Below are 111,012 nucleotides of genomic sequence, written 5' to 3'. Positions count from 1 at the left end.
TAACAGATTAAAAAGGCTTCCTTGATATGGTGAAAAAAAATAAACAAAAACAGATGGAGGATGAAGAGAGGAAGACCAAATATGCACCAGAAGAACCTGCCAAAGAAATGAGGCGTGTTGGCAGTTTAGAACAGACTAAAACACTTTATATTGCACGGCTGTTACAAACAATGACATTATGAACGCAGTAACAATCCACATAAGCAAGCACACGATTCCTCTATAGGTAGTCGAGAGAGAAGCTTTCAGAGCAATAATTAAAACACTGAATTCCAGGTATGCTAAACCAACGTTATAAGTGAACTGGAAGAGGATTTGTTTGTTTGTTTGTTTATTTTATTGTTTAACGCCATGTTAACACATTTGTTACATTCATGGCAGGAACATTGAAGTTTTTTATTTATTTATTAATATTTCCAAGTCATAGTCTTTCTTGTTTCATTTTTGTTTTATTTATCTTCGTATGCGAGTCGAACTGGAAGAGGAGATATATAAAGTCGTCCACTTTTCTACAACAGACCGATGGTCAAGTTGTACGGTGGAGTTTGCAAACGTTGTTTTATTTGTTAAAGGGAGAGCTAAGGGTAATTGTATAATACTTAAATATTAAATAAACAATAAAAATTGTATTTACTGCAACAGTTTTACGTGTACTGATTCCATCATATATTGTGTCAATTTTTGGGGCCAAGCAAAGCTTATAGTACTTAAAACCTTTATTACATACATGGTAATTTTAAAACCTTTTATATTCTATGTAGTTAAGACACAGACATAAAAAAAAAGTCCCAGTCATACAAAAAAAAACATACCGTGATATACCGTGAAACCATCAGAATCTTAAAAAATACCGTGATACAAATTTTTGGTCACACCGTCCAGACCTATATTAAATGTCACATATCTCTAGCAGGAGAACCTTGTCTCTACCGTTCACACTATGATATGGTCAAATAATACAGTTGTGCCCTAAACTGTAACAAAACAGTAATGATTTTCTCAAAGTGACAGGCAGGAACTGCATCATTAATGATTGTGTGAAAAGAATAAAAGAATGGCTGAGGAGAGCTAACCAGTGCCTAGGGTACTGGTTAGCTCTTAAGGTACTGGACTAGTAATCAAAAGGTCACTGGTACAAGCCCCACCACTACCAGGTTGTCACTGCTGGGCCCTTGAGCAAGGCCCTTAACCCTCAATTGCTTAAACAATATCCTGTCACAGTATTGTAAGTAGCTTTGGATAAAAGCATCTGCTAAATGCTGAAAATGTAAATGTAATGTAAGGAGAGATATTTCTCTTAGAAAAGGACTCCATCCGAACATTGGACACTGTACATAAAGTACATATTTACATGGCAAATATTTGATGTTTAAAAAAAACTCACTCCAACCAAAATATGCAATAAAAAGCATGATTTTAAAAGTCGTATAATGTGATTTGTATACAGTTACAATGACATTAAATTACAAACAGTGACGGAGAAGTTTGTAGATTACCAAAACCAAATATAATCATTACTAATAAATGACACTATTATTTTGGCGTTCATTGCTCTTGTAATTAAGATCAAGAAACTACTGAGACGCCTTTCAATTCGCTTTTAATTTATTTTTACATTATTTACTTGCTTTGTCCCAGTTAATCATGTTGACAGTCCTTCAGTAGTTTAATTCTTATATACAGTTTACATGATTGTAGCTCAAATAAATTAGCATTGAGAACAGCTTTGCACAGATACTAGTCTAACTTTAATTGTTTATTAACCTAATTTTTGTGTATCCACCAAAAACACAATTAGTTACATTTATCCGATACTGTAATAAAACACACTAAACAGATCTAGATTAGCAGAGCTGTGCTAAACTAAGCTAAGCTAAGCTAAGCTAAGATAGCAGGCTAAACAGGACGAACAACACTGCGGCCCTGAAAGACTTCACCTTAATAAAAACGTCTCATTCCATAATGTCAACGTCTAAAAATATATCTCATGTGTTATTTTATTTTTAAATATAACACTAACCATAGTATGTCTGCTAGAATACAAAACAAAATAAGAAAAACACTCGCCTGTTGTTGTAGCAGCACTTCCCTGGAAGTTGTTTTCCTACATGGCCGCGTTTGAAACGACTACATATTTGAAGTAAGTGCACTAGATAGGGTGAACATCATGCATAGAGAAGTACGCAACTAGAGAGGGAGCTATTTGCAATTTAGACTTCGGCCACTGGTAAGAGCGTTCTAATCGGGGAACTGTGTGTACAGCTGTCGTGTACTACCGGCCTCTGTTGACTGGAAGAATGAACGGTGACACTTTATATCAAGTAATAAATAAAACGGACAAAATAAAGCTAAAACCTTTTTATTGTCTGTTTTATTGTATTTCTACATCTATATTATTAATTAATTTATTTTAGTAACTGGAACACAGGGCAGCTGTAGCCTAGTGGTCAAGGTACTGGACTAGTAATTAGAAGGTTGCCAGTTCAAGCACCACCACTGCAAGGTTGCTTCTGTTGGGCCCTTAAACAAGGCCCTTAACCCTAAATGCTTAGATTATATACTGTCACAACTGTAAGTCACTTTGGATAAAAGTGTCTGCTAAATAATAATAATAATAAGTTCAACTTATATAGCACCTTCACCAAGCTCAAGGTCGCTGTACAGTAATAGAGAGTGGAAACAAAACAAAAACAAACAGGAGTGTGTGAGGATAGGTAAGAAATATAGGTTCAAGAAGTAGAATGAAAATGTTGTGAGAAGAGATGGGTCTTTAGAGACACCTTAAAAACAGAAAGAGAAGAGATAGAGCGAACAGTCGAGGGCAGAGAGTTCCAGAGTGTTGGGGCGGCAACGCTGAAGGATCTGCCGCCCATAGTGGACATCCTAAATCTAGGAACAGAAAGCTGATTTGTGTCTGACGACCTTAGTCTGCGAGTGTGCGACGTGTGAGAAGTTTAGTAAGATAGGCGGGGGCGAGACCATGAAGTGCTTTAAAAGTGAGGACCAGAATTTTATCTTTAATATGCATGGAAATTGGCAGCCAATGTAGTTTTTCCAGAACAGGGGTGATGTGGTCAAACTTTCGGATAAATGTCAGGACCCTAGCAGCCGCAAATGTCGTAAATGTAAATATTGTCCTGGTCAGGATCGTGGTGAAAAGAGCAAGAAGCCACAAACTAGACAGAAAAAAACTAACAATCCATCACAAAGCTTTGTTAGCATGACTGTATATAGTACAGCATTGCCAAATCATTAGGGGAAAACAAAAAAAATAGAAATGTAAAACAATAACAAATAATAAAAACAAAAATAAAAAGAAACTCACTAACTCCAGACTATTTAAGTATTTAAGGGCAGTGATAGCTCAGAGGTTAAGGTACTGGACTAGTGATCAGAAGGTTGCCGGTTCCACTGGTGGGACCCTGAGCAAGGCCCTTAACCCTCAATTGCTCAAAATCACGTTCAGTCATAATTGTAAGTCGCTTCGGATAAAAACGTCTGCTAAATGCCAAAAATGTAAATGTAAGTACAGTATTATGAAGCATAGAATGGCTTTATCTGCTTCCAAAGCAGTCATGAACAGACTGAGCTCTTCAGCCAAGCAAATTAAAAGTCTACCCACATTCGTTTACATATCTTTAGTACCGGTGCAAGGGTGGGTAGAAATTTGAGTGTCTTTTCCAAGCTGTCCTGTGTCCTTTTATTCAAAACGCCATCCCAGCCAGCGCCATAACCTTATGCCTGTTTAGACTATAGCATGCAGTCCTGTGTGAATGAGCAAGTGTGTATGTGATGTGCCCTGCGGTTAACTGGTGTCCCATCTGGATGTATTTCCCCCCTGTGCTCATTGTTACCTATCTGGGATTAAGTTCAGATCAGCCCAAACCTCAGCTTGATGAAGTAAGTGGTAACTGAAGTAAAGTGAATGAACAAACATTTGATCCTCACAGACACATTCACACAGGACAAAGCTGAATGATTATGCTGATTCAGCGTTAAATGAGATATTTGACTTTAAAAAGGAGTTAGAATCCAAGAAACACCTTTAATTACATCACAGAAAACAAAATAAGTGTTTGGTTTTACAAAGTTGGGTCGAAACCGGGAAGCAGTTACAAATAAATACAAATCCTACTGTAGATAATCGACAATCTACAAACACTGAAAGATTGTACCAGAAAAGTGAATTTTTAATTTTATGCTTTAAAAAAGTCTGAAATGAATCTGATGGAAGGTCGTGGTAATTCAGCATGATGCTTTGCATGGCAATATTTTATTCACCACAATGTCAACACTGTCCTGCAGAGAGATTCTTAAATATAAAAGCACATTTTTAACACTGGTAGGCAATATAAGCTGCATCACGGGTGATGTTTGAGAGAAATGAAAACAAAGCTTTTTTGAACAGCTGTACAAGTAAAAATAACACCAAGAGTTAAATGCTTGTATACTTGTGTATGTTTTTCCTTGTTTACATGAAACCCTTTTACCATTTTACATCAATGGCACATATTGATCCATTTATAAATAAGAGAAATCAGGAATCATAAATAGTTGGAGAATAAATGTATATTTTCAATCCTGAAGTTGTGGGATATTTTATTAGGCACCGGGACATTACAGAAAATAGTCTGGGGTTCGACGAGTGACGTGAGGCTCCCCTCTTCTCGGCGCTGGGTCAAACTGCAAGCTAAAAAAACAATTGTGTTAAAGGTGCACTGATCAATGTATTATTGTTTTACTGATATAAATAAATATTTGGAGAACATGGCGAATTACATTTATCAAAACAATATGCATCCTTTTAAGCAAAGACATTTACATGACTGACCAAAGCTGTCTCAAAAACACAGGTCTGGTCTGGCTTGATTACATCCCTGCCACTGACCTTATAAAAGGAACATATGCCCCTTAACCCTATACATTATTTACAGCTCTCAAATGCTAACATAACAACTCTAATGTCAAGGGATAATTCTAATAATAAATTATAACATAACAACTCCCACGTTGAGATAATTTTAATGAGACAAACCATCTATATAATGTAGCCAGAAGTGACTCAGTTTTACTGTAGTTAGCTCATTCGATCACTCAATCAATCGAAAGGGACCACCACAGGACCCCCACTGACCAGATGATGTTTGGTGGATTAAGATGAACCAGACTAGACCGCAACAAGTGCCGACAGGATAAAGAGGCCAGAGTGTAATCTATTAAAAAAACTCAGTTCTGACTTGAGTGCAGTGTTAAACAGTCCTAACAAGACTGCTGCATCTAAAACATTCAAACTAGTACAACAACCCTACTATGTCATTGCAGTGCTGAGAATGGTCCATTACTCAACATGTGGTCACTGGGGGGTCCTATGAGGGGCGCTTTATATTGATTGACAGCATCCAAGCTTGTAAAAAGTGCTTATATGAGTTACTGTAGCCTTTCTATTCTCCTCTGACCTCTGTTATCAACAAGGATGTTTCCGCCCACAGAACTGCAACTCACTGCAAATAATTTTCATACAACGCCTGGTTATTTTCATCTACAGGGCACCAATCCATCACAGGGCCTCAGCCACCATGACATAGACAATCATGTTTGGATGTAAATGCCCGACCAGTCAGCAGCACCGCTGGGGATTCAAACCCTGGATTCCGGTGGTAATGGGAAATATTACATTATTTACATTCTGTATATAAATTTACAGATTACAGATAAAAAAAGAAGGGTTAAATAAAAACTGTGCCAGATCAGGTAACTGGACAAGAATGATTCACTGTGGCAACCCCTGAACATGCGAGCAGACTCTATTCTAATAATTCCAAGATAAAGAACCGTGTCCTATTCCTTCATACTTACAATGAATACTTGAGGGTGTCGTCTAGTTCCATAATAGCCGCCTGATTACCACAGCGGTAACAGTAATTGGGAGCACTGAAGATTGTAACAACATTCCTCTCATGACACCAATTATACCCCTACAAAACAGTTAGAATACAAACACACAATCACAAATAAAATTTAATGAACAAAATCATTTGCTACTACTAGACTTGCTTTCATCAAACTCAGAAAGCATGTGTAAACCTTTATTACCTCCATGACTAACTGGTGAGCTCTGGACACAAGGGTCAGGCAGTTGGCGTGATTGAAGGTTTCGGAGATGTCCTGGCCGAACGTGTAGCCGGCTCCTCGGGGTGAAATCCCCCAGCCACCACGGTCATCAGGGTCTGACCACAGCAGGTCACACATAGGACCCTGACAATCACAGAACCATGGATAGAGGTTAGAACATGGTAATCATCATTTCAATAATTAAGACTTAGAGATTATGACTAGTTGTAGTTACAGTAAACACTGGCTTGATTCGTTTTGATGGCCTTTATTTATCAAAGTTGTCAAATCTTGATCTTAAACTTACACACAAGTACTCCCAGTTTTGTTATTTATCACTCTAGCTGTATAATAAAACTCTCATCTGGTTTGAGCCTATTAGTTTACCAACACAAGAGCTGGGTTGTTAAAGTTCACAAATTCATTTACATACTTTTTATATGCATAATATTAGTTATAAATGGTTATAAATGACGATGATAATAATAGCCTAGTGTTAAGGTACTGGACTAGTAATCATAAGCTCACTGGTTCAAGCCCACCACTGCCAGGTTTTTGCTTTTGGGCACTTGAGAAAGGCCCTTAACCCTCAATTGCCTCAATTATTCACTTTGGATAAAGGCATCTGCTAAATGGCAACAATGTAAATGTAAATAATAATAATAATCAGGATTATGTTAGAGCCAAGGTCTACCCTGAAATTGTCATATTTAGAATTTGTTACATGTGTACTCCTCTTTGCTTAAGTATATATATTTGATTTAACTGATTGAATTCCCTTCTTCTTTTATCTCTGGTTATCATAAGCTTGTTAATACTAAATCTGCATTAACTGGACTGGGTTTTATGTAAATGAGGGTGAAACGAATGAGATACCTTGCTGTATCAGTACAAAAGGCTATGACAAAAGGGCATTATTTATAAAGTCTGTTAAAATTGTTACGATTGATTGCTGAAAGTCTATAACAGTGGGCCATTCCCAGAACATATGATACTGCGGAGCAGGAGCCTCTGTCATAGGTGAGATCTACTGTAGATTTGGTTTCGTTTTTGTCCAATGTACACAATACACTAATTTTAGTTGAATTAAACGATGTTGTGCAGATACCAAAAAAGAATGAATAATTAGAAGGCACATTTGTAATGTGATGAAGAAAAATCCATCAAATAATACATGGGTTCATATAGTTAAGTCAGCAATTTTAGTAGCACTTTTACAGATAGAAAACGACATTTTTGACTACAGTAGTACAGTTTGACTACATTTCCTTATTATCAAAGTGGCATCATCAGTCCAAAAACCCCGGAGTAAACCCTGGTGAATTATAAGGTGATTTACTTTAGTACTGCTTAATAATGTAACTAAGTGACTCCTTGTTTTTTATTGTTCTTATCATTCTGAATGAACTGAATATATCTGGAGAACATGATAAAACAGAATAGCTGAAAGCATTTGATCAGCAACATTTTATAACTATGGCATGGCATGTTTTTTCTCACTTCTATTCACAGAAACTGGACAGGAAACAGACCTCATGTGGAACCTCCTGAATGCGGTCCAGTGCTCGGATATGATCCAGCGTATCGATAGATGGAGACAGTCCTCCATGGAGACAGAATATCTACAAAACCAGGAAGGGTGAGATAACAGAGTTTAAATATAGCTACAATACTCAGTTACACCTACGAAAGGTCTATTTTACGAAGCCTAGCAAGATTCATATATGTAAAAGAGAGGTTTGTTGAAAAATACAATATACAGTATAGGGTTGGGCGGTATGACGGTATTACGGTATACCGCGGTATTCAAAAATGGTGACGGTATTTTTTAAATGTGAAGCGCCAAATTTCTGCTTCAGGTTTACCTTGAAAACTGAGACTTTAGGACACGCGCGAGTGAAGAGCCACACTGGCTAGCGTTAGCTGTGAGCTAACAAACAGAAACTGAATAACGGCTCGTCTTTTAATTTTTCAAAATCAACATTTTTTATCAGTTCAACCGGAAATGAACACGAGCGCGTGCATGCGCGGACATGTACTTATTTACTAAATATATCTTCAGTGTAAATCGAGCACAAGTGTTGAGAAAAAGGAGCAAACAGTAATAATAACGTTACGCCCAATCCGCTGTTCTGACTCTTGTCTGCCGTAGATTTTCCTGCCTATGTAAGAACTATTTTTTCCTAAATAAAAGCTATATTAAGAAAAAAGAATGTCTCACCTGTCGTGTAATGTGAATTATAAAATATATTGTCTGGCCCTTTAAGAATGTTAAGTGCACAATAGGGCGTAGGGAGCAAGTGTGTAGGGAAGAGATCGGATTTGTACCGTTTCTGTGCTCGAGTTTTGCACTGAGCTTGTGTGACATTTAAAGTAGCGTTCTCGTTAAACCACTCAAATGTTTGGACTTTTAACTATTTTAACATTATTTTACACACACACACCCCCCCCCCCCACGGGTACCGTATACCGCGGTATTTCCTGAAGACGGTATGACGGTATGAAAATCGGCAATACCGCCCAACCCTAATACAGTATATATAATTCCCAGTATTGCAAGGTTTGCTTCTTTCAGCTAAGTGCAGCTAAATGGTAACACCAGTGACAATGCCTAGTGCACAATATGTGCATTTATTGAGGCACCAATATTTTTCAACATGTTTAGAATGGTGGTCATCAGTCATGTAGCGCAAGCTTCCTAATTACTACAGCGATATACTACATCAGATTAAAACCAGCTGAAAGAAACTGCTGCTACCTACAAAGCGCTATGAAACACCATCTTAACAAGTACTCATTTACAGTTGTTATTGTTCTGCATTTTCCCAGTTCCAATTCTTCTGCCCCTTGTACCAGCCCCACGCTGGCCCTGGGAGCTGCAGACAAAAACCAGCCCCACACCAACATAAAGAGTCACACTAAACCCTACGTGTATCTCTCAATACTTGTTTTGGTGCCTTAACCAGTCAATAAATGTCACATATGCAGCAGCAGTGAGAGAAAACCCCCCACCCCACCCCACCCTCCAACCCACCCTTCCTCAGACACAGGGCTGGATGGATGGATGGATGGATGGATGTCTAGATAGATTTAATTAAATAAGGTTTATTAAATAACAAATGTCTTAAATTTAAATAAGGCTAAAATCAAAAATATTATTTAATAGCACTAGCATGGTACACAATAGACACTAAATATTTTATTGTCTATTTCTATGCTAGCCCACTACTATCTACCTGTCGGGCATCTACACAGACAGGCTATGTCTGAGCAGGATGGAAAAACAGCCTAGCCATTGAGGGGGGTGCGCTTGTCAGTGCACTTTCAGTGCCAGTCCCAAGCCTGGATAAAATATGGATGACTGTGTCAGAAAGGGCATCCAGCATAAAAACTGTGCCAAGGCACCCAGGTGGCCCAGCAGGATATTCCGCTAGCACAGCCCGGTTCGAAAATCAGCTCTGCTACCGGTCAGTTAGGCGCCAGACAAAAATTGGCCACGGAGTCTGCTGGGTGGGAAAAGGACGGATTAAGTGGGTGGGGTCTTCAAACGCTGTGCAAGGACCCTGGTTTGCAGACCGAGGCGCCCGTGCAGAAAGTGGATGAGCCTCATAAAAGAGTAAGGCGTAAAAGAAAGGGTCCGCTAGGTCTGCGCACGTGTTGGAGGGCGCGTGAGCAGCAATATACCCTCCTCAAACGCGATCGGGGATCCACAGCAGCGGAAGACAAATTGACTACGCTAAATCGGGAGAAAAGGGAGAAAATGCATAAATAAATAGAAAAAAATTTAACAAATTAACAAACTGGGCCAAATCAGACGCTGTACTGACCCCTAAATACAGGAGCAGCCAAAAGAAAAAAAAAACATCATCATATTACCTGTGTGTCCACTAAAGCTGTGAGGGGTAGGTAGTCAAAAAGGTCTGTGAAATACTTCCAGACGTTTGCATTGCCGTACTTTCTCAGACACTCATCGTAGAAGCCGTACACCTGGGTGATCTGTCTGCTTTCATGGTTCCCTCTAAGAATAGTGATTCGTTCTCTGTATCGAACCTAAAAAAAGGAGAAAAAAACATAGAGGTAAATTTACTGCATGGGATAGCAGGATAATTTGTCTACTTAGTACATGATGCAAACGTGTGTAGTCTATATGTTGAGGCATGCTCTTAATTCATTCATTCATTTATTAATTTTCAAATTTTACCACCGTTCTATCCTGATCAGGGTCAAGGTGGTTCAATGGCTTACTGGGTGCAATGCATTAACAAACGCTGAGTGGGACACCAATCACAGGGCCACCCATCCATCACTAGCCAATCATGTGTGTAAGTAGAGGTCAGACTGGCCAACAGAACAGCTGAGGATTTCAACCCTGGATCCCAGTGGTAGTGGGCTAGCGTCATTTAGCACCCAGGCATTTTACAAGGACAACCTTGATCAGGGCAATCAAACATAAAACAGGCTGTGCGCATACATCTTCTTACAATAGTACATTTGATTTACCTTTAAACAGACCAGAAGTGTGACAGTCTCTACAGAGTAATAGCCTCGGTCCACATAGTCACCCATGAAGAGATAGTTGGTATCTGGTGATTTCCCACCAATCTTAAAGAGCTCCATGAGATCATGGAACTGGCCGTGAACATCTCCACACACAGTAACTGGACAACGCACCTCCTGAACATTCGACTCCTTTGACAAAATCTCTTTTGCCTGGAAAACAGACAAAACAGAATTCAGGATTCAGTAATAGAAGTATGATATTGTACACTGTGCCACCATATGACCATCAGAGATATTACTTTGTATGTAACAGTGGTGACGCAATGTATTGGAATATTGTTTTATAATCTGCCTGACAATGGGCACTAACAAAGAGGGCACACCCAGCCAGCTCAGGTTGCCATCTGCACTGCACTGGGAAACAGACTCGGATAAGGTTGAAACTTCATCTCTGGTTATCTCTTTTATTTTCTTCAGGATCAATAATCTATCTGTCTGTCTGTCTGTCTGTCTGTCTGTTATCTATCTATCTATCTATCTATCTATCTATCTATCTATCTATCTATCTATCTATCTATCTATCTATGTGTCTGTCTATCTATGTATCCATTTGTCTGTCTATCTATCTGTCTATCTGTCTGTCTGTCTGTCTGTCTGTCTGTCTGTCTGTGTCTATCTATCTATCTATCTATCTATCTATCTGTGTCTGTCTATCTATGTATCCATTTGTCTGTCTATCTATCTGTCTATCTATCTGTCTGTCTGTCTATCTATCTGTGTCTATCTATGTGTCTATCTATCTATCTGCCTGTCTGCCTGTCTGTCTGTCTGTCTGTCTATGTGTCTATCTATCTATCTGTCTGTCTGTCTATCTGTGTCTATCTATGTGTCTATCTATCTGTCTATCTATCTGTCTGTCTGTCTGTCTATCTATCTATCTATCTGTGTCTATCTATCTATCTGTCTGTCTGTCTGTCTGTCTGTCTGTGTCTATCTATCTATCTATCTGTCTGTCTGTCTGTCTGTCTGTCTGTGTCTATCTATCTATCTATCTGTCTGTCTGTCTGTCTGTCTATCTAGCTATGTGTCTGTCTGTCTATCTATGTATCAATTTGTCTGTCTGTCTGTCTGTCTGTCTATTTAGAGAACATGCCAAACTCTGCATACACTGACTGGAGGCAAGGTGAAACCATGCCCATTATTTAGTTGCACTGTATTACGTCATTTTTTAGTTTTCCTATATTTGACCGACAACAGACGATAATGAAGTGGACACGCCTTGCCGGCTCTGGTCCAACCAATCGGCTTCCTTTATAATGACAAAACACAGTAAAAACATACAGTGTTGGTGCTGCACAACTCCAGGGTTGGAACTTCATGTCTGGTTAGTGTTCTGGTTAAGTTAGTGTTTCCTTACAGCCTCCCAAACCATGTCAAAGGATGTATAGGCTTTTCTAGGTGTGAGTCCCAAAGGAAACCGATGTGGGAGGTTGGAGAACATACCAAACTACTAGTCATGTGACAGGAGTCAAAGATTAAACCTTGGCTAATCAGGGATAAAACCGCGTATAATAAAAAAAACATATTAAACAATGTATTGTTGTAGGCTAATTATTTAAATTAACAGTACTATTGTTACTATAAATATTTTAATTGTTTGAATATCTGCCTGACAACGGACAATTATAAAGCGGTCACACCCCGCCAGCTCGGGTTGCTATGTTCGCCGAACTGATAAACAGCCAATCAGATTCATCTCTAGCTGCCAGGCAGCCAATGAGCGTCTTCCTATGAAGAACAGAAAGCCAGTAAAAATAGAAATCACTGAAAGTATTAAGGCGTAACTGTGGTAACTGTAACTATAGTAACTCAGGTATTTATATACAGTAGCTATAGAGAAGCGGCTTTAATTGGCAGCATTAAACCTGTGTAATAAACAACTACTTACTTTCTCACAGAGAAATTTAACCTGGTTCTCCGACAGCTGTTTACACTCGTTCAGCTGCTCAATCCACTGGTCCAGCTCTTTAGTGAACACCTTCTCGTCCATTTTCTCCTAAAACAACGATTTAAAAGTCCGTGTTTAAACTGTGCAGCGGCTGCTTAGCCGAAGGTTTCGCTTCATCCGGGTCTTTTGCTGTCTGTTAAATCTGGTCAGGAATATGAAGCTATAAACCCGCTTAGTTTTACAGCCGCACCCTGAATTATTCTAATATCCTGAAGATCAGTTTTCCTTCTGTTAACGATGAATCAATATTAGTAAACAGGGCAGAAATGAAGCGGTAGCGTTAATTCCTGGTGAGAGGCTACAGCAGCGCAGAAGCCTAAGAGGAATCCGTGCAGCGTTCACTGACACCACACGTTATAAATCGTTGTGCAGTATTACTTCCCTCATGACGTGCGAGAAAGAAACTGGGTTAACTTCGTGCCACAATCGTTTTTTGTACTGAACAATGTATAAAACTACATTGTATTATATAATGTATTAAATATGCATCATAACTGTACAAGTTATGCTCTATTTGTAGAAATACGAATATACTATTCTTAGTAAGCCCAATATTACATAATTTACAGCATTTAGCAGACGCTTTCATCCAAAGAGACTTACAGTACTGTGTGGCAGTATATTGTCTAAGCAGTTGAGGGTTAAGGGCCTTGCTGAAGGGTCCAGCAGTGGCAACCTGGCAGCGGTGGTGCTTGAACCAGTTTTTTAAATTACTAGTTCAGTGCCTTAACCACTACGCTACAACTGCCATATTATTTATGACATATACAAGTTAAATTATGCAACCATGACCAGGATAAAGCGTTGGTAAAACATGAAAATGAAATGAAAATGACTGTTTTTACAGTGGGCAAATATATGATCTACTTTTGTACCTGGAGGAAACTCACAGACACTCACAGAACTGTGAGGTTCAAACCCAGGTTCTGGAACTCCTGCAATGTGCTTTAAAAAGTACATAAAAAATGTTTAAAATAGGTATTTGTTTTAGATAACACATAACAGTGTGTATTAAAACATTAACACTTAGTATTTTTAAGTATTTAACTTTATTGGTTTTAATTTGCTGTTTTCAAATACATCACAGAAATATTGTTGCAAGGTCTATGAGTGTGGTAAAGACTGTTCACAGAACGAACTAAATAAATTAAAGTGAGATAAAAGCTTTTGAAACAAGTCAAGGATCTATTTATTTATTATTTATTATGATTTTAACGTCATGTTTTACACACTTTCATTCATAACAGAAACGGTAGTTACTGGTTACACAAGATTCATCAATTCACAAGTTTAATGTCAAACACAGTCATGGACAATTTTGTATCTACAATTCACCTCACTTGCACGTCTTTGTACCATGGGAAGAAACCGGAGCTCCCGGAGGAAACCCACACAGACTCGGGAAGAACAGTCAGGGATCTAATCATACAGCAGATGAGAGTTTAGTCAATCAATCATAAAGAAAAACAAAATATTTGAAACATAGTCTATCATTTTACTAATCACGTTAGCTATCACTTTTAACTACTTTATCCTAAGTGTACTGGTGGGTCCTGCACCACCTGGTGAGGCAGGAAAATATCCTTGATAGGGCACCAATACATCACAACAAAAACTAAAATATTTAATCAGTGACTCAGTGGTGAGTTCACTCTTTGAGGGGTGGAATGCCACTCAGACACGGTTACTCCTCAAACCCAAAGGTGTCCAAAGGTGAAGATCTAACCCCAGTCCTTAGAATTCATGTTGGTGTTCTTGGTATTTTGTATGTTGATATTTATAATTGGGAAACTACAATGTACTCATTAGAAGTTCATTAATCGGATGCATACCTTTGCAGCCATTGTTTTTATGTAAGACATGGTTGTACTAAATACATACTAAATAAATGTGAACTATATGTGAATCTAAATTGAGAGATTTAAGTTTTCACTCAAATTATTATGCAGCTTTTTTGTAAGGAAAAACACTGTATTAAATTTTTGGCAATCTTCACTTGTGGGCCTCAGAAATTTGGACTCAGCAAAGATTTGTTAAGATTTTGTTGTATGAATACACAATCAGACTATGCTGGTAATGCAATTCCACAGATACAAATTCTTTGCTCTAAAATGTAAGCTCATCTAAAAAAAAAAATCGTAAATACTTACATATACTTTTACATAAAAATCCAAACAATTGCTCTAAGACCTTTTTTTTTTTTTTTTTTTACAAATTAGCTTCAATAAAAAGATTTTAAGTTAAGTTAAAAATAATAATTATGTCCATCTAATTATCCCCAAACACATTGTAGTTGCTAAAACATTACAGATGCATTAGATAATGATTAGGTTAAACTGGCTGGGGGGCGGCACGGTGGCTAAGTGAGTAGCACTGTCGCCTCACAGCAAGGTCCGGGTCCTTTCTGTGTGGAGTTTGCATGTTCTCCCCGTGTCTGCGTGGGTTTCCTCCAGATGTTCCAGTTTCCTCTTACAGTCCAAAGACATGCAAGTGAGGTTAACTGGAGATACAAAATTGTCCATGACTGTGTTCGATATAACCTTGTGAATTGATAAATCTTGTGTAATGAGTAACTACCGTTCCTGTCATGAATGTAACCAAAGTGTAAAACATGACGTTAAAATCCTAATAAACCAAACAAACTGGCTGGAGCATTTCTTTAATATGTTATACTGGTGATTAAGATATTCCAAGACCAAAACCAGTACACGGGTTACTATAAAACTATTCAAGCTTACTAAAGAAAACACCACACTATTGATTTCTGAGGCTATTTAGGGCAGTGTTTTCCAGTTCAGCTCAGTGATTCCGGTGTTATTGAATGCACCCTTGCTGTGAGACAGGAGTCTGGATGAAGGAGGAGCTGCTGACCGATAGTTTAGTTTCTGAATAAACCTATAAATATTTTACTACCCATCGATTATTATACTACCTCATAATGTCTTCACAATCATAAACAGGTTAATATATAAACAACAGCAGCACAATTAAAAAAATGAAAGCAATACATTGAATGACACTTATACCATTACAGTGATTGTACAGTACAATTACACACTATAGGGCTACTTCTGTGGTGCAAATAAACACCAGTAAAACCCAGTTAAAACTTCTAAATATACATTAGAATTGGGACAACAGACATTAAGCAACAGACAGTTAATTTAGTGGTTTAACAAGGTGCATAGGTAGTAAAGCAGTAGTTCTCAACCAGGGGGCCACGACCCATTAGGAGGCCTCAGTGAGCACATTACATTACAGAAATAATATAATTACAGAAATCATTCAAATACTACACATACAGAAAACTACTTGCATCACAAATGTTGTATTATTACTAACAATACTGAACATACAGATAACCAAAATATAATAATGTTATTAGAAATACCACAATATTATCTGACATTCTACAATGGTATAAAATTGTGACACTACCACTGAATAAAATTGAATAACATATCAAAAACAGTATACACAGAGAACTAAATTAAATACATTTTATAATGATATAAATGTTATATTGAGAATTATATTGAGAAATGAGAATATTCACAAGTATCAAGTATCGAGAAAATACATACAAAATATAATTCTGTAATATGTTAAAATAGGGGATTTGTAGCCTAGCGGTTAAGGTACTGAATTAGTAATCAAAATGTCGCTGGTTCAAGCCCCATCATTGCCAGGTTGCCACTGTTGGGCCCTTGAGCCAGGCCCTTAGCCCTCAATTGCTTAGGCAATGTACTGTCACAGTACTGTGAGTCCCTTTGGATAAAAGCATCTGCTAAATGCTGAAAATGTAAATGTTAAAAAAAATGTGTACTTAATAAACTACCAGGTAATTTTTTATATTACCTGCCTACAGTTACAGTAACTGTAATAACAGAGTTATCCAAATCCACAAAAACAGGGTTTGGTGAGCACAAAAACAGCACTGACCTAAACCCCATTAAAAAAGCTTTGAGGTAAGCTGGACAATTTCAGCATGTATTATGAAGAAAGACTCAGTGTTGGCTGTGCTTGCAACACACAAGCAACATCAGATCTGAAACATACAGATAATTATAGAAATTTATCAGAATTGTCAAATATATGAAACACAGAGAACCCTCCTCTCTTCAGGAAGGAATATCATTAATAATTTCAGAGGCTCAACCTTAAACTGCTGATGTAGGCAGTTATGTGGGGCAGTGAGGTTTATCACTTCAGGTCAAGTTCCAGTCATGAACCTACTGGGCTGTGTTCCAAAAGTGTACTTACTGCCCTGCTTACATAAGAGTTAGTGCTGAAACCCTCAGCTGTGCAATGTGGGATCAACATCCACAGTCTTTTTCTTTTATTGTGGTACTTTTTCTGCATTGAAAACATATTTATATTAGCAAATCCACCTACAAACGTGCAAAACTTAACTGGGCGCAAATATTAACTAGAAGTGGGGCTAAAATCTGGGTCACTGAGGCTGTGAAGCACCAACACTACATGTGTTGCCACCATGCCACTGATTTTGCTTTTTAAAATGTATGTATTCTTTCATAGGGTTTTTTGTCATTTATTTTGTGGCCAGGTATTAAAATGGTATTAAAATAGAGTTGCACAGTAACTCTCACCCCCAGCCCCTTTGCAGTCATAACTCTTCTGTGAAGCCTTTTTTAACATTTTGGAGTATATGGGAATTTGTACATGTTAAAAAACATCGCAAGAGAAGGCCTGGAGATTCCAATTCATCATAAAGGTTCAAGTTGAAGTGGCTTCATTGTAATTTTCCGCTATACACAAGTACCTATTGAAATAAAACAACATTTCTACGGGACCAGGGTGCAACACAGAACACAGGTGCAAACAGCACAATATAAACAGTGCAAATAAAAACAGTACAATAAATACAAGAACTACAATGCACATTTTCTAACCTAAGAAGTGGGCAGGACCAAAATACATGTGTGGTGTTGGCCAGTACACCATAAGGAGTAAATGTTAAGTGAGGGGATCAGCTGATATATTACATATATTATGTGGCTAAGTGGGTAGCACAGCAAGAAGGTCCTGGGTTTGATCCCCCGGTGGGGCGGTCCGGGTCCTTTCTGTGTGGAGTTTGCATGTTCTCCCCGTGTCCGCGTGGGTTTCCTCCGGGTGCTCCCACAGTCCAAAGACATGCAAGTGAATTGGTAACACTAAATTGTCCATGACTGTGTTCGATATAACATTGTGAACTGATGAATCTTGTGTAATGAGTAACTACTGTTCCTGTCATGAATGTAACCAAAGTGTAAAACATGACGTTAAAATGCTAATAAACAAACAAACATATATTATGTAAATTATGTATTAATTAATTACATTTTCATTTACATTTTCAGCATTTAGCAGACGCTTTTATCCAAAGCGACTTACACAATGAGCGGATTACATAATTAATTATGTACATTAAGATATTGTGATACTACTGTATAGTCACTGAGTAGTTGAGTGTATTTTGAGTATTTTTTGTGTTTGTTGTTTACCAGGGTTGAGGTCAGGGCCAGTGGCGGCTCCTGCCAAATCTCTCAGGGGGAGCAATTGTTGCGATGATGGCCAAGGTGACCGGTTCAATGGGTAAATTAAAGCTTAAATAATTAACATCTTAAGTCATCTGTCAGTTTGCCCTCACAAATAACTTTAAACATGGAGAGAGAGAGAGAGAGAGAGAGAGAGACCAGCTTTACCATTAATCCTAAAATGAAGTAAAGCCTTCACACTAACAATTTAATTCAGTCTTCATCAGATAGCATTTTATTTTAGGTGCAGCAGATCCAGAATAAAGATTGGCATCGGGGCTGATGTGCAATGAATAAAGAAGTACAATTAAACAATTGGGGAGATACAATAAGTGCAATCACAATTCACAATTTAAAAATGACATTACTTACTTGTAATTTACTTGTAACTTATATGATTTCCCTCCTTTGTAGATACTTGATGTTTAGATTTGGTCTGGGTGGCCCTAATTCTTTAGTTGTTAATTTATCCTGATTACTATGACGACTGAATGACATTTCCCTTAACGACACGATGGAGTTGCTCCGAACTGAGGTGATGGTAGTCATGGTGACGAGATCGCTACACCAGGTTACGTGTGACGCAAGCACGTAAGTGCGAGCCCTCCCGGAACCCATTCAGATTGTATTGCAGCGCCTGCAGTTCGAAAAAAAGAGCCTTAACATGAGAGTCTATCAGAGCAATCCGGGGCGATTTTCAGTCAGACTGAAGTCGCCCTGAAAGAGGCAGTACTGTACGGAACACAACTCAACGCTGATCGGACGATATTCAGAGGCGAGACAGACTGTCCAGAACAGTCACAGCTGTGATAGAAAAATTTATTTCCTTTCGTCCTTTGGTGGTGCGTCGCCCGATCGCCCTAAGGAACGAGCCGCCCCTGGTCAGGGCTCTGTGCAGGTCACTGGAGTTTCTAAGCCAGACTTGTCAAACCATGTCTATATACACCTTGCTTTGTGCAAAGAAGCAGAGTCACACTGAAACAGAAAAAGGTTTTTACACAGATTTATCTCGATGTAAGCATACAATTTAGTGTAACTTCTGTTAACAATGGGTGTGGCTAAAACATTTGAATGTTCTGTAGCCCTGTTTGATTTTTCATGACACTTTTATTGTCTCACTGCTATAGCAATTCTGTTTGACTAAACACGGTTTGCACAGTTTCTTGCTGCACCTATACAGCCTTAATCCACTTGGTCCCCGGCTTTGGTACACCTGGTCCTGGTCAAGAAGGGTAACCAAATCTAGCAAGAGTACTTACATCAGGTAAGGTAGGGTGACCATATTTTGGCAAAAAAGAGAACGTATCCGGGAAAAAGAAGACCCATGGTCACCCTAGGTAAGAACCAGTTGCCAAATCACCCTATAAGGCCCACTTGGCAAGGATCACGAAGGCACAGCCCAGTGGAATAGGGGCAACAGTGGAGATACTCTGTAGTGAGTTCTCAAACAAATTAGGAACAGTTTTGTCTTTTGGTTTGATTGTTACCTCGATGAAGAAATGTTAACTGGTTCCACTGTGTAGGGTTTAGGTCTGAATCCATGTGTTGTGTATAACTGCTTCAAAGAAGCGGCATCTATCGCGGCCTTTGCCGGGATGAAGAGATTAGTGATATTGATTAAATGAAGAAGAATACATACTTCATATGTCATATATACATATACAGGCGTACAGTAGAATGAAATTCTTTCTTCGCATATCCCAGCTTGTTTGGAAGCTGGGGTCAGAGCGCAGGGTCAGCCATCGTACGGCGCCCCTGGAGCAGACAGGGTTAAGGGCCTTGCTCAAGGGCCCAACAGCGGCTGCTTAGCAGAGCCTGGATTTCAACCGCCAATCTTCCGGTTGATAGCCCTAAGCTCTACCCACTAGGCTACCACTGTCCCAATACTGTGTAGTTGTTCAGTATGGGTGTGTAAGCGAAGGAGAACAACAGTGCAGGTATTCAGCACCTCACATATGAACCGTTCATTTTCCTTTCAGCACACTGCGCATGCGCAGCCGAGCTGTCTCCCAATATTGTGCATTTTTTTCTCAATGAAAATGGCTGCCATACAGAATTAATCCTCAGCGCTGCAAGATCGATTATTTATTCTATAAACCTTAAGAACTGCTAATCTGACCGTTGAAAAAGCATTGTAAGGTTGTTCGGGCGTTTACATCGTGCTTTAAATAGCGGTATGCTCTGGTTTCAGGGATGGAGGATATATCTGTTTCATATTTAACCCTTTACAGCCCGAAATTCACCAACAAATAAGGTAAAGTAACGCCTTTTTACACCCACGAACGAATCTTTAATGCTTTATTTGACACATTCTGCGGCAATTTTAATTTAGCTTGCGTTTCTCATAACGTTTCGCTTATTATAGAGAAGGAGAAAAGAAAGTGTTTGAAGATATTCGCCAGCCTTTGTATGTACAGTGCAGGCCTGCACACTCGCATACTAAGTAGTATGGGAGGGAAACAAGTACTGTACACCGTCAGGCGTGCTGTCTATACGTACTGTCTAGTACGCTAGTATGCTAGTATGGGTTGGACGTAGTCATGGCGACCTATTGTGGCGTTCTGTTTTGCTCTGCTGTTGAGTGTGGACGTTCCAGCTTCAAGCGTTCACTTCATTCATTTCCTAGTCATGTTTTATCCTGGTCAGAGTCGCGGTGGGCCCGGTTTCACAATGCCAGTCCATGCCCCCAGACACAGCCAATCACATCTGTATGTAGCACCGCTGGGGATTCGAACCCTGCATCCCAACAGTAGTGGGTTTACCTCTGCACCACCCAAGCGCCTGTTCAAGAGTCAAGAGAGGTTTATTGTCATTTCAGCTATATACGAGTACATATTGAAACGAAACAACGTTCCTCCAGGTCCAAGGTGCAAGACAGTACAGTACAGTACAGCGCAGGTAGACAACGTTGCAATAAATACCAGAATGCTTAAAATAAATACAGGAAGACAAGACTAGAGACAAGTGTTTTGTTTGTTTGTTTTATTAGGATTTTAACGTCATGTTTTACACTTACATTTACATTTTCAGCATTTAGCAGACGCTTTTATCCGACGCTGAACACGACGAGCAATTGAGGGTTAAGGGCCTTGCTCAGGGACCCAACAGGGGCTTGAACCGTCAACCTTCTGTTTACTAGTCCAGTACCTTAACCACTGAGCTATCACTGCCCTAAATAATTCATTATTTACATTTTACACATTTTTATCCAAAGTGACTTACAGTACTGTGACAGTATGTTGTCTTAGGAATCGAGAGTTAAGGGCCTTGCTCAAGGGCCCAACAGTGGCAACCTGGCACTTGTGGGGCTTGAACCGGCGACCTTCTGATTACTAGTCCAGTATCCTAACCACTAGGCTACAGGGGCCCTATTTTGGTTACATTCATGACAGACACGGTAGTTACTCACTACTCAAGATTCATCACTTCTCAAGGTTATATCGAACACAGTCGTGGACAATTTAGTGTCTCCAATTCACCTCACTTGCATGTCTTTGGACTGTGGGAGGAAACCGGAGCACCCGGAGGAAACCCACGCGGACACGGGGAGAACATGCAAACTCCACACAGAAAGGACCCGGACCGCCCCCACCGGGGGATCGAACCCAGGACCTTCTTGCTGTGAGGCGACAGCGCTACCCACCGTGCCGCCCGAGACAAGTGTTGCTTAGTACATGGTACTGAGCAAATAATGGTGAGGTAGATTATACACAAGTTATGTGTATCAGTCAAGTTAAGTCAGACTCATTTATATAACGCTTCTTACTATGAACATTGTCTCACATCAACTTTACCCCTGTTGAGCAAGCCGAGGGCGACAGTGGCAAGAACAACTCCCTTAAAAATTACAGGAAGAAACCTTGAGAGGAACCAGACTCAGCAGGGACCGCCATCCTTCTTGGGTGACCTGGAGGATTTCTTTATTTTTAATCCAGTCTATAAAGAAGACCTGGACATTATAAGTTCTGGACATTTTTGTTGCAAACATACTGCTCTCCATTATTCACCATCTCTGTACAATTGCAGCAGCAATGAAGAATCCCTTCAGCCTGCGCTGGCTTAGACATAGCCAGCTGATCCCTTAGATATAGCCAGCTGATATAAGATAATCCTTTATTAGTCCCACAGTGGGGAAATTCACAGTGTCGCAGCAGCAAAGGGATAGTACAGCACTCAGTACAAAAGATAGACAATAAAAAGTACAATGTATAACAATAATAATAATAATAAGTTGTAATTATAATAATATAATATAATAATAAGCAGTTGTAGCCTAGCGGTTAAGGTACTGGACTAGTAACCAAAAGGTTGCCAGTTCAAGCCCCGCCACTGCCAGGTTGCCACTGTTGGGTCCTTGAGCAAGACCCTTAACCCTAAATTGCTCAGACTGTATACTGTCACAGTACTGTGTCACTTTGGATAAAAGCGTCTGCTAAATGCCGAAAATGTAAATGTAATAATAATAAAGTCAGAAAAACTCTACAAATAATTGCACATGGGAAGAAATATTGCACATTGTAATAATTTCACATGAAGAAAAAGTTGCACATTGTTATGAATGATTTAAAGTGTGTGTGTAGTCGCTCAGGTGGCGCAGCGGTAAAAAGACGCGCTGCAACCAGGGCTGGATTCTGAGTACATCGTATCGAATCCAGCTTTGCTTCACCGGTTCGAAGCTGAGTGGCTGTATGGGCAACGATTGGCCGGTTGCTCAGTTGGGGGGTGGAACAAAGAACCGGATGTGGGTCTCTCTCTGTCAGAATGCGATTACGACCTCTGCCGGCAGATTAGAGGCGCCTGCACAAGAGATGAGGAAGAGTGCCCTTAGGGTGTGTCTCTCCGCATGCAACGCTAGGTGGCGCCAAACTCATAAATGTGTGGGTGGCAAAAATGCATCTGGCTGCTGCCCATGTTTCGGAGGGGATATGGGTTAGCTTCGATCTCCTCAGTCAGGGCAGAGTTCGGCATAGACAGAGAGGAAGCACGATGCTAATTGAACAACTGGATGCGCTAAAGGGGGAGAAAAAGGGAAAAAAAAAAAGTGTGTGTGTGATCTGCCGGGAGCAGTGCTGGTTATACAGTCTAACAGCCGCAGGAATGAAGGACCTGCGATACTGCTCCTTCACACATTTGGGGTGAAGCGGTCTGTCACTGAAGGAGCTGCCCAGTGCTGCCAGAGTCTCATGCATGGGGTGGGAGTCATTCTCCAGCATGGATGCCAGCTTGGCTAATATCCTCCTGTCTCCCACCACCTGCACTGGGTCTAAGGGGCTCCCCAGGACAGAGCCGGCCCTCTTAATAAGTTTGCTCAGTCTCTTCCTGTCCGCTGTAGAGATGCTGCTGCCCCAGCATACCACACCATAAAAGATGGCTAATGCCACCACTGTATCAAAAAAAAAAAAAACTAAAAAAATATATTACACATAGTAGAGCATAGATCCCTCCGACACGTGGGCAGCAGCCGTATGCATTTTGTCACCCACACTAGGCGAGTGCATATATGCAAATCAGCCTTGTGTACGGAGAGACACACCCTGATCCGCACTCTTTCCCACCTCTGTGCAGGTGCCATTAATCAGCCAGCAGAGTTTGCGATGTGTCCAACACTGCATACACTGTTTTTTATTTTAATTTCATTGTCATTAACCACTTTATCCTGGTCAGGGTTGCAGTGGGTCCGTTTCCACAGGGGAAACACTGTACAACAATCCATGAAAGGGCTTCTAACGAGAACACAGCTTAATGTGTCTAGCTATTTTTTTTTTACATATTAACATATTAAACCCAAACATGTATACTGTATATGTATGTGTGAATATGTACAGTATATATACACTGATCAGCCATAACATTAAAACCACCTCCTTCTTTCTCCACTTTTCTCCACTTACCATATAGGAGCACTTTGTAGTTCTACAATTACTGACTGTAGTCCATCTGTTTCTCTACATGCTTTGTTAGCCCCCTTTCATGCTGTTCTTCAATGGTCAGGACCCCCACAGGACCACCACAGAGCAGGTATTATTTAGGTGGTGGATCATTCTCAGTGTGTGTTGTGCTTTTATGAGTGGATCAGACACAGCAGCGCTGCTGGAGTTTTTAAATACCGTGACCACTCACTGTCCACTCTATTAGACACTCCTACCTAGTTGGTTCACCTTATAGATGTAAAGTCAGAAACGATCGCTCATCTATTGCTGCTGTTTGAGTTGGTCATCTTTGAGATCTTCATCAGTGATCACAGGACGCTGCCCACGGGGCGCTGTTGGCTGGTTATATTTTTGGTTGGTGGACTATTCTTAGTCCAGCAGTGACAATGAGGTGTTTAAAAACTCTGTGTCTGATCCACTCATACCAGCACAACACACACTAACACACCACCACCATGTCAGTGTCACTGCAGTGCTGAGAATGATCCACCACCTAAATAATACCTGCTCTGTGGTGGTCCTGTGGGGGTCCTGACCATTGAAGAACAGGGTGAAAGCAGGCTAAAAAAAAGCATGCAGAGAAACAGATGGACTACAGTCAGTAATTGTAGAACTACAAAGTGCTCCTATATGGTAAGTGGAGCTGATAAAGTAACAGTGAGTGTAGAAACAAGGAGGTGGTTTTAATGTTTAATGGTTGATCGGTGTGTGCGTGTATATATATATATATTTACATTCAACATGTTCAGCATTTAGCAGATTCCTATATATAAATATTAACTATGTAGAGCTCTATTGTTTATTTAAAGTAACAAAACATGACAAAATGTAACTAAATGTATGTTTTCGCTGTTACAGGGCATGTTTAAGGTTCCTGTGTCTCATATGTTCCTTAACAGGATCAAGTCATTGCAGTGTAAAAATAAAAGGTAACCAGTATTAATGTAAAACACTTTTAAAACACACCTGACGTACCGTACACACAGGAAATAAGAAGTTGAAGTCCTTATACTTAAGATCTCCAGACTTTCTCCCTGTAATGATTGTGGGTTGGTTTAATGAGCGCTGTCTAACTAGCCTTATTTATTTAATACTAATTCTATGTTTTATTTACTAATAAGTTATTTGGACCTTTTTAAGCCATTTGTTTAAAATATGTAGATAAAGATGTTTTTGTTTAGCAGAATTAGCTTTAAGTCATTAACATTTTCTCAGACAAAGCCCATAATCATAAACAGAAATGTTTTAGCAGACCTGTAATTTTAAAACTACCTCTCTGTGTAACATTTCCGCCAAGCTTTCTACCTGATCACTGTATCTAAATTTTATTCTTGCAGAAAAATGATGCATCAAGTAACCAGCACCAATAATGACTATGGCCTGGCTGGCCTGACCGAAGACGGTCAGCACTCAAGTGGCCATTTCGAGTTGTGTGGCACCCAGTCGGGTAAATTCTACCCATCGGGCCCGCCTCCTTCGCTACAATTGCCCATGCCCAACCTTCCCCCTTTGCCCCAGGGCATGCTCAAACCCATGTCATGTCAGCTGCAGGACTCCCAAAGTGATTTTCTTCCCCAGGCTGTCCGGATGAGGGCCACCGATGCACCCGAGGGCTCTAAGAAAAAGAAGGGACTTGGAAAGACAGGAAGACGTGGTAGGCCTGCGGGTACCACTAAGTCAGCTGGCTACAGGACGAGCACGGGAAGGCCGCCAGGCACCACCAGAGCAGCCGGGTTCAAAACAAGCCCCGGCAGGCCGCTAGGGACGACGAAAGCTGCTGGCTACAAGGTTAGTCCCGGAAGGCCTCCGGGCAGCATCAAGACGCTGGCCAAACTTAACAAACTGGACTATAACGTCTGCAATGGAGCACCGTTTCCGTACTCGCTAATGCAGAAACACCCACTTTGTGAAACCACAGTTAAAGAGGTTAAAAATACAACAGAATGAAGTCAATACAAAAGCTTTTGTATTTATCTGGAAGGATGAAAGCTTGTGTCCAGGAGTTCATTTTTGCACCGAGGCAAGACTCCGAGGGAGGAAAATATGACGTGTTTTTATACCCAGACTAAACGTGTATTATGTATGTGAAGGTGGTACATTGTCCTCATCATTTTTGTGTATCTATATCCAAAGAGCATTATCATTTCTCTCACTTTTAAAGGAGCAATAAGTAGATGTTACTTAGTTATCTACACTGTATGGCCAAAAGTTTTTGGACATCTGACCATGAGCTTGTTGGACATCCTATTTCAAAAACAATGGTTTTAAAATAGAGTGACCTTTACGTGATCTTTTAGGCTTTAACAACAGCCACTTCTCTGAGAAGATTTTTCGCAAGACTTGTGTCTTGAGTGTGTCTGTGGAAATTTGTGCCCATTCCGTCAAAAGAGCATTTGTATGTCTGGGTACTCTCAGTTGAGAGACGCTGGTCAAGAAAGCTTCAAATGATGTTCCAGTTCATTCCAAAGCTGATCAGCGGACCCTGATTGCGTCCTCTGTACTGATTCGACCCTTCACCGCTGACTGAGGACGCCTCTCAACTGACATGCGCCCCCTCCGGAACGTACAGTCAGTACAGAGTCGAGTTCATACACCGACAGGCACTGTGTTCGGAGGGCCACACCCCCATCAGCATTATTCCTCAGCCCTGTGCAGGCGCCATCAGTCAGCCAGCAGGGGCCGCAGTCGCACCAGTTGTGAGGACCTATGATCCGACTTTTTACCCCTCACCCTGAACAACAGCCAATCGTTGTTCATGCAACCGGCCAGCCCAGTCAGAAGGCAGAGCTGAGATTCGATACGATGTATTCGAAACCCCAACTCTGGTGCGCTAGCGTACTTTACCGCTGCGCCACCTGAGCTGCAGGTCAGGACTTTCTTTAACCAAAGCTTTATAAAACTTGCTTTGTGCACAGGGGCACGGTCTTGCTAGAACAGGAAAGGGCCTTCCCTAAACTGTTGTTGTAAAGTTAAAAGGATATAATTTCCTTTACATAATTGATTTAATACACCTGTTAGCAATTGTACCTGAGACACGTGAATTAAAAAAAATTGAAGGGGTGTCCCAATACTTTTGTCCATATAGTGTATGTGTATTGTATTATAACCTTAATTTAAAAATATGACATTAGGAATAAAGCATACAATCATTTGAAATACATGGTAGACATAAGACCTGTGTTACTTATATGATTCAGAAATACGTTCAGAACGTTGGACTACTGCAACATGTTGGTGGCCGGCTGCCCTGTGGTAAGAAGAAGCTTCTTCTTGCATCTCTACCAGAAAAACAAAGTCAGATCATACTGGCCTGGTCTTGTTAAGTTTGCATAGACTACAAAGTCATGCAAAGAGACTATATGGTTTAGAGCCATCTTGCTGCTCTCTTGAGGCAGCTCAGTGCACCTCAAGCAATTTGGCAGCTGATGTAGGACTTGGGTTCATTTCTAGGTTCACACACAGCTTAGCCTGGTGAAGCCCAGCTTCAACATGATGCTACTCATAGACTAAAAAGCTTTCAGTCTAAAGCACTTTGAACTTTTTGGACATGAAACTGCTCCAAAAAGTATTGTTATTGTTATTATTGATGGGTCTGTTACACTAGCCTACCACCGCAGAGATCCGGGTTGGAGATGCCAGAGATGATTGGCTATGTCTAAGGAGGTATGCCCAGAGCCCTGTCATGGATTGGCGACCTGTCTGTATGAATTCCTGCCTTGCGTCCAGTGTTTCTGGGGAAACCGGGTTCTGGGGAAACCACCCCAACCCTGACCAGGATAAAGCAGTGGTAAAAAATGACAATAAAATGATTATTATTGATATTAATATTTACATTACATTTATGCCATTTAGCAGACACCTTTATTCAAAGTGACTTACAGTACTGTGACAGTATACAGTCTAAGCATTTATGGGTTAAGGGCCTTGCTCAAGGGCCCAGAAGCAGCAACCTGGCAGTGGTGGGGCTTGAACCAGCGACCTTTTGATTACTAGTCCAGTACCTTAAACGCTAGGCTACAACTGCCTTCTATATATAATATGAACTGAATTAAATATTAAGACAAAAACAATTTTGTAATAGGAATTTCCAATCTAAAGCACTTTTAAAGAAATTTGGACTCATTATATTATTATTATTATTATTATTGTTGTTGTTATTTAAGGGCGCTGGGGTGCTTGATATCTGAACTCAGTATTTATTTTCTTACAACTGACATTTTAAATACTACGGTATTACAGTATGTGTGTATTGCCACTTAATTCACGCTACAGGTAGATGGTCATCAGTTTGCTTTTTGCACCAGAACCACCACAGCTCAAACTGAAACGAAGGCTTCTTTCATAGTGCCTTGTACTCCACCACAGTTTCCTGTTGCAACAGTGGAATTACCACAATTAAAGTATGCTTTAATGGCTAAACACGTCAATATACCAGCTTTGGGACTTGAAACACCATTACTGTTTAAAAAAAAAAAAAACTTTGAAAACTGAAGGCTGCTATTGCTAGCCTGTTTTATCATTCAAAAGTTTGTTGGGTTTTTTTTGTTGTTGTGTCAGGCTGGCTAAAATTGAAATTGACAAAGTACTGTTAGTTTTGTTTGTTTACTGAACTGTGTATTCAGCCTGAATTTGGCAATCTGCATTTTTATAAAGACTGTACGAGCAGACGAGCAGAATTCACGAATCGCAACTTAGCCAAAGCTAAGATGCTAAGCTAGTTGAATCTCAATACTGAACCATATTGGGCTAACATCTTTTAGTCTAAGCCTGACCATAGCAGCACGAATGACAAGTGAATAGTGTGACCATACCTTTCCTTACACTGACTCTGTCCACATCAGTTTGAAAGTTTAATTGCTGTTACAGCTACTTGCAGCAAGTAAATGTTAATAAATGCAGAACAGTTTTTCCTTCAGACATTTTTTTTTTTTTTTAAAGAAATTGATTTTGGACTGGTCATTGGACTCACATGCTCATGGCAGAGCTCACTGTGGATAAATGCATGTTTTTTTTACTGCCTGTTTTGTATTATTGTGTTATCAGCAAAAAGACAAGAATGCTTCTTATTGCTCCTTTACACATATATTAATCTAGTGTACAGATGTGCATGGTGCTAGTCTTGTGAAACAATAACACAGTATTTATTGCATTAGACATTTACTACAATGGTCTTCACTTAAGTGAATGTATTAAAAGAAACATGTTGTTTTTAATCTTTTTCTTATGTATATTTTGATAATGTACCTGCTCCTGTAGCAAAGTCTGAATTATCCTCTTGACTCAAAACGCTAATTAATTAAAAACATGCATATTTATTCTTCTTTTCTTATGTGTACGTGACAGTGCTTTAATTGTATCGTAATCTTTTATTTGTACCTATGAAAATGTGGTGCTCTTTTACAATAGTGTCGAGTGATCTTTTAAAAAAAATCGCATTTTTCTGATGAGATTTAAAAAAAAAAACAAAAAAAAAAAAAACATGTGTAATGCTTTCAAATCCTCTTTTGTAAATGTTACTGTGAGTTGATAGCTTAATATGACCTGTAAGTGTTTCTTCTCTTCACAAAATATTCATGTTTATTCACAACTGGAATGCCATGCTTCAGTTTTCTGTTTTTCGGCTAGTGTTGTGTAAGCTAATAGCATCCAGTCTAATTAAATAAAAAATCATTCCAAAGCAAAGTAGAACGGTGCTTGTGTTCAGAGTATTTTATGTACTTTTTCATAGCCAAAGCAGTTCCTAAGCAGCGAAAGAGTACAACAACAGAAACGTGGGGGAGAGAGGAACACCGACGCTAACCCATCACTGCCAAGCCGTTTCTGTGAGAGTCTGCTTCTGGTGGGTGAAAAGAAGTGGCCGGTGTATCATGGCAGTCTTAGGATTTCAGTGATTTCTGCAAATGTTCTTTTTCTTTGGCTAAATGATGGAAAGACACTTCTTTGTTTGAATAATTTCATAATTTTGAGGGTTTCCTAAAAACATGCTCATTCAATAATATACATAAAACATACTTAAATTATTAATTTGTTGCATAACATCTTGATTTCAAAGCTGGTGATTTTTTGTCCACATAAATAGGAATGCTTAATGGTGTGCATTAAAATGTACAAGAAGCAATAGTCTTCTAGCCAAAGTTGACTATCACCCAAGAAAACCTTTTCCAGAGCCCATGCAACTCAGACTGGGACAGCAGTTTACCTTTTAGCATAACAATGACCTAAAACATACAGCAAAAAAAAACTAAAGTGGCTCCCGGGGTTTTTAAATGTTCCTGAATGGCCCAGCCAAAGCCCAGACTTAAACCTTATCAAATATCTGTGAAGAGTCCTGAATATAGTACCTCACAGATGATTCCATTCTGCCATGAAGAATGGGATAAACTGCCCAAATGCAGGTTTGCAATTGTAATTGCTGCCAAAGTAAGGGGTCTAAATACTTTAGTGAATATTAGATATTTCAGCTTTTGATTACTAAATTTTTAAATGACAAACACCATTCAAATACAATGAAGAGTGCAAAAGGTCAGTGGGTCTGAATACTTTCTAGCCACTGTATATGTCTAGTCAGGTCAAATTTGTATATGTAGCACTTTTGCAATGAACATGTAATTGTACAACCATAGGTACATGTATCGGAATTGCAATGTAAAAACATTATCATACAGATAGGTCAAATGCTCTATAGTTAATGCTGACATAAAACATCAGAATAGGGACAAAATTATTTTTCATTGACTTTTACTTGGTTTTTGAGGGCGGCACAATGGCTCAGTGGGTAGCACTGTCGCCTCACAGCAAGAAAGTCCTGGGTTCAATCCCCAGGTGGGGCGGTCCGGGTCCTTTCTGTGTGAAGTTTGCATGTTCTCCTTGTGTCTGTGTGGGTTTCCTCCGGGATCTCCGGTTTCCTCCCACAGTCCAAAGACGTGCAAGTGAGGTGAATTGGAGATACTGAATTGTCCATGACTGTGTTTGATATAAACTTGTGAACTGAAGAATCTTGTGTAATGAGTAACTACCGTTCCTGTCATGAATGTAACCAGTGTGTAAAACATGACATTAAAATCCCAATAAACAGACCAACTAGTTTTTTGATTCCGAGCAGATGACTGCATTGGCTTCCACTTCTTTCAGCCAAGAACAGGAAGTTATAATAATGCCAGAAAAATCTTTATCCAAGCTACTTCCAGCATGATGTTTCATGTCACAAAAGCACACGTCACCTTAGACTAGTTTGATGAACAACAACACAACATGACAATAAGTTAAGTGTAGTTTTACTTTAAAGGCCTTCCCAGTCACCAGACCTGAATCCAACCCAGCAGAACTCGATGTTCTGCTGACAAAGAATTCTTGATTATTTACATTTTCAGCATTTAGCAGACGCCTTTATCCAAAGCAACTTACAGTAGTGTGACAGTGTACAATCTAAGCAATTGAGGGTTAAGGGCCTTGCTCAAGGGCCCAACAGTGGCAACCTGGCAGTGGTGGGGGGGGGGCAATTGTTGCAATGATGGCCAAGGTGACCGGTTCAATGGGTAAATTAAAGCTTAAATAATTAACATCTTAAGTCATCTGTCAGTTTGCCCTCACAAATAACTTTAAACATGGAGAGAGACCAGCTTTACCATTAATCATAAAATTAAGTAAAGCCTTCACACTAACAATTTCATTCAGTCTTCATCAGATAGCATTTTATTTTAGGTGCAGCAGATCCAGAATAAAGATTGGCATCGGGGCTGATGTGCAATGAATAAAGAAGTACAATTAAACAATTGGGGAGATACAATAAGTGCAATCACAATTCACAATTTAAAAATGACATTACTTACTTGTAATTTACTTGTAACTTATATGATTTCCCCCCTTTGTAGATACTTGATGTTTAGATTTGGTCTGGGTGGCCCTAATTCTTAAGTTGCTAATTTATCCTGATTATTACGATGACTGAATGTTATTTCCCTTAATGACACAATGGAGTTGCTCCAAACTGAGGTAATGGTAGTCATGGTGACGAGATCGCGACACCAGGTTACGTGTGACGCAAGCATGTAAGTGCGAGCCCTCCCGGAACCCATTCAGATTGTATTGCAGCGCCTGCAGTTCGAAAAAAAGATTAACATGAGAGTCTATGAGAGCAATTCGGGGCGATTTTCAATCAGACTGAAATCGCCCCTAAAGGGGCAGTACTGTACGGAACACAACTCGACGCTGATTGGACTACGATATTCAGAGGCAAGACAGACTGTCCAGAACAGTCACAGCAGTGATAGAAACATTTCTTCCCTTTCGCCCTTTGGTGGTACGTGGCCCAATCGCCCTAAGGAACGAGCCGCCCCTGTCCCGGACCAGTATCTTAACCACTAGGCTACAACTGACTTATAGTACTGTGACAATGTTTATTAGGATTTTAACGTCATGTTTTACACTTTGGTTACATTCATGACAGGAACGGTAGTTACTCATTACACAAGGTTTATCATTTCACACAAGGTTATATCGAACACAGTCATGGACAATTTTGTATCTTCAATTCACCTCACTTGCACGTCTTTGGACCGTGGGAGGAAACCGGAGCACCCGGAGTAAACCCACGCGGACACGGGGAGAACATGCAAACTCCACACAGAGAGGACCCGGACCGCCCCACCTGGGGATCGAACCCGGGACCTTCTTGCTGTGAGGCGACAGCGCTACCCACCGAGCCACCGTGCAGCCCAGTACTGTGACAATATACTGTCTAAGCAATCGAGGGTTAAGGGCCTTGCTCAAGGGCCCAACAGTGGCAACCTGGCAGGGGTGGGGCTTGAACCAGCGACCTTTCGATTACTACCTTGCCAAAAATTAGACCGTTTTGAAGGGGTCCTAAAAGGCATCAGTATAACGTTTTAAACAAAGTGACTAGTGAGTTTATATTAGCGTTTTTATAGTCTCCATGTCGACTGCTTACACTGACACAATCTTTATACGCGAGACCTCGCACGCCCAGTGGCTGTATCCCAAAAAGCATACTACCGTACTACACAGTATGCTGAAAAATACTAGCCAGCCAATACACACCTTCTAACGTCACATACTATTTAGTGCTTAAGTATGCGTCTTTGCGCTTGTGTATGAGTTGTTTTGGTTTAAATTCAAACAGCGTTGCTAGTAGCAACACGTTCATCTCGCCTACTTTTTAGAAAGAAACCGTTAAACGGTCGAATTAAATATTAATTGATTATTCACGACGTTTTTTTGTATAAAATAATTGTAATTAACGTTAGGACAGTTCTCAGAAAAATGTGTATTCGTTTTATATCTTATATTTTAACCGTGTTGTCACAATTTCATCGAGTTAAAATGTTAATTTGTTGTTTGTTTTCCTTATCTTAAGCCATGGTAACGATACAAACGGTTGATTTTTAGCCTCTACAACATGGCCTGTTGTACTGCAGCCCAAAACGAAAACGACGACGTCTAGCCTGAATACGGACTCCAGACAAGGCTTTCTTCTGCTCCTCCATTGGTAAGACGTCGTAAATAATGAACCCTGTGCATTTACGTGTTCGTGCTTATAGGATTGACGAGCCACGGCTGGTCTAAAATGGAGGAAGCAGTTTAAACGTCTTTGTTTCGTCGGGACTAAGGAAACACGGGTTTAAAAGGGCTCGTTAGCTTTATTTAGTGATCTGTGTGTGTTACAGCTTCAATTGTGAATTGTAGAGCCATCACGGTGCGCTAATTGAGTGTTAATTAATCCGAGTTAGGTTACCTGTGTGGATTTAGTGTATTGTGGAAGGAGTGTGTAGACTGGGGGTTGGGTGCCAGTGCCGATCGGTCTCTCTTTCTCTCCCTTTCTCACCACACACACACACACACACACACACACACACACACACACACACACACACACACACACACATACGCGCACGCACGCACGCATGCATACACACCGAGGCAGGCAGTCAGGGCTTTGCTTTAACATGACCAGGGCCACGATCAAAACAAGCCATGCATTTCCATGCAAAACGTGCTTCCGATTCGCCTGCAGCCTCTGGAAGATTCAGTGAAGGCGAACCAGGCTCTGGTGTCTGATTCTTTTCGCCACTGATTGAATCCTTACATTTTTTTTTTATTTTATACCAGTGGATTGCGATACTAGAGTAGAAATGAAAGCCGAGTCCGGGCCTAGCCTTAGTAGTGCCGCTTTCTGCAGATCCGGCTTTCACAAATCGCTAAAAAGTAACTCTTCACGTTCCGGTCTGGACGGATATCACATGGTTTTGTCGTGACCGAGCTGTAAATGGTAAGAATCCGGTTACTTTTCGCGATCATTGTTACATAAAACGTGTATTTTGACGAACCCAGCTCGGCTGTAAGGCTTTAAGGTGTGCATGGTGAAACTAGTGTTGCTTTTAGCTTCCTGTAGACTTGCACATGATGGCATCGCACTTGCCTTATTTATAATGCATGTCTCTTTAGTTTGTTCGCAAAAATGTCAGGTGGTATTTTTGCTAGTGATAGGAAATCTCCATCTCGTAATGGCATGTTGGTTTTGCGATTGAATCTAGTTTAAGGTGTCTTTGTCTGCCCTGATGGACATGATGGCCTAAGAGGGCGCTTTGAGCATGCAACATGGACATGAAACCAATCCGGAGATCATGGGTGTTCTACTACTGCTTAAAGCTGCAGTATGTATCTTTTAAGGATTTAGAGACCCCACTGGTGGAAATATGTTCATGCAAGCAACTTTTAAGGATGCAAGTGGCATGCCGGTACACATTTATGTAATAGTCATGCTTTTGAGATTGGTACACCATCCATAATGTGAATGGTTTGTGAGTTGACTGGCGGCTCTTGCCTATGAATTCGTACCTTAGGCAGTCAAGGAAGATACACATGATTGTTCCATTTCATTCATTTTCACTGAACGCTTCATCCCGATAAAGATCACAGTGGGTCCAGAACTTGAACGCGCAGCTAATCCATCTCGTAACATCTCACACACCCATTTACTCATTCAATCCTCTAACAGGCATGATTTTGGGAAGTATACCCAGAGAAAATCCATGCGTACTCTTAAGGCACGTATCAAATATCTCACAGACATTGACCACTGGTGATGTTTGAACCCAGGTTCATAGGACCCTAAAGCGGTGCAGCACCTATACCGCCACATGAGTCATTGTGCCACCCAGGCAGCATGGTCTGGCCTTACATAAAAAAAATCAAAAAAAAAAATCCTGTTTTTGAGCTTCGGCTCAAGGTTTGTCCTTAGGCAAGTCATAGCACTTAAATAAGGTCACTGCTTACAGACGTCTGGGATTTGCTAGCCTCACATGATTGATCGGGGGATGCAGGCATGACATTCCTCCCGCCAGAGAGGAGGGCCAATAAGTTCTTGAAGAGCTTTTAGTCTGGTCAGGGCTCTAACTGATTGTTGTACAACTTGAGAACCACATCTTAAAGTAAGATATTGTTTCCAATACTCTGTATTTCACTGTTTTGTTTTTTAATCCTGATCAGCTCTGGTTTGTCATTATTAGGTCTTTAGTTTCACCGCTAAAGTTTGGCCGATCTGACTTTGGGGTTGACTTTAAATACGTTTTAAATATGTTCATGTCTTTGCAGGACGGAGCCATGCCAACATGAATCAGCCGTACAAAGTGGGCGCCAGGGATGGCTCAGAGCGCCACCGGGGCCTGCAGGATTGCGACAGCCGTGGTGTCACTTCCTGCGGGCTTCAGCATGGGACAAAGCAACCACCGTCATTTCCCTACACCCAAAGGGAATCGTCGTCCAGCTACAGTCCACTCCGTAGGCTCCAGGACCTGACAGCTATGGTGAGTAGGCCGGACATGAGCCTGCAGGACAAGGACTTTCACAGCCGAAGTAAAGCACATACGCACCACAAGCACAGCTCAGAGTTCAGCCCCGGCCTTGTCCACTCACCCCATTCCTACAGCGATGGAGCATACAAAAATGCTCAGAATGCAGACAAGAACGGCTTCTCCCCCATCAGCTCGGACAGCCTAGAGCACTTCTCTCCCATCCCCAACGGATTTCTGCATTTTGAATCAAGCCTCTTTGACAGTGGAGACAGTAAGGATGATCACCATGAGGACCACGATGATGTGGAAAGTGTGGAGTCGTTTAAACCTTCAACCAAACCCTTGACCAGAAAACGCCGGAAAAAGGATTCAAAAAACCCACAGAGCTCCTGCCGTCCAGGGTCGGATCTGAGCTTGAATAGACATAGACGCTTTAACCCACTTTCTAAAAGTTCACCACAGCCAGATCACTCAGTCAGCCCGGCACAGCTACCTGTCGAGGTCACGCCGCAAGATTTTGACAGTATAGACGACTATTCGGATAGCGATTGTGATCTGCCGAGCACTGAAAACTGTGCCTCATTGTTTAACGCCAGCCTGTCTCAAAGACCAAGCTCACCTAGCAGCACCTACTCAAATCCTGTAAGCACTATGTGTCTGCTTTATTGCTTTACTACACGTCAATTTAGTTCAGGGTTGTTCTTTTACCATAATAGGTTTAGTGCAGCTGTAGGAGGGGCTTCACATGTGTGTTAATCACACACTGACCACCACAAGAAGGCAGTGTAGATTGTTCAATGCTTTCAGGAGAGGCCAATACGTATTAACAGCAGTTAGAGTAGCTAAATAAAGTGTTATCAACATGTTTCAGTATTAGATTTTCCCTTATTATTAGTATTACCTGATTCATTACTGTTTATTGCCTGGGAGAGGCATAAAGCCAGTTATGGAAAATGTAACTTAATATCAGGTGGGTGCAAAAGCGAAAGTATTTTATAACTGCGTATGTAGTTTTATATTATGCTAACAGAAAGGAACAATTTAAATGTAAACAGAAGGTAAAGCCTTGACCTCAGCCCCACTGAACAGCTTTGGAATGAACTAGAACATCTACTGAGGCTTTTTTGACCACCAGAGCCCAGCCATACAAATGCTTTTTCGACCGAATGGACACAAATTCCCACAGACATTCTTTGGAGTCAGAAGCTCAGGTGGTCAGGTGTCTAAATACTTGGCCATATAGTTAGGGCCCTACTAAATTTATGGGTTTGACCCCCCCGTGTCCACTGAATTGGTTGGGAGTTTTCCAAACCACCTTACCTGAGTCGTGTTTTCAGCTGCTTTACACCTAGGCCATTTTGATGCTTGGTTTTTACAGCTGGTCTCTGCACTTAAATTCAACCTGATTGAACTTTGACCCCATCTGCTGCTAATTTTTCCAAAGCACTTCCAATGGGACAACCTGTTAATATGACATGGTCAGAAGCAAAGCACAGACATGGCAGAGAGAAACTGATTTTTACTGTTTCACAAACCCAAAACAATTATATTCCATTATAAGTTAAAACCATGGCGTTTTTGGGGGAAAAAATGCAGCCTGGCAACTAGCAAGCTGTAAGATGGTGAAACTGGCTTTGCGTTTTAGTTTCCTCATCCTGAATTTACTTGTCGTGGACTTAGTAGCTTTTCCATATGATTTAATTCGTCCTTAGATTACCAAATCAATAAAGTTTTATGAAGTCCTTTTATCCTTTTGCTTTTCTTTTCTTTTCAAGTCTCCAAATGCAACACTGCCATGTCTCTTCTTGGCCATTGTGAGGGTGGTGCAGGCAGCGTTGGGAGTCTGAAATGACTAGATTATAGGAAAAGAATAATAAAAAGTTGTACATAACATAACCCAATTATAAAAATGCAGTGTGGCCCCCAAGCACATAATGCTTTTGGTCTACGATGGTTGAGGTTTACAGGAAGAATAGATTTTAGCACTGATGTGTGCAGCTTTAAATAAGAACTGACAGCCACTGCTGACCTGAATAACTGAAACCCCATCACTGATTGTTTGGCACTTGGTTAATTAATGGTATATTTCATAAGAAGTACTCCTGAACATTATTATAGAAAAAACACAGAACTGTGGTGTAGTTGTGCTGTCATGTCATTTGAAATAATGTTTTCTGTTCATTTAATCACTGATTAGTCCTGGTCATACTTGCTTTTCATTGTGGTAAGTTACATGCAGGATTATTAAATAGTAAATCTGACAGTTGTGCAGCATGCTAAATTTGAACATATGCTTGTTGGGTGGAAATGTTACAGTTTGCCTACCCTTAAAGTCACCTTATAGAGGTGGGAAAAGTTGGTTCAAAAAGAATATAGATTATTTGTTTACTCTATATATTTTTTCCTTTTTCTTTTCCAAACCATTTGGGATAGAAACATTTGCACTCAACCGAGAGACGTTTAGAAACCAGGTTTTCCATGCTGTACCACAATGCCATTTCCATTGTAATGCTGAGGTCCTAACAGTAACCGAGTTAGCTTTTAGAAAACTAATTATGCAAAACATCTGTGCCCGGTAGCTACATCTACCTAAGATCATGTGGACAATATCCTGTCAGTCAACATGACACACAATCACAGCATAAAATCTGTACCCAGTCATGTGTCTGGTACTGCCTACTATGTGCCATCAGCTGAACTGCACATTTTAAAACCTTCTGAGAAATTGGGAAAGTGGTTAAACATGCAGCCAAAAATGCTTCAGACCAGTGATGAAAAGCATGTTCAGTCACAAATATTTTATGTTAAAAGAAGGGTTTTATTTGTTTTAGATCAAGTAAACAGCGTAATTAGTTTTATCCTAATAGAAACATATATAGATTTAACTGTTATAGAAAATTAGTGGCTCATGCTTTTGGCAAAGCAATATCAATAGAAAAAAAAGCTTTTTTAAAAGAATTTCTTTCATGTTCTAAACCTATAAGAACCACTATGATCATGGTTATATAAGCTCTGCAAAAACAGCCCAGTAGACAAGCAATCTTAAAATCACATTGTTTTTCCTAAATAGTTGTGTATTACTTCAGAAATAAAAAAGTTATTTACATTTAGCAGACGCTTTTATCCAAAGCGACTTACACAGTGAGCTGAACACGATGAGCAATTGAGGGTTAAGGGCCTTGCTCAGGGACCCAACAGTGGCAACTTGGTGGTGGCGGGGCTTGAACCGGCAACCTTCTGTTTACTAGTCCAGGACCTTAACCACTGAGCTATCACTGCCATACAACTGTTATATACACTGTTATTTGAAAATATGTAGCCCTATTTACTGATAGGTTATATTGAAAGTGGTGTTTAAAAAAGGAGGCCACATTTTGGTCTATATTTTTACATAGCTGATACATAACAATGCTTAAACAAAATTCAACCCATGCTACAAATAAATTGTATTTTAATTAAGCAGGGTAAATTGGGATTTGGCAATACCTTCCAGATATACACCTGCTTTGGGAAACAAAGAAATTAGGTATAAATCTGGTTGCTGCTAATAGGCCATGGAATATTGACAGAATTTGCAATAAGACTTTTTGTGTAACATCCTGTTTCTGCATGTTCATAAAGTACACTGGTGCACAGAGGGTATAAACTGCTCCTGTAGTTTGGTTGGCATGGTTGGCATTTGAAAATAGGTGCAAGCAGCTTACTACATCCAGCCTTTCTAAAAGACATAGGCAAGAGCCTGTACTGTTAGAGCATGATTTGATAGTCTTTTAAGGTTGTCACATGTTACCATGTGTAGTCTATACGAGGAGAGTTCACCTAATAAGCAGCTTGTATGGTAAAATATGAAGAGAAGGACTTACCTTTAGCATGTTATCATTTCTTTAACAGTCAGAAAGCCCAAAGAAGAAGCCTTTGCCCGGAGTGAAGTTTACTGTGGGTGATGTTGTGTGGGCCAAGTTTAACCGGAGACCTTGGTGGCCCTGCCGTGTTTCCATCGACCCTGTGACTGAGAGCCACACCAGAATGAAAGGTGAACGTTCTTACTGCTTTTTTTTTTATAGCACATGGAGTCTAGGTGTAGTGCTTGTACAGGTGTATTACAGCTGTCTGCAATTACAACTCATAAACGTTTACTGGTTTGGCTCACCTTGATAAGTAAAATGTCTTGTTTTGATTACCCATGTGTATTAAGATAACCTGATGTGAAGTGATGCATTACATTACAGATTTCTCACTACGTTCATTTTGTGTGACCTCACCCTCAGAGCCCAGTCGCAGGCCGTGCCGGATGTATTTCGTCAGGACGTTCGGAGAAATTGTAGACCAAGCTTGGGTTGCCGGAAAAGCCACGTTTGCTTTTGAAGGAGGCGACCAGTTTGACATGCTCCCTGTGCTCCGGCGACGAGGCAGACAGAGAGAGAAGGGTTACAAATACACGGTAACGTCCGTCATTCACTGTCTTCTGTCTTAGTGCACTCTGCACATTTACTGCTTTAAAAATAATTTTTTTACCACTTGCCGCTGCCTCAATGTTCAATCTGATTGAACTCTGACCTCCAAAGCCTCCAATAAGACAAAAAGTAGCACAGACATGTCGGAGAGAAACAAAACTCTGAACTGTTTAATTCCATTTTATATTGAAACATCAGAGCATTGTGGGATAAATTACAGCATGGTGAATAGTGAGCTGTGACAGTGAGACCGGGTCTGTTTCCCCTTTTACTAATCTTGGAATCGTTTGTTGTAGCTCCGTAGCGCTTTAATAAGATTCAATGCTATTTGATTAAAAACAATACAGTTTCATGGACCTGTTTCCTTTTGTATTTTCTCAGGTCAGAATTAAAATGAATTTCATACAAAACTGCATGTGAATAAACCATCAGTGCTGTCGGTCAATATTGTGGATTGTTTTCATTCACATCGCTCAATGGCACCGGCAGTAGAAAGCAGTTTTGCATGCGTATCATGTAAAAGCAGCCTAAGGATGTACCTATTGGCATAGTCAGACATCGGACACGTTCCTGCTTGTACGTCGTCACTGAATGTTTGCATGTTTCATTTAGATCGAGTTTAAATATAAAAGAAAGATCACCAGGAGAGAACTGAACGAGTCATGTATAGTGTAAACTGCTTAAATAAATGTAAAGAAGTAACTGAATGAACTACATCTTTCAGGGTTGTCGTTATAATTGGAACATTAGGTTTTCTTTTTACCTGCCTTAAATAGCTAACACTAAGTTTTTATGATGAAATTCAGTAAATGACACACACAGCAAGATGGTAATGCTGGGTTTTAGGAACATTTTTGATTGCAATTTTAAAATGCATATCAATTTTAAATAGGATTTATATTTTTGTTACTGCGTTTCCACTTTAAAGGTACTATGAAGCACACGGTAAGTAAGAACCCGAACATTAGACTTAGAGACTTAGACAAACTTTATTGTCATTCATTATACACAAGTGTACGCGGAACGAAATTTCGTTGCAATGAGCTCGCATGGAATTTAAAAAAAGTAGGTGAAGAAAGCCTTGATACAAGTTAGCACAGAATTTAGATATAAAAGTATATGAAATGAAAAGTACAGCAGCACAAATTTAAACTAAAAAGTATATGGTATAAATGGCAGCACAGAATTAAAATTAAAAGTATATGAATATATATAGAAATAGCAGCATGGATTTAAAATAAAAAGGTATATGAATATACAACAGCAGAAAAATATTATAAAGTGCAATAGTGAAAAAGTGGCATGCGGAGTTAAAAATTGTTCATATATATTTACAGAGGTAGATAAATTAGTGCACAGAAGGGCATGGTGTCCAGTATTGAACCTAGAAATAGTTCAGCAGCATATAGCCGTTCAAAAGTGTTATGAGTTCAGCAGTCTGATGGCCTGGGGGGAAAATCTGTCACAGAACCTGGTGGTCCTGCACCGAATGCCATTGCCAGCAGAACCAGTTCAACATTCAGAATTCAGATTTTATAGTCTGTAGTGAACAGTTTATTCCAAGGGCTAAACAGACATGCTAATCATAATAAAGATGCAATGGGTGTATTAAAGCCTCTCCTGACAACATTAGTGTGCTTTATTATAAGGTGATGAGCACAGTTTTATCTTAATACTGGGACATCATGAAAAATCTCCACATCATTCCACACAGATCCACATGTGCAGAGTGTAACCTGCAGTCAGACTCCATACTGACACCAAACAGCCTCACTGCTTCAGGTCTTATTCTGTTATAGGTTAGTCTTTCAGGACTTAAAACTTAAAAAGGCATCAAAATGTTTTCTGTTCAATTTAAAACCTTCAAGCGCGGCTGTAAACAAAACTGGCACTGTACACGGACATTAGGGTGCGTTTCAAGTCCAATTTTACTCTGTAGAGATCAGTTGGAACCGAGACCGCTTCAGTCAAACAGTTAACTGGTTAAACATAACATCTTTAGTTGTAACTATTTAAAAAAAAAAAACGATTGTGTGTGTGTGGCATTTAAGTCAGGATGTAACTCGTTTACTTGCCCCTTGTAAGAGCCTGATTCACTAAACATGGCACCAACTTGTGTTGAAAAATGTATTTTAAAAGGTCCTTGCAAAGTGTCTTGCAAAAACATTTCTACTGTAAGGATCACTAACCATCAATCTTCTTCAAATCTGCATAACCTTAAAATTTTGATGATGGTAATCTCTGCAGTGATGCAGAATCAATTAAAGAATTAGCACTTAGTGATGCTGCTCATGGTTATGGCTGGGGCGGATTCTATGCAAGAGAAAACAACTTGAATTTAAACTCTTTATGAGGAATATTAGACACACACCAAAGAAAGACATTAAATACACATGTCTGAAACCATCAAAGAAACTCTTACATACAGTACCAGTCAAAAGTTTGGACACACTTTCTAATTCCTGTGGTTTATTTTCTACGTTGTAGATTAATACTGAAGACGTCCGAACTATGAAGGAACACATATGGAGTTATGTAGTAAACAAAAAAGTGTTAAACAAACCAGAATATGTTTTATATTTTAGATTCTTCAAAGTAGCCATCTTTTGCTCTAATGACAGCTTTGCACACTTTTTGGCGTTTTCTCAATCAGCTTCATGAGGTAGCCACTTGGAATGGTTTTCAACTAACGTTTCTGGAATTTCTTGCTTTTTTAATGTGTTTGAGACCATCAGTTGTGTTGTGCAGAGGTAGAGTTGGTAAAATATAAAACATATTCTGGTTTGTTTAACATTTTTTGGCCACTACATAATTCCATATGTGTTCCTTCATAGTTTGGATGTCTTCAGTATTAATCTACAATGTAGAAAATAAAAATAATCAAGAAAAACCACTGAAGGGAAGGTGTGTCCAAACCTTTGACTGATACTGTAGGACAACACAAGAACAGTTTAAACCTACCTTGCAGCCATAAAAATGAAAATAAAAGTATAAAATGGACCAAAAAATAAAGACAATATAAAATTAACAGACAGAAACATAATACCTATTTATGCCATGGGTTTTTCACAAGTGTTAAACATGGTGTGAAAACCCAAATAAATAAATAATTATTAGATATGCCACTCCAGCACACACATTGTCTGTAACTGCCCCAAGCACTTGTACAGTCAGTATACAGATAAGCACAGTAGAAAATCACTGTGTGTGATACTCGGCGAGTAATATCATGCTTTATTATTGCCTTTGGCTTAACATATTTGATTGACTAACTTGTTTGCTTTTGCTGCAGGTTCCGAAGCGTTTGATGCCTCTGTGGAAAGCCAGTGTGCTGGAGGCTGAGTCGGCTTTGCCAGATTTCCTCAGGAGTAAAGAGCAATCTGCCCCCGTCAAAGAAGTGCTCACACTTGTAATGGAGGACGAGACACCAAACACGCCTACTTGTTCTTCCAACCTTCCCCTGTCCTCGCAGAGCCCTATTTTTTTCAATGGACTAGACCTTCCAGTCACCAGTTTGTCCAAAACCAAGGAGGGAAGCAGGGAAAAAACATCCTCTAAAAAGAAAAACAGCTCAAAGTCAGAAAGCCCTACTGAAATTAAAGACAGTTTGTTTTCCAAGCTGGTGTCAAAACCCTTAGAGGACATTTCAGAACCTCCTGCATTGCCTGTAGAGGATTTAGCATCTAATGGCCGAGATTGTCCTTACTTGGACATAGTATCCTTGGGACTGAATCAATGTCCCAAACGCTCAGATGAACAACCTGAAGAAGGGTTGAAGAAAGAGCCGAAGGCGGAACTCAATAGTAAAAGAACGAAAAAAGTATGCAAGACCGATAAAAGAGCAACAGCATCTTCAAAACGTACGCTAAACAACAAGACTAGGCTTAAAGACAAACCCTCTACTGTTTTAAATGGCAGGAGTTTAAGTAGCACTTCCCCTGGATTGTCAGACGGCACGTTTGAGATGCACTCTTTCTACTTGCCTGCAAGTTGCGGCCTCATGTCTCGGGCTCTTGCAAATGGAGAGGATGCTAAAAACAAGGATTATCTCGATTCCAGCCACGAATCCCAGTTTTCTTCTCCACCTCTTTCTGACGAACATAATTCCTTCTTGCCCACCATGGACTCCGAAAGCACAGAGCACAGATGGCAGGTGAAAACAGAAGCCGTGACGAATTCTTCTGACCCGACATGCCAACGTTCCATCGGCTCCCCAAACCCCACTTTGCTCAAGCTAACCAGAATCCGAACCAGCAAGGAGCATGCTCAGAATGGCCACCAGTTCAAAAGTAAGGATTCTGATCAAGTGCTTGTTAAGAAAGATGCAATCTTTTCCTGTTCCTCGTCTTCCTCTGCTTCCTCTCTGTCAGCTTCACCCAAGGAGGCCAAAGAGCTCTCTGTCCGCTCTATGGTAAATGAGGAGTGTGACTCAGACGACTATAACTCTAAGTACAAGTTTAGCTCCTTCCTAATGCTGCTAAAAGACTTGCACGACACCCGGGAGAAGCAGGGACGGCCTTTGACGCTGCCTCTCATCTCGCCATCTGCCCTCATTCATGAGGAGCCCTCGCTTCTTCCCACACAGTCCCTCCACGACTCTCATGATCTGATTCACAAAAACGACCAGGCGACTCTAATGGTTCCAAATGGACTGCAGGTGAAAAGCTCAAAAAACCTGAAACCAAACAAATCCAAAGCTAAGTCCACAGCAAAAAAAGAGGCGGCGAAACATGACAGCGGCAAGAGTTTGCTCCCTCACGTCTCTGACCTCACGGCAACTCAGAACTCAAAAGTGTCTGAGGTGAAAATGGCTCCTGCAGAGAACCACTCAAACTGTCGCCTAGATTCTGGCCTTGATGTTTGCAGAAAGAGTGTCATATCAGCGGTGGCACCAAAGAAGCGCTGGCAGACATTTGACGCCGATATTAAGGACGAGGCAAAGCCTAAGACCGATCAAAGTGTCGTGGTGGAGCAGCAAAGTGAAACGCCAACTTTCAAGCTGAATGGAGTGTTAGAGGAGAGCGACAGAAGCCCTGAGTCCAGTGCTTCAGAGAGGAAAGAAGGATCCGGTAAGTGTTCAGAAATTTAGCACAGTGTATTTGCTGCTGTGGTGTTACAGTGAGGAGCCGGCGGGCGTTCAGGTGGTGCAGCAATCTAACCCACTAACACACCACTGCAGAGTGTTAGAAATTCAAGTTTGAATCTTAGCTGGAGCGACGATCTGGCCAGGTGTCCTCACAAACACAGCTGGTGTTTGAGGGAGGGTGGTCGCACTGGGTCACGCTGATCTCCAGGACTGTACACAGTACAGCTCTGTGTGGGAACCCAACACTGAAAGGTGATAAGTGGCAGCAGTTTGGACACGTGTTGGATCCGGCTCTGCTTGATTAAATTCCAGGTTGGAAATGACTAGATTAGGAGATAAAGCAAATAAAATCCTGTATATATGCTGTATATCAATAACTTTTCTTTTTATCCAAACTGATGCAGCTTTAAAACAGATGTGAAACTATTGTTTAATAGAAAAATAGAAAAAAGAAAAGAAAATCTCAAAACTTGGAGGATTGTTCGGGTTTCTTCTTTTAATGCGAGTCTGATATTTCTTTTAAATGTAACCTGGCTAGTTTCTAATTCATTCATTTCATTTTCACCAACCCTATCCTGCTCAGGATCGTGGGGGGAAACACTGGGCGCAAGGCAGGAATACCCGGGACAGGGCGCCAATTCGACGCAGGGCTTCGACCACCTCTCAGACATAGCCAATCATGTCTGTGTAGACACCCAGTCGGCTCATAGCACCAGTAGACCACTGCGCCACCTGAGCACCTGGTTTCTCCTGAAAGCTCTAAGAAAACAAGATGAAATTAATTGTACATCTGAGAAGCAACAACAGACAGACAAAAGCGACAATTACATTTGAAATTAAAATAATGTCTACATCAGCACCACATTCACTGTTGTGTTTAATATATAGATACGACACCATGAGCTTGTAGATATTGGCAAAATGGGCTTCCCTAGCATTGATTTAGCATACTTAATTTTCTTATACAATATACAAAAATGTTAGCCATGGGTATTTAATTAGTCTTTAACAAAAGTTAATTTGGCGATATAAGATAAGATAATCCTTTATTAGTCCCACAATGGGGAAATTCACATCGTTAAACAAGAAATGGTAACACATTGGAAGAGTAGGAGATAAAAAAAACCAGCAACCACATTGTGCTCCCTAAGGAGCACACTATGGTAACACGAAAAAAAAGCTCCTTACAGCACACAAGCACATGTAAACATAAGAACATAACAGTCACACAACGAGCCACGGGTTAGGGATGTAGGGATAGGAAAGTAACCAAACTACGACAAGCAGCCCCAGCGATTCGCAGCCAGTATGCCGGCGCACACTGCAGACCCGTCCTGCCGTATTGGTGGGATGAAGCTAAGAAGTTTGGAAGGCGTCGGGTGATGGGTTGGGAAAATGTCAGTTCTTTCATTCCTGCAAAAAGTCTGTACAAAGTTCGCGATAAGATGGCGACACAGCAGTTGCTGCCCAGAATGAAAACAGTCAACATACATAGAACAGGGGAGGGAGGGTGAGATGACCCTTAGCGCAGATCTTCCGGAGGAATTTCCTTATCAGCGAGGCCATGCTGATAGCAGGGAAAGCCAAAGAGCAGAAATGACCTGTTTTTGTAATCCGAACACGGTTACAAATTTCCTTAACACATGCTCTGCGATTGATTCGGTCTCTGATTCAAATCCCTTTACAAAGCCGCTAGTTTCTCCAAGATAAATTCCATATTGCGATTCATAGTCACAGTCTGAGTTCCGACGGCTCTGCCCATCATATCAATCAAATTGGGCAGTTTCTGGGGACCCTTGACAACTGACCCAACTCTTTTAATTTCCCGATACAGCAGAGTAAAGCCTAATCCAATCAGCAAAAACCCCACAATCACAAAGTTCCGAATAGGTAAACATCTTCTATGTCCTCTAACGAAAGAGGTGCCAGGCACACGACTCTCCACTTCGCCCACGAGTCCATCGCGTATCCTGCCATCTGCGTTCCGCCGGGGCATGTGGGTTCCCCCGAACCCGAACTCCTCGCTGAGAAGATGGTGTCAATAGCATTCAGAGACCATTTAACCAAATCCATAATTTGTTCTTCGAAGAGCAGTGCTAAGAGAATCTCTGAAGAGTAGAGTAGACGAGACAATATATACAGAAGAAGCCAAGCAGGAGAGATAAGGGAGCAGGGAACAGTGCGTCCGCCTTCCACGAGAGCTTAGAGAGAAAAAAAAAATACTTTATATCTGTCCCATGCCATCAGGCCAACAAGAACATATTTTCTATTTTATCTTTGCTGCATTTTAAGTAACTATATGTTATGAACTTTAAATGTTCCTTATCATTACTCTGTATATTTTTCATTCTGCTGATTCTAGGGAACAAAAGGCTCCGGAAGCCAAGTAAGAGGTTGCTTGAATGTGTTGAGGAGTATGAGCAGATCTTTACTTCACAGAAGAAAACCAAGAAAATGTCCGAGTTCTCCAAAACAGTGAGTGTACCTTCTGTGTTGCTGGAGTAGCTCATCACGTACGTCAATCGAGTAATAAGGAGTAATGTGAATTAATGACTCGCACATCCCTACAGGTATCTTGCGTTGATAACACTAATGATGACCAGCAGGACATCCAGCCAACAGCAGCTGACTGTGTGAGCTCTGAAGCAGCTCAGCCACTGAAGGCTTTGATAACAGAACCCTTACAGCCAGAACAGCAGCCAGCTCCTGACGAACCTCATAACCATCTTCCCTCACCGCCATTGTCAACACCTCATGAAGCCTTGACTGACGAGGCAGAAATGCTTGAAAAGAAACCTGGTAAGAACCAGGCTTTGGCGATGACCTTGATATGAGGTTAAAATGCCCCTGAATTAAAAAAAATAAATAAATAAACTTTTACCATAATTATGATGACATAAAGAACCTGTTTTAATTCAGTAATCACCATGCAGAAGAAGTATTTCTTTATTTTAATCAGTAATATGTGACGTTTTATTTCATTTCATTGTTATGGTAAAATAACCATGTAAGAGCCACACTAGCCAATTACATCCAAGATGGGATAAGATTTAGGCTATTGAGGCTGTCTAGTCAGTCAGTCTATTAAATATGTGACAAATTTTGTTAATTGACATTCTAATAGCAAAAAGTTTTTTTTTAATTATGGACATTCGGGTGGCACAGCAGACCGTTACGCTAGCCTACCATCGCTTAGATCTAGGTTTGAATGTCAGTGGTGCTGTCAGCAGACCAGACGTCTACACACTTGATTGGCTATATCTAGGGGGGAGGATGGCCTGTCCAGTGTATTCCTGCCTTGCACCCAAGTGACCCTAATCAGGACAAAGTGGTCGGTGAAAATGAATAATTATAGAAGATAGATAGAAGATATACTTTATTTGTCATATATACATATACAGTACAATGCAATTCTTTCTTCGCATATCCCAGCTTGTTTTGGAAGCTGGGGTCAGAGCGCAGGGTCAGCCACCTTACGGCGCCCCTGGAGCAGACAGGGTTAAGGGCCTTGCTCAAGGACCCAACAGTGGCTGCATAGCAGAGCCTGGATTTGAACCGCCAATCTTCTGGTTGATAGCCCAAAGCTTTATCCGCTAGGCTACCACTGTCCCTCATTATATGGAAATAGTAGCACAAAGTAATTAATGAAATGTGGTAGCAGCCGGTATGTATAGTTGTAACACAGTAATAATCACTGTTAACAGACTGAACAAAATGACGAGCTGTAAAATCTGTAGCACAATAAAAAACTGTGCTGTTAATAACATGCTCATCTCATTTTTCAGTATTTATAGACAAAAGAAGACCAAGAAAGCCGATAGACAAAGCGCTTGAGTGTGCAGCTGTGGTTGAACCTCTCAAAACCCCAAAGAAGAAGGTGAAACCAGTTACAATTGCAGGCGTAATGAGACATTCCTTTCTATTAGTGCTTTTTTTATTTTTTAACACTTCCTGTTCTTTTGTTATGGTGATTTAGGACTCTATGAAACAGAGTCAACAGTCAGAGGAAGCCGTGATCGACAATTTAGAGGTACGAGTCTTGTTATATCTGTAGTATTTTCTTTGAATGCTAGTTTTAGATGTAGCTCTTTGATAAGTCTGTAATCAATAATTGAATGCTTTGTGAAGTGAAATCAAACTGTTACCTATGTGACATCAGCTATACGGAAAAAAAATATTGGGAAAACTTTTCCTGTTCCAGCATGACTGTACTACTCAATGAGAAAATGAGGCGTTTGAGTCGCGTCAAACAGCATCAGTGCATAAAAAAGAGAATGAGTGGGGTAGTCCAGTCCAAAACCAACTGACCTAAACAGGTTAGAGTTAGAGATTTTCAAATTGCTGTCATTAGTAAACGTTGACGTTAAATCATGAAAAGGTAAACAAACGAACAACGTGTAGAAATTGTAAAAATTCACATTAAAAATGGTGATGGGAATTGGCCGCCAAGATCATGTGACTTGACACCGTTAGACTTCTTTCTTTGGGGTTATCTTAAGGGTAAAGTGTACACCAACAAACCACAATCCATTGAGGACCCCAAAGAAGAAATTCGACACAACTGCTGAAATTTCTCAGCAATTATGTCAACGTGTCATGGAAAATTTCATCAAAAGAGTGAACATGTGCTGCTTCATACATAACCTCCATGTCTTTACTTTTAAATAAAGCAAAAACATTATTAATGTTCAAATTAAAAATGTTTTATTAAAAAATGTAAATGTCAGTTCATTTTGGGACACCCTGTAGATGCATGTACACATTCATATATTAAGCAGAAATAATACTGGACAGTAGTATAAATGAGAATAGGAACAGAAGTGCACTGTATAGCCAAAGGTATTTGGAAACATAACCATGAGCTAGCTGGACATCCTATTCCAAAATCATGGAAATATATACGTGTAGATTTGGCCCCCATTTGCAGATGTCACAGCCAAGGCTTTCTTTAACATTTTGAAGAGTGTCTGTAGGAATCATGAGGTAAGCAGTATTGATGCAAGACGAAAAGATTTGGCTTGCAATTGAGGTTCTGATTTCTTCCTTGAAGTGTTTAGTAGCGTTGAGGTCAGGGGGCTTTATGCAAAGTTATTGTCCACCAAACTCATAAATTCATCAACTTGGCGCAACAGGAGCAACAACCAATTACATAAAATGTGCCCAAGAGTACAGTCAAACTGGAGCAGAAAAGGTCCTTCCTCAAGCTGTAGCTTAGTGGTTATGGTTTTGGACTAATGATCAGAAGAGTGCTGATTCACGACCCGCCACTGTTAAGTTGCCACTGAGCAAGGCTCTTATCTCTCAATTGCTTTCATTGTTAAACTTTCTTTTAAAATGCGATTTGTGCCTCAGTGTTAATTTTAGGAATATGGACCCCTATATATATGGGGCTATATACAGTGGGGCCAAAAAGTATTTAGTCAGCCACTGATTGTGCAAGTTCTCCTACTTAGAAAGATGAGAGAGGTCTGTAATTTGCATAGGTACACTTCAACTATGAGAGACAAAATGAGGAAAAAAAATCCAGGAAATCACATTGTAGGATTTTTAAAGAATTTATTTGTAAATTATGGTGGAAAATAAGTATTTGGTCAATAACAAACAAGCGAGATTTCTGGCTCTCACAGACCTGTAACTTCTTCTTTAAGAAGCTCTTCTGTCCTCCACTCGTTACCTGTATTAATGGCACCTGTTTGACCTCGTTATCCGTATAAAAGACACCTGTCCACAGCCTCAAACAGTCAGACTCCAAACTCAACCATGGCCAAGACCAAAGAGCTGTCGAAGGACACCAGGAAGAAAATTGTAGACCTGCACCAGGCTGGGAAGAGTGAATCTACAATAGGCAAGCAGGTTGGTGTGAATAAATCAACTGTGGGAACAATTGTAAGAAAATGGAAGACATACAAGACCATTGATAATCTCCCTCGATCTGGGGCCCCACGCAAGATCTCATCCCGTGGGGTCAAAATGATCATGAGAACGGTGAGCAAAAATCCCAGAACTACACGGAGGGACCTGATGAATGACCTGCAGAGAGCTGGGACCAAAGTAACAAAGGCTACCATCAGTAACACACTACGCCGAGAGGGACTCAAATCCTGCAGTGCCAGGCGTGTCCCCCTGCTTAAGCCAGTACATGTCCAGGCCCGTCTGAAGTTTGCCAGAGAGCATAAGGATGATCCAGAAGAGGATTGGGAGAATATCATGTGGTCAGATGAAACCAAAATGGAACTTTTTGGTAAAAACTCAACTCATCGTGTTTGGAGGAAGAAGAATGCTGAGTAAACACCATACCTACTGTGAAGCATGGGGGTGGAAACATCATGCTTTGGGGCTGTTTTTCTGCAAAGGGGACAGGACGACTGATCCGTGTTAAGGGAAGAATGAACGGGGCCATGTATCGTGAGATTTTAAGCCAAAACCTCCTTCCATCAGTGAGAGCATTGAAGATAGAACGTGGCTGGGTCTTCCAGCATGACAATGATCCCAAACACACCGCTCGGGCAACGAAGGAGTGGCTCCGTAAAAAGCATTTCAAGGTCCTGGAGTGGCCTAGCCAGTCTCCAGACCTCAACCCCATAGAAAATTTGTGGAGTCCGTGTTGCCCAGCGACAGCCCCAAAACATCACTGCTCTAGAGGAGATCTGCATGGAGGAATGGGCCAAAATACCAGCTACAGTGTGTCCAAACCTGGTGAAGACTTACAGGAAACGTTTGACCTCTGTCATTGCCAACAAAGGTTATGTTACAAAGTATTGAGTTGAACTTTTGTTATTGACCAAATACTTATTTTCCACCATCATTTACAAATAAATTCTTTAAAAATCCTACAATGTGATTTCCTGGATTTTTTTTTTCTCATTTTGTCTCTCATAGATGAAGTGTACCTATGATGAAAATTACAGACCTCTCTCATCTTTCTAAGTAGGAGAACCTGCACAATCAGTGGCTGACTAAATACTTTTTGGCCCCACTTTAGGTAATAGTAGTAATTTCTACATGAAATAGCTATCAGTCATACATCTTAAACCTATGGCAAACATGTCGTCTAATCAGCTACAACTATGTACATTTAATCCTTGTTTAACTCCTTTTTTAAATACATTAATGTTTGTTAGGTCATGATATTCAGTGTAACTCATCTGTTTTTTTTACTTTAGAAAATGGAAGTGCCTGAAACCACTTTGTCTAGCCCACCTTCCACATCAGGTATGCATGCTTTTTTCAACTGTCAGCCTTTTCATTATTATTATTAATAATTTTTTTATTGGTATTAGTTTTATTTAGTAGTTTAATAATAGATAAGGTAAATTTACCTTTCTTTCAAATTGGTGTATTGTGATTTGTATATTGTCAAAAGGTCCAACGCTCAGACTGGGTGATGCACCGACCCCCTTAAAGCAGCCTCTAACACCCAGAGTCCTCAAGAGCCGTGCGGTACGTGAGAACTGCAGCCCAGCTGAGCCCAAATCAGAGAAGCGGAAATCATGTGACGAACTAGGACCCTCGGACACAGAGGTAAGACACAGCTAGACTGCGGGGGTTTAAAGCAGTTTTTGGTTTTCTAAGATCTAATACTTTTAAATTCTTAAAAAAGATTCTTGCTTCTGGTGTAATGATTGCAGTAAAGTTACGTTTTTGATAGTGAACTCTTTGTTTTGTAACAATCAGGTGTTTGACCCCGGACTGAATGAGAGTGTTAACCAGGAAAAAGAGTCCTTATCTGCTGAATCAGGTTTAACTAGCAGCAAAAAGTTTGCAGACAAAGGAGGATGCGCCTCACTGAAGGAGAACGTGTGTCAGGTAAAAAGGTTTTTATTCGTCAGTATGCAATGCCTGAGTTTGCAATACATCATACATTGCAAAAGGAAGCATTCATGGCTCTCTATGCCATCAAAGTGAGCCATTGTAATTGTATTTTATCTACTCATAATTTGACCATTGTTTAAACCAATACAAATCTAAGCAAATAAATCCTTTATATGTGTTTATTTATTTTGTGTTGAATGTGAGAGAGTTAAATTAATGAAGCTTCTTTTGTTATGCGCCTCTGCTGTCGCCAGTGTTGGTCATTGATGGTCCAGCTATAAATGTACAGAGGGCAGAGCAATAGTAATATAGTGAAAGACCAATTTCAAACAAGTAAAACTGATCAAGCATGTCTTCCCTTTAAACGAGTGGGCTTTGTTATTGCTAACTTTATGATGCTTTTTATACATGTGTTTTAAACCTTGGCCCGTTGTCTCCATATTCCTCTTAAGTGCACACAGAGCTTGTGATGTGATTATTTGTTAGGAGGATTTGCATTTTGCTGTTTAGTTTAGGTGAGAACCCTCTGTGCCCTTTGCTCGTTGCATTTTTAAAGCCGAACTATCGTCTTCATTTTTGTTTCCTAACTGTTACAGTACTTTAGGAGAGGACACTGTAAACTAGACGGGGTTTTTTAGACGAGGGAAGGAGGGGTTCAAGACTTGTGGTTCGCTGATGATACAGTAGCATATTTAAGTTCTTGTTTCAGAGGTTCATACGTTATTGTGATCGATTCCGTTTCTAAAATCTTGCCTAACTAATCGGCTGATGTTGATTTTGGACCATTTGTCAAGTGTATTGACCGCTGCATTCTGGTCAGGATCTGGCTATGAATGGAGCACCAGTTCATTTCATTCACTCACACCTAGATGCAAATGACAGTAGCCAGTCCAACTTCATTCATTCACAACTGAAAATGTAGAATGTTCTTGCATAAGAAATAAATAAAGGAAATGGTTAGAATGTAAAAGGGTGGAAAAGCTTTTCAGTGCTGTACAGTAGTACTACTATGTAGTTAAAGGTTCTAACCTTGTGTTCTTTAAACGATGCAGTGTGTTGTATGCTTCTAAAGCAAAGGCTTTTATGTGACGTGTGTACGTGTGTGTGTTCTCCAGGTATGTGAGACTACAGGCGAGTTGCTGCTTTGTGAGGGACAGTGCTGTGGAGCCTTTCACCTACAATGCATCGGCCTCAGCGAAACACCAAAAGGACGCTTTATTTGCAAGGAGTGCACTACAGGTGAGGAGAACCATTCTAAATGTACTGAAGGTAATGCAGTGCGTACAAGCTTACTCATCGTTTACCACAGAGACCACACTTCAAATAAGTACAGAGGGGAGTCTAGTGAGTAGAGCTTTAGACTATCTAATGAAAGGGTTTTGATATCAATCTCGGCACTGCCATGCAGCCACTGGTAATCCTCTCGGCTCAAGGGGTGCTGTACAAAGTATTGTACATATGACAAAGGCATCCTGTATACCCTAGATCTCACTCCCCTAACCTGTCAGAGTGACAGAAGAGTCCTACATGGGGTTGCCTTAAATACAATTTTCCCCCTAAAATGGTTATAATTGGTTACTAATTTAGTAGGTAGTGCAGTAAATTAAGTGCTTCATGCTTCACTTATGTCAGTGTTTAAGTCCTAAACTGTAGTCAGTTATATGCAATTTAAGGCACAACCATCCAAGCAGACTCTCTTCTATGCAGTGTATGATGTTTAGGACAGGTGTAGGATGAATAAAACCTGCTCCCTTTAGAGCGGGGGTCATCAAACTACGGCCCGATGCTTTAATTTGACCGGCCCCTTTAACCACAGCAGCAATACATGTTGTCTGGCCACTGTTCATCTTCGAACTCACAGTATTATAACGGGGAAAATATCAGAGGAAAATTGGCCACCCGGCGTCTCAGTAGATTATACGGCAGCGATCCAACAGGTGGCGCTCCGAGCATGAGGGGAGTGATTGGCGCATCAATAGAGAGATGAGTGACCGCAGCCACTGAACTGTGTTGCGAAGCAGTTAAGTGGGATTTCGTTATGAAAATCCTCGTGTCCTGTGTTAATTTCATTAAAGCTAATGCTCTTAACTACAGGCAGTTTCAGGAATTCTTGTCTGAGCTGAAGATGTGCTTTACTGAGATCCGCTGGATGAGTCGGGGCGAGTTTTGAAATGTTTTAACGACCTGCTCCCGGAGATCAACGCATTTATGCATCCAAAATCAAAACTCAAGCACATTGTTTAATTTTTATGCTTCTCTTTCCATTGTGAGCTCCCCGATCTCAATAAAACATGCACTCAAAGTCACTACCGTTTTCGGGAGCATCTGTGAGCAGACTTTTTCGAAGTTGAAACACCTTAAATCTCCAACCAGATCCAGATTCACTGATCAACATTTATTAGCTATTATGACTGGCTGTAACAAATATGGAACCTGACGCTTACTGTCTCGTCAGGCAAAAGCAGACTCACAGTTCACACTGATTTTTTAAGGAAACACTGTATGAGGTAGGATAATGGAAATTATTAAAATAAATAACATTTCTGCATTATCATTATGAACTACAATTATACAAAGTAGAGATGGACCGATCGGGGTTTTTGGCACCGATTCCGATCGGGGGGGTTAGCAGTAAATAAACTTAAAAAGAGCCTCACAGTGAAGATAAACCGGAGCAGCGCGTGTGTGTGTTTGTGTTTGTGCCTTTAGAAGAGACGCTTTGTTCACAGTATCGCTATAAGTGATTCATTGATTCATGAGTTGATTCGTTTTTATGTGAAGCGTTAGTTTCTCTTCTCAGTTATCTCTCCGTGTTTACTGTTATTAATTAAATGTCGTGGTTTTAAATAAACACCAGCTACTACAGAACATTGTGTGTGACTCTTACATTAAAAAGCTTCATTAAAAAGCTTAATTAAACTGTTATTACCACAGAGCGGTCACCGACTCAGACTCGTTCCGTCTAAGGAGCTAAAAGTTTTCTAAAAGTTCAGCAGATGATCCTGAACTAACGAATTTGGTAATGAATAAACTTTTGCCTCGGATTGGCTCTGTAACGTTTTCTGTTCTCATCTACATCACAAGTAAGAACCGCTTACGATTTACCAAAGTGAACCAGGAGTTTATATAACGTGCTGATAGAATCGACTCAGATGTGACCGGGTTGAATTATCTTTTTAAAGTAAATATTACAATCAGCAAAATTACATCGTAAGAGCTTTCACGATGGTTTCTGTACGATTGTTGTTGAATGGTGATGTGATGGTTGGCGCTTCGTAGCTCAAAGTCTGGATCAATCCACTGAGCTGTTAACTTAACATGGTCTTTATATATCACACGATCGGATCGGCTACTTTTAGGAAATATCGCCGATCGCCGATAGCATATCGGCCGATACCGATTCGTAGCCGATCGATCGTCCCATCTCTAATACAAAGCACAGACAATACATCCAGTATACATAGTAAATAGCTTTTTTGGGTGTGTTTACTATTTCACCCGCGGTCCGGCCCCGCGAAACACTGAAGAACAGTAATCTGGCCCTTCGGTTAAAACGTTTGAGGACCCCTGCTTTAGAGGTTGTCACAGCAGATTGTTCGATTGTATATTTGATTTGGCACAGTTTTTATGCTGGATGCTTATTGATTCCTTTCCTGACACATCCCTTTAAGTTATCTAGACGTGGGACCAGCACTAATGGTGCACTGATATGTGTTCCCTCAGTGGCTAGGTTTATGTAACGTCATGAACGTTCTGTGTTTGTGAGCCCAGACCAGGATTTACACCCCTGAACCAACAGCTTGGCTCTTATCATTACGCCACAAACAGCTTTATAATAGTCAGTCATATAAAATAAATGATAGCTTTCCGACCGCTCGGGAAAGGCCCTTCGCTGCTCCAGCATTACTCTGCCCCTGTGGACAAATTACGATTTGGTTTAGGGGTAAGTGATTGGCCTGCACAGAGCCCTGACAGCAAACCCACTTATTACCTGTGAGATTTATTTGTAATGCTAGTCGTGAACCAGGCTTTTTGAATAAGTGCAAATACCTTAAACACTTACCATAAATGCACAGACTGTTCTAAATGCAAGGGCGTGGACTCGCCATGCTTGTGGTTTTGGAATTAGATATGCAACAGGTGTCCACATACTTTTGGTTGCATACTGTACATGCCCCTTACAAATATATGTAGATGTTTTGACTTGAACTATACCACTGTTAATCGTTGCTTATGGTGTATATTGTGTCTATTTCTCCCCTCAAGGTGTGCACACGTGTTTTGTGTGTAAGGTGTCGGGCAAGGATGTCCGCCGCTGCATGGTTCCAATATGTGGCAACTTTTACCACATGGAGTGCATAACAAAATACAGCCCAACAGTACTGCAGCAAAAGGGCTTCCGCTGCTCTCTCCATGCCTGTCTGTCCTGCTTTATCACCAACCCCGCCAACCCCAACGTTTCCAAAGGTGAGAGCCATGCTTCTGCTTCACGCTTGTTTGGTGTCCACAGTTGATTTTTAGTTTTGTTTAGTCCGAAGCTACAAATCTACTGTTGTTAAGTAGAGAGACGTGTGACAGTTTGTCAAACGACCTCCTCTGCATGTATGACACTTTCACAGACTGAAAAAAAGCCACAGGCTAGCTTCCTCTGACTGGCGGGCAGATACCAAACACATTCCCCCCACTGGAATGGCTCAGATTTATATTATATAAGTTTGAACATTGTACAGAGGAACATGGTTCACTTTCTGTATTCATCTGCTTCTCCTGTTGTCCTTTCTCCATCAGAAATTCCAGGGTCTCTGGAAAATCACGTCGCAATGATGAGTAAACTTTCTGTAAGACATGGGTCCTGTTATGTTTAGCGAAAGGACCACATTCCACCATGAGAACATCGTTCCAACAGTGAAACATGATGGTGGCAGTGTGATGGGCTCGGGCTGCTTTGCTTCTGTGGGACCTGAACAACTTGTCATAATTAATGAAACCATGAATTCTGCCTCTATCAGAAAATTCTAAAATAGAAGGTTTGCCCATCAGTTTCTGATCCGAAGCTGAAGCGTAGTCGGGTCATGCAGCCGAGGTCCACCTCTGAAAGGCCTTACCCCAGAAATCTTGGTGTTATTTTTGATTCTGAGCTGAGTTTCTCAATGCATGTAACAAAGCTGGTACAGGCTGGTTATTTTCAATTGAGAAATATTGCTAAGATCAGAAAAATGCTCTCCTTCCAGGATACAGAACGGATTATTCATGCTTTTGTATCATCGCGTCTAGATTACTGTAATGCTCAAGGGGAAATGGCACGGCTGCAATTGGTCCAAAATGCAGCCGCCCGAGTCCTCACTAGGACTAAAAGACGGGAGCATATTACCCCCATACTGGCATCGCTGCACTGGTTGCCTGTTGCTTTTAGAGTTCAGTTTAAAATCTTGGTTTTAACATTCCAGGCGGTGCATGGTGATGGACCAGAATGTATTTCTGACCTTTTAGTGCCGTATTCCGGTGCCAGGGCTCTGAGGTCCTCCAGTCAGGGGCTTTTAGTTGTCCCTAGGACAAAGCGGAAACGGAAGGGAGACTGTGTTTTCTGTGTATGCTCCTAAGTTGTGGAATACCCTGCCCGTGGATATTAGACTTACTGGGTCAAAGGAGATTTTTTTTAAAAAGGCTTAAGACATATTTTTATACCTTGGCCTTTGAGAATGGACTCTAGATCAGGGGTTCTCAACTGGTCTCAGCCCGGGACCCACATTTTCTCATGGTCATTAAGTCGCGACCCACTTTTATAGAATACAAACCAAACAAATGTATTTTTGAAAAATAGCCTTCAAAAACACATTTGAACATACATATGCATGCAAAGTGAATTTAAGAGCAATTTGTTTAAGAAACTGAGGAGGACCATGCCAACTGCATGTATAAAAGTTACTACAATAAAATTTAATATCAAAACTGCACAAAATAAATAAGGCCACAAAATTTGATATTTCACTTCTCTGCATATCTCTGCATTCAGGGTACATTAGTAAGAAACTGAGGAGGATCATGCCAACTGCATGTATAAAAGTTACTACAATACATTTAAATATCAAAACTGCATAAAATAAATAAGGCTACAAAACAAGATGCTTTCACCTAACCTGTCTTTTGTGGAAGTCAGTGAGACAGTTGGGCATGTACTTTACTTCTGATCAGAGTTTCAAAGTCTGGGGTGACAGTAGACAGAGTTACTCTCAGATCATGCTCAGTGTTCAACCTGTTTCTCTGCTTTGACTTGAGCTGGACCAAGGTAGAAAAGCCACTTCCACAAAGATAGGTCGTGCTGAATGGTAGGATCGTTTTGACTGCAAGAGTGGCGAGAGATGGATACTCAGCCATCACATCGCCCGGAGCGCATGTTCTTGTTTGGAGCAAGATGCTGTCAGACACTTCTATCACAGAACCTTCAGCTCATGAAGTCGTCTTTGAAAAAACTCCACCGGCTTGTCTTTACATGCGGGACGTTTCGTTTGTAAATGTCGCATTAGTTTGGATGGTTTCATGCTCTCATGTGCCAGCACTTCATTACAAATAACACACTGTGGTTTCTGTCCGTGTTTGTCCTCAATGAACGAAAATCCACATTTCAAATACTCCGGGTTATATTTGCGTTTCGCCATCTTGCCTCCGAACATCATCACAAATTTAAAGAGAAGGGTAAATGGCAAACGAATGGTGGTTACCATGGCAACAAGAATGCTGCGCGCGTCTGACGCGTGCCTCTCTCTGTCTCTTTTTTTTCCAGGTAAAAGACGAGTACAAAATCAGATGTGCATTAATTATTTTAAATTTTTTTTAAATGTATTTATTTTTTACAAGCTGTCCGCGACCCACCCAGAACGTGTCCGCGACCCACTTTTGGGTCACGACCCACCAGTTGTGAATCGCTTCTCTAGATGACGTTTCCTGTTTTATGGTTTATTAGATGAAGCTGCACTGTTTGGATAATTTATGTCTGTTTTTATTTCACCCATGGATATATCTGGGTTGCTTTACTGGTTTTATATGTATTTTATATGTGTTTTATTTCTTTTATTCATATCAAATCTCATTGATCTTATTGATTGTGAAGCACTTTGTAGCATTGCCTTAAAAAAAGTGCTATATAAATAAAGGTTTACTTACTTACTTACTTACTCTGAAAGGCTGAAAAGAAACAAAATGAAGGATTTAGAGAGGCTGAGTGAAAGTCCTGACTTTGAGATGCTGTGGTAGACCTTAAATGGGCAGTCCATGCCTGAAAACCCTCCAATGTAGTCAAATTAAACAATTAACAATTAAAACAATTCTGCAAACGATTCTTCCTGAACAATGTAAAAGACTCATCACAAGTTATCAGAAGCGTTTGATTGCAGTTGTGTCTGCCAAGTGTGACACAACCAGTTAGGTGGGCAGTTACTTTTCCACATGTGAAAGAGATAAATACAAGGGATCTTCAAAAACTTCTGCACTTTTATATTTCGGTTGGAAACGGTGAGGGTGGGAGGAGTAGTAATTGGTCGTGTCTGAGACTGAGAGAGAGCTTATAGTCCGGATTTAGCTCCATCTGAATTTCACCTTTATGGACGCTCAAAGAAGCTTTAAGGGGAAGAAGATTTTCATGTGATGATGATGTGAATGCAGCGCTGCATCAGTGGCTACGCGCTCAACCAAAAACATTTTTTGCTGATAGCATTAAAAATCGGTACGACGCTGGAAAAATGCATCGGATCGTGACTGTAGAAAAGTGATGTCATTTGTTTTTAAAATGATTAATAAATAGAGCTTTAAAAAGTGTAGAAACTTTTCAAAGAACCCTCGTAAATGAATCGTAATCTTCAATAAATAGAATGCCCATTTAAAAGCTGCATTTTATGTTTACTCACGTCGTCTTTATTTTATAATAAAATCAGTTGAAATACTGAACATGTAAATGTGACAAAGTAGCAACAGTAAAAGAAATCAGGTAAGGGACAAATCCTTTGTCACAGTATGTCTGTGGATGTGTACACTGCAAGTATATTAAAGTAAACCAGAAGTGGATCTCCCATTTCTAGACAGCTTTTTGATTTAGATCTGGTTTTTAGTTTTTGTTTGTTTTTTGTTGCAGGTCGACTCACCCGCTGTGTGCGCTGTCCAGTGGCTTACCATGCTAACGACTACTGTATGGCAGCTGGCAGCGTCACACTGGCTAACAACAGCTTTCTGTGTCCCAACCACTTCACCCCCCGCAAAGGCTGCAAGAACCACGAGCACATAAACGTCAGCTGGTGCTTCGTCTGCTCAGAAGGTCTCGTCTCTTACCTGCTTTAATCATACACACCACTGGCCGAACTCACCTCAACTGTTTAGGCCTTTGGGTGCGGTGTCAGGGTTTCGTCTGGGATCCTACTGAAGTTGTTTTAGGCTAGCTACAGTGAATGGACAAAAGCTTTGGGACACCCCTTCTTATTTTTGAATACATGTGTTTCAACTACAACAGTTGCTAATCTGTGGAATAAATTCATTATACAAAGGAAATGGCATTCCTGTAACTTTGCAACAGCCGTTAGGGGAAGGCCCTTTTCTGTTCCAACATGTTTGTGCACATAGTCAACTCTATAAAGACAGCTTGCTTTAAAGAAACTCCAGTGATCTGCACAGATTCCTGACCTCAGCCCCACTCAACAGCTTTGGAATTAACTGGAACATCAGTTGAGGCTTCCTTGACCAACATCAGTGCTCAGCCATAAAAATCCTTTTTTAAGTGAACGGTCCATACGTTCCCACAAACATACTTTTTTGTGAGAAGCCTTTTCAGAAAAATGTCTGCAAGAAGCTGACAAGATCACATAGAGATCACTCATCCACAAGTCAACTGAGTATATCCCTAGCTAGCTTTGACAAATAGCTTTTTTTTATTCAAACCATTCATTTCAGAAGCTTTTTGTAGTGCGTTGGAACCACTGCAAAGCGTTGGACATTTGAATCTCAGCAGAGCTACCGAAATTGTCAGGTGTCCAATCAAAGACAGTTGGCCATGTTTGTGGGAGGGATGGTTAGACAGGGTCTCCTTCTGCTGCTGTGCTATGCCACTTCAAGACTGGTCTGGGCATAGGTGGTGGGGTGGGGGGCCGTGGTAAGCTTAGCTTGGCTCACCGTACGTGAAATGGCTCTGTGTGGAAACCCAACACTGGCAGGTGATAAGATGTTGTGGCACATGTCAAAGGCTCTCCTTTATCAGATATCAGATTGGGGGTTGTGCAGGCAGCAGTGGAATCATAATCGGAAACTGGATTATGTTTAGATTGGAAGAGAAAGAATGCAGAAAAAAAAAAGCTTTTTGTGACCATGTTGTGTGCTGCTTCTCCCCTATAGGGGGCAGTCTGCTATGCTGCGAATCCTGTCCTGCTTCCTTTCATCGTGAGTGTCTGAACATCGAGATGCCCAAAGAGAGCTGGTACTGCAATGACTGTCGTGCAGGCAAGAAACCCCTCTGTAAGGACATACTGTGGGTAAAAGTGGGCCGCTTCAGGTGGGTTTTATTCCGTAAGCCGTTTCCAGTCATTTCCCAAACAAACTTCTTTCTTAATGATGCACATAATGCTTATTATCTCCCTGCCTGTGTTTTGCTTTGGAACAGGTGGTGGCCAGCTGAGGTTACCCAGCCCAAAAACGTACCTGAGAACATCTCTCGCATGAGGCACGAGGTAGGCGAGTTCCCGGTTCATTTCTTCGGCTCTAAAGACTACGTGTGGACATACCAGGCCCGCTGCTTTCCCTACATGGAGGCTGACGCCCAGAACATTGAGAAAATGGGCAAAGGCACAGATGCCGTCTACAAGAAAGGTGGGTGTTTGACCTGGCGTCTCAATACAAGGTTGTTGTTTCAGGCTTGCATGCTTAATCATGTAGTCCTACTTTATGTGGCAGGATGTAATATATATATATATATATATATATATATATATATATATACGAAGGTTCTTATTTATTAGGAATTTTAAAAACAAATTACATCACTTCTACATCGCTTTTTTTTTCCAGCATCGTATCAACTTTTTAATGCCATCAGCAAAAAATATTTTCGGTTGAGCACGTAGCCACTGATGCAGCGCTGCTTTCACCTTAAAGCTTCTTTGAGCATCCAGAAAGGTGGAAATCAGTTGGTGCTAAAACCGAACTATAAGCTCTCTCTCAGTCTCTCAGACACGACCAATTACTACTCCTCCCACCCTCACCGTTTCCAACCAAAATATAAAAGTGTGCAAACTTTTTGAAGATCTCGTGTAGATATTGTAGAAATGCTGATGATGGTCCCACAGCAGTGTGTCTGTGGTCACAGTTTTTCTGGGTATTCAGCTTTCCTAATACCTCCCACAAACTAGCTGGTTTAAATACCGCTTTGTGTGAGGAAATGTATAAGTGAGTGGTGCCCTGTGATGAAATGTTGTCTTGTGCCCAGGCATTTTGGGTGGGGCAAACTGGGTGAGATGTCTAGTGAAAAGAAATAAGTGGCATTTCGTTACATTTGTTTGTGGCACAGCTGTCCTGTTTTATGGATTACTGTGATGGCGACAAGTGACAGATCAATAAACAAATACAGGGGTTGGACAATGAAACTGAAACACCTGGTTTTAGACCACAATAATTTATTAGTATGGTGTAGGGCCTCCTTTTGTGGCCAATACAGCGTCAATTCGTCTTGGAAATGACATATACAAGTCCTGCACAGTGGTCAGAGGGATTTTAAGCCATTCTTCTTGCAGGATAGTGGCCAGGTCACTACGTGATGCTGGTGGAGGAAAACGTTTCCTGACTCGCTTCTCCAAAACACCCCAAAGTGGCTCAATAATATTTAGATCTGGTGACTGTGCAGGCCATGGGAGATGTTCAACTTCACTTTCATGTTCATCAAACCAATCTTTCACCAGTCTTGCTGTGTGTATTGGTGCATTGTCATCCTGATACACGGCACCGCCATTGGATGCACATGGTCCTCCAGAATGGTTCGGTAGTCCTTGGCAGTGACGCGCCCATCTAGCACAAGTATTGGGCCAAGGGAATGCCATGATATGGCAGCCCAAACCATCACTGATCCACCAACAATTTGTCCTCTTTTGAACTCTGGTATGTCACCCATAATGTTGTGTGCATTGCAATATTTTGAGCAAAACTGTGCTCTTACCCTGCTAATTGAACCTTCACACTCTGCTCTTACTGGTGCAATGTGCAATTAATGAAGATTGGCCACCAGACTGGTCCAATTTAGCCATGAAACCTCCCACACTAAAATGACAGGTGTTTCAGTTTCATTGTCCAACCCCTGTAAGTTGGGGCCATCATGGTGGATAAACTCATGCCGGACTTGTTTTGTATCATTGCATTGTTGATTAAGGGAGATTTCAGGGAGACTCTTAGTAGCACAAAGACATGAAGCTCAAATATATATATTTTTTTAAATGAATGATTGATTATTTTATTGATCCTTCATGGGACATTGCAGTGTTACAGCAGCAATTTACAATTATCCCAAGCATCACACAACGACATGACAATGTAGTACAGAAAAGAATTAAAAATTAAAAGTAATGTAATGCAAAAATAAGATATAAAAGATCTAATATACTGTATATACAGGGGTTGGACAATGAAACTGAAACACCTGTCATTTTAGTGTGGGAGGTTTCATGGCTAAATTGGACCAGTCTGGTGGCCAATCTTCATTAATTGCACATTGCACCAGTAAGAGCAGAGTGTGAAGGTTCAATTAGCAGGGTAAGAGCACAGTTTTGCTCAAAATATTGCAATGCACACAACATTATGGGTGACATACCAGAGTTCAAAAGAGGACAAATTGTTGGTGCACGTCTTGCTGGCGCATCTGTGAGCAAGACAGCAAGTCTTTGTGATGTATCAAGAGCCACGGTATCCAGGGTAATGTCAGCATACCACCAAGAAGGACAAACCACATCCAACAGGATTAACTGTGGACGCAAGAGGAAGCTGTCTGAAAGGGATGTTCGGGTGCTAACCCGGATTGTATCCAAAAAACATAAAACCACGGCTGCCCAAATCACGGCAGAATTAAATGTGCACCTCAACTCTCCTGTTTCCACCAGAACTGTCCGTCGGGAGCTCCACAGGGTCAATATACACGGCCGGGCTGCTATAGCCAAACCTTTGGTCACTCGTGCCAATGCCAAACGTCGGTTTCAATGGTGCAAGGAGAGCAAATCTTGGGCTGTGGACAATGTGAAACATGTATTGTTCTCTGATGAGTCCACCTTTACTGTTTTCCCCACATCCGGGAGAGTTACGGTGTGGAGAAGCCCCAAAGAAGCGTACCACCCAGACTGTTGCATGCCCAGAGTGAAGCATGGGGGTGGATCAGTGATGGTTTGGGCTGCCATATCATGGCATTCCCTTGGCCCAATACTTGTGCTAGATGGGCGCGTCACTGCCAAGGACTACCGAACCATTCTGGAGGACCATGTGCATCCAATGGCGGTGCCGTGTATCAGGATGACAATGCACCAATACACACAGCAAGACTGGTGAAAGATTGGTTTGATGAACATGAAAGTGAAGTTGAACATCTCCCATGGCCTGCACAGTCACCAGATCTAAATATTATTGAGCCACTTTGGGGTGTTTTGGAGAAGCAAGTCAGGAAACGTTTTCCTCCACCAGCATCACGTAGTGACCTGGCCACTATCCTGCAAGAAGAATGGCTTAAAATCCCTCTGACCACTGTGCAGGACTTGTATATGTCATTTCCAAGACGAATTGACGCTGTATTGGCCGCAAAAGGAGGCCCTACACCATACTAATAAATTATTGTGGTCTAAAACCAGGTGTTTCAGTTTCATTGTCCAACCCCTGTATATATATATATATATATATATATATATATATATATATATATATATATATATATATATATATAAGAACAGTAGAAGAGTATAAGAAATCTAACACAGAACAAAAACTAAGGAGGGGTAAGCCCAAAAGGTGCAGTTTTGGATGGATGGATGGATACTTTTTTTTGTCATATATACATATACAGATGTTACAGTACAATGAAATTCTTTCTTCGCATATCCCACCTTGTTTGGAAGCTGGGGTCAGAGCACAGGGTCAGCCATCGTACCGCGCCCCTGGAGCAGACAGGGTTAAGGGCCTTGCTAAAGGAGGCTCTACCCACTAGGCTACCACTGTCCCATAAATGCCAGTAATGATGAAACAGCTTTAAATTGGATGGCTTTGAGCATCCAGATACAGTTCCAAATGCCTCCAGCTTATATTATTCGATGCGAATCTTTACAGCTCTAAGTGAGGCTGCTGAGCGCTTTCGAGAGCTGCAGGCAGAGAAGGAGATGAGGCAACTACAGGAGGACCGAAAGAACGACAAGAAGCCCCCTCCATACAAACATATAAAGGTATGTGCTCACCCTCCCACTGGCAGCTTAATGGGCCGAGTGCATTTTGCATGGTCCTGAGGTAAAGACTGCCTACTTTAAAAAGCAGTATTCATTAAAGATGTTGCCCAATGATGGCACACTGGTGCTGCTGGAAGTCCTTACGACCCGGCTTTGATCTTTGTCACCTGTCACTGTCTGGGTCTGAGTTTCACATGTCCTTAAATGTCCTGTACCACTGAGTGACAAGCTTGAAAGCAATCCTTAATATTGACTGACAGTACTGATGCTTTATTCACATGCAGTTTTGTATCAAATCTATTTTTGTTCTGGCAGCGTCGTGAGAGGATAAAAAAGGCAACAATTTCATGAAACTGTATCGCTTAAAGAGCATTAAATCTTATTAAAGAGCTATGAAGTCTCAACAAGCGATTCCAAAATTAGTAAATGCTATTTAAAATACAAACCAGGTCTCATTGTTTCACAGCTAACTAGTCACCATGCTGTATTTTTCCCACAATGCCATGGTTCTAACCTCAAGTAAAACACAGTGTCTGTGCTTCAATTTTGGCTACATCATATAAACAAATCGTCTCATTGGTGGCAGCGGCAAACTTGGTCAAATCCGCCTGGTGCGTGATGCTAAGGCTGTGCAAGCGGCAAGGTAAGCGGCATTGCCTTACTCCATAGGAATCGGGCGGCACGGTGGCTAAGTGGGTAGCACAGTCGCCTCACAGCAAGAAGGTCCTGGGTTCGATCCCCAGGTGGGGCGGTCCGGGTCCTTTCTGTGTGGAGTTTGCATGTTCTCCCCGTGTCTGCGTGGGTTTCCTCCCACAGTCCAAAGACATGCAGGTGAGGGGAATTGGAGATACCAAATTGTCCATGACTGTGTTCGATATAACCTTGTGTAATGAGTAACTACCGTTCCTGTCATGAATGTAACCAAAGTGTAAAACATGACGTTAAAATCCTAATAAACAAACAAACAAACCATAGGAATCAATAGCACAGTTGGCACAAAATTGGACTGCAGCCTTAGAAAGCAGCTACCTCAAGATCCATTTTGGACTTACTTTACTCTCGCTTCTATAGACAAGCAAATCAATCAATCAGAAAAAGTAAAATCAATACAAGCCAATACAACGTCCCTTTCTACAGACACTAAGGTACACTGTATGGACAGAAGTATTGGGAGGCCCCTCTAATTCTTAATTTATCTAATATTTATATAAACTAAAATGATATGCTTTATAACTAGTCAGAAATTGTTTAGGGATGGCCTTTCCTGTTATAGCATGACTGTGCCACTGTGCACAAAACAAGGTCTATAAAGGAAACTTCAGTGATCTGTACAGAGCCCTGACCCTCAGCCTCATTGAACATCTTTTAAATGAACTGGAACCTCAACTGAGGCTTTCTTGACCAACATCAGTGCCCAGTCATACAAATAATTTTTTGACTAGGTGGCCACAAATTCCCACAGACATACTTCAGAGTCTTGTGAAAAACTTTGTGAAGAGTGGTGGTTGTTCTAGCTGAAAAGATCACTTAGGGGTCACTCTGTTTTAATACTATTTGTTTGTTAAATGGAATGTCCAAGGTCAGGTGGCCATATAGTCTCTCTTTCTGCCGTGTACAGGAATATATTACAGTGTTAAACTCCATCATTATTTAACTGCATTGGGGTTAGTCTTACTGATTACCTTTAGAAAAGTCTTGCACATAGGAGAAACCTAATGACATATCAACCTTGTCACTGACCTCCTGGGTGCTCGTCTTTCTCTAGGTGAACCGGCCAGTAGGAAAAGTTCAGATTATAACAGCAGACCTGTCCGAGATCCCTCGCTGTAACTGCAAGGTCACGGACGAGAGCCCGTGCGGCGTAGACTCGGAGTGTATCAACCGCATGCTGATGTACGAGTGCCACCCACAGGTGTGTGCTGCAGGAGAAAAGTGCCAGAACCAGAGCTTCATTAAACGGCAGTACACACCGGTCGAAATCTTCAGAACCCTGACGCGTGGCTGGGGGCTTCGCGGCATCACCGATATTAAGAAGGTGAGGAGGAATTCTTGTTTTCATTTCATCCATTTGTGGTGTACCACGTGAATAAAAGAAAAGTGCACAAAACACATCCAACGAATATCGGTAAATTCTGGGATTAGACAAGAAACTTGAAGCTGGTTTTACAGCAGGACGGTCATACTGAATGTCCCCCAACAGCTACCATTAATTAATTACTAACAGGTAGATTTAAAACATTTTTAACAAAATTTGCAATTTGACCAGGGTGCTTAAACTTTTGTATGTAACCATACTGTAATTCTGTGATTCCGTATGTGGTGGGAGTAGCAGAACAATTAAGACGGATATTGGCAACTTGGTGGTGGCGGGGCTTGAACCGGCAACCTTCTGTTTACTAGTCCAGTACCTTAACCATTGAGCTATCACTGGTTAGTCAACTGGCACTCAGTTGCTGGCACTCAGTTGCTTTCAAACCCCAGAACACGCTACGCCAGAAATGAGTTCACCCTAAGGACCGGGTTCCTCGACACAAACAGAGTAACGTAGTGTATGCTGTTAGGTGCCGGGAGGATTGTCGGGAACTGTACATCGGGGAAACTAAACAGCCACTGGTGAAACGGATGGCACAACATAGAAGATCGACACCTCTTCTGGCCAGGACTCTGCGGTTTACACCCACCTGCAAGCCAGCGGCCACTCATTTAATGATGACGATGTGCAGATCCTTGACAAGGAGGAATGCTGGTTTGAACGTGGAGTCAAAGAGGCCGTTTACGTGAAGAGGGAACGACCATCCCTGAACCGGGGAGGGGGCCTGAGAGTACATCTCTCACCATCATACAACGCCGTCATTGGAGCGTTACCCCAATCATGTGTGAAACACACACATGACCATTGTAATTAATGGTCATTGTGATTTGCATATGGACCTGATCACCAGTTCCATTGTTATGCAATGGGCGGTGATCGGTCGTTATGCAAATCAACTGCATATAAGGTCGGGGTATTGAACACCAGCTCAGACTGAAGAAGTCATTCGGATTGAGTGACGAAACGTATCTCTACAACAAACTTGTGTCCAGATGAACTGATTCAACTTTGTGGATTTGTGTACCTGGATTATTGAGCATGCATCAACACATACTGTAATTATTTGCCAATTTTTAGGAACATTAGTTTTTCTAACTGTTTGTCATGATCAGCTGTCACCCAGCATTTTAAAAATTCTGAATAAGCATAAAGTGGCTTTTTGCTTCCCTCAGGGTGCCTTTGTGAGTGAGTATGTAGGCGAGGTGATCGATGAGGAGGAGTGTCGTGCCAGGATCAGACATGCTCAGAATAATGATATCAGCAACTTCTACATGCTCACGTTGGACAAGGCAAGTATTTAGAACATACACAGATACATATAATACAGTCTTTCAGCCTGTCCTATCTCCTTTTAATACCCAGTATCCCTCACATCCTAATGGACAATCTTAAAGAGTCCCATCAAAATATTTAACCTATTACCGAGCTTCATATTAACACGCCTTTATCCTTTATTTAATAAAGAACAGCTTTATGTAGCGACACTAAAATACTGTGAGCAGAACTAGTAGAAGCTTCACTCTCGCTTTATATCAAGGGATATCAGTTGATGGGTGCTCAGGTGGCACAGCTGTAAAACATGCCAGCTCACCAGTGCTGAGATCTTAAGCTCCTGATATAAAATGATCTCGATATGGTGATATAATTGGCCCTGGAGGGGCCGAACGGATTCCTTATTGCTGCTGCAATTACGACCTCTTCTGTTTGGTCAGTTGCGTGACCTTTCTGAACGTGATATCAATACCCTGTGTGAACCTGCCTCGTGCAGCTCAAAAGAATCGTTGCCACCGGTCGGCTGGGCGCCATCTGGCGGGCACAATTGGCAGTGCCTGCAGCAGATACTAATTGGCCACCGTATCTGCAGGGTGGGGGCCGGACTATGTGTCATGGGTGGGACCTTCATAGGGTAATGACCCTGATTGGCGGAAGAGACGCCTGTGCAGAATGCATGGGCGAGAAGAGGAGGGCTGTACACGTGTCGGAAGAGGCGTGTACAGCGACGTGCTCTCCTCGGATGCAATCTGGTATCTCTCGGCAGCGGAAGACAAAAAAAATTGAGTGAGCTAAATCGGGAGGAAAATGGGGAGAAAATGCAAAGAAGCGGTTGCGAACTGCACACATGTCAGAGAGGGTGTGTTTTTGGTATGACCCTCCTTGGTCAGAGTAGAGGGCCTGTAGCAGTGAAGGAGATACAGCTGGGGAATTGGGTATGACCAGATTGGAAGAAAAAAAATGCATGAATAGAATAATACAAAAAAGATCCATGAATAAATCTGATAAATATTTTCATCTATGGGTATAACATGTGCAATATCCTTAAATCTTAACAAGCAGTAACAAAATGTGCAATAATTATCATTATGTATAACCACTGTGAATTTTTCTGCATGTGCAATACTTTAACTACAATGTGCAATTTTCGTAATGTCAGTATTATTATTAGTAGTATTATTTAACTTTACTATTCTATATACAGTCGAATCCGGTTAATTGAACCACCGGTTAATCGGACCAGCCGCTTATTCGGACCGAATCCTAAAGTACCGAAACAAATCCTATTATGTACGTGTTATGTTATTCGCTTATTTGGACCAAAATTCCGTTTAATCGGACCAAAGAACGTGAGAGCGAATAAGAAAAAGAAGCCACAAGTCGCCACTTAGAGCGGATGCAAAGCGGGTCAGCGAGATATGGGAGGATTCCTGGGCTCCCCGGGAGAATTTATGCTTTTATCAAAGGTCAGGAAATCCGAAAAGTTGTGTTGACAAGAGCAAAACCAGCGGGAGGTGAACACGCCCACCACTTTCTTTCCCACAACGAAGCACCCAGTAGCCAGCAGCGTGGTTATTGGATCCATCTGCATCTCCGCTTTTCGGCGAAATGAAGTCGAGCGTAAACAAGAGTGTCCGGCAACACGTGCAAGGAATTCATTCCCTCCCGTCAATCACGATTAAAGTCTACACGAGAAAGCTATCATTCCACTATCATTCCTTGTAACATAGGGCATGTTCGTGTAATCGGACCAGCCGGTTATTAGGACCGGATCGACTGTATATTTCTTATTTTTTAAACCTGTGGTGTTTTTTAAGGTGAACCAATGCACGTAATCTCGTTTTTTTCTGTACACTTCGGTGTACAGTAAAATGACAATAAAGTGAATCTTGAATAAAAAAAAAAAGTCATTAAATTGCTTTTTTTTGCTTCCAGGACCGCGTCATAGATGCAGGACCGAAGGGGAACGAGGCACGTTTTATGAACCACTGCTGTCAGCCCAACTGTGAGACTCAGAAATGGACGGTGAACGGAGACACTCGAGTGGGGCTCTTTGCTCTCATAGATATTCCAGCAGGTTAGTGAGGCTCCTAGTGTAACAGTATCCACTAGGGGTGTGCTATATCGTATCGTTCACGATAATACCGGTATAATTTTTAAAACGATACAGAAAAGCCCATATCGTAATAATAGCGATATTCTGCGTTGTTTACGTAATGACGTCACACAGCTACGCAAATGGCGTACGTTCGTTACGTGGGTCGTTTGGGCACAGCGACGAGTATGGCGGAACGCGGCTCTGCGGTGGAGGAGCTCGTTCCAAAAACTCCAAGTGCACCATAAATTAATCTTTGGCAACCCAAACCCCAACCACCGCTTTGCCGGCAACTTTTTTGCGGAAGTATTTCTGCACGCAGGTTTACACAGGGACAAAATTCAACAGCGCACCTCCACCAAACAGTTCAGGGATACTCTTAACATTAATGTCCACCACCAACACAGAAGTAGTACTACTATTACTTACTACTAATACTACTGCTACTTAGTACTACTGCTACTGCTACTTAGTACTACTGCTACTGTACTTAGTAGTAATTGTGGCGCGCTACGAGTAAAGGCGCCACCGGGCTCTGCGCGTTCCAGTGTTGCCAGATTGGGCAGTTAAATAACACTTCTATTTAAAAGAAAATATTCAGTTTTAAAAAGCTCCAGCATTGAAGAAGGTTATTAAAAGTAAAGTCAATTTTCAGTGCTGATTTACTGTATCTTAATAGTGTTGGTCAGTCTGTATCATATTGTTAAAAGAAAATGAAAATTAGTTTTCCATGCATTCACACTGGCATGTTCTGGGGTTCAATTGAGTCTCATCATTACACACAAGTTGGCAGCCAAATGATAAAGTATTGCAAAGGAATATCTTTGAAATTCTTCCTCATAATGTTAAGGTTGCTATATTTTTTTTTTTTTTTTTTACTTGTCAGGGAAAATGAAGAGAAAAAAAGCTTATTATTATTATGCGGGTCTTCGTGATGTAATTCTACATGGCACTCACTGCCTGTATAGGTAAATGAGTGAGTGACCACACGTTTCTGTGCGACCCCTGTGTGAGCAATGGTCTCAGTCTGGCCACCCCTATGGAAATCGTCTGACTCCGCCATTACATTATGTTACATTATTTTTACTGGAAAGACAAAAAACAGAAAAGTGCGTAATTCTTACATACGTAATTTTTTACGAAGTGTTAACTTATATTAATTCTAAATAAAAACTGAACATTATGTTTTTTTGCAATAGTGTTTTCTCGAAATAAAATATTTTTCAGTGTTTTGTTATATCGCCAAAAATATCGTTATCGCAAAAATAACCTGAAATATCGTGATATTATTTTAGGGCCATATCGCCCACCCCTAGTATCCACAGTGCATTCACATACTTGGGCTCTTATGCTAATCTAGTAATGCTGACATTAAATAAAATGAAGAGCGGCGCAGTGGCTCGGTGGGTAGCACAGTCGCCTCACAGCAAGAAGGTCCTGGTTTTGATTCTCAGGCGGGGCGGTCCGGGTCCTTTCTGTGTGGTGTGTGCATGTTCTCCCCGTGTCTGCGTGGGTTTCCTGCGGGTGCTCCGGTTTCCTCCCACAGTCCAAAGACGTGCAAGTGAGGTGAACTAAATACAAAATTATCCATGACTGTGTTTGACATCGAATCTGAACTGATGAATCTTGTGTAATGAGTAACTACCGTTCCTGTCATGAATGTAACCAGTGTGTAAAACATGACGTTAAAATCCTAGTAAACAAATAAATGAATGAAATGAAACCTGGATGGACCATGATAGTAAAACTGACGTTCTCAAAATGTCTTTTTCTTGCATAATGTCTGTGTGTAAACTGTTTCTCTGTCCAGGTGTGGAGCTCACCTTTAACTATAACCTGGAGTGTGTGGGTAGCGGCAAGACTGTGTGTAAATGTGGGGCACCGAATTGCAGCGGTTTCCTGGGTGTCCGACCAAAGGTACAACACACAGCATGATTATTATTTATGGACAGACTATGGATCAGACTATCAAGGATACCAGAGAAATGGATTGGTACATTGTGACCTAAAGTGGTTTGTCCAGGGTACATGGTCATCTGAGGGCTTGAAGGTGGGCAGTGATAGCTCAGTGGTTAAGGTACTGGACTAGTAAGCAGAAGGTTGCCGGTTCAAGCCCCGCCACCACCAAGTTGCCACTGTTGGGTCCCTGAGCAAGGCCCCTAACCCTCAATTGCTCATCGTGTTCAGCTCACTGTGTAAGTCGCTTTGGATAAAAGCGTCTGCTAAATGCTGAAAATTTTAATGTAAATGAAGGTCATGCACATTTAACAGTGGTTACTGGCTTTGCCCTACACAGACTAAGATCTCTCTTGATTTACAGAATCTTATCACAATATTATGAACAGTAGATGGTAAAAAAAACTAAATTATTATACAAAATTGCATTGAGAAATGGTTTTAAACTGATTGACAATTTTCTCCTGAAGCACAACATGATGAGCCACGACCCATCAATGCTTGTAAAATTTGACCATTTGGTAGATCCTCCTTTTATACCCAATCATGATTCCTTCATATGTTATCCATACGTTTCCAGAATTGTTTACGCTAGACTCCCAGAATCTCTTTTTACTGTAGTATTGCTCTATGCTTTGTCAGTAGGCATCTGCTGAAGATTCTTTGCTATTATCTTGTTTTTTCCCCTCACCAAACATGAAGAATGAAAAGTGAAGACACTCCCTGCATCAATTATTATCTTTTTAAAGCATGGAAACCTCAAACCTAACAAAACACTCGTTTTAGAACCAGCCACCTTCAGAGGACAAGGCCCGCAAGGGAAGGAAGAAAGGTTCCGTAAAGAAAAAGAACCAGCTGCCGACGGTGAAGGAACGAGAGGATGAGTGTTTCTACTGTGGAGACAACGGGCAGATCATCACCTGTAAGAAACCCGGCTGTCCTAAGGTTTACCACGCTGACTGCCTTAACCTGCGCAAAAGACCTGCAGGTGAGCACAGCTTTTGTTTTACTGTGCAGTGGTTTCTGTGCAGAATTAAGGTTTAATGAATAAATGAATCGGCTCTGATTGATTGAAAAATGCTACTTGCCAGATTTTTTTATGAGTTTAACCAACTCTGTTTTCTGGCAGAGACTTGACTTATGTACGGTCCGATGGACTTTGAAAGCTCAGTGTGTAGATCTCTGAGCATATCAGTCAAAAAGTTGTTCGTATGCCACCACTGTTTGGACCTTTGAACCTCTTAGCTCCAGGGGTGCCGTACAATAGCTGACAACTGTGCTCTGACCCCTGATTCCTTCTAGAAGTTGGACTGAACGCTACAGGAAGTCTTTCCTAACAGCCTCTTCAATAAATCATAATAATTTATAATAAATACGTACCATTATTGTATGCTATGCATACACCAACGTCTAATGTTTACATGTATATAGATGTTCCTGTGAATTTATAATCCCGTGTTTTTTAAAGTCAGTGGATGTTGTATGTATGTAATAGGTTGTCTGATGTGAGCTGCTGTAACAAAGGCATTTCCTGCAAAGGATCAATTAAGTACCTATCTATCTATGTAGATGTATATTTTTGACCTGAAGTTTCCATCCTTAAGCTGAGAGTCACTTGAGAATTCATATTTACTGTGTGCAGGTCGCTGGGAGTGCCCATGGCACCAGTGTAACGAGTGTGGCAAGGAGGCAGCGTCCTTCTGCGAGATGTGCCCGAGCTCGTACTGCAAGCAGCACCGCGACAGCATGCTCTTCATCTCCAAGCTGGACGGCAAGCTCTGCTGCAGTGAGCACGACCCCTGTGGCCCAGACCCTCTGGAACCTGGAGAGATCCGTGAGTACACAGCGGCGGGACTGACCCTGTCCGCCGCTCAGCTCTACATCCCCCCCACCCCGGGCCAGGCGCGTTTCAGCCGGCAGCGAGAGACGTTCGAGGACGGGGTCGTGGAGGATGCAGAAATGCAGACGAAAGAGGAAGACCCGTGTGAATTAGAGGACGGAGAAGTGGTGGAGGGGCTGGTCGAGGACGGCGAGGAACTAGAATTCATAGACGACGAAGACGAGCTGGACAGTGAGCTGGACTACGGAGAACTGGGGTGCGAGGAAGAGGAGAACGGGGATGGGGTTGATGATGAGTGGAGTGACGAATGTGTGGACGAAGACTATGGTGAGGATTTAGAAGAAGTGGACATGGAGGAGTCGGACTCCTTTAGGGGGAAGTGAGCACCTCGTGTCCATTCATCTCTTCGTGCATTCATCACGCGCTCGCTCACTCGGCCAGTAGAGGGCTCTTCAGAGCAGTGAGGAGCAGGAACAGTGGCAGATGCTGATTTCCAGTCAGTTTCACTTTGTAGCTCGTAGTGACACAGGCCTGCAACTAAATCTGATTTCAGATCAGCAGCAATGGGGATCAAGGGCCCTAGAGATCAGCTGGTTGGTGGTCAGTGGAATGCAAAGACTCCGACACAGACAAACACGGTGAGGTTAATACAGAAGTCATCGTACATACCTTCACTCAAGTCCTCTTTGATCACTCCATAGAGAGGAGTGAAGTGGTGCTGTTTGCTTACTAGTCCAGTAGTGGGTGAAAAGTTTCAGACTGGTGCTCTTTTATGTTTGTTTTCTTTTTATCCACCAACTGTTTACATGCTTCTCTTTGGCAAACCAGTAAGAGTGATGGGCAGCAACCAATAGGCTAGAAGTGGGGCAGCAACATTCACATACGTAGATTGTAATAGACACTTTCAAAGCCTCCGTTTGATCCAATTCATTGCTGGGTTCTGGGTTTAAATGACTTTATCCACTTATTATGGATTGCCAGTTTAAGACCTTCAAAGCATTGATACAGTCTGGATCCTGAAATGATTTTTCAGTACCATAAAACGTCAAAGTGCTCCTTGAATCTACAGAATGACAATGAAACCCACTGTACACCCATCGTGCCCTGGACACGACTCTCACTCCTCAGTGTTCGTCATTCGAAGAGTGCATTCCCTGTCCACATTAGTATTAGAATAACCTGCCGTTTAGCGTCTTTGTGCTGCATGCAGTTGATTGAATCGAGGCACGACGCAGGGGTACGCAAAATATCAGAAACAAATAACACGTTCTCTAAAAGAAGATTATAAAGGCGAAACAGCCTTCATCTCTACAGCAGCTTTAATGCTGTTTGTGCTCCTGAAGGCTCCGTGTCTGGCTATGTTGAAGCATTCTGCAAGAAGAGCCGTTTCTAGTCCATTCATCATATAAAGGTTTAATATATTTGTTGCCAGTTAAAATCCTCAAACAAATTGTTTGTAATAATCGAGATGGCTTTCCTGTACCATTATGGACCACTTACCGGCATCATTTAGCATCCTCCTAACATCTAGCGAGTTCCTCAGGGGTCCTAGATTTCTGCTCTTTACACCAAGTTATGCACCAGGTCTCTGAACGGCAGCCCTGTAATTCCAACACAGATTATTCACTGTCATTTGGAAACTGCTCCTTAAACTAGCATACCAGTTTAGTTCTTTCCTAGCATTTAGATGCTGCTAACTGGCTTTTGATAGAACCAACTAGAACAAGGACAATCACACAGTAGCAGCTGTTTGTATTTTTCACTTTCAAGTTTCCATGATTTTGTCCTCCACCTGTAACAGCTATCGACTCAGTCCTGTTCCAGACGCTAGATCTTTTTTGACATTAGTATTACCAATACTGCTTCTGTAGTAGCACTACAAGCTAAATTATGGGTCTAGACTGATCAGTATATCCCAAGTTCTGTGGCAGTTCTTTATGAAAACCACTGGTTTGTCATGTTCCAGCAAAAAACACGACTTAATGCGTACGTTAGAAGATGTATGTATATCTGCTGGATGTCGGAACAGAATCAGTAATCAGTTTTGATCATTAGTGCTATCATCAGAATCAAACACCTTGACAGTTGTCACAGAATTCTTACTGGCCTGAATATAAAATTCACGTGGGACGCTGCCTGCTCCGATGGGGATGCCAAAGAGAACCAATAGGGCATATGTCTGCAAAGCCTGAATGCCATTCCACTCATCAGGTTTGATCACTATGGTGCACTTTTTTTGGGGTAACTTGCATTTCCACATGCTTTTCCTTTAGGGCATGTTTTTACTGTCGCAACAGCGAAAACTTTAAAGAACCAGGCTCTAGTAGAAGCGGCTGGGTGGACCCAGCCTGTCACAGTACGCTGCATGATTACGATACCCTACTGTTCTCTTCACAGAGCCCTGACCTCAACCCCTCTTATTACATCTGGGACAAATTAAAACATTGTTCACACGCCAGGCCTTCTCATCCACCTTACAAGCGAGCACAAATTTTCACAGACACACTCCAAACTCAATTGGAAAAACTTCTCAGAAAAGTTACGACTGTTATAGCTGCAAATGGGGATTTTTCGAAACAAAGATCTCTTGAGGATTTCTTGTAGGAATGCTGATCAGAGCTGTAGTGTATTCAGCACATGGCAAGAATTCATTCGGCACAGGGTTTTAATCCATCGCAAAGACCCATATTTGTATAATGGCTAAAACATTGAAGGTGTAACGTCTTTTTAAGGTGGTATTTTCCTAATTTCACCTAAGTAACCTGTAAAAAAAAAAAGAAAAGTAGAATTCGGTGCAATTCAGGCTGATTTTGCTAACAGTAATATCAGATCAATTTACAGTTCACACATTACCCAAAATAATCTTCCACAGGCTGTGCATTTACACATACACTTTCATTCAGAGCCACTCACAGTTTTTACTGAATACAATCTAAGCAACTGAGGGTTAAGGGTCTTGCTCAGGGGTCCAACAATGGTAACCTGACAGTGAACGTGCTTAAACCAGAAAGCTTCTGTTTACTAGTCCAGTACTCTAACCACTGAGTTACCACTGCCTGGTGTAGGGTAGTTTATACCGCCAGAAGCATACAAATTAAGGAGCATTACCCTTAGCTTATTGTTTAGATTCTTAATGCAATATAAATGCAAAAATGTGATTAAAAAAAATTTGGTGATCCATGTGCTTCCAGGTCACCGGGGTAAATGTGTAAACTTCATGGCTCTTTATTTGGTTATCATTTTTTTTTTATAATGCGCCCCCGATACAAAACAAACTTCAACTGCTTCATCCTGGTCTGGCTCCTACAGAAATCACTTGGAGAAAGCCAGGAACTCGTTTCTGGACAGGGTGGCAGTCCATCGCAGAGCTTCGGCCATTAATCTTGCAACAATTCAGTTTCATCATGTTCTCAAGATATTTTCATGTTTGCCATGATAAGAACCGTGAAAAAGGCTTAGCACTGCAACCCTAATCTTAGCCACAACTAAACAGTTTTATCAGTTTTACAAATGAAGAGAGAGATTACAAATGAACAGGACATACATTGATTATGATTTGTAAGATGATATTTTGATTATGACTGAGAGTAGAGCCAATAAATGTGTGCAGTTAATACAGAGATGTTATACACACAGCAGGAATCGTGAGTTCACTTTTAAAGTTGGTCTAGGCCAGGGTTTTTCAAAGGGCCGAAAAAATGGGTAATAAGAATGAAATAAACTTGTACGTGAATGCCCATCCGTGGAGGCTCAATGTTAAACATTGCTCGTGTACGTGAGCCGTGTAAAACGATCATGGACAAAATGTGGGTCACTTGGAAAAAACCTGATCTAGGCTGACTTGGTTGAAAAACGTTTTCAGCAGCTGGCATGTGTCCATCCTGGAATGAACTGGGAAGAGGCTGCGTAATGCCAGTGCTTTAGGGGGAAAAAGGCAAAAAAAATCCTCAAATGCATAATTTGGGTGGAACTAGCAAACTTGTGAGTTTGAATCTCAGCAGAACTGCGTGAGCCAGGCATCCACAAAAACTGCCGTTCCGATGGGGGAGGGGGTCGTCACATGGAGCTTAATGTGTCTCTCCATACGTGATACATACAGTATCTGTGTGTGGGAACCCAACACTGGACTGGAATCAGTGGGATGTGATGGTCAGTGATAGCTCAGTGGTTAAGGTACTGGACTAGTAAACGAAAGGTTGCCGGTTCAAGCCCCGCCATCACCAAGTTGCCACTGTTGGGTCCCTGAGCAAGGCCCTTAACCCTCAATTGTTCATTGTGTTCTGCTAACTGTGTAAGTCGCTTTGGATAAAAGCGTCTGCTAAATGCTGAAAATGTAAATGTAAATGTCTATGGCCCTCCTAGGCCAGAACAGAAGTAGTGAAAGTGGCAGCGGAGTTGTAATTGGGAATTTTTAAAAACACTGGCGTTATGCTGCCTGTTCAAGCTATGAACTAAAATGTGAACGTCTGGCTTTAGTCTTTATCATGAGTTACTTAGCTGGTTTTGTGGATGGTAGAGAGATGTCATTCCTGTCCTATCCAGTATGGGGCAATTTATCAGCCCCTTTCAAGTATTTTGATTGGCCTGAGAAGTTTATAGGAGCTGCAAATAAAAAGAGGCAGTGGTTAACTTTAGGTCATGATGCCCTTGCAGTCCCAGACTGAACTGGGATATGTTGGGGTACTTTAGATACAGGATGTTAATCAGCAGCCACTGAATTTTGGGGAAACAAATGAAGTAAAATGTATAAAAGTTGGCTGTTGGACATTTTGATAAACCATGAATTCAGTTTGTTCTCCATCCACTTCTTCATGTTTTTACCTTTCCAGGCTACAAAGATGTTCTGAATCGAAGTCACCGAACCTGTTTGGATAATAAAGGCTGGTTTTTATATGCTTACAAATCCACTATGAAATTATAATCAGAATTGTACCACGAGTGGTTTATTCTGCAGTTATTGTAGTGTTGTTGAACATTACGGTTATTACTGTAACATGTAGTCTTTAGCCTTTCATTCATTTTATTCTAATGCCCACTGGATGCAATATGGAACATTATACTCCCATTTTTTTAATATTTCACAGCAACCATCTATTGTTACACGCTTCTCTCGTCACCTGTGTATATCCTTCTGAAACACCATGTTAGCTTTTCTTTAGTCTCTTTATATTTATGTACACTGTAGAATCTGTTCTCACTGATTTTTTTTGTTGTTGTATGTGAGTGTATGTAAATGTTTGTATGGTATGTTAGTTGCCAAAATCCCAGTGTGCTTTGGTGCTGCGAAGAACATGAAATGCCCTGGTTTGCTCTGGGTAAATTGGGGCAAAGTTGTTGCTGCCTTGTTAGAAGCCTCTTGAAATGTACTGTACTTTTTGATGTATATTAAAATATTATAAAGTTTTACAGTAGACGCTGTTGTCGTTTGATTGTTTTCACCACAGCGGCTCTCAATAATAACGGTTTGAAAAAACGTTGAGCATTTGAATTGTCACCTGTTTACCTCAGTGTTTCTCAATTAATGGGACAATCAGTTATTTGTAACATCTAATACATTTCTTTTCTTTTGCATCAACCGCTTTATCCCCGTCAGGGTCGAGGCAGCCCTGGTTTCACCGGGAATCACTGGGCACAGTGCAGAAATACCATACCTTGCATGTTCTCCCCGTGTCTGTGTGGGTTTCCTCTGGGAGCTTCAGTTTCCTCCCACAGTCCAAGACGTGCTAGTGATGTGAATTGGAGATACAAAATTGTCCATGACTGTGTTTGACATTAAACTTGTGAACTGATTAATCTTGTGTAACCAGTAACTATCGTTTCTGTCATGAATGTAACCAAAGTGTGTAAAACATGACGTTAAAATCCTAATAAATATTCACTTTTGGCCCAAGATGAATTGTCCTTGAATCCCCAAAGTTCCTGTATCTTAACTGTAGGCAGCATTTGTGCTTTAAAACTTTAGAAAGTTCCTATACTGTGATTACTACTTGCTCTGATAAATGCTCCAAACCAACGTCAAAATTTTAATAATAAAAAGAGCTGCTAAACTTTTCAGCAGTGATAGCTAAGCCTATGTTTCAACATTGTGTATTATTGTAACCTTTACACATCTACATTTTAATATGTGGATATATGCACTTAAAGTATATTAAATAAAAAAAACGACCAAAACACAAACATGGTTAAATATTTATATTAGTTTAACCTTATATTATTGTCTATAGTTGTGGAATGGCGTGTGCTAATGTTTAGCTTTACTCGTATTTTTGTCTTCTATTCGGTAGATGGCGCTATTTTACTAACTGGTGAACAGTACGGACTCACAATGGCCTGATTAAGAAACTAATCTGTTCATGATCACGCACGTACCGATTGTTTGTCATCTATCTATCTGTCTGTCTGTCTGTCTGTCTATCTCTCTATCTATCTCTCTCTCTCTATATATATATATATATATATATATATATATATACAGTATATATATATATATATATATATATATATATGCTGATCAGCCATAACATTAAAACCACCTTGTTTCTACTGTTCATTCAGCTCCACTTATCATGTAGAAGCACTTTGTAGTTCTACAATTACTGACTGTAGTCCATCTGTTTCTCTGCATGCTTTGTTAGCCCCCTTTCATGCTGATCTTCAATGGTCAGGACCCCCACAGAGTGTTTAGGTGGTGGATCATCCTCAGCACTGCAGTGACACTGACATGGTGCTGGACATATTGTGCTGGTATGAGTGGATAAGACACAGCAGCGCTGCTGGAGTTTTGCAAGGCAGGAATTCCCTGGACAGGGTGCCAATACATTGTAAGGCTATGGACACACCCATCTTAGACATACCCAATCATGTCTGTGTAGATGCCATGCTGGCTGATAGCACCCCTGAGATTGAAACCCAAATCTCAGTGGTGGTGGGCTAGTGTAATACCACCCGAGTGCATAATTATTAAATATTTCAATCAGTTAGGTCCCAGCCAAAGTACTGAAATTGCATTATTTAGGGTAGGTATTTATCTATTGATGTTGTTTACTTCCAACAAGTAATAGACATTGATGTTGCATTTAATTATTTCATAAATATTGGCCTATATCTTAATATACCTTCTATAAATTAAATTGCCCTAACAAATGTAAGCTCTTAAAATGTCTAGATAAAAAAATCTTCTTTGGGCTGGTACCAGATTAAAAAAATAATAAAATAAAAATAATAATTATAATAATTATAAAATAATAATAACAATAATAATAATAGCAAGGAATAATAATAGGAATATTAAATTATTATTGTTATTATTATATATTATATATTATTATTATTTTTACTAATGTATTATTATAAAATACTTCTTTTTCTTTTTTAAGTATTATGTAAGTTAATATTAATACTGTCTTGGTGCAATGATTCAATTGTAATAAAACATAAATAATAGTAATAACTTTTATTTAATTTAAAGAAAAAGCTAAAATACTACAAAATATCTCTATAAAAACCCAACAGCACCAGTTTATAAACATCATTGGTAGTGGCAATAGATGGTATCCATAATGTCTTATCTTAAAAAGTGTCTTAAGCTTATATCTATATATTTCTAGATTATTTGATTCTCTGACGTATCGATTACAAAGCACCTTCATTACATAACATGAATTCCTGTAGCTTGAATCCAAAAGTGAGTCAGCAGGGGAGTGGTAAGACAGGCCAGATAAATGCTGAGTACGCAGGAACCATATGTCCATGTATTTATGTAAGTACACACCAACTGTACCTTACCATTCTGAACTAACAGAACACTGCCTGTTAGAATAGCCTGATAGAGATTTCAGAAAACAGATGATTTTTGTTACATGCAGAACTGAATCTCAGAAGTACATGTGCATGTACAATAATAAAAGGGAGTTTATATTTATTAGGTTTTAGACAGTGACAATAAAATTAGGCAACACTTATGAGCTCAATAAGTTAGTGCTGTTATTGTGACGTCCATACCTGCCATACTCAAGCCTGGTTTCTGTGGTTTTTGGGTTGTACTTGCTGGTAAATTGAGCTGCTGGTGGATTTGCACATAAGAACTCTTTAGTTTTTTTTTTCTCTGATGCTGTCCCTGTGTTCTCAGAGTTTCCTGGCAGTCATGTGGAGTGCAGTGTTTCTGCTCCAGTAATGCAGTCACCTGTCAGCCCAATTTCCCATGGCAAACAGTTAAGAGTTTTTTTTGTAAAAAGGATAGATGAGTTTAAACATAAAAATATTCAATCCTAATCTAGTCCAACTGTATTTGCCAAGAAGCTGAAAGTGGGTCATGATTTAATCTTATAGTAGTTCACTTCTCAATAACATACAAACAAATCCATATAAAAAGGTTGAATAAGCACAGCATCAAACCTTTGCCATGGTTGTTGTTGGGGAAAATGTAACATACCCAAATATATATATATATATATATATATATATATATATATATATATATGCTTATATGCCAATTAAACATTAATTATAGACTGCTGTAGACAAGAAGAAGCAAAAGAGGCGTGAACAAAAGCAAAAACTGCAGACCAGGCAAAGAGGGGTCAGACGCAGAGGAGAGGATGTGGCTGCTCAGCTGAATTTTGAAATCATGAATCTAAAAAGGCAGCTCACTGACACCTGGCAGAGAATACAACAAACCACAAGACAAGGCTTCCGCCCTAGTCTAGCGAATACGCTGCAGATGCAGATGAGACACCTACAGCAAATAACCCAAGGTATTGAGGCAAGGTGGTGCTTCATGCAACGAATAAATCCGCCTCACAGAGCTAACTCATGTTATGAAGATGGGTGTTATGAAGATGATCTGTCTCATGGGTTAGCAAGATGAGAATGAATGACTGGTAAAGGAAGTGGTTTGTAAAAAGTTCAAACCAGCATGTTACAGTGCATAATTAATGAGTGTAAAATGTTCAAATATATTTGCTGAACATGTTTTAGCTTCAAAACCACAATTTATTTACTCAAAGCTAACCCCACTATGAGGCTATAAAAAGGAATGTTCAGGAGTATACTTCGTCTTTAATTTCTTTGATTGCTTAGAGCATAGAATTATTGACCATTGTAGGTTCATTGCTTGAGTTATATTACTTATAGGGATATAGATATTGTTTGCCTATTTCTTAGCAATAGAGTGTGTAATAGAGTAGAATTCTCAGAGGAGAATGTAAGTTTTATTTTCAAGAATTATTGTAATCAGTGTTTTATTTGTAACTGTTTATTATAATTAAGCGAATGAGAGATTGCCTCTCAGATGCGATAAAAGACAACTCCTGACTTAGTGTGAGTTTCTTACTCGTCTCAAACAAGCCCACAGACCTAAAATAAGCGGGATCAACTTGCCTTAAGGTAAGTGCTGTAATCAGTACAGGTGATTGGTATTGAAGGGACGGTTGATTGTCTTTGTAAACATTGTCTCAGTTTGAACTTTAAAAACCTTATCTGAACCTTACAAGAGGATTCCTCAAAATCCTGTAGGAAAAGATTATCTAAGAACATTCTATATTGTGGAATGCTTTTAAATTTCTTCTTATTTTTATAATTAAGACTCAGATTCAGAGATGCACATAATTGTGACACCTACAATTTCCCAAATATCATTTTTTTAATGAGTTACTTAATTACTTAATCCCATACACAGATGATTGAATACTCCACAGGAAAAAGAGAAACATTCATTGATTGGGCAAAACCTAAATTTAAAACGGGGACAGTGGTAGCCTAGTGGATAGAACTTTGGTCTATTGCAGCCACTGTTGGGTCCTTGAGCAAGGTCCTCAACGCTCTCTGCTCCAGAGGCGCTGTCCGATGGCTGACCCTGTGTTCTAATCCCAGCTTTCAAACAAGCTGGGATACGCAAAGAAAGAATTTCATTGTACCGTATGTTGGTATATTTCAAGAAGAAGCTGTTATACAGTAGTGTTCAAAAAAATAGCAGTGCCAGGATTTTTCTTTAAAAACTCAAAAAATTAATGTATGAACTGAAAAAATTTTTGAGGTTTCACTTTACTTTAAATTACTGAACTAATATTTAGTGACATAACAATTATTTCCGAGATCTGTGTTGCATGGAGTCGACCAACTTCTGGCACCTCTGAACAGGTATTCCAGTCCAGGATGATTACACTACATTCCACAGTTCTTCTGCAATTTTGGATTTTGCCTAAAAAAAACGCGCTTCAGATATCAGCCCACAAGTTCTCTGTGGGATTGAAGTCAGGAGATTGTTCTGGTCACTCTATTACCTCAATCTTGTTTGTCTGTAACCAAGATGTTTTGGGTCATTGTCATGTTGAAACACCCATTTTAAGCACATTTCTTCTTCGACATAGGGCAACATGATCTCCTCAAGTATTCTGATATATTTAAACTGATCCATGATCCCTCGTATGTGATAAATAGACGTAACACCATGGTATGAAAAACATCCCCATATCATCATTTTGTACCACCATGCTTTACTGTCTTCACAGTGTACTGTGGCTTGAATTCAGTGCTCGGGGGTCGTCTGACATACTGTCTACAGCCACTAGATCCAAATAGAACAATTTTGCTTTTACCAGTCCACAAAATGTTGAGCCATTTCTCTTTGGACCAGTCAATGTGTTCCTTGGCAAATTTTACCCCATTCAGGACACGTCTTTTTCTTAACTTTGCAAGGAGTTCTTGCTGGTAAATTGGCTTCACTTAATCATCTTCTGTACTTACTGGAAACTTCAGATGTTCCTTGATCTTTCTGGAGGTGATCATTGGCTGAACCTTTGCCATTTTGGCTATTCTTCAATCCTTTTAAACAGTAGTTCCACGCTTCCTTCCGCATCTTTTAGGTTTTGGTTGTTACTTCAAGGCATTTGAGATCATTTTAGCTGAGCAGCCAATAATTTGCTGCACTTCTCTGTATGTTTTTTCCTCTAAAATCAACTTTTTTATCAAAGTACGCTGTTTATCAGAACAATGTCTGGAACAACCTATTTTCCCCAGTATTTCAAATGCGCTATGACCAACCTGTGCAACATTTGCCCCCCTCCTACCTTAAATAAGGGCCAAAATTGACACCTGTTCTTCTGCAGAATGAATGACTTCACCAATTGAACTCCTCACTGCTATTATTTTGAACAACCCCCTTTCAATCAATGCTTCAATTACTCAGAATGAGTGGCATGCATGTCCTAATTGTTGGGTTTGTTTTGTTTTTATTACTCTACTACACTTTCAAGTAAATTATTTGCTATGTAGAAATATCACTTCTACTAAAAACAGTGATTTATCAGGTTAATGATGTTGGACTGCTATTTTTTGAACACTACTGTATATGTCAATGTATGTAGTGTATCTGGGTCAATTCTGTGTGGAGTTTGCATGTTCTCCCAGTGTCTGCGTGGATGCCACCAGTGATGCAGGTGTGGTGTGGTGAGCGCGTGTGTATCTGCTTTTTGGTGTGGTGAGCTCGCGTTTATATGCTTTTTGGTGTGGTGAGCGCGCGTTTATATGCTTTTTGGTGTGGTGAGCGCGCGTGTATGGTGAGCGCGCGTGTATCTGCTTTTTGGTGCTGTGAGCGCGCGTGTATCTGCTTTTTGGTGAGGTGAGCGCGCGTGTATCTGCTTTTTGGTGTGGTGAGCGCGCGTGTATCTGCTTTTGGTGTGGTGAGCGCGCGTGTATGGTGAGCGCGCGTGTATCTGCTTTTTGGTGGTGTGAGCGCGCGTGTATGTGAGCGCGCGTGTATCTGCTTTTTGGTGTGGTGAGCGCGCGTGTATGGTGAGCGCGCGTGTATCTGCTTTTTGGTGCTGTGAGCGCGTGTGTATCTGCGCGTGCATCTGCTTTTTGGTGCTGTGAGCGCGCGTGTATCTGCTTTTTGGTGCTGTGAGCGCGCGTGTATCTGCTTTTTGGTGCGGTGAGCGCGCGTGTATCTGCTTTTTGGTGTGATGAGCGCGCGTGTATGGTGAGCGCGCGTGTATCTGCTTTTTGGTGCTGTGAGCGCGCGTGTATCTGCTTTTTGGTGCTGTGAGCGCGCGTGTATCTGCTTTTTGGTGCTGTGAGCGCGCGTGTATCTGCTTTTTGGTGTGGTGAGCGCGCGTGTATCTGCTTTTTGGTGTGATGAGCGCGCGTGTATGGTGAGCGCGCGTGTATCTGCTTTTTGGTGCTGTGAGCGCGCGTGTATCTGCTTTTTGGTGTGGTGAGCGCGCGTGTATGGTGAGCGCGCGTGTATCTGCTTTTTGGTGTGGTGAGCGCGCGTGTATGGTGAGCGCGCGTGTATCTGCTTTTTGGTGTGGTGAGCGCGCGTGTATGGTGAGCGCGCGTGTATCTGCTTTTTGGTGCTGTGAGCGCGCGTGTATCTGCTTTTTGGTGTGGTGAGCGCGCGTGTATGGTGAGCGCGCGTGTATCTGCTTTTTGGTGTGGTGAGCGCGCGTGTATGGTGAGCGCGCGTGTATCTGCTTTTTGGTGCTGTGAGCGCGCGTGTATCTGCGCGTGCATCTGCTTTTTGGTGCTGTGAGCGCGCGTGTATCTGCGCGTGCATCTGCTTTTTGGTGCTGTGAGCGCGCGTGTATCTGCGCGTGCATCTGCTTTTTGGTGCGGTGAGCGCGCGTGTATCTGCTTTTTGGTGCTGTGAGCGCGCGTGTATCTGCTTTTTGGTGTGGTGAGCGCGCGTGTATCTGCTTTTTGGTGTGGTGAGCGCGCGTGTATCTGCTTTTTGGTGTGGTGAGCGCGCGTGTATCTGCTTTTTGGTGCTGTGAGCGCGCGTGTATGGTGAGCGCGCGTGTGTCTGCTTTTTGGTGTGGTGAGCGCGCGTGTATGGTGAGCGCGCGTGTATCTGCTTTTTGGTGTGGTGAGCGCGCGTGTATGGTGAGCGCGCGTGTATCTGCTTTTTGGTGAGGTGAGCGCGCGTGTATCTGCTTTTTGGTGAGGTGAGCGCGCGTGTATGGTGAGCGCGCGTGTATCTGCTTTTTGGTGAGGTGAGCGCGCGTGTATCTGCTTTTTGGTGAGGTGAGCGCGCGTGTATGGTGAGCGCGCGTGTATCTGCTTTTTGGTGAGGTGAGCGCGCGTGTATCTGCTTTTTGGTGAGGTGAGCGCGCGTGTATCTGCTTTTTGGTGAGGTGAGCGCGCGTGTATCTGCTTTTTGGTGAGGTGAGCGCGCGTGTATCTGCTTCATGTTGCGCAACCAGGTGAACCCGTAATGCACTTCGGTAACGAACAGTTCATCTTCTTACTAGACCAAAGCTTCTAATGTTTACCATTATTACCGATGCTCATGCAGTTAAAGGGTGGACGACACGAGGCATAAAGGACCACCGGGTTCGTACTGGATGATCAGAGTTTTCTGAGGTAACTATTGGTAAGTTACAGACTTGCTCTCTTCAACCTGCGGTAGAATCAGATCGCTAGTTACACTAATCAACTGTAAATAATTTTTTATAACAGAAGGGTCAAAGTGGGACAGGACATTGTCTAAAGTTAGTGGACAAGACGCCAGCACATAAGTCACTTAATCAAACCTAAGAACAGGACCTAGGAGCTGTCGGCAATCGAGTATTCAATATACAGTACTGTAGAATGATGTTACACTTAAGGTTAAAATGATTGTATTGTTACGCACCCAGCTAAACCTTTCCAGACATGGCCAACTATGTCTGAAGATTGCCCAACCAGGGTGGCACTGATGAAACTTAAAACTCACATCTTAGCAGTAGTGGGCTGTGGTAATAGACTGTTGTGCTGCCTGGGTGAACCTTTTTACAAAGTGGGGCGGCACGGTGGCTCACAGCAAGGAGGTCCTGGGTTCGATCCCCAGGTGGGGCGTTACGAGTCCTTTCTGTGTGGAGTTTGCATGTTCTCCTCGTGTCTGCGTGGGTTTCCTCCCGGAGCTCCGGTTTCCTCCCACAGTCCAAAGACGTGCAAGTGAGGTGAATCAGAGAAACAAAATTGCCCATGACTGTGTTTGACATTAAACTTGTGAACTGATGAATCTTGTGTAATGAGTAACTACCTGTTCTGTCATGAATATAACCCAAGTGTGTGAAACATGACGTTAAAATCCTAATAAATAAATATTACAAAGTGATTTCAAATAGCATACTAAAGGCAAACAATTATTAAGTGATAATTATTAAGTGGATTGTCTGGGCTTCTGATGTTTCTTTTTTTAAATCATGTCTCTGGCTCCAGCTGCAACTGAAACAGGTCTCATTACCAATTATCTGCCATTTATAACCCCAAATCAGAAAAAGTTGGGACAGTATGGAAAATGCAAATAGAAATTGTGGTATTTCTTACATTTACTTTTATTTCATTGTAGACAGTATGAACCCAGGATGAACCCACGTCAGCTTCATTTCATTTGTTCATATACATCCAGTTATTTAATCAGAATTAGGCTTTACTGGCCAAGCATGCTTACACATACAAGGAATTTGTTTTTGGTTACACAGATGCTTGTGGTGCACAAAAAATACAATAAAGACAGTCTTATCACACACAACTCACTCTCTCTAACACACACATTTACACATTCATACCTGTAAACATTCGCATGTGAAGTTCACATTGTGTGTTAAAAGGTGCAGTGTTACTTTTGTGCAATATAAAAAAATATATGAATAGAAATGAAAAGTGACTGTAAAAGACCAGTGTAAGGAATGTTGTGTGTCATTATATAAATTAAATAAGTAATTTGTAAATGTTCATGTACAAGTGTCCCAGGGATTAATAGTGTGTGCATCTGTTAATCCTTGGGACACTTGTACATTTACAAATTACTTACATTGATCAGCCATAACATTAAAACCACCTACTTGTTTCTACACTCACTGTCCATGTTATCAGCTCCACTTAGCATATAGAAGCATTTTTTAGTTCTACAATTACTGCCTGTAGTCCATCTGTTTCTCTACATACTTTTTTAGCCTGCTTTCACCCTGTTCTTCAATGGTCAGGACCCCCACGGGACCACCACAGAGTAGGTATTATTTAGGTGGTGGATCATTCTCAGCACTGCAGTGACACTGACATGGTGGTGGTGTGTTAGTGTGTGTTGTGCTGGTATGAGTGGATCAGACACAGCAGCGCTGCTGGAGTTTTTAAACACCTCACTGTCACTGTTGGACTGAGAATAGTCCACCAACCAAATATATCCAGCCAACAGCGCCCCGTGGGCAGCGTCCTGCGCCCACTGATGAGGGTCTAGAAGATGACCAACTCAAACAGCAGCAATGAGGGATCATCTCTGACTTTACATCTACAAGGTGGACCAACTAGGTAGGAGTGTCTAATAATGTCTCAGTGAGTGGACTCAGTATTTAAAAACTCCAGCAGTGCTGCTGTATCTGTGTCTCATACCAGCACAACACACACTAACACACCACCACCATGTCAGTGTCACTGCAGTGCTGAGAATGATCCACCACCTAAATAATACCTGCTCTGTGGTGGCCCTGTGGGGGTCCTGACCATTGAAGAACAGGGTGACAGCAGGCTAAAAAAGTATGTAGAGAAACAGATGGACTACAGTCAGTAATTGTAGAACTACAAAATGCTTCTATATGGTAAGTGGAGCTGATAAAATGGACAGTGAGTGTAGAAACAAGGAGGTGGTTTTAATGTAATGGCTGATCAGTGTATGCTCCTGGTATAATCCATTTAAAGAAAACCAAGCTACATGGTCTAATGTATCTTTATAGATTTTTGCTGGAATTTTGCCCATAATGTCTCCATAATGGTTACAGTGCTCTTTTGAATTTTAAAATCCAAAAATAATGACTTGTTTTCTCTCCCCTCTGTGTTCGTAGGTGAGACTTCAGATGTATGTAGAAGCTGAATGTAGGTTGGTGTATTGGTGGGTGGTACACCTGTGGATAGTAGTTTTATCAGACATAGGAGACCCATCCTCGCTCTGCCCTCAGCCCTGCAAATGCATACCAAACCTTCTTATGGTCAACTGTTCCTCACGTCAGCTAAGCTCCGTACCCAAAGGTATGAATATGAGCACACAAAATCTCAATCTGGCCAATAATCTTCTAAAGACACTCGGTCAAGGGCAGTTCTCCGACCTGGCACAGCTGCAGGAACTGGACCTGAGTGAAAACTTGCTAAGTGTGATTGAGGTGGAAGCTTTCGTAGGCTTACATAATCTTATTACGCTGCGAATTTCAAAGAACCGACTCAAGATCATTCTGGTTGGAGTGTTTTCTGGACTTCAGACTTTGCGCCTACTGGACATTAGCAGGAACGAGATCCTTGTCTTACTGAATGACATGTTCATTGAGATGCCATCTTTACAAAAGCTGGAAGCAAGCAGGAATGATCTTGTGTTCGTCTCCAAACGTGCCTTTAACGGCCTACAAAGTCTTAAGGAACTGCACCTGGATGGCTATAACCTCACGTCGATCCCAAGTGAGGCACTGTCACAGCTAACCAGCTTGGCACGGCTGTACTTTTGTCACACTGGTCTTACAGTGCTGCCCAGTGATTCATTCAGGCAGCTGAGTCAGCTCAGTGAATTGACAGTGTCTCACTGGCCCTGGCTATATTCACTTGACCCTAACAGCCTAATTGGACTGAATCTGACCCTCCTAATACTCAGTTACTGCAATCTAAACTCTGTACCATATGCTTCCTTGTGGCACCTGGACTACCTGCAATATTTGGATCTATCCTACAACCCCATCACCTTTATCCAGCCAGATATGCTCAAAGACCTTGTGCGTCTGCGAGAGCTCCACTTGGTTGGAGGAAATCTTTTGCGGGTGGAACCTGGTGCATTCCGTGGCCTTGCTAACTTGCAGCTGTTAAATGTGTCATACAATCAACTGTCATCACTTGAAGAAACTGTTTTCCACTCGATACGTACTCTTAGGGTGCTTCGGCTGGATGGGAACCCGCTTGTCTGTGACTGTCGACTATTCTGGGTGCTGCATCGGCGTCGGCAGCTTGATTTTAATGGGCAGCCGCCCAGCTGTAACTCACCTGTCCAGGCACGGGGTAGAAGATTCCTGGACTTCACCGAGCCTGAGCTAATAGGATTGTTTATCTGTCGTCAGGCACGGATCCTAAACCGTAAGCCACAGGAAGTACGTGCAGATGAGGGCCAAACAATCCTGTTCTTCTGCCAGGTGGACGGAGACCCTGCCCCATCAGTCATTTGGGTGAGCCCCAGGCGCATCGTACTGCCCAATACTGGTCGTATCCATGTATTGGCCGACGGGACCCTAGAGGTACGTTACGCACAAGTGCAGGACAGTGGCCACTATCATTGTTTTGCCTCCAACGTGGCAGGAAATGACAGCATCTCAGTGAGTCTGTGGGTGCACAACTTGCCCTCTGTCTCAACCCGAAACCGAACGTCTCGTTTTTTAATTAAGGCGTGGAGACTTGCATCCACACATCCACCAATCAACGGCTCTGAAGATTCTCAGCCGTTTGCATTTGATATGAAAACACTGCTGGTCGCAGTAACCATGGGCTTTTTGTCATTCCTGAGTTCAGTAGCAGTTTGCTTCGTATTCATGCTCTTTTGGAGTCAAAGTAAAGGTCAAATCAAACACACCGCCACTATTGACTTTGTACCTCACAGTGCAGGAGAAGGATCAGGTGGAGGAAGGACTAGAATGGAGACTGGCAGGTTCACAATGAAGCTTATCTGAAGCCACATAGAGCAAAATGCATTAGGCTTAGATAATCATCGATGTATTTGAAATAATAGACTTTATTTGTGACATACCTGGGATTACATTTACATGTCATTTAGCAGATGCTTTTATCCAAAGCGACGTACAGATGTGACCAAATACCATGCAAGTAACTGAGGGTTACGGTCCTTGCTCAGGGGTCCAACATTTGCAACTTGGTGGTAGCAGGGAGTAAAGCAGCAATCTACTAATTTCTAGTCCAGTACCTTAACCAAGGAGCCACCACATAACAGCACAGACCTTATTATCTCAAACAGTAACAAAATACCTAAGCTTCAATAAGGTCCACCAGAAGATCTTGTATTGTTCCAAAATGTTTAAGGAAACAGTATGTGGGTAAAGTTGGACTAGAGCTGTCTGACCAACCAAGCTAAGCTTTTATGCATGTTTCTCAGTTTAAACTTTAGTAGAGACTCAGGTGATGTGAGATTTAAATTGAGAACAGCGTCATTAGAAATCCTCACAGATGTTCATGTTTGCTTATTGGATATGAACCTCAGTAAACTGCAATATGATTGACTGCCTGCTATTAAATGGATGCATAAGTGCGTGAAATCATGAGGTCTGTCCAAAAACCTAGTGATCTCTCTACATAGATGCATTTTACGTCATTCTATGCACGCTCTCGAGAAGAAGGGTGTCTAAACTTCTGAATGCTTAAAATGCTGCCTACTGAGGTGCCTTAATTCAGAATGAAAATCTGACTGAATAAATAGGAAGCATCTAATGCTTCCTTAGCGGTGAAGGCAATCCCATAATTCAGTGCGGCACACCTTTTCCCACAAAAAACAATACAAATATGGCGGACAAATGTGGACCAACGAATTTTCAAATGTAAATAAAATTTGATTTCTAATTTGTATAAAGGTGTACTAGTGTAATTTATTTGTAAATTCTGGCTTATTAGTGACAGCCGCCTCAGCCAATTGGTTTGAATGGTTTGAGACTAACTCTATTAGCTTAGTAAGCAAAAACTAAGGTAACGTAATCACCGTAATCACTGTCTAAGTAGTACGTCTAAATAATCTGCCTCTAATCCTCTCTACTACTTCTGCATCTACTGTACCTAGGTAGGCAGTAGGCAGCAAGGCAGCTCACTAGGTTTTCAAACAGACCCCTGTATTTTTTAATGTAGCATTTATAAGCAGCCCAAGCTGCATATCTTTTTTTTTATTTTTTTTATTCTATCCTGCAGGGCCAAACGTTGTCTTATACAATATTAAGTCTGAGAAAACTAGTAAGGAAGGTTGGATTAATAATGGACAGGACCAAATAGCATTTAATATAAGTGCACTCTTCAAACAATGTCCATCTGTCATAACTGTTTCATTGGGACGAAGTGATGTTCCTTTACTTTTAGCAAAAGCATAAGTGTGCTTTAAAAAAAAAAGAAAACCTGAATAAAATTTTAAGCCTTTTTTTTTTTGAGCATGTAGTCATTGTCAATTACCTATTGCAATCCCTACTGCATGCACAGCTACGTCCCTATGACATGTATAAGGCTGTCAATCACATTTGTTTATTAGCCAACATTGAAAGCAGTGTTATGAGAGGACCTCTAGAAGATGAGGAAGACCAGGAATAAGGCATAGGAGAAAGCTGACCCATCTGTGCAGCCATCCATCACGAGTAGTGACATGACATTATAAATCTTAACCAACCATCTGCAGTTAATTTCACCAGGCAATGTTTTTCCAATTGTCACCTGTCCAGTTTCGTTAAGCATGTGGTCAAACATTCAAATGTTGGATTCATATTAGAGAGCCCAAGAAAACATTCCCCACATTTACATTTACATTTTCAGCATTTAGCAGACGCTTTTATCCAAAGCGACTTACACAATGGGCGGAACACAATGAGCAATTGAGGGTTAAGGGCCTTGCTCAGGGACCCAACAGTGGCAACATGGTGGTGGTGGCGGGGCTTGAACCGGCAACCTTCTGTTTACTAGTCCAATACCTTAACCACTGAGCTATCACTGCCCCCCCAAATCATTAAACACGTTCATCATTAAACGTTCGACACAAGGCAGGTTGGGGTCCATCATTTTTTGTTGTTTAGAGGAAGAAAGATGCATTCATGCTTTTGAGAACAAATGGATCAGAAGACTGCTGAAAATCTCATGGGGGAAGATGATAACCACTGAGCAAATTTATGAGAGTGCCAGAAAAGGAGCTACTGAACCACATGCTGGATTCTTACCAATAAATATTAACACATTTGGAGGAAGACATTATACACTGTGTATTCTTCCACCATTTGTGGTGGTGCCTTGATCAGACAGCAAAACTGTTGTTGCAACAGCATGGAGGTCAACCCACATCTGGCCTTTGCTCCCCCAGACACTGCCAATTGTGTTTGTTGAGCACCCAATCGAGTATTTACACCATCGAGACTTAAACCCAGTTCTCCGCAGTAGTGGTTAATGTATTTACTACTAAAGTTGGGGACTTGTGTGTTATGAAGTAAACTTATTTAGTGTTAAACAGGAGTTTTGACTAATCTATCTGTAGCTCTACCAAGCTAGAGATCTCGTCTGACCTTGAAAGACTATGCCCTGCATGACTGCATGTGCTATGGTGCATTTGTATTGATGACATGTGGTTTAATAAGGCAGTTAACATATATGAATTTGCATTTATATTTTGACATGCATGTATTATGGTATGCTGCTGAAAGTTCACACTTTCTTTACATGAGCTAAATCTACTGTGTATCTACAGGAGTAACAAGCAAAATGACAAATCGAACTATCCTTTGTTTAAACTAATATGCAAAAAGTTCAATAAACACCAACAATGGTTTTGTAATCCTGTCCAGACTGGTAAAACTGAATGATTGTGTTTCACATATGTAGCTGAATGGGGGTTTTGTTTTGTTGCTATGGGGTTTTGTTTTCACAGGTAGAGCTGAACAGCATTTTTCCTTCAATAAATAAAATCATTATTTAGAAAGTGTTTTGTGTTTAATTAGGTACTTGTCTAATATAAAATGTAGATTGATGATCTGAAACATATAACTGTGACGTGCAAAAAAAAGAATTCTTGAATTCTTTTTCAAATACTTTTTCATAGCACTGTATATGTACATGTATTTTACACATGTAGGAAAAAAAATGTAATGTCAAGTCAGACACAGTCATGCATCACACACCCAGTAAAAACCACATTTGGGATTTCAATACAGAAAAAAGCACAGCTGGTTGGAAACTGGTAAAAAAGTACATTTCATTTACATAGAAGCACTTTGTTTTTGATTAATGACTCGCTTAGTCTGAAGCTTATTTGCATTGTAATTACCTTACAAATAAAGGACTTAACCTTTGCACACAGGCTAATCTCACATCTACACTGTATGGACAAAATTATCGGGACACCCCATCTAATTACTGAATCCAAGTTTTCGGTCACAAAAATTGCTAACAGATGTAAAACAAAAACAATTTTGTAAAGAAATGATATGCTTCTAACTTTGCAGCAACATTTTAGGGAATGCTCTTTCCTGGTCCAGCATGACTGTGCCCCTGTACACAAAGTAAGATCTTTAAAGACATAAAGACAATCTTGGTAGGCACAGAGCCCTGACCTTAGTCCTAATGGGCCCAAGTTCCCACAGACATACTTCCCACAGACATACTTCAACTCTTGTGAGAAGCCGTCTCAGAAGAGTAATTGTTGGTATAGCTGAAAAGATTACACAGATGTCACTACATTTTAATACTATTTGTTTTTGAAATTAGATGTCTACCCACTGCACCACAGTGCCACCCATGTTGTGTAACCAGTTAATCAAAAGTTATTTAAAAAGATAGCAGAAGACTAGATGTGTATAGAAAAAATAAATTTATTATTATTTTGGCTATGTAGTTTATGTAAATATGTTTGTAAGAAACTATACAGACAGATGAACAGCTGATGTAGCAGATATTAGAAATGTAACAAAAAAGATTGAATAAATAACAATTTCGAACAGTCAGAGAGAGGGAAAGCATTTAATGGTAGTAATTTGATAATCTGTATTCAAGAAACAAAAGAAACTGTAAAGTACAAAGAAAATATAAATAAAACATTTAACTGAAAACAATGCAAAAATTAAATATTAAATGATTTTAAAAATTGTGTTGCCTGGTAATGACAAAAACAGCTTAATGTGTTTTCTAGTGGGTAGAGCTATGGGTTCCCCATCAAAAGATTTGAATTCCTGCCTCTGAGGGCCTCTAACCCTCGGGTCTCTGACCCCAGCTTCCAAATAAGCTGCAATATGTGGAAGAAGAAGTTTATTGTAACGCACATGTGTATATGTATGTATGACAAATAAAGGCATCCCATCTGCCATAGATCAGGGTTTTTCAAACTTTTTCATGTGACCCACATTTTGTCCAAGATTTTTACCACGACCCAGGCAACACAAACAATGGATCAAAACAAAACACAAAACATATAATATACTTTATAATATACGAAATAGACTTAATAAAAAAATTGTGGCAATTTGGTCCCACTGTGGTTTACAAAATGTAACGTAAAGCCTTCACAAGAGGGTGTTCGTGTACAAGTTTATCTTGTGTTTGTGTGTGTTAAATTTGTTGATTTAATTATTTTTATTAAAAATTTTTCCTTTGAAGACCCATTTTTTGGCTTGGGTCACGACCCTGCCCTAGATTATCATTATCATTGTTGTAAGTAAGGACAAAAAGATCAGATTTAAACAGATGTGTGTGTGTGTGTGTGTTTACGTGTGTGTAGGTGACCTATAAAGGTCAATGCCAGTCACATGGTAGGAGCTGAAGCAGTGTACCAACACCACCTGTCGTTTCGTCAGGTTCATCTTGAAAGTCAAATGTCGTGTGCTGACTGTGTGTAGTTTGCATTGAATAAATTTTATTAGGAAAAAAAAGTTGCTAAGTTACTTTACAGAAAACAAATAATGTAGAGGGTAAAGATCTGTTCAGGACACCTTGTCCACCTTTGTACCTTAAAATATTCAACCATGATAAAATGGGATTAATAATGCATATTTCAAATGTTTACACACACATGTAAAGAAAATGCACGATATATGGACAAAGTATGTGGACATTCCTCCTAATGAAAAAAACAAAACATTCTCAAAAGCAAGGCACGAGGAACATTCCTTACCCAGCATCTTCAGATCCCATTAGTCAAATATCACCCATCACAATTCAAAAATAACTTTGCAAACCTTTACATTTATGTTTACATTTCTACATCGTCTATGTTATTAATTGGATTTTTATCAATTAATAGTATCAAACATATACAATCCATGTATTGACAAACATATAGACACAAATTGTGAAATATGGACACAGCTAGTCAGATATACAGGATACGTAGTTCTGGATGAATTCTTGGATAGGCTCGTGCTTTATTCTTCTTGAGGTGTATTTGTTGTAGGCCGTCTGTGAAAACATGAGCATAAAAAATTTATAAATGACTATGCAGTGTTGAACAAATATAATTTTAAGGGGTAACAAAGTGAACTATACTAGACAATAGCCAACAAACTGTACTTTTGTAATAAAATAATGGGCATACAAACTGTAAATACACCAATCAGCCATAATATTAAAACCACCTCCTCGTTTCTAAACACATTGTCCATTTTATCAGCTCCACTTACCATATAGAAGCACTTTGTAGTTCTACAATTACTAACTGTAGTCCATCTGTTTCTCTACATACTTTGTTAGCCAGGACCACCACAGAGTAAGGTATTATTTGGGTGGTGGATCATTTTCAGCACTGCAGTGACACTGACATGGTGGTGGTGTGTTAGTGTGTGTTGTGCTGGTATGAGTGGATCAGACACAGCAGCGCTGCTGGAGTTTTTAAACACCTCACTGTCACTGCTGGACTGAGAATAGTCCACCAACTTAAAATATATCAGGCCAACAGTGCCCTGTGGGCAGCGTCCTGTGACCACTGATGAAGGTCTAGATGATGACCAACTCAAACAGCAGCAGTAGATGAGCGATCGTCTCTGACTTTACATCTACAAGGTGGACCAACTAGGTAGAAGTGTCTAATAGAGTGGACAGTGAGTGGACATGGTATTTAAAAACTCCAGCAGCGCTGCTGTGTCTGATCCACTCATACCAGCACAACACACACTAACACACCACCACCATGTCAGTGTCAGTGCAGTGCTGAGAATGATCCACCACCTAAATAATACCTGCTCTGTGGTGGTCCTGTGGAGGTCCTGGCCATTGAAGAACAGCATGAAAGGGGGCTAAAAAGTATGTAGAGAAACAGATGGACTACAGTCAGTAATTGTAGAACTACAAAGTGCTTCTATATGGTAAGTGGAGCTGATAACATGGACAGTGAGTGTAGAAACAAAGAGGTGGTTTTAATGTTATGGCTGATCAGTGTAGGAAAACAGTAATTGTTCTCTTTTTTGGAATTGCTGTTAGTCCCGCACCTCTACAGACTTGTACATTCTTCTCTCAGTCTCTCAGACACGACCAATTACTACTCCTCCCACCGTTTCCTACCAAAATATAAAAGTGCAGAAACTTTTTGAAGATCCCTTATATGTTAAATGAGGTGATTTACTAAAATCTCAAGAGTGCCATGACAGATTCAACTTACAACTTTTTTCTTTACTTGTAGGTCTTATATCACTGTTTTCATGCGAGCTTACATCAAGTATATTGATTTAGAACTGTGATTAAACTTTAGATAGGCTGTAATTTAGAGATAATATTTAATAAGGAATTAAAACTCACCTCCCAGTCAATACAAAATAAGGTTTACAATATCCTTCAATATCCTGTTATAATCTGAAATAGCCATTGTCCTTAATAAGATCCTAATTTTGTAATATCTTATATTATTTGAGTACAGAATATTTATTACCATTTAAAGCAAAGTAAATTCAACCTCTCGTTGCGGTCTCTGTTTTTCATGACATTTGTCTCGGAGATGAGAGCCCCACAACGATAGTTTAGAGCTGGACACGAGGGTTGTGTCTTCAGGTTCTCTAAAGGATCTCCATTTGTCCAGAACCATCCCCCATCCAAGAATCTCAGGCCTGTCCAGATGGCATCTGTTTTGGTGTCCACAGCCTGCAATTCAGTCCACTGTACATTTATTGCAGAGTCTAAAGACGCCAGATCGGTGTGGTGAGTCCTGCAGTACTCAAGAGCCTCATCCCATGTCTTTTTTTCATTAATCAGGAGTATGGTCCTATAACAATAGAAAGTACGGTTTTGATCACAGTTCATGTCATTCCAGCCAGTCGGTTCCTGCTGAAGGCAGTCCTGAATGCCAAGATAGTTATTAGGCTGGCCGACCTTCCACTTGAAGTAGGAATTTGTTTTTCCATCAACCCACTGCCAGGTGTCTGACTTGGATTGGACTCTCCTCAGTCCAATCCAACTTGAACCGGTGGTACCAGTAACATTTATAAGCCTCTGGTATTCATCATCACTTGTGACTATTGCCAGACCTTCATAGTTTTGTGTACAGTAGTCCTGAGCATTGGTCCAGTTCAGCATCATGGAAAAATAAAAATATTGTTTTACCTGAGCATTACTCGTCCCGCAAAAGACGAACAGAAGAGAAATGATAAAGGACTTCATTTCTGATGCTGTGTTTGTGAGATCTGAATCTTTCTTCAGGTCTGTCAGCAACTCTGGTCACTTTTACATTTACATGACATTTGAATAGACCTAGTACAACACTTCTACTCTACCACCACTAGAAGATCAGAATACAAGTACGTAAGAGCTCCATCATCAAAAGCAAATAGAGTATCACTGTAGCTGGATTACAAAGTGCAACACAAGTTGAAGGGTTTAAGTTTCAACTCAATCAAAAAAAGCTCCAAAAAGCTGCTGACGTCCAAAAATAATGACATTCTTATAGAAAAGCATATCTGGAGAAATGTAGCTAACATGTAGACACTTAAGACACAATTAAAAGCTTTAAGCGCTGCTGTGTCTGATCCACTCATACCAGCACAACACACACTAACACACCACCACCATGTCAGTGTCACTGCAGTGCTGAGAATGATCCACCACCCGAATAATACCTACTCTGTGGTGGTCCTGTGGGTGTCATGACCATTGAAGAACAGGGTGAAAGCAGGCTAAAAAAGTATGTAGAGAAACAGATGGACTACAGTCAGTAATTGTAGAACTACAAAGTGCTTCTATATGGTAAGTGGAGCTGATAATATGGGCAATGAGTGTAGAAACAAGGAGGTGGTCATAATGTTAAGCCTGATCAGTGTATTTATATATATACACACACACAAATGTGGTTCAATACTGGTTTTCTTTACTGTGTAAAACATTTAACATTTTTTGTTATGTTTATATGTTTAACTATTATGGAATTAAAATGTCTTTGTAATAAAAAAAATCTACAGTGGTACCTTGAAACTCGACGTCAATTGGTTCTGGGAGTGGTGTTGAGTTTCAAGGTATTTTTTCCCATAAGGATGTTTGGGAAACCTGTTAATGCGTTCCATGGTTCCATAGCACTGCTTATATTTTAAGATAATGTAAAATAATGGGGTTGTTTTTGACACTTTAACACTGAAAATGACACAGATAACACTTAATCATAGAGATGCTTGATCTAGCGAGTTCAGTAAGGGTGCATTCACATGAGAAGTGGCAAAACCGCTTTTGCGCTGCTGTGCCGGTATTTCCTGTGGAGGCACACAAAACTTAATGTGACTTATTGTAGTAAAACAACAAGCGAGGAATTTCATTAGTGGAGAGAACTTGAGCAGTAATAATTAAGAGAAGTTTAGTGTTTCTGTGTCATTCTTTTAATACATTAAGTCACGTTAGGCTTCACACATCAGAACCCCGAGCTATAACACAAGCTTAAAAGTGAAACAGAAAGAAAATCCAGATAAACACAGATACATGTGGACACTTTTAGAGTGGATTTGACGTTTATTCCACACAAATGCAGATTCGTCTCATATTCGCACTTTGATGACATTTTATTACAACGCTCAAGCCGAGCTCTGAACAAAGTAACAGTCGCACACACGTCAAGTTTAAGGGTACAAATTTCTCAATGAAGGGCATCGAGTTTCAAAGATTTCGAGTGTAGGGGGCGTCGAGTTACAAGGTACCACTGTATTTTAAAGGAATTAAGTTAGAAGCAATAAAGTTAGAAGCATATACGTAAATGATTACATGTAATTGATTTTCATATACACCTGTTTCAGTGTGGCTGAAAGAGATGAGTTATTAGGAGGAATGTCCACATACGTTGGGGAATATAGCTTCCATTTCCTTTACAAAGGTACAAAGATGGATGTGTCCTGAACAGGTGTTTGCCGTCATCATTACTCAAATTTCCTCACGTTTGCATGCTGTAAAGTAACTTTGCAACTTTTTTTCCTAATAACATGTGCAAATTAGTCAGTACACAACGTGTGGACCTTGTGGTGGAAAAACCACACACAAAAAATATCTCAAACACTGAATTATGAGTAGAAATGAATGAATAGAAATGTACTATTTGAATGTACACAGGTGGACAAGGTTTCCTGAACATGTGTTTAACGTCCACATAACCACAGAAAAAATGTCTATATAACAGCAAATTATATACAGTCAGTACACAATGTTCAGACTTTGGCTTTTAAAATGACATTGACAGACTGACAGGTGGTGTTGGTACACATCTATCTAGGTTCAGTTCTAATTAACAGTCATTAATGTATTAATGTATTACTTTATTTAATTTAATCATCTTCAGTATCCTGTTTACGGTCCCCAGATCCACAGAAATAACTGAGCTACCCTTTCACAGTAAGAAAGCAGAAGTTGTCTTTTCCCAATAGGACATTATATGATTCCAACTTCTATTCAAATCATACTCATGAAGCAATAGCGTCAGCGTCTAAAAAATGTTTTTATTTTTAAATCACAAACCATAGTCATTTTGTATTAATTTATAAGTAGAACACAATGAGATATAAGATATACACTGTGTAACAAATAACAGGCTTCGATGCAGGTTTTAAATCTCTTTCCAGCTTGCTCTGTCTTACATTTTACATTATTAGTGCTCTAGTGGCTCGGTGGGTAGCACTGTCGCCTCACAGCAAGAAGGTCCTGCGTTTGATTCCCAGGTGGAGCGGTCCGGGTCCTTTCTGTTTGGAGTTTGCATGTTCCCTTGAATGATTATATGATCTATGCTCATACACCCATGTTAGTGTGCATTTACTCCCACTGTCCGATTAATTGCACATACTAAATAGAATAGAATAGAATAGAACAGAATAGAATAGACCCTTCAGAGGGTGGTGAAAACTGCCCAGCACTTTACAGCAACTGCACTCCCACCCATACTGGATATTTACAGCAAAAGATGTCTGAGGAAAGCCGAAATATTTCCTCTGACCCCACACACCCCTGCCACTTCCTGTTCCAGCCATGCACTGCAATCTGGGAAGAGGTACTGGAACATCCATGCTAGAACCACCAGACTTAAGAACAGTTTCTATCCATGAGCAGTTAAACTGGTCACCCCTGTTATACCAACCAGAACGTAACATACACTATCCTGACTGTCACTATCCAACCCTGTGCAATAAACTCAGAGGACTGTACCTTGCACTTTAACTGGTCTTTGTTTACTTAAACCAAAGCTGCTAATTCACTACCCCAGACCTGTCTATGCACCTATGCACCTTCCCTCGTCAATGCACCTTTGTCTTTGTCTATGCACATTGTTATTGCACCTTTGTTTTTAAAGGAATTAAGTTAGAAGCAATAAAGTTAGAAGCATATACAGTGGGGTCAAAAAGTATTTAGTCAGCCACTGATTGTGCAGGTTCTCCTACTTAGAAAGATGAGAGAGGTCTGTAATTTTCATCATAGGTACACTTCAACTATGAGAGACAAAATGAGAAAAAAAAATCCAGGAAATCACATAGGATTTTTAAAGAATTTATTTGTAAATTATGGTGGAAAATAAGTATTTGGTCAATAACAAACAAGCAAGATTTCTGGCTCTCACAGACCTGTAAGTTCTTCTTTAAGAAGCTCTTCTGTCCTCCACTCGTTACCTGTATTAATGGCACCTGTTTGACCTCGTTATCTGTATAAAGACACCTGTCCACAGCCTCAAACAGTCAGACTCCAAACTCAACCATGGCCAAGACCAAAGAGCTGTCGAAGGACACCAGGAAGAAAATTGTAGACCTGCACCAGGCTGGGAAGAGTGAATCTACAATAGGCAAGCAGGTTGGTATGAATAAATCAACTGTGGGAGCAATTGTAAGAAAATGGAAGACATACAAGACCATTGATAATCTTCCTTGGGGTCAAGATCTCATCCCGTGGGGTCAAAATGATCATGAGAACGGTGAGCAAAAATCCCAGAACTACACGGAGGGACCTGATGAATGACCTGCAGAGAGCTGGGACCAAAGTACAAAGGATACCATCAGTAACACACTATGCCGAGAGGGACTCAAATCCTGCAGTGCCAGGCGTGTCCCCCTGCTTAAGCCAGTACATGTCCAGGCCCGTCTGAAGTTTGCCAGGGAGCATATGGATGATCCAGAAGAGGATTGGGAGAATATCATGTGGTCAGATGAAACCAAAATGGAACTTTTTGGTAAAAACTCAACTCGTCGTGTTTGGAGGAAAAAGAAGAACCCAAGAACGCCATACCTACTGTGAAGCATGGGGGTGGAAACATCATGCTTTGGGGCTGTTTTTCTGCAAAGGGGACAGGGCGACTGATCCGTGTTAAGGGAAGAATGAACGGGGCCATGTATCGTGAGATTTTAAGCCAAAACCTCCTTCCATCAGTGAGAGCATTGAAGATGGAACGTGGCTGGGTCTTCCAGCATGACAATGATCCCAAACACACCGCTCGGGCAACAAAAGAGTGGCTCCGTAAAAAGCATTTCAAGGTCCTGGAGTGGCCTAGCCAGTCTCCAGACCTCAACCCCATAGAAAATTTGTGGAGTCCGTGTTGCCCAGCGACAGCCCCAAAACATCACTGCTCTAGAGGAGATCTGCATGGAGGAATGGGCCAAAATACCAGCTACAGTGTGTGCAAACCTGGTGAAGACTTACAGGAAACGTTTCACCTCTGTCATTGCCAACAAAGGTTATGTTACAAAGTATTGAGTTGAACTTTTGTTATTGACCAAATACTTATTTTCCACCATAATTTACAAATAAATTATTTAAAAATCCTACAATGTGATTTCCTGAATTTTTTTTTCTCATTTTGTCTCTCATAGTTGAAGTGTACCTATGATGAAAATTACAGACCTCTCTCATCTTTCTAAGTAGGAGAACCTGCACAATCAGCAGCATATAAAGATTGAGGTGTCAAGTGGCAAAAATGTGTGAGTCCTTAAGGGTTTGGGCGGGGGTGTACAGAGGGAGTGATGGAGGTCACAGCTCTGAGGAAGAAGCTGTTCCTCAGCCTGCTAGTCCTGAAGGCAGAGGGACAAATGGTCTGTGTCCCGTGTCCCCTTTCTTCTGGGGGGTGGCCAGCATACACTGAGTCCAGGTCTGGGAGCTGACTTCCTGTGATCCTCTGTGCTGTTCTTACCACCCGGGTTAGGTCCTTCCTGTCTTGTGCTGTACAGCTGGCACACCATACAGTCATACAGAGACAGAGGATGCTTTTAATTGTGCTTGTGTAGAAGTTCACTAGTAGCTGAAAGGGGAGTCCGGTCTGCTTAAGCTTCCACAGTCCCCCTCAGTATGAGCGTAAGTAAGTGTGTTTGCCCTGTAATGGACTGGCGACCTGTCCAGGGTGTTTTTTGCTTTTCATCCTGTGAATCGGACCCACCGCAACCCTGAAAAGAACAAAGTGGCGGTAAAGTGATGAATAAAGAAATTAATAGATGTTCTTTACTCCTAAATTTTTCTTGCTAAAATAAGCTTCTTACTATATTGAGTTTCATTTTGCTTAATAAAAAGTGATTTTTATTAAGACACACACACACACACACACACACACACACATACACACACATATATATATATATATACATACACACACACATACATACAGGGGTTGAACAATGAAACTGAAACACCTGGTTTTAGACCACAATAATTTATTAGTATGGTGTAGGGCCTCCTTTTGCGGCCAATACAGCGTCAATTCGTCTTGGAAATGACATATACAAGTCCTGCACAGTGGTCAGAGGGATTTTAAGCCATTCTTCTTGCAGGATAGTGGCCAGGTCACTACGTGATGCTGGTGGAGGAAAACGTTTCCTGACTCGCTTCTCCAAAACACCCCAAAGTGGCTCAATAATATTTAGATCTGGTGACTGTGCAGGCCATGGGAGATGTTCAACTTCACTTTCATGTTCATCAAACCAATCTTTCACCAGTCTTGCTGTGTGTATTGGTGCATTGTCATCCTGATACATGGCACCGCCATTGGATGCACATGGTCCTCCAGAATGGTTCGGTAGTCCTTGGCAGTGACGCGCCCATCTAGCACAAGTATTGCGCCAAGGGAATGCCATGATATGGCAGCCCAAACCATCACTGATCCACCCCCATGCTTCACTCTGGGCATGCAACAGTCTGGGTGGTACGCTTCTTTGGGGCTTCTCCACACCGTAACTCTCCCGGATGTGGGGAAAACAGTAAAGGTGGACTCATCAGAGAACAATACATGTTTCACATTGTCCACAGCCCAAGATTTGCGCTCCTTGCACCATTGAAACCGACGTTTGGCATTGGCACGAGTGACCAAAGGTTTGGCTATAGCAGCCCGGCCGTGTATATTGACCCTGTGGAGCTCCCGACGGACAGTTCTGGTGGAAACAGGAGAGTTGAGGTGCACATTTAATTCTGCCGTGATTTGGGCAGCCGTGGTTTTATGTTTTTTGGATACAATCCGGGTTAGCACCCGAACATCCCTTTCAGACAGCTTCCTCTTGCGTCCACAGTTAATCCTGTTGGATGTGGTTTGTCCTTCTTGGTGGTATGCTGACATTACCCTGGATACCGTGGCTCTTGATACATCACAAAGACTTGCTGTCTTGGTCACAGATGCGCCAGCAAGACGTGCACCAACAATTTGTCCTCTTTTGAACTCTGGTATGTCACCCATAATGTTGTGTGCATTGCAATATTTTGAGCAAAACTGTGCTCTTACCCTGCTAATTGAACCTTCACACTCTGCTCTTACTGGTGCAATGTGCAATTAATGAAGATTGGCCACCAGACTGGTCCAATTTAGCCATGAAACCTCCCACACTAAAATGACAGGTGTTTCAGTTTCATTGTCCAACCCCTGTATATATACAGTATATATATATATATATATATATATATATATATATATATATATATATATATATATATATATATATATATATATATACATATATACAGGTATATATATACACACACACACACACCCACATACATATATATATATACCAGCTACAGTGTGTGCAAACCTGGTGAAGACTTACAGGAAACGTTTGACCTCTGTCATTGCCAACAAAGGTTATGTTACAAAGTATTGAGTTGAACTTTTGTTATTGACCAAATACTTTTTTTCCACCATAATTTACAAATAAATTATTTAAAAATCCTACAATGTGATTTCCTGGATTTTTTTTTCTCATTTTGTCTCTCATAGTTGAAGTGTACCTATGATGAAAATTACAGACCTCTCTCATCTTTCTAAGTAGGAGAACTTGCACAATCAGTGGCTGACTAAATACTTTTTGGCCCCACTGTAAATGATTACATGTAATTGATTTTCATATACACCTGTTAGTGTGGCTGAAAGAGATGAGTTATTAGGAGGAATGTCCACATACGTTTGGGAATATAGCTTCCATTTCGTTTACAAAGGTACAAAGATGGATGTGTCCTGAACAGGTGAACAGGCCGTCCACATTACTCAAATTTCTTCACGTTTGCATGCTGTAAAGTAACTTTGCAACTTTTTTTCCTAATTAGTCAGTACACAACGTGTGGACCTTCTGGTGGAAAAACCACAAAACAAAAAATATCTCAAACACTGAATTATGAGTAGAAATGAATGAATAGAAAGGTACTATTTGAATGTACACAGGTGGACAAGGTTTCCTGAACATGTGTTTAATGTCCACATAACCACATAGAAATAATGTCTATATAACAGCAAATTCTATACAGTCAGTACACAATGTTCAGATTTTGGCTTTTAAAATGACATTGACAGACTGACAGGTGGTGTTGGTACACAGCTATCTAGGTTCAGTTCTAATTAACAGTCATTAATTTATTAATGTATTACTTTATTTAATTTAATCATCTTCAGTATCCTGTTTAGGGTCCCCAGATCCACAGAAATAACTGAGCTACCCTTTCACAGTAAGAAAGCAGAAGTTGTCTTTCCCCAATAGGACATTATATGATTCCAACTTCTATTCAAATCATACTCATGAAAAAATGTTTTTATTTTTAAATCACAAACCATAGTCATTTTGTATTAATTTATAAGTATAGAATACAATGAGATATAAGATATACACTGTGTAACAAATAACAGGCTTCGGTGCAGGTTTTAAATCTCTTTCCAGCTTGCTCTGTTTACACCTGAATTAAAATTAAAAGACAGTTATTTCTGTCTGCTAAATGCAGAAAATGTAAATGTAAATGTTAAAATGGTGAGAATGCATCACTTTCGTAGCAGATTGTAAACCATTTTACATTATTAGTGCTCTAGTGGCTCGGTGGGTAGCACTGTCGCCTCACAGCAAGGAGGTCCTGCGTTTGATTCCCAGGTGGAGCGGTCCGGGTCCTTTCTGTTTGGAGTTTGCATGTTCCCTTGAATGATTATATGATCTATGCTCATACACCCATGTTAGTGTGCGTTTACTCCCACTGTCCGATTAATTGCACATACTAAATAGAATAGAATAGAACAGAATAGAATAGGCCCTTCAGAGGGTGGTGAAAACTGCCCAGCACTTTACAGCAACTGCACTCCCACCCATACTGGATATTTACAGCAAAAGATGTCTGAGGAAAGCCGAAATATTTCCTCTGACCCCACACACCCCTGCCACTTCCTGTTCCAGCCATGCACTGCAATCTGGGAAGAGGTACTGGAACATCCATGCTAGAACCACCAGACTTAAGAACAGTTTCTATCCATGAGCAGTTAAACTGGTCACCCCTGTTATACCAACCAGAACGTAACATACACTATCCTGACTGTCACTATCCAACCCTGTGCAATAAACTCAGAGGACTGTACCTTGCACTTTAACTGGTCTTTGTTTACTTAAACCAAAGCTGCTAATTCACTACCCCAGACCTGTCTATGCACCTATGCACCTTCCCTTGTCAATGCACCTTTGTCTTTGTCTATGCACATTGTTATTGCACCTTTGTTTTTAAAGGAATTAAGTTAGAAGCAATAAAGTTAGAAGCATATACAGTGGGGTCAAAAAGTATTTAGTCAGCCACTGATTGTGCAGGTTCTCCTACTTAGAAAGATGAGAGAGGTCTGTAATTTTCATCATAGGTACACTTCAACTATGAGAGACAAAATGATTTCTGGCTCTCACAGACCTGTAAGTTCTTCTTTAAGAAGCTCTTCTGTCCTCCACTCGTTACCTGTATTAATGGCACCTGTTTGACCTCGTTATCTGTATAAAAGACACCTGTCCACAGCCTCAAACAGTCAGACTCAAACATAAAAGACACCTGTCCACAGCCTCAAACAGTCAGACTCAAAAATGAGAAAAAAAAATCCAGGAAATCACATTGTAAGATTTTTAAATAATTTATTTGTAAATTATGGTGGAAAATAAGTATTTGGTCAATAACAAAAGTTCTATGTTTGAGTCTGACTCAACCATGGCCAAGACCAAAGAGCTGTCGAAGGACACCAGGAAGAAAATTGTAGACCTGCACCAGGCTGGGAAGAGTGAATCTACAATAGGCAAGCAGGTTGGTGTGAATAAATCAACTGTGGGAGCAATTGTAAGAAAATGGAAGACATACAAGACCATTGATAATCTCCCTTGGGGTCAAGATCTCATCCCGTGGGGTCAAAATGATCATGAGAACGGTGAGCAAAAATCCCAGAACTACACGGAGGGACCTGATGAATGACCTGCAGAGAGCTGGGACCAAAGTACAAAGGATACCATCAGTAACACACTATGCCGAGAGGGACTAAAATCCTGCAGTGCCAGGCGTGTCCCCCTGCTTAAGCCAGTACATGTCCAGGCCCGTCTGAAGTTTGCCAGGGAGCATATGGATGATCCAGAAGAGGATTGGGAGAATATCATGTGGTCAGATGAAACCAAAATGGAACTTTTTGGTAAAAACTCAACTCGTCGTGTTTGGAGG

The 111,012-nt window shown here is 40.8% G+C and overlaps 4 protein-coding genes across 6 annotated transcripts; 3 read left to right on the top strand and 1 right to left on the bottom strand.

Moving 5' to 3' along the window:
* Positions 1–4,582: 4,582 nt before the first annotated feature.
* On the bottom strand, positions 4,583–12,934 carry ppp2caa (protein phosphatase 2 catalytic subunit alpha a). The gene is made up of 7 exons (XM_062986833.1): positions 12,560–12,934; positions 10,612–10,821; positions 9,988–10,161; positions 7,644–7,733; positions 6,094–6,255; positions 5,857–5,975; positions 4,583–4,690 (listed from the first exon to the last, which is right to left on the bottom strand). The coding sequence occupies exons 1-7, from the start codon at positions 12,659–12,661 to the stop codon at positions 4,618–4,620; spliced, it is 930 nt and encodes a 309-aa protein (XP_062842903.1). The 5' UTR covers positions 12,662–12,934; the 3' UTR covers positions 4,583–4,617.
* A 7,344-nt stretch (positions 12,935–20,278) lies between these two features.
* Positions 20,279–28,249, top strand: si:ch1073-44g3.1 (uncharacterized protein LOC797133 homolog). Its single transcript, XM_063000226.1, has 3 exons — positions 20,279–20,410; positions 24,945–25,015; positions 25,424–28,249. Exons 2-3 carry the CDS (start codon positions 24,948–24,950, stop codon positions 26,031–26,033), a joined length of 678 nt encoding a protein of 225 aa, XP_062856296.1. The 5' UTR covers positions 20,279–20,410; positions 24,945–24,947; the 3' UTR covers positions 26,034–28,249.
* A 5,162-nt stretch (positions 28,250–33,411) lies between these two features.
* nsd1a (nuclear receptor binding SET domain protein 1a) lies at positions 33,412–81,352 on the top strand. 3 transcript variants are annotated; one of them, XM_062986716.1, is made up of 25 exons: positions 33,412–33,591; positions 35,697–36,538; positions 39,788–39,929; positions 40,165–40,337; positions 43,643–45,419; positions 47,799–47,911; positions 48,007–48,235; positions 49,222–49,313; positions 49,413–49,466; positions 52,600–52,648; positions 52,800–52,957; positions 53,111–53,242; positions 54,364–54,487; positions 57,515–57,715; positions 61,374–61,553; positions 62,621–62,777; positions 62,886–63,091; positions 66,572–66,684; positions 68,450–68,719; positions 69,949–70,065; positions 71,984–72,125; positions 73,954–74,060; positions 74,886–75,087; positions 75,742–76,577; positions 80,769–81,352. In XM_062986716.1, the coding sequence occupies exons 2-24, from the start codon at positions 35,714–35,716 to the stop codon at positions 76,320–76,322; spliced, it is 6,144 nt and encodes a 2,047-aa protein (XP_062842786.1). In that variant the 5' UTR covers positions 33,412–33,591; positions 35,697–35,713; the 3' UTR covers positions 76,323–76,577; positions 80,769–81,352. The 3 variants fall into 3 exon arrangements, with proteins under 3 accessions (XP_062842786.1, XP_062842628.1, XP_062842708.1); XM_062986558.1 differs by having other exon boundaries at positions 40,126–40,337; XM_062986638.1 differs by lacking the exon at positions 33,412–33,591 and adding an exon at positions 34,286–34,371 and having other exon boundaries at positions 40,126–40,337.
* Positions 81,353–91,766: 10,414 nt separating this feature from the next.
* On the top strand, positions 91,767–93,608 carry LOC134319182 (leucine-rich repeat and immunoglobulin-like domain-containing nogo receptor-interacting protein 1). The gene has a single exon (XM_063000215.1). It carries the CDS (start codon positions 91,767–91,769, stop codon positions 93,606–93,608), a length of 1,842 nt encoding a protein of 613 aa, XP_062856285.1.
* The last annotated feature ends 17,404 nt before the right edge of the window (positions 93,609–111,012 follow it).

This window comes from Trichomycterus rosablanca, chromosome 1 (assembly GCF_030014385.1).
Source record: "Trichomycterus rosablanca isolate fTriRos1 chromosome 1, fTriRos1.hap1, whole genome shotgun sequence".
In the NCBI taxonomy this organism is placed as follows: domain Eukaryota; kingdom Metazoa; phylum Chordata; class Actinopteri; order Siluriformes; family Trichomycteridae; genus Trichomycterus; species Trichomycterus rosablanca.
The sequence above is the reverse complement of the archived record's forward strand: the minus strand, read 5'-3'. Positions and strand labels throughout refer to the sequence as shown.

Bases quoted from the DNA above. Each gene is read 5' to 3' on its own strand.
- ppp2caa (XM_062986833.1), bottom strand. From the start codon at position 12,661: ATGGACGAGAAGGTGTTCACTAAAGAGCTGGACCAGTGGATTGAGCAG. The intron at 10,822-12,559 runs GTAAGTAGTTGT...TCTGTTTTCCAG, and splicing joins TTAAATTTCTCTGTGAGAAA to GCAAAAGAGATTTTGTCAAA. The intron at 6,256-7,643 runs GTCTGTTTCCTG...TGTGATTGTCAG, and splicing joins TTCAGGAGGTTCCACATGAG to GGTCCTATGTGTGACCTGCT.
- si:ch1073-44g3.1 (XM_063000226.1), top strand. From the start codon at position 24,948: ATGTTTAAGGTTCCTGTGTCTCATATGTTCCTTAACAGGATCAAGTCA. The intron at 25,016-25,423 runs GTAACCAGTATT...TTATTCTTGCAG, and splicing joins TTGCAGTGTAAAAATAAAAG to AAAAATGATGCATCAAGTAA.
- LOC134319182 (XM_063000215.1), top strand. From the start codon at position 91,767: ATGTATGTAGAAGCTGAATGTAGGTTGGTGTATTGGTGGGTGGTACAC.
- nsd1a (XM_062986558.1), top strand. From the start codon at position 35,714: ATGAATCAGCCGTACAAAGTGGGCGCCAGGGATGGCTCAGAGCGCCAC. The intron at 49,467-52,599 runs GTACGAGTCTTG...TTTTTACTTTAG, and splicing joins CCGTGATCGACAATTTAGAG to AAAATGGAAGTGCCTGAAAC. The intron at 63,092-66,571 runs GTGGGTGTTTGA...GAATCTTTACAG, and splicing joins AGATGCCGTCTACAAGAAAG to CTCTAAGTGAGGCTGCTGAG.